The 144,179-nt window shown below is 39.9% G+C and overlaps 1 protein-coding gene across 1 annotated transcript; it reads right to left on the reverse strand.

Moving 5' to 3' along the window:
* Positions 1-12,254: 12,254 nt before the first annotated feature.
* Positions 12,255-110,012, reverse strand: galnt18b (UDP-N-acetyl-alpha-D-galactosamine:polypeptide N-acetylgalactosaminyltransferase 18b). The gene is made up of 11 exons (XM_034197026.1): positions 109,354-110,012; positions 79,108-79,303; positions 76,701-76,867; positions 52,526-52,709; positions 49,581-49,778; positions 49,219-49,333; positions 33,883-34,068; positions 31,560-31,697; positions 28,750-28,845; positions 18,171-18,335; positions 12,255-12,948 (listed from the first exon to the last, which is right to left on the reverse strand). Exons 1-11 carry the CDS (start codon positions 109,589-109,591, stop codon positions 12,802-12,804), a joined length of 1,830 nt encoding a protein of 609 aa, XP_034052917.1. The 5' UTR covers positions 109,592-110,012; the 3' UTR covers positions 12,255-12,801.
* Between the last annotated feature and the right edge of the window lie 34,167 nt (positions 110,013-144,179).

Genomic DNA, 144,179 nt, shown 5'->3' on the forward strand with positions numbered 1-144,179 from the left:
CACACTATACATATACGCCAGTGAGTGTTTCCCTCATTTCTTTCCTAACAAGAGTTCATTAGCATATGATATCAAACAGTTTCGGCATCAACAAATCTGTCACATCTCTTCTGCTAGAAAAACAAGATCAGCGTTGCTCGCCCCGGTGTCTAATGCCGCTCAGGTCATTTGTTTTCATTGAGGAAGGCAGAGTGAGAAGCATTTATAATGATTGTTAGTCGACTGTGCTCGGCTCTGCTTTTGCTGTTTTGAACTCTTCCAAATGACTCTCTGACCCTGTTTATACATGGGGACATGAGTCATCCAAAGTGTCCAAATCTGCTTTCTGGGTAATGATCAATCTGTGTATTTTTCATTGCAATCACATTCTGTTTCCTACATTCACTTTGCAGTCAAACAGTCCATTACTGCCATTTGTGAGGCAACAATAACCTACATTCTCCAACACATTTATTTAGGTTATGTTTAAGATATTTTACTGGTGAGTTCCCTCCGATATTATACTTATTTCAATAAATATTTCGCATTTTTTTACCAATAGTGTATTTTATTCTATAAAGACTATACTATTTTTTCTCACCTGATTTTCTTTTTGCCTCGGGTACATTCCTGATATTTTTGGGATATATTGCTAATTATTATTGTACATTTGACCTTTTTTCATGGACTATACAAATACTTTGCTTATAATGCTGCCATACAGAACTTTGAGGCCAGTATTTAGCAACTCTGTAAGGTTAGCATACCAAAGCCAGTTGAAAAATGATAACATGGTGAATACTGTATTTGACTACTTCATCCTAGGTCTACATTTGTAATCGAACATTAATTTATAGAATATAGTATACAATGGTAAAGGGATCTAAACATTCAGATAATTTCGGTCAACAAAAATGAAGACTAATGGCACAATTTGAATTCTTGGAAGCCTCCTGTTTAATTTCTGGTTGCTGTTTGCGCCCATGTAGTATCTGCTTCACAAAAGCAGCAGCTAATTGCACAATTATTACTGGGTACCATCCTCTGCAAATGAAGGAGAGCTCAAAGGCAGATTTGTGTGTTGGATTTGTGGGGGATCAGTAACTTCAATGAAGATATGAAAATCTGGGTTACTGATTGCGAAACAGCAATAAGAAACAACATCCGAATTTTTTTACCAAGGCCACAATTAAGTAATTTCAGCATCTTTTGATAATAACAATTATAATTACAATAATAACCTGCAGTTGCAATGCAGTGGGAGTCACTGACTAACGGAATGATGAAGAGATTAATGATTTAAAAGACTGCTTTACAGACAGCTTTGTGAGGCTTCTGACAAAAGCTGATCTGTGTGAATCCCCTGACTGTACATGATACACCTTGTCTTCCTTTGTTGCTTCTGAAACGTGTCCCACTACAGAGACGTGCTGACAAACGTGCTCACCACACATCTTCATTCACTTTCCAATCAACTCAAACCTTAGCTCAGCTGCATGAAAACATCGATATTCCGAACTGATTCCCCTCTCATGCTGATTCTCCCCCCACTGAGACACCTGTGCTCCGTAGCTAATAGATCCCCTCTTGTTAGCGTCATTGACTTGATTGATCCTGTCCGTCAACTGTAGGTCTCCTCTGTTCGCTCTTTTGGTGACATTTATGTTAGCAAACAAGCTGCTTGCTGACTCCCAAGTGGATGTTGTCGTGGCCAAGCAAAGACAATTTGACATTTTGGGAAATTTGCTTATTTGCTTTCGTGCCGAATGTTAGATGAGAACATCGATTAGCTTCAGCCAGCACACGGTTAGCTTAGTTAAGCTTTTGGATCACGTGTTGGTCTATTTCTTCACTCTGAGCAGTTTCCAACAAGACTCCAGGAAGTCATTGGTCATATACAAGAAATAGTCTGCCGTGCAACCCTCGGTGAAATGGAAAATTGTTGAATTTACACTTCAAATTCTGCAGATTGGACAGTCATGTGTTTAGAAGCGAAGATAGGCCTAGCTAAGCTGTTACTGTCTCCTGCTTCACACTGGTGAGATAGCTATCATTCTTATCAGCTAACTCTAGCCCAGACAGCGAATAAGTGTATTTCCCCAAAGTGTCAAACCTTTCTTGAAGTAGTTACTCCGCAAGCCTCTTTCTGGAATGTAAATGTGATACATATCTCTAAAAACACATATAACCTTTGTTTTTTTAGATAATTTATTAAAGAAAAATTGTTTATTGAAAAGTCTGTATAACCCAGAGACAGCTGGTCAGGGGTTACTGTTGTCGTGATTACATTGCAGAGTGCAGGCGTAGAGGTTCAAAAAGTAAATTTCACAAAACGATTAGATAGAAGCCAATTTCTGAGTTTCAATATGTCATGCAATCTGTTTTCCAAGGCTCATATAATTGGGTTCTGTGAGGACATTCAGAAAATGGTTATTGATGGATTTTTCTGCTGCAGTATATAAGGATTATAGCTCATTGTATGGCATTATACCCTTGATAAGTTCAGAGCCAGGTGGCCTTAAAAATGAGCATCTCTCCTTCTAAAGCACATATCATTCGATCGTTGCTCTCCATCTGCTAGACAGATGCCGATTGCCAGAATATATTTACTTTGCATCTAGGTCAGCCCTAGCTTCGTACATAAAGCACACGATAACATGAAAAATACTTTAAAAATGGATTTCAATGAAAGACATAAAAGGATAATTCCTTCCAACTAAATTTAGCTAATGCAGTATTTCTTTTTATATTTCTTTTATCAGACTCGTCTCATGCTGACTGCTCCTTTTTGTCCATAACAAACAATGTTACAAAAATGTTGAGAGATGTCACTCAACATGGTGCACTGCATTCTCCATCCAAGTGGATGTGAGTGAAAAGTACAAAATGTTCCTTGGAAATCTAGTGAAGTGTGAAGTACCTGTAATTACATAAGTAGGTCAAATGTGTACTCAAGTACCGTACTCTAGTACATTTCAATAGCTTTTTGTATTACTGACAGTTATATCCTGAGAGTTTGAATAAGGTAGAAAGAGAGTTAGATGTCAAAATAGCACATACCTGAAGGTAACAGTCACACATTTTTATGATTCATGTGAATCCAAAAAACCCTGATATAATCTGCATCAAACATCTTTGATACAAATGCTGTACAGAGCTCTTTGTGTTTACTTAGACAAACTGAAGGATCTAAATCCTGTGGAAGAACATAACCAGGATAATCTTTAGCTGGGGAAGTGTGTTCTGATCAGTGTGTGAGTTCCTGTATTAAATGCTGAACGACAAGAATAGAAATGGAGTTTTGCTTCAATGCTCACACAATGTATTTCTCCGCAGCACTGCAGGATTGGAGAGTCTAAATCAAGATTTCAGTGATTAGAAATGGAACGAATCATGGCCAGTTGTGAGTTCATGCACTTCATTCACTTTTTTTTTTACTCATTTAGACATTTCTAAAATGATGTGTATTGTGAGGGAGCATAAATATGTGTCTGATCTAACTTAATGTACCGTGTGTGTATGACAAGCACACTGAATCAGGTTTGAATTGCCTAACATTTTTGTGTGAAATTGATTAATTTATTTATTTAAAGGCAAAAACATGAAAAAGCTAAAAAAACAACAACTATTGAATACAATATATTTGGAGCAACTTAATTCATAAATGGTTGTCAACTCAAAAACTTGTGTTCACAATGATGGTAATTAAGTATATACAACTTAAAATTCCTTTTAAATAATGTGGTAAAACTAGTTGGAACAACGTAATTTTTGGAGCAATCAACCTAAAAACTTGTGTTTATGCTACCAATTATTAAGTAAGTGGTAATTAAAAACACCTCTGATTGTAGAGGAAAAGCCTCAAATAAGTTTGTTGGTTTAACACAATTTCATTAGAAGTTTTCATAACTCAATAAACATTGATGCAAACTGTTGCGTTGATTTTCTTTGGTGAGATGAGGTTAAAATGTTAACATAGGTTCAAGAGCATGGCCACGCCTAAAAATCCACCTCGAACCACGGCCACCCCTATTTATATCCGGCAAAACTTCCGGCCACTGCTCGTCTCCATCCCTTCAACCCATCCTCCCTCTCCCTTTCTACCCATACAGTTCCCCTTCCGACTCACACCGAGCGATACATCCATCCATCCCTTCTTCCCTCCCTCCCCTCAACATCACTACATCCCTCATCCCCACATCCCTCATCCCTACATCCCTCATCCCTACATCCCTCCATCCCTCATCCCTACATCCCTCATCCCCACATCCCTCATCCCTACATCCCTCCATCCCTCATCCCTAGATCCCTCCATCCCTCATCCCTCATCCCCACATCCCTCATCCCTACATCCCTCCATCCCACATCCCCACATCCTTCCATCCCTCATCCCTAGATCCCTCCATCCCTCATCTCTCCATCCCTCATCCCTCCATCCCTCATCCCCACATCCCTCATCCCTACATCCCTCCATCCCTCCATCCCTCATCCCTACATCTCTTCTTTCCTCATCCCTACATCCCTCATCCCTTCATCCCTCCATCCCTCATCCCTCCATCCCTCATCCCTTCATCCCTACATCCCTCATCCCTACATCCCTCATCCCTTCATCCCAACATCCTCTGCCCGTCACCATTTATATTTAAACGGTGCATGTTTATATACTGTGTATACTAACACCTTAATTCCAGGTATCGTCTGGGGGGCCCGTAATCAGCCCACGCAGATCATGCCGGAGACGGAACCCCCACTCTGAGTCTCCCACTGCACGGAACATAGCTTGTCCTCCCAGATCATCCCTTCACCCCCCTCATATCATTCACATGTTACTTCAATAAACGTACAAACATTACACTGTTGTGGCGTGGTTCCTGCTAGTGAACCAAAGCATTTGTTTTTAGAGTGTGGAGCCTCATTCATCACTGTCAAAAGCCAGCTAAATTGAAATGGATAAAATATTGAATTATGAACATCATCTCAGTTGTTAACACATTGGATGTAACAATAGTAGTACAAGTATAGTGAGATCCCAGCTGCTCTCACAATAAGCCGTACGGCTTCATACCTGCTGAAAACAAAGTGATTTTTAAACAGCATATTCTGCAGTCATGCAAATGAAGGTTTTAATTCCGCACAAATCAATAATTCTATACAATCCATCAAAGGATTATGTGACTGCAGTTTCCTCAGTTTGTTGTATCAACTTCTTCCCCCTCTTCAGCTCATTGATTAGTTTTACACCCTGCAACATTCCTGTTTTGGTTGACTCTCACGGCTCTCCTACGGATTTTAACATCAGCAGCAGGCAGCTGTTTTCAGCAAAAAGCTCTAAAAACCCACGGTATATGTCCTGCCCAGCATTAAACAGCGAATTGTCAAAGTTTGCCACACCTGCTGGTGAATGCAGTGGAGTATTCAGCAGCTAATGAGCCAAATGGTTCTCTCCTGAGTTGTAAAGAACAAAAATGATTGCTAAAAGAGGAGGCATGTTTATATTCACAAGGTGGCCATAAACACAACCCCAGTGGATGCTGATGTTGCTCCTTGGCTGCATTTGGATCCTTTTCTAACATCAAAATAATTACGATATACACTTTACAAAGTGCTAATAAGTCAACTTTGTGGTTGAAGTAGTAACTAATTGTTTCACTATCCAGTTTTTTTAAACAGAATAACAGTATCATTTCATTTTTTACTCATTAGTCGTAAATCCATTTCAAATTCATTATTGGTATTTCTACCATCTAAAAAATGCTGCAACAATGTACCAGGCCTATAGTAATATCAGCACGCTTTTTACTTGAAGGGCAGTACTGGTGGTGGTGTTGCAATTTATGTAAAAACAAAATGTCATGCTACCATCCAATCATCTGTGTCTCTTAGCAGACAATTTGAACTACTTGCGCTGAAATTGGAACTTCTTAAGGGTCAGTTTATCACTGTTGTAGGGTGCTATAGACCCCCTTCAGCAAGCATTGAGCCTTTATCATCATTGAGTCATCAGTTATCTTGCTTGGATTTTAATGAGATTTTAATTGCTGGAGACTTTAATTGGGACTGGTTGTCCTCTGTCTCCGATAGTTTTAAATCAACCTGTGACTCTTTTAATCTTACGCAATTTATCAATAGCCCAACTCGTCCTAATCTTAAACACCAAGATAAATCGTCTCTTATCGACTTATTTTTAACAAATGCGCCTCATAAGTTTTTGGATATTGGTATTTTTGTAAATGATATGAGTGACCATTGCACTATAGCTACAATCAGGCAAGCTAAGCTTCCAAAAACAAGACCACAAATAGTTTTTAAACGTGACTTTAAACATTTTTGCGAGCAAGCATTTTTTCATGACCTGTGGGATTTTGATTGGAACAAGATCTCTCTCATTAGTGATGTTGAACTGGCATGGGATTATTTTCATGAGGCTTTTACTAGAATTATAAACAAACATGCTCCTTTCCGCAAATTTAGGGTGAAAGGGCTAAAAAATCCCTGGTTTAGTCCTCAACTGGCCAGCATTCTAAAATAAAGGGATATTGCCTGGTCAAGGGCCAGAACATCGAAATCCCAAGTGGATTGGATTGTTTTTAGACAGCTCCGAAATCATTTCACCTTCCTAGTTAAAAAGGCTAAATCTGAGTACTACATTTCTAATACTACTAGTAACTTAAATGATCCAAAGAAATGTTGGAAGGTAATAAAAAACTCATTTGGAACAGAAACTAAAAATGAATTACCAGCCTGCATTGTTACAGACTCGCAAACCCTCACTGACAAATCGGCCATTCTCAACTGCTTTAATTAATGAACATTTTATTTAATCTGGTTCTTTGTTTGAGTCCCTACATTCGGGCCCTGGACAGAACGTTGATTCCTCACCACCTTCATCCCATCCCATGGCTCAGCCATTCAATTTTACTTTTATCGAGGTGATAGAGGTCCATAAAGCATTGCAGAATCTGGATCCACACAAATCGGCAGGTCCAGACAAACTTCCTCCTCATTTTCTTAAATTAGCAGCAGACTTTATAGCTGAGCCGCTTACTTATCTTTTTAATTTAACTCTTTCCAACAATGAGATTCCTAACATATGGAAATCTGCATATGTTCTTCCTTTACTGAAAGGAGGGGATCCCTCATCTGTTAATAATTATAGGCCAATTTCAAAATTATGTGTTGTAGCGAAGGTCTTCGAAAAGCTTCTCAGTGAACAACTTAAATTATTCTTGGACACAAATGATATTTTGTCAGAACACCAATCCGGTTTTAGAAAACAACACAGCACAACAACTGCTGCTATTAAAGTGGTGAACAACATAATTGAGGCATTGGACTGTAAAAAGTATTGTGCAGCTCTATTTATTGATTTGTCAAAGGCATTTGACACAGTTGATCATATCATCCTGACGGAAAGACTTCACAGTATCGGCTTATCTAGGCATACTGTAGGTTGGTTTTTAAATTATTTATCAGCGAGAACCCAATGCGTCCAATTTTCTGGGTCCTTTTCTTCCTTCCTCCCGATAGCAAAGGGTGTGCCACAAGGTTCCATATTAGGACCCATTCTTTTGACCATATATGTAAATAATCAATGTAATAATTTAGCAAATGCTTCTTACCATTTTTATGCAGATGACACTGTTATTTATTGTTCCTCCGCTTCTATAGAGCAAAGTCTAGATTTCCTCCAGTCTGCCTTTGATGTCATACAAACCCATTTATATCAACTAAAGTTGGTATTAAATGCTGAAAAATCCAAAGTGATGATATTTTCGAAAAAAAAAATTACCATCTATTCTACCCAAGATTTGTACTGCACAAGGGACTGACATTGAGAGGGTCACTACTTACAAATATCTGGGATTTCTTATTGAACGGAACTTCTCTTTCAAGTTACACACAGAAAATGTTGTTTCAAAGCTAAAAATAAAATTAGGTTTCTTTTACAGGAATAAATCCTGTTTCTCTTTTCAGACAAGGAAACATTTGATATCTGCAATGTTTTTACCTGTATTAGATTATGGTGACCTGCTATACATGAATGCCTCTGACCAATGCCTAAAGAGCTTGGATACTGTGTACCATTGTGCCTTACGATTTATCACTGGATGTGGATATCGAGTACACCATTGCACTTTATATGCTGCTGCTAATTGGCCATCTTTGTCTGCTCGCAGACTTTCCCATTGGTTGGGTTTTATTTATACATCTCTGCTTGGGTTGGTTCCCTCCTACATTTGCACATATATGTGTCAAAGAGAAAGTCTACAGTATATGGCCTGCGCTCCCAAGATTTTATTCAGATGCTGGTCCCTACAGTGAGAACAAAACTGGGTAAAACAGCTTTTAGATGCTGCCCCCACAGCTTGGAACAATGTACAGAAGGAGCTGAAACTCTCAGATTTAATCACTATGGGGGAATTCAGGTCCATCTTAAAGGACAGAGAACACGACACCATTGGTAGATGTGAGTGCTCGTATATCCTAAAATCGTTTTAAATTTTGCCAGTTTTGAATGATTTTAATAGTTTGTTTTACTTCGCATATTGACTGGCTAATGTGCCATTTTATTTGTGTTTTACAGCTGTATTTGTCTGCCTGTCATGTCTGTGTTTTATCTGTTGTAACTTTGTACATGCTGCCCTTCTTGGCCAGGTCGCTCTTGGAAAAGAGATTTTAATCTCAATGAGTATTTTACCTGGTTAAATAAAGGATATATAGTACTGAAATATTGTGTGCTTGGGTGATTAGAGATGATTTGGCCCTCACTTTTGACCTTGACATTATGTCTTCAGGCCTGCATGAGCTTTATTTCCACGGTAGCATATCTCTTATGCACCATTACGCTCTCTTACTTCACAAACAGCACAGACAAATGTACACAGCAGATTTGTCTGCCAGTTCATTTGCATAGGTCAAAGCAGTTGGGCGTGACGTCAAAAGGGCAGAGATTAAAGTTACATCTGCATCTGCAATTACATCCTGTCAGGTCTTTTCAGCCGATGTGCTCACCTACAGTACAGTCTCCCATGCCTGGGGGTTTCAGAATATGCCATTTAGGACTTGTAGTCATGGCAACACAGTTTCAAGTCAGATTCACTCACACAGAAAACAATTAACAATGACATTTATCCACATGTGAAACATTTTGGCTTCACTGTGAGCACACATTTCCCACCCACATGCATTGTTCTGGTAAATCAGTTTTCCTGCTTAAAGCCTCTTCCCCCTAACACTGCTCTTCCTGTGGAATGTAAATGAACAGACATTCAATCTTTGGCAGGGTTTGTGTTTATTTTCAGCTGAGAAGTATCTGCTTAGAGCCTTAGACTATTCCCAGTTTATGTTTCTGTGTGTTGTCCTATTCGCCCCGCAGGTACTGACAGCTTCCCCTCAGCTACCTGTGGCTCACCTGCAGAGAGAGAACAGAGGAAACCTCCTCTCCGGATCCTGAGGGAAGTTATTCTCACATCTGATGAGCTGCTTCCCTTTGCCATATGGTATCAAAGTCAGCTGATTCCCCTGATCACACCAAGACTTCTGCCAGGAATATTTCCCTCAACTTCTTTTTTGTCGCCTTGTTGGGGGCAGAAAATAATGACAAGACATGAAGGGCTGCCTCTCAGAGCTTTTCCTCACAAGAGACAAAACGATGAATTATAGACTTAGAATGAGAGAGAGAGAGAGAGAGAGAGAGAGAGAGAGAGAGAGAGGGTGGGGGATATGGGTGACATATTTTAAAGAATGGTTCAACATAGCATTTTGTTGTGAATTAGATGAGAAAACTCAGATATCTGTCAAATAAATATAAAACCACTGAGAGTAAATTCATTGGATAACGTGACAAACTTCCTAATTTTTTGACCGTGCACTCCCAATCTTATTTCATTTTGTAATTTTCTTCCTTCTATCGTGTTTTTGAATTCCAATTTTCAGATTTGTATTCATGTCACTTTTTTAATTTGTTTTTTTTAAGTTTCAACTCTCAGTCAATGTTCTTGCTTTAAAGGGGGCACATTGAGTCGAGTGTGAGTTACACAATCTGCATACAATCTGCATACTAAAGAGAGAGAGAGAGAGAGTCACACTTCCTGCATCTGCCGTCTGCTCCGAAGCCTTCGGCATGAACACACACCGGGAAACACAGCAATGACGTCTATGGGTTCACCTGAAAATCCCAAATCGCGAGTTAGTGTGTTTCCCTGTCAATTTAAATCATTGAATAGATGAATAGTAATTGAAGAAATACTTTACCTCCTTATTCTGAAATCTCTTCTTCATCCCCCATCTTTACGTACTTTTCATGGTGAAGGTACCCAGTAAGTATGTCACGGATTCCCTTTCCCTGATAATTGCACCATCATTTGCAAGCAGTGATCTTAAACTTTACCCAAGCTAAAACCATTTTAACAATGTTAATGCCACCATTTTGAGTCCCACTAATGAAAAAAAAAACCAATTAAAACAATTACACGAGGAAACTATCCAACACAACTGATGGTACATGTAAGTAGGAGGTAATATCTTTTCCTGTATGCATTTTCACAAATTTCATCATGTTCCTACAAATAACTAATGGTGCACTTTTGGTCCATGTTATAAATTAAATAAATGAGTATATTATATCAGTATATTACTAAAAGTTCAAATGAAGAAGCAGTCGGCATAAAAACACCTGTCTCTTTTGACAAATTGCTTGTATGAAAGAGAAATGTCTATGAACAAATTGTTTTTATTTTAACCTATTTTAATTTCCTGTCAGCTCATTCAAGGGGATTTCCTTAGGATCACTGTAGATGTTTTATCTTGTTCTGTATTTATTTTTAATATTGTTGTTATGTTTTCTTCTTGTTCTGTAAAGCACGTTGGGCTGCTTTGTGCATGAAAGGTGCTATACAAATAAAGTTTATTATAAAGTTTATTATGAAGATTGCTCCAGAAACTAAGATGCATCCTGTGAAAATGCAGTCTTTAATTCTCATATTAAGGCAAATGTCTGTAATATTGCAAATGCTGTATTTCAAAGAAAAGACTGACTTATTAGCCTGGCCTCATTGAAATCAGAGCAGCACATTTCTTAAGATATTGTAGGCTCCGATGGTGACAGCTTCATCACTGTGGGATTCAGTTGGATGCATCTTTTACACCACATTTCACAGGGAATTCAATCTCGGCCGTGTACTTTGTGCCAACCTAAATATGTATATATATATATTTCAAGTGATTTAGTGGCCCAAGATACTGCCAAATCAACAAGGGTGATAAATGTATGTATGATAATAGAATATTAAACAGATGTACACAGACTCCCTATCAACAGTCATTTAATGGCTAAAGGAAATGTTTAAACTGAGCACCAGCAGACTCAGGACCAGAGATCCACTAAAAGAGGATGTAAGAAATGCGTATGGAAATACTGTTTTGTTGAATTGCTTTCATTCAAAAGTTTGAGCATGCAGAGGCGCTCTTATTGCATACATTAGGACGTGTTAGTGAGGGAGGTCCTTTTGATGAAAGTGGGTTCCCATGTATATTTAATGCCATGGTTTGCAGAACTCTGCTTGAATATGGATGGTAATGAGGACTGGCATGTTGAAAACAGGCTGTGCCACTCGTCTCCTCCCCAGGTACACACCACAGCGAGAGCAGAAAGCAGTCGCGTTTCTCAGTTTCTGCCCCTGCATTTGTCATTACAAACTGACAACATCACTTTTCTAAATGCTGTGTATCCATGCACAAGTTTTGTTTATTTAATAAAATGTCCCTTTTAAGGCCAAATGGTGGCCCCTATGTTTAACACACTGCAACTAAAAAGAACATGAAAATAGACTAAACAAATGCACTTGAAGAAAACATTTCAACATGACAACCAGTCAGCAGGGTAAAAAAATGCTAGTTTTAACCTTCCAATTTTATTTCACAGACTACAGAGCAATTATATATAGAGTTCATAATGTAGAGGGTAATGATGCATGCCATGCTGTGGCATGTCTACACAAGACCAGTTTCAGCTGCTCTGCCAGAGTACTGCTCACGCTACGCCTTCTTGTGGAGGAGACAAGTCTTAAGTAAGTCATAAGTAATTACATCAGCCACAAACCACCGCAGCACATCGCGTCAGGAAACCTGTGTTCTAACTTTGTTCAGTTTAGTTCTCTGCAACTTGCAGCTTTCTGTACTTTGTTATTGTCCGACTGTAAATGTGTTGTCAAACCACATCCTAATGTTGTCAATCAAAATTATGTTTGTGCAACAACAAAAGACAAACTGCCCTCAGTAGTTAACATCAGTTATTTAATGTTATATATAACAAATATTCAAAATATTTACATGTAGAAAATTATCTATAATTTTCATATTTATTCCAACATTTTCCCACAACTTTACAGCTGAATCCCATAACAAACCTACAAACCTGAGACACTAACTTAAAATAATTACAGCAGGGACAGGTTCAGAAAGCCTGCTACACAGTAGCAATTATGCACAAAGTACAAAAACATAATTGGACCCATTACATCTTTGAAGTCAACGAAATCTGACTGTACTGTATTTACCACAAAATATACTAAATATACTACTTTGTCAAATCTGCAAAATTCCGCCAACTATGGCTGATCCTGTAGGCAAAATAAAATGTTTAACATTTATCATGTGATGTCAACTCGTCTCATTGGAGGACATCGTGGTGCTCAAAATGACCGTGTTCAACCATGCACTGCTCTTCTGTTGGACTCCTGTTTCCTATCATCTCACACAATCCATGTGTACACAAAAGAAGCAACTCCATCCATTCACTCCAGTGTCCCCGCCAGATGTTGATCATAAGGCGTTGCTAAACAGCACGTTTGTGATGAACCATTTCTGTCCGGTGCATTTCTGCAGAGTGAGTTGGTAGCCAAACTCATTGTCGCTGCTCACTACGAGCTCCAGGCACCTCTTTGATTTCCTGTTTTGAATGGATCCTCCCTGAAAAGATAAAAGCAGGCTGGTGAAAATTGTGCTGGGCTACAGAAGAACAATTTGTGTGCATAATATAACTTGCCTCCCTTAAACCCACACTGCTGTGAATGGATACAGGTGTATGCATCTGAAGCACCCTGAGCGTTTTGGCTCAATCGCACAACTATCCTCATTGGACCCTCCAGATAGCATCAATATGGTTTCAAGGAAAAAGCCTCAATACCATTGGCAGTGTAGTCATTAGCTTTCTTCCTAGCAAGGGCTTAGATTTTGAGAGAATGCTCAGAAGAGAAGAGGAAAACGTGACACTAGAACACAATAGACATCTGGTATTGCGCTAGGAGAGAAAAGGCAAGGTTTCTAAAACACCCCAGCGAAAGCCTCTACAATTTTATTTTTAAACCAATGATTTAAATTATTGGCAAGTGAGAAATATGCCTGAAACCTATAGTGCCACAAATAACTGAATGGACCAACAATTTACAATCTTTAAGGTGACAGCTGTCTCCAGAGTCTGAAAAGAGTGACTACATCAGCTATACACAAAATAATCCAGCATGTCCTGATGAAACGAGGCAGGATTTTCTCATTACAGCATCAGGGCCGACTGAGGGCAAGTGAGTGAAGAGCAGGCCTACAGCAGTCAATAGAGTCTGGAGAGAGCTCGGTCCAACACTGAGGGATGAGGGGGAAAAATACTTTAAGATTGGACAGGTTGTAAAGATTGAACTAAATTATTCTTTCTATATTTTCAGAGTGGCCTGTCGGTGAGGTCCAAGAGACATTTTATTTTATAGATAACAGATTGGTAATAAGTGCTGAAAGTGGGCATTTATGGTCCACTATGTAGCGATGTCCTGAGCCAGCCCATAAAAGGAGTAAATGGGGCAATCAAGGCCTTTTTTACTCTTAGAGGCATCAGATAAAGCCTGAACCCTTTAAGATCCTCACCGTAGGTTACAGCAGCTTTCAGCTAAATTGGGAACAGCAGAGATTATTGGATTATTTAATTCTAAAATGTGATAACATTTTGACCATCTCATTGACAACTGAGCATCCCATCTGTTGACGAAGGCCAAAATAAAAATAAATATTTTTAAGCTGTCTCTTGCAGGCCCGATTTTGGATTATCATTCAAGAAAATATAAATAACACTTTTTTTTTTTAAAAATATGTGTTGAGCAAAGATTAGTACCCAGACTAGTTGTCACTGCCACACAATCAATTATTTGGATATTTTGACGCAGAGGGAAGCCCCACGGCCAAGTTTTGCATGGCTGGATCAGATGCTGGCAATGTGCACTGAAGGAGAGATCCTGAGCGTTATAGCCTCAGGCTTATAAAGAAATATGCATTAAAACCACCTGTTTAAGCCAGACTGAGAAATATTCTCATTCTATTGAACAAAAGCTATAAAGAAATGTAAAAATATTTGAATATCCGTCACTTCTATTTTTTTTATAATATTGAGACACATTTTACAGCGGCATGGAGAGATGATGAACAACAAATATGTTAACTTTTCATATCAAGCATTTTTTTTTATATGAACAATGCACTTTTACAAAGATTAACTCCATGCACTTGAGATTTCCCTATCCTGTTTAATTTTAACCCCGAGAGCAATTCAGAATTTTTCTTATTTTAAATTGACTTACAAATAACGGATATGTATTTCTATTATTTTGGATCTTGAACAAAGTTGACTTCCCTATTCAGAATCGATAAATCAAAATAGTGGGTGAGGATTCACAGGAATGAAACGAGCCAAACTAGTACCTAGAATAAATGCTGCAGTAACTAATAAAATCTTCTGGGTTTTACTCAGCCAAGTTCTGTATAACGTCTTCATGCTGCTTCCTATAAAAGCCTCCAGGAGGTGGTTTATGAATATGTGTGAACATAGCATGTGGGAAGGTTGTTATTTGATTAAGGATGGTATGGTTTTTGCTAGTTTTGTCATATTATGCTATATACCGTACAATCTGCATTTGTAACAGTAAAAAAGAGGCTCACCCACGAACTCACAAAACTCGAACAAACCATACCATCCCACCCACTAAACATGTGCTTTGTTTTCTAACTGGCATGTACCAAGACATGCCAAGTCTTTACAGTACATACAAGCACATATTTAAATATCTTCTCAAAATCCCTTCTTTGTGAGGGAAATGCTTCACATTTCCCTAGGAAAAGATTAAGAATATCTTCATTTAATTTGGTTTTCTGCAATATTTTGTTATAAAAAAAAGCACGCGTCCCCCACAGTTGTTAGAGCTGCATTGAGGCAATCTATTTCAAGTTTGAGTTGACACTTTGCATGTGTGAATTCAAAACTGTCAATAATTGATGTCATATTTCAGAGGCTTGCTCTCTAAATTATAAACTAAAATAGCCACTTAAAGTTCAGCGTGAACACTTGTGACATACTTAGGCAAGGCAAGGCAAGGCAATTTATTTGTATAGCACAATTCATACAGTAATACAATTCAAAGTGCTTTACAGGATCAAACAGAGCAAACACAATACATTGAGAAGAAATACAAAACACACAAAATAATTAATTAAAAGAAAGAAAACCATGTTTAACAGTTCGAAAATTTGAATATTTAAATTTGAAAAGCCATATTAAAAATAAATGTTTTTAGACCTGATTTAAATGATTCTAAAGTGCTAGCCATTCTCAGATGTTCTGGGAGTTTGTTCCATGCATTAGGAGCATAGATGCAGAAGGCTGCTTTCCCACACTTTGATCTCACAAATGGAACAGTGAGCTGGCCTGCGCCTGAAGACCTAAGGGGTCTGCTGGGTTCGTACCACTGAAGGAGGTCGTTGATATATTTGGGTCCTAGCCCGTTTAGTGCTTTATATGTGTGCATTAAAATCTTAAAGTCAATTATCTCACTAACTGGAAGCCAATGCAGTGATCTCAGCACTGGAGTGATGTGATCTGTTTTCTTTGTCCGGGTTAACACTGGCAGCAGCATTTTGAATTAGTTGGAGTTTACGGAGTGATTTTTTTGTGAGGCCTGTGAAGATGCTGTTGCAGTAGTTGCTAAAAACAAATGCATGGACAAGTTTTTCAAGGTCTTGCTTGGACATAAGGTCTTTAATACACGAGATATTTTTTAGATGGTAGTAGGCTGATCTGTTGATTGCCCTGATGTGGCTGTTAAAATTGAGGTCAGAGTCTAAAATTATACCTAAGTTTCTTGCTTGACTTTTCGGTTCGAGTAATAGTGATTCCAGGTGTGCAGAGACTTTAATTCTTTCTTCTTTGGTTCCAAAAACAATTACTTCGTTTTTTTTTGTGTTAAGCTGTAAGAAATTACGGCACATCCAGTCATGTATTTGTTTTAGACATGTGATCAATAAATCAGTTGGACCGTATTCATCTATGGAAAGTGATATGTAGATTTGGGTGTCATCCGCGTAATTATGATAAGAAATGTTGTTATTTCTAATTATTTGAGCAAGTGGCAGCATGTATAAATTGAATAGAAGGGTGCCGAGGATCGACCCCTGGGGAACTCCACAAGTCATTTTGGTTCTGTCTGATGTACAGCTACCAATTGAAACAAAATACTCTCGGTTTTCAACATATGATGTAAACCATTTTAGGACAGTGCCAGACAGACCCACCCATTTCTCTAGTCTTTCTATTAAAATGTTGTGATCTACGGTGTCAAACGCCGCACTGAGGTCTAATAGAACTAAAACTGTGGATTTCCCACAGTCGGTATTACAATGAATGTCATTTAAAATCTTTAATAAAACCGTCTCTGTGCTATGACGAGACCTAAAACCAGATTGGAAGGTGTCTAAAATGTTATTGGAGGTCAAAAAACTGTTAAGTTGAAGGTAGACAACCTTTTCAATTATTTTGCTTAAAAATGGTAAATTTGAAATTGGCCTGTAATTACTGATCATCAGTGTATCGAGTGTGTTCTTTTTTTAGCAGTGGCTTAATAACTGCAGTTTTCAAGCCCTTAGGGAAGTCACCTGAATGGAGTGACATGTTCACAATCTGCAGTACATCTGAGGCAATATAGCAATAGACATTTTTAAAGAAGTTTGTCGGAAGACTATCAAGACTACATGTAGTTGTTTTTAGATGGAATATAACGTCTTCAAGTGTTTTATGGCTGACTGGAACAAACTCTGACATGTTTGCTTCATTAATTATTTGTCCTTGCAATGGGAACATAGGGTCAAGACTCGGAATTGAGGAATTGATATCTTGCCTGATCTTTAAGATCTTTTCTGTGAAGAATAAAGCAAACTCATTACATTTCTGAGTGGAGATTAGTTCAGGGGCTATTTCCATTCTGGGGTTAGTTAACCTATCAATAGTGGAAAATAATAAACGAGAGTTATTAATATTTGTGTTGATAAGATCAGAGAAAAATGATTGTCTAGCTTAAACATATAGTGTAAAACCTCTTTATAATATGTCCATTACGCTGTTAAACATAAAAAGGACAAATGTGTGGCCTGTATTGCCAATCCAGCACTGCTAAAATAAATCTGCACTGGTTATAACAAGCGTTTAATAATAAGCACATTTGGGATTTTACGTGTATATTGCTGAACGAGGGACAACATTTATAATTAACACTGCACTGACAGCATAGCAGACAATATGAAGTATTTTGAGCCCAAATCAAAGCATGCAGTAAATCAAATTCACCAGCTTACATTAACTTTCAATGACTCCTCACGTCTCAATGAGTTACAGAACTGAACTCTGGTCAAACAGTAATTTAAACCACTTGCATGATTAAAAGCTACCGCCACACTTGAGTTTTCCTGTCACGTTAAACACATTACATCAGTTATTATGCTCCAAATATCTGGAACAAACTCCCAGAAAGCTGCAGGTCCGCTGCAACTCTGACTACTTTTAAATCCAGACTAAAGACTTTTCTTTTTGCCGCTGCTTTTAATTGAACTATTCACATCTTAAACTGCACTGTAACTTTTATCCATGTATTTTTTCTTTTAATGTTTCTTTTATTATCTTTTCTTTTTAATGACTGATTTTAAATGCCATTTTCTTAATGTCTTTCGTTTTTTGTAAAGCACTTTGAATTGCCTTGTGTTGAAAGGTGCTATATAAATAAACTTGCCTTGCCTTGCCTTACCATTACTGAGGCTGAATGGAATTGAAAAGGGTTTGTTAACTTGTTTTCTGACCATGTTTTGGCGCTGTGTTCATGGGTAGTCACCTGAGAAAAGAGCCAGTGGAGCTTCATGCGTTTGGCCGCGGCGTAGCTGCACTCGATGAGGCGCGGTCTGCTGTTCACGTCCACCAGGCACTTGTTGTCGTCGTCGTCAATGGTGGGACTGAGGAGTCCGATGTGGAGCTGCTGAGTGTTGGTGTAGTACACATTCTGCAAGAAACACCACATCCCGCTGTGAACAGACTGTGCTGTATCTTCAGACTGCTGACATTTAGATAATGGTCCCTCCAGAGCTGTATAAGACCATACAGGTAATAAACTATGCAGCAAATGAGGCTTCCTCTTCAATCGTCTATAATGAAACAGACATTTACATACACTAAATATGCATATTTATACAGCTATCCTGACTAAATTAAGGACAAGGAAAGGCAAACAAAAGAAGCTCATCATTAATTCAGGAATGTGGAGAAAACACATTTTTCTCCCCATAATTGTTCCCTCTCTGCTAGTCTCCTGCCTAAGTACTTTTGCACATATTTAGCTGACAAAAAAAGAAAATAATTTGCAGGAAAGTAGCAGAAGAATGTTCTGCATTCAAAAAGAAAAATGCTTGGTTGTATTAAGCATGAGAGCGAGACGGAGAACGAGATATCATTTGTGGATTGTATTTACAGACATCCACAGCGATGCACAGAGTCTGTTGGTGTAACCCTGGCTTTAGTTTGGTGCAGAGAATATAGAGTGAAAATCAAGGATGGACTGTATGATGATGATATGAAATAGAAAGTCAAGTTGATTTACACCAGTGCTGTACTTAATGTCTGCCTCTAGACAGGGGCGGACTGGGGGGAAAAAGTGGCCCTGGGATTAATTGACAGACAGGCCCACTTAATGCGCGGCATGTATCGGCCGGCCGGCGACGAAAGTATGTTACTTAACAAAAAACCCTATGCATTTTATGTTATTTTGGACAATTATTCATATAGTAATCACATTACCTGAGCCCTTGAGTTGCCTAGAGCAAAATAGTTACGGCATATATTTAGTGATTTTAATGTTAACAGATCATTGATGCAATAACATTTTGACCCAATTTGCCTGACTTGACACATGGAATAAAACATGGGCGTAGGAAGCATCCTCAATGTGGGTGAGACAATTTAACAGGGGATGTGGGCAGGTGGTGGACCTCACCTCCTTTAGGGGGGTCCGGGGGCAAGCTCCCCCGGGAAGATTTTTTTTAAATGTTGAAGTTAAATGCATCAATCTGGTCCATTTTGAGAGCAACATTAGGGACTAAATCTATGGCAGTCAGTCGGTTCAAGTCCCCGACCAGACCTATTTGGAGTGTGGACTTCTACTTGGAGAGGTCCCAGTTCACCTCCTGCCCTGCCGTGGTGCCCTTGAGTAAGGCACCGGACATCCCCCTTCCCCCCTCACTCCCATTGCTCCGTGGGCGCTGTACAATAGCTGCCCACTGCTCCTAGTACTAGACTCCTGGTACTAGGATGGGTTAAAAGCAGAGAACACATTTCACTGTGTGTGCTGTGTGCTCTGCATGTGTGACCATTAAAGAGGGTTTCATCCCTCCCAATTCTTCTTCTTCTTCTTCTTCTGTGGTGGAGGTGTGTTTTTGAAGAGGGAAGAGGGATTTTTACTTGTATTTCGTTTGTTTCTGTTTCAATCGTTTCTTTAACTGTATGATCTTCAGTGGGGATATTTGTACTCTTTGCGCGTACGGTTAATACTTTTTCGTGAGTGTTTTTCCGTGCCTCGTGGCGGGGATGGCGTCCTTCGGGGCGCCGCCGGTGTCTCTGAGACACGGAGTGCGTTTGGTGGCTCAGGCCGCAAGCACAGTGGAGCAGGTGCTGCTGGCTGTGGGGGAGCAGGTCGGTCATGTAAACATCTCCTATGCTTCCCGCATGAACAAAGCGGTCGTGGTCTTTTTGAAAGACCAGAAATATGTGACGGAACTTATTGAGAGCGGATTAATGGTAAACGAGGAATATATTCAAGTTTCGCCGTTGGCAACACCGTCCACGCGGATCACTGTGTCTGGCGTTCCGCCATTCATCCCGAATGAGGCGCTGGAACGGGAGCTGAAGCGTTTCGGTAAGTTTGCTAGTACTCTCCGCACTGTTGCTCTGGGGTGTAAGGATGAAAAGCTAAAACATGTCCAATCTCTGCGGAGACAGGTGTTCATGTTTCTGAATTGTCCCACTCAGACACTAGATGTGTCTTTCCGGGTGAGGCACGAAGAGGGTTTTTATATGGTGTATGCGAGCTCAGGGAACGTAAAGTGTTTTGAGTGCGGAGAGTCGGGTCACAAACGTGTTGCATGTCCACAGAGACGGCACGCCGCTCCGCCGGGTGCGGCTGAGTCCGGGGCCGCCGGGGCCGCCGAGCCCGGGGCCGCCGAGCCCGGGGCCGCGGAGCCCGGGGCCGCTGAGCCCGAGGCCGCCGAGCCCGGGGCGGCCAGGTCCGGGGCCGCCGAGCCGGCCGCTGGGTCGGCGGCCGCGGAGGCCGGTGTCGCGGGGGCTGCTGTTGCACCCGCCGGGGCCCCAGGGGCTGCGGATGAAGTAGGGATGAATATCGTGAGAGATGAAACAGGGACTGTAGAGAGTGTGGTGAGTGTGAGAGGAAAAAATGTGGAAACAGGTAAACGGGTGGGAGATGATGTAGTAGGACAGGTGAGGACCGGGGCTGTGGGACAGGTGGAGGCTGTTGGCACACAGCAGGAGCTGCCGTCTGGTTCTGGGAGGCAAAAAGAGCTTCAACAGGCTGCAGACAATAATGAGGTGACAGAGATGGACACAGACGGTGAGGGGGATTCTGACTGTGTTTCAGTTGCAGATAGTCTCTCTCAGAACACAGAGATATATTCTTTGGAAGAGATTAATGTCTTTTTAGATGAGTCCTTTGGCAAGGCAGTGGAAGTGAGAGACTTTTTCCCTGACACTAACAAGTTTCTTCATACAGTGAGCACTCTTCAGAAAGTTGTAGGGTTAGACCTGCTGGATGAAAAGAGACGCTATCGTCTCAGGAAGCATGTAACTACTATGAAAAAAGTTACGAAAGGAAGCAAAAAAGGGGGGAAACTGAAAAGGTCTAAATAGTTTCAAAATAATCATGCAACACTGGGTGTCTCCTCTCTGCTGTGTGTACCTGTCTGTTCTTTTTCTCTGTCTCCTTCCTCTAATGCAGGCTTTAAGGGTTGCTTCTTTAAACATTAACGGGGGTAGAAGTGCACAGAAAAGAGCTTTAGTGTTGGAGGTCTTTAATCAGAAAAAATTAGATGTGATATTTCTGCAGGAAACGCACAGTGATAGCCTGAATGAGACGGACTGGGGAATGTGGTGGGGGGGTCAGTATGTACTCAGTCATGGCTCAAACCTTAGTGCTGGAGTAGCTGTTTTTTTCTCCCCCTCTCTAAATGTTAAGATTTTATCCAGCACAGAGATAGTGGCAGGTAGAGCCTTGATGGTGAAAGTAGAACTGTTAGAGTTCTTTTTCACTTTTATTAATGTTTATGCACCCAATCAGGGCCCTGCACGTGTATCTGTGTTTCAGTTATTAAAAGACGAGCTAGACACTAGTGTACAGGGGGAGTGTGTTATACTGGGGGGGGACTGGAACGCTTGCACTAATGTCACTTTAGACAGAATAGGACAGGAGCCGCATCCTCAGTCGTCCCTTTTACTGTCACAGGTGATAAGAGAGGCTGACTTAGTGGATGTGTGGAGGACGAAGCACCCCTCTGTTAAACAATACACCTGGATGAGAATGCTAGATGGGGGCGTCAGTGCAGCCAGGCTAGACAGATTTTACATGTCTGCTTCTTCTATTACTCGTGCAGTGAACTGTCACATCCAACCTGTTGGTTTTACAGACCATCAGCTAGTTTCTTTAGATTTGGTTTTATCCAACACAGAGAAACCTAGATCGTTCTGGCAGTTTAATGTTAACATTTTACAAGATTTGACTTTTTGTGAGAATTTTAAATTATTTTGGATCAACTGGAAATCAAAGAAAGAATCTTTTCCCTCCCTGAGTCAGTGGTGAGAGGTAGGAAAGGCTCAGATTAGAGTGTTCTGCCAACAGTATACAGCCTACTCCACTGCAAACATTAGGAGAGCTATAGAGCAGTTAGAGAGGGAGATCAGAGAGTTAGATAGTGTGTCTGCTCGAAATATAGAACAGTCCCTCCTAAAACAACAACAGCTTAACTGTTTTCTTCAGGAGAAGGCCAAGGGAGCTCTGATCAGAGCCCGTTTTACTTCCATGAGAGACATTGATGCAACAACCACCTTTTTCTTCAACCTGGAGAGGTCTGTGGGCCAAAGCAAGCAGATGGTATGTCTGCGTCTCCCCGATGGACAGGTAACCTCTGAACCTGCTGAGATGAGGAGGCATGCAGTGTCCTTCTACACAGACCTGTTCAAAGCCGAAGGTTGTGACGTGGAAGCTGCTGATGAACTTCTTCAGGGTCTTCCACAGCTGAGTCCAGCCGAAAGTGACACCCTGGGCTCTGACATTACGCTGGAGGAATTGACCTCTGCGGTGACACAGATGGCCTCCGGCAAGGCTCCGGGCATAGACGGTTTACCTGCAGACTTTTTTAAACATTTCTGGAGTATTCTGGGACATGACTTGCTGGAAGTATTGATGGAGTCCTTTGGGAAAGGGACTCTTCCAGCTTCCTGTAGGCGTGCAGTGATTTCACTGTTGCCTAAGAAAGGAGATCTAACCCTGCTTAAGAACTGGAGACCTGTGGCTCTCTTATGTACGGACTATAAGATACTGTCAAAGGTCTTAGCAAACAGACTGAAGTGTTTTATTGAACTTCTTATCGGTACTGATCAGACATATTGTATCCCTGGCAGATCAATTGTGGACAATTTGTTTTTGATGAGAGACACTTTTGATGTTTGCAAACTGTATAATATAAATGTTGGTATCATTTCTATTGACCAGGAGAAGGCGTTTGATCGTGTGGATCACACGTTTCTGGCTGCCACATTGCAGGCTTTTGGTGTTGGGGAGCATTTTTTGTCCTGGGTGAAGTGTTTGTACAGTGATGCATGTTGTGTTGTGAAGGTGGGGGGAGGGCTGAGTAGACCTGTACCAGTTAAAAGGGGGATCAGGCAGGGCTGCCCTATCTCAGGCCTATTATATAGTATTGCCATCGAGCCGCTTTTGTGCAGACTTAGAAACCGGCTGAGGGGCCTGTGTCTGCCAGAGTCAGCTCAGGCCCCCCCCGGTGGTTGTATCAGCTTATGCTGATGATGTCAGTGTTTTTGTCCAGGGTCAGCGAGATATCCAGGAGCTACAGGACAGTTTAGCTTTGTATAGGAAGGCTGCTTCAGCCAAAGTTAATTGGGAGAAGAGTGAGGCAGTTTTGGTAGGTCGGTGGAGTCTAGAAAATAGGCCCAGTCTTCCTGGTAACCTTAGCTGGGGAAACAAGGGTTTAAAGGTCCTGGGAGTTTGGTTGGGGTCTGAGGACATGGTGGCACAGAACTGGGAGGGATTGCTGGGAAAGGTGCAAGCAAAATTAGCCAAATGGAAATGGCTGCTACCCCAGCTGTCCTACAGGGGAAGAGTTCTTGTAGCCAACAATCTGGTTTCCTCGTCTCTGTGGCACAGACTCCAGGTGTTAACCCCACCGCCGGGCCTCATGAAACAGCTGCAGCGGCTCCTCGTGGATTTCTTCTGGTCGGGTCATCACTGGGGGCCAGCATCGGTCCTGTACCTGCCTGTGGCGGAGGGGGGCCAGGGCCTCGTGGACATTACTGCAAGGACTGCTGCTTTTAGACTGCAGGCAGCTCAGCGGCTGCTGTATGGTGCCTCTCCCTGCTGGCTGGCTATGGCCCGGCTGTTGCTCTGGAGGGCAGGGGGCTTTGGTTTTGATAAACACCTGTTTCTGCTGAAGGCCCCTGCGTACAAGATAACTGGACTTACACCTTTTTACTGCTCAGTCATCAATGCCTGGAAGATTCTGAGTTTTACCAGACCACCTGACCCCCGGCCTGGGATGTGGCTGTTTGAGGAACCACTGTTTGACACTGGTTTTCTTTCTGGAACCCTTTTCTCTTCAGCCACCCTAAAAAATGCGTTAATTGAAGCGGGAGTGGTAAAACTTGGCCATTTGACGGGGGTCTCCACAGAAAAACTGGCTGAGGTGACGGGCATTCGATCAACCCGAGTTCTGGAGAACTTGGTAGATGAGGTGTGGCAGTCGCTGTCGCCATCCCACCGGACTTTTGCTCTGGATGCAGATCTGGCTGACCAGTGGAGAAAGGGACATGATTATGTTTTTCCTGCCTTGAGTGTGGGTCCTGCGGTGGGGGAATGGAGAGAGGAGGATGGTCTCCTGCTATCACTGGGGACTCTAACACCTGCAAAGTTCACCTCCTGCAATGGGAAGAAGCTATACCTTAGCTGTGTAAAGGTGTTAAACCTCAGCTCGCTCGCAGGCGTCAGAGAGTCGAGGTGGACGGATGTGTTTGGCTTGGGCTCTTCCCCTCAGGGCAGCTGGCGGATCCTGTATAAATCTCCGGTTGAGAAAAGGATGGCTGACATCCAATGGAGAATTATACACGGTGCAATAGCCACTAACAAATACAGAGCTCATTTTGACCCAGGCACAAGGGGAGGCTGTCCGTTCTGTTTTATGGCAGAAACATTGGAGCATTTAGTCGTGTCCTGTCCCCGATTGGCTGGTCTTACAAAAATGTTACAGGGGTGGGTGGAAGGGTTCGGGGAGGTTTTCTCCATACCACTTTTTGTCCATGGCCCCAAATACATCCTGAAAAAGAAAGAAACCCTACTATTGATGAATTTCTTGTTTGCTAATGCAAAATTAGCAATCTGGAAAAGTAGGAAGAACCAACTTGCTGGAGTGGGATGGACGGATGCAGTGCTCTGTCTGAGGGGGTTGGTGGCAGCGCGTCTGAGGGTGGAGCATGCGTACTATACACTGATCAATCATCTGCAGGGGTTTCTGGATGTGTGGGCTGTTGGGCAGGTTCTGTGCTCGCTGGGGGAGAATGACTCTCTAATATTGAAGTTTTAAAGGATAGGTGTAGTTTTTGTTTTTAAAGTGTGTAAAAGAGGATGTTTTTAAATGGGTAAAACGCTTTCAAATGGGGTTTTCAAATGATATTTATTTGGTAGTCATGAAAATCTGTTTATTTATTTATTTGATTGTGTAATGTATTAGTTTTGTTCCGACTCTTTTGCAGGGTGGGTGTATGTTTAAAACAAATGCAAATAAAATTTGTTTTAAAAATCAAATCAAAAATCTTCTTCTTCTTCTTCAACACCCATATAAAACAGAACTGTAAACAGATTAACTTTTTCTTTCAACATTTATTTGAACAGCAAGTGGAGGCAAAAGTGACTGCACCCAAAACAATAAACCTGCTAGCTAACTAGCCTAAACTCAGTAACAGAAAGTGGGCAACACGTTCTTCTCCACAGCCGCGCAACCTCTGAGTCAGACGTCACTTCCCCCTTTTCTATCCTATGGGTACAGCCACTCCCCCTGAACCCTGTTGTAACAACATAATAAACTTTTGGGGATAAAGCTTGGGATGTGAGGACATGGCTTAGAAAGGGCGTGTCGCCTTCTGTCCTGCCAGTGTTGGCAGGACATGAATTAAAATGTCGAACTCGGAATTCATTTTAAGGACATTTCGGCCAGGGGTGTAGAGCTATATTTGTTTAAGCACCGGATTGGCAAAACAGGAGAGTGTGTGCACCAGTCTGCCTTGATCTATGTATTAATGTCTGTGACCCTCACAGTATCTGCTGCCCGCAGCTGTTTTATAGAAAGAAAACCTCCTTCACTTCATGACATCTCTGCAGCACCAGGAGGCAGCGGGAGGGTTAACTCAGCTTCTGAGAAGAGGAGCGCGCACCGCCTTTCACGCACCGCCTTTCACGCACCGCCTTTCACGCACCGCCTTCACTGTGTTTACCTTCAGAATCATTAGAAAGGCTAAAGAGCGGTGTGGCTGATGTGTTTTAACCACACACACCTCTACACACACACACACACACACACACACACGATTTAAACGCAGACTTTTGTTCCTCCATGTTACGTTGTTATTGTTTCACTGAGCGGACCCGCACATTTTTTTCAAACGCTCCCCTTTTTGGTCCATCTGCGCGGTTTTGTGCGCTGTGATGATTCGGCTGTACCTTTAGTAATGAATATTAAATGTTGTGAGGAAATCTTTCCATCAATAATTCCAATAAGTAATCCAAAATGTATTCACTTCAGGTTTACGAAAGTAACTGTAATCAGATTACTCGTTTTTCAAATGTAACGCGAGCTGAATACAGTTACTTGATTTTTGTATTCTGATTACGTAACACCGTTACATGTATTCCGTTACAACCCAACCCTGGCCACACCCCACTGGGCTGGGCTGGGCTGGGCCGGAACACTTACAAATGTGGGCCGGTAGGATTTAGGTAAGCAAAAAAAAAGAAGGGAGTGGCCGGAACACTTACAAATGTGTTTTTTTTTTTTTGGCCCTCCGGCCCACACACAGCACCGGCCCACCGGGGAAACTCCCGGTATTCCCAATGGCCAGTCCGCCCCTGCCTCTAGACACATTTGAAAGTATGTGAAAACACTTTGCTGTGATTCATATTTTATTTCACATGGGTTTCCCACATAAAAAAGAAATTCTGAAAAGGGGCAGAAAGCATATCTACTCTTTCTCCCTCACTGAGGAACTCTGGATCTGGCCTTGCCCCACCGACTGCCTCTTGTTCTAGGTCTGAGCAGTTTGCAACATGGCAGCCAGAAAGAATTTTCAATGAAGGATTTCTACTCTGAATATAACCACATTGTTGTACTGCTACTTTTATTTGAGTAACGGATCTCAGTATTCCTTCTGCAACTAGCAACCTTAAACAAAGGATGCCACATACATTAGTTTGTGTAACAAGAGTACAGGGAAGCTAGATTTCAGAGCAGAGAATTAAGACTGTCTGTGGAGGTTCTTACATTTCATACGCAGAGTGCATGGGACTTGGGTTATGATGTTATCTTCTGTAATCCACCTCAATATATTATATTTTAATAAAACAAAAAGAGCAGGGCCATATTTGCCTACACAGCTGCTGTTCTTACTTTTACTCTTCTCTTATTTGTCTCATATTTCCCAAAAGCCCTCTGCCTCCTTCTCACCAGACGTGAAACAGTCTGACGAGTGGGAACATTTTATTTGTACTGCTCATTCTTGGAGCAGCACAGCCTGCCAGGCGGTGTTTGACTGTGCTTTCTTTTGTTGCTGTGCTTAAGTCGGTATGTTTTATTACTACATGAGCAGAAGCTCTGTACGGTGTGTTTGCTGACTACATGCTTTTGTAAAGTCAACCCGTGTTGAATGTAAGCTTTGTACTCCCCTTTCCTTTCATGTGTGGCTGTGCGATTTTCTTTGAGCACGCTGATGTACTGCATTCACCGCTGAACCTTGGATACAAAGTGCAGCTCTTTCAAAGCCAGTGACATTTTCACTTACTCCAGCAAACATTTGCTATGTACAGTATGTGTGTCATTACAGACGCAATCCAGGGTTTAATTCCTCTAGATGATGTAACACTGAAACAAGAAAATAGAGCAGACGAGATTTGTCTTGCAGAGGAGATCCCTAATCTCATTAGGGACGGCGGTGCTACTCCAATCCTTTGTTTGAAATGTCTGGATTTACGAGAGATTTATAGCATAAAACAGATGTATAATAAGTACGTTTTAAACTTATCTGGGTCTGAGAAAGGCTGCAGAAGTTGATTTTACTAAGGGAGAAGTGTTACAAAGTTTGCATAATATTATACAGATTTCTCCTGAATTAGTTTTAATTTGCACTATGGTCCAAATATCAATAGAAGGCGTAATGAGTGTGAAACATCCAATAGATTTATTTAAATCCAAAGGGATAATGTGGGATCAAGCCTCACTCTATAAGACACGTTTACAACTGTCACGGCAAGGTTAAACAATCTCTGAAAACAATCTTCCCAGACATAATGGAACAGAGGAATCGATGGGAGCTGGAAGAGGCTGGAGAAAGTAAATGATCAAATCAAGCTGTGCTAACATTTGAAGATACTTAAACCGCCTATTATTTGGGCCACGAGATGTCCTGAACAAGCAGTCCAGATACACCGTATTAAAGACATGATTGATGAAAAAACAGAAGGAAGCCGTTCAAATAATCCTGAAGTCTATCAGGCTGTATAAAGAAAGCTGGGGACAGAGACATATGTTCAGGTACAGGCTAACTAAATCAAAAACAGGATTTCACTTTACCTGATGTCAATAGAATGACATGTTTTTAAATGGTAGGCTCAGTTAGGATGTGAGTTAAAACAAAGTGTTTTGTAAAGAGAAATAAACAAAAAAGTGGTCCTGGTTTGTGAGGTATACTGTACTACTGAGTTTGATCCAAGGTGAAAGCAAATGATTTATTTTGGTTGGATCATGTTGGAACAGGTTTTGATAAAATACAAAAAAAGATGGAAATCAAATATAAAGGGTGACAGTAAATCTGGCTTTATGCTGTGTGCTGCATGAAAAAGTGGTGCGGAGTGTGAGGGCTCTAACCTGAGGTGTCATCCCGTGACAGAGATACAGGATGGGCACGTTGTCATTGTCGGGTCCCTGATCCAGACACAGATCGTTCTTCAGAGAGTTCTTCAGCTGGCAGACAAAGAAAAAACACAAGCAGTCACAAACACACACACACATAAATACGAAGAAACAAAATAGAATAACTGCCTTGGGGGTAAAATCAGTAATAATTTACGCTACTACATATATGAATAATAGTTTATAACTTTGAAAATGCACATCCAGTAAGTTTAAGACCAAATATGAAGTAAGATTCAGGTCTCAAACATCTAAACATCTTGATAGTTCTTCTTTACAAATAATACAAACAAAAGATAGACCTCTTTATGCTATAATATCTAGATAATAGGGGTGTAACGGTATCCGTATTCGTCCCGTACCGTCACGGTTCGGACGTCACGGTTCGGCACACGCAGTCACACGACGAATACGCCTTTTTTTTTATGAGTGGGAAAAAAGTCTGTCATTCAGGGCAGTATCCACTACACTATATATAATCCAGGGGGCGGTATTGCGCCTAAAAGCTGTTTGCCAGCCGCCCTTAAACAACAAATGAAGAACAAGAAGAAACACAACAACAAAACGAACAAAATACAAGAAGAAGAAAAGTTAGTATGGCGATTTCAGATAACACACAGGAGCTAGAACCCACCTGCTTCTTTTAAATCAGCTGTGTGGGAACATTTCGGGTTCCTTGTGGACTACAATAACGATGGAGTGTACGAGTGGTGGATCGGACGAGGACGGTGTGTCGCCGTTCTACAGTGGTGCGGTATGCTAATGGTAACACACGCCAAACATGCTAAATCATATCAGAAGGCATCACCCAGATTTACCGGAGCCCGGCAAAAGACAACAGCAGTTCAACAGCTGATCCCCTCTGTTTTTAATAAGCCAATAGACATGAGAGCCGAGAGACCAAAATAAATAACGGAAGCTTTTGGCATATGTTTTTCAACGACTTTGCGCTCTTGAAACACTTTCTTATTATTTATGATGTCATATTTTCAAGACATTCTTTTTAGTTTTACAGCTTGATGAAACATTTTTGTTTGACATCAGCCATTATAGATAATATGGCCATCTGAGTGTACTGTGTATGGTTTGTTTTTAACTGTTTAATACAGTTCATTATTAAAAAAAGAGAATTATGCATTTGGGACTTTTTTTTGCTTTTTCTTGCTGTACCGAACCTTACCGAACCGTGACCTCCAAACCGAGGTACGAACCGAACCGTGACTTCTGTGAACCGTTACACCCCTACTAGATAATAATATATAATATGCTCTCAAAACTATTTCTTAAGAACAAGTAGATCATTTGAATGTGTTGCACCTATTTTCAGTTCAAATTAATCGTGGACTCTTATTTTCAACTCTATTGTAACACTTTGCCTTATTTCATGATATGATATGGCGGGCACACAAAGTCCTGACAAAGCAAATCAGTTGAGTTTTTGGTTGTTAAACTCTTAATAAATAATACCTAAATATGTTTTATTACCTCCCCCGCTCCCTTGGTTTTTATACATGTTCAACATTTAAGAAGAACAATTTGAAGCCAAGTTTTAATGGGCTTTACAACTAGATGATTAAAGAGATTTGGGTATATAATGTGTTTTAAAGGCACAGGTTAAAGTAATAGACAATGGTTGCTTACAAATTGGAAAATGGATATTAAACATCTTTAAACATTGATGGGCTAAAATGAAGTTAAAATGTTGATATGCCTGAAAAGAACTGTACATAAAGGAAATACAAATATGAAAAGACAATAATAGAAAATATAACACTTAACGGCAAAGCTCTGATTGTGAGATACAAACTGCGCCACAGGGAGCTCGAGGGATAGTGGTTTGCATGGGGAGTGTTAGGTAAAGACAGCAGATCAGAAGAACAGAGGTTTATTAAACAGGGTTTAATTCAGCTCCTAATTGATGAGGAGAAGTCTACCTCTTTCTGATCATCAGTAAAGCCACAGGCACTACACAAATAATAAACATGCACAGTGTCACCTATGGGGGCAACATTAGCTTCAAGTAAAACTGCATTCAGAGCTTCTGTCATGTGACGCGTGTCTGACATAATAACCTTCAGATTTGACAGCTAGCCTCCACCTGCATCTCTCTTTACCAATTTTAAAAAAATCAGTAGAAGAATGATAAGAACAAATTCTTTAGAGATGTCAACAAAAATGTTTTTTATCGATGCAAGTGGCGATGCCTGTAACGACTCCTCAAACCACAACGCTTGACTAGCCCATCAAATGCATGTAGCAAACGTAGAATAATGAGGTCAACTAACTCGGAGAAATGAATGTAATGAGGTCATCCTAATTACTCGCTACATCCATCCATCCGTTTGTTATCAAAAAAAACCTCCATACAACATAGAAAGCAGTGCCATAGTACTGAGGCCTGTGTGTCAGAGTGTATTAGGGCGCACCACAGTGATGAGAGGTGGGAGGACCGTGGACATAAAGCTGATTGAGAATATTCAGAAATGGGCAAATAGAAACAAATACAATTATCAAGTAGGAAACACTACATCTATATATAAAGTGAGTGTAATTCGATCTATCTGTCACATTAGACTTGCAGACATTTATTTTTTAAGTCAAAGTTGCTGCAGTAAACCTCCTCTCTGTGAACTGTTTCTGCTCCTGACAGCAGCTGCCCAGATTTCAACACAAGGGATTAAAATGATTTGCTCAGGCACAGCTAGACTCGTTTTAGCTCTTGCAGATGCTGAATTGCATTAGGGATGAAGAGGGAGGCGGCTTACTACTCCGTATGCGATGGTGTCGCTGTACATCCTCATCTCAGGGTAGATGTTGACCAGGTACCATCGGAAAGTTTTACACTGCAGCCTCTTCCTTAGAGCCTTCCTCTCAGAGATATCGCCTATATCAATCCCGGAGTCCTGGGTTAAAAAAAAACATACATTTAAATGCAGTGCAGTGTGTTATTGGTACTTCTACCTAAATTAAGGATCTGATCAGATTATTTTACACTGATGCCTCTCTTTAAAAAAACACAAAAGCTGAAGTATCTGAAAATGCTGCACTCAGAACATTGTAGAATTACTAACAAATAATTGCTAACAAAGCACTTATATATTAATAAAGGACTGGCTTATCTAAAGCCAGTTGAGTAGCACTTGAAATGTTTTTGCTCTATGAAACCTGATGTACTTATATGATTCTGTTTTCTTCAAGTTTGTATCTTGTTGGTCGAATGCACGTATTGTAAGTCGCTTTGGATAAAAGCGTCAGCTAAATGCAATGTAATGTAACATATGACAAAGTCACCTCAGATTAACTTCATATGAACACTGGTAGTATTTAGATCTTTACCATCAAAAGAAACCACTGACAATGTTGCGGTGTAGTTCATTCAGGCAGCTAAAGCCGAGGCTACATTTCATGCTTCTTGAGTACAGACTCTGTTAAACGCCTCATTATTGACTGAATGAATTGCCTGCAGACGTTCATCTATTCATAAACGTGGATTTGCATATCCAAACAGATTATGCAGGAGAAGGAAAAAAAAGCTACAGTGAGCAAACATTTGACTTAGCCTTTGAGGGATGCTACATTTAACATAAGACGACATAATGCGGTTATTTACATTAATTGACTAAATCCAGTTCAAGATCAAATAAAAATGAGTATCTTCTGACAACACAAACACAACAGTAACAGAAAGACATGGCAGCATGCAGCATATGTATGTTGTATCAGTAAGGGAGACATTTTGTACTTTTGTTAACACTGTCTTTATTCAACCTCGTAAATTAGACAATAAAGCTTCAAATAAAGAGGTTTAAATAAACTGATTGGATTTCTGCTGATAAAATACATCATTTTAAACCATTAATTATATTCACGTTTTCCTGTTTACTTAATTTGTCTTTCTGTATTATTTTTTGATCTCAAGTCGCAGCTGTAATCCAGGCGGTTTCTTTATATAACTTTTAATTATAGTTCTAACTGCTTATATGTCTCCATTTAGAACATTTAATTAAATCATATAACATATGTATTTATTATGTGGCACATATAAAATGCAGGCCATCCTGTCAGAAACAAGACATCATTTCATTAGAGCCTTCTGGAGTTGTCAGATGCTTTACTCCACTGAACATCTGCGATGGGAGGAGCGCAGCTGATAACAGATGACACTCACCCCGTGACATTTAGATTCGGTGCCGCTGAGCGGAGCTGCCTGCCGGTGTTGTACATTTATGACGGTCTCATCTGTATTCACATTTGTGCATAATTGTTTTCCCCATCTTACTTTGACTTCTGTACAAATGCTCCCCTTGGATAATGACGCAAAAGGATGCAACAGCAAAACATGGGAATAGGTGAAAAAAAAAAAAACCTTCTGCTACTTTCTGTCAATTTGAGATAAATTGCGAAAAAGCTGCTCTTTGCAGTTCAGCGATCACCGTTTCACCTCTGTGAAACCAAAATAACTTTGCGATGATATACTACTTTGTGATTTTTTGAGGCACTATTTTCTTTTCAGTTTGACCTATAATCAAATAGGTTTAATGTGATAAATAAGATTTTATGTTCCTTGTCCCAGAATAAACTGCATTTAAAATGTTCCTTTGGTAATGAGCAGAATACTCTTTCATTACTAAAGAATGGCAAATACCGCTGGAATTATTAGTCCCATTTAAAATAACTTCAACATCTCTCTACGTTTCCTGTCAAAATATATTTTTTATTACCAATCTAGTAAAGACCGAATTACACACAATTAATAAAGAACGTCAAATCCAAATGAGAAGCTTATTATACTTTAGAGTCACTTTGAAAACATTTAATACAATTTGAAATTGTGAATGTTTGTGCAAATGCTTATGATTGTTAATGAATAATATTAGTGATGTTATTCAACATCATTAGATTTCACCCTGTAGTCCCCTTCATAACCAAAGCATGTACGCATTGGTTATGAAGGGGACTACACACAGATTTTGGCCAGTGACATGGACAATGTGGTACTGTGAATACAACTTCAAATTCACCAACTCATCAAATGTCAGACTTAAGATCTGTGACTTGCATTTGTTTAAAAATACATGATTGGCTTACCTCCACAGGAATGTTCCAGGCCATGTAGACATGGCTTTTAAACTCATCCATCCAAACCTCTGCCACTCTGAGAGCGTTTCGCCGCACGTGAGACGTCAGATCATCCGTGTATGGTTTGTGAGCGCGCTCTATGTGGGCGATACGAGCGCAAGGGAGGACCTCAACACTGCCGCCACACTGCCACACCTGGGGTTTTTCACAAAGAAAATACAAAATTCAATTATTTACAGTCACAGCCGGCAATTTAGGTAATTTAAATATTACAAAAATTAGACAGCTGTACCAAAGGCTGCACAGATGTTGAAGTTACATACATGTTCATGCTAGTTAAACGTTATAGGCCGTCTGCACTGAAATAATGTTCCTTATTTTGCCATTACATACTGTGTATATATATATATATATATATATATATATATTTATTTATATATATATATATATATATTTATTTATATATATATATATATATATATTTATATATATATATATATATATATATATATATATTTATATATATTTATATATATATATATTATCAACACACAATTATACTACTGATTTATTAACTTGATGATCAATTATAATGAGCCCTTATTTCCACTGTCTATTATTTCTCTTTTGAGAGCAATACTCTCTGTTCTGATGATACCATCAGATGTACAAACAGACTGTACTGTGGCTCTGTTTGGGAGCAGCACACACAGTCAGTGCAGCGAGCCACGATCACTTCTAGGTTGCTTCAAGCACGTTCTGGTCAACAGGCAGAGGCCCTTCATCATCACCTCTGCTGCGTACTGTACCCTCGACTGTGAGGAGGGAGTCTCCGTGGTGCGAAACATTAATGGCCCCGGGGCCCGGGAGGAGCAGCCCGAGTCCTTGATGACTAGAAGCCAGTGGCACTTACACCTCTTATAATGAAGACCTCTGGGAGGCTGCAGGCCCCGGTGCAGGGATCTCTGCAAACCTTTCCGACTGCGATACCTCTATCCAGTAGTGGGGACAATAAATACTCTCCATAAAGTATAAAAAGTTTCTTCATTCAAAAAACTTTGAGGAGAACTATTTGAGAATCACAGATTTCAGGGAAATTAATTTGGAAATGAATGAATTTGTATTAATGCTGCTGATTGCTATCTGAAGAATGTGAATGGTATCGCAGAGCAATTGAAAGACTCAGCAGAAGCAGTGAAGATGTGCTCCTCTGTTTACAATCTCACATTTGTATGGGGTCATCAAAGGAGATGTCACTACCAGAGCGTGTGGAGGATCCTCATAAACCACTTAAATGTGCTGAGCTTAACATCACTGCAGGACACCCGGTGCTTCAGTACGAAAAGGTTCAAAATCATCACGCTGTGCTGCTTTGCAACACCAAATGGTGCAGCTGACACCCTTGTGTGTTGTTTTGATCATTTCCATTTCTATCAACAACATAAAACAGTATAAGAACATATACAGTGTTTGGTGCGGATGGGCATCATTAAGGATGGTGGGACACAAACTGAAGACGTCATTGCAACATTAACTCTGCAGCCATAACCTGTTTGTTGTCACCAAGCTATTTAAGAAAAGGTTGCATTCTCAGTCTTTTTATCATAAAGGTACACAAAACATATATTCAAAAGGTGTTTTTGAAAGGATTTTGCAACACAAAACCCTGACCCTGTTGGAGGTTCCATAAATAGATAATAATTACACACATTTACATCGGTTCAAGGGTATGCGCTGTGATCACGCAGCAGGACAGGCTCAACATGGGCAGCTTTCATACAGGGAGATGTCTCTGAGAGGCCATTGATAAAAATCAATCAATATAACAACTCAGACTGTGAAGTTCTAAAAGGAACATCTTGTATAATTTATTCCCTGAAATTCAAGATGCACAAAGAATGGAGCTTGCCATCTTAGTCTGAGTAGATATTCTGTAAGAAGTATTGAATTAAAGTGGTATTTAAATGAAATGGCTTTGAAAGAAACTGGTCCGTTTCTGCAGCTGCGGTGGTGTCCTGGCGTCACAATGAAACTCCAGATTATTGAGTGAAGGTTGGGCGCTAGGATGTATACAGAGTTCAACCATACCTACATATAGAAAAAGGATTTTGTATGTCCCATACACAGTATGTCAAATGTATTATGCATCCGGTACTTTAGAACAGCAGCTGCAGAAATGACTAAAAGCAAAAGTATGTGATTTGAAAAGCAGCCAACTCTCCACCGTGGTAGCTATGTTAATGAAAATCTAGCTGCCCAACAAGGTGATGTGATTTAGGGAGATATAGAGAAGGATGGAAGTAAATACAGTAATACATTATTACAGTAGTAATACTTTCCAACCAACCCGAATGAGGAAGACCTTTGCTTAAATTGACAGACATGTACAGTGTAGTTTATTTTGCCAGTACTTTGGTGACTTATTCAAATAGAAGATGAGCAAATCCTGCACGAAAAGTCAAGTATTTTCTTTTTTTTGCTATGCTCTAAAATAAAAAATGTGTGTGATGTGATTTTCACATTACTTTATATTGCACTTACTGAAGTCAGACAGGTGTTTCTTTTCACCTTGTCAACCTTTAAACCTGTTATATTGAAATGATTGTTCTTAGAAACATCATATTATTTTTTTAAAGAACTTTAGTTTTAACTGTGTGAGAAGTTGGAAGTTGTTTCCGTTTAGGTTGGGATATTCTATGTGATCTCCTTATGATAAATGTATCAACTAATGTAAAAACATTCACTGAGCATCGCCTGAAACTGACTTTGAAAAATTCTGAACTAGATGAGTTATGAACTAACCAAAGTTGTTATTAAACATCCTGAAGGGAACATGAATTTGTGCACCTAAAATGTAATGAGCATCCATCAAACAGTCGAGATATTTAAGTTTGGACCAAAGTGGTGGAGCGACCCACATTGCCATTCCTTGAGTATTGCTGACAGCTTGCATATAATTCTGCAGATTACTTGACAACAAATATAATCAGTTGCAGTCTAATCCCTCCGAACACAACTCAACACATGACTTTGAAGAGCTCTCAAAGCTGAAAACAGGGCAGTGAAACATTGGAATTACTGCCATCATTTTCTAAAAGTCAATTAAAGCACATGTGAAAACTTAATTCTTCAGTGTCAACTTTCTCTTCAGACAATGAAACAAATGCCTTAAGATGTCTGCCTGTGTGACGCCCCCCTGCAGTTGACCACTAATTGCATGCTGCCTTTTTCCATATTAATCACAAGGAATGGGTCATTACTGTCAACACAGAAGTCTGATTCTTCCATTACTTTGGGCGGATGTATTGTTATTCCATTCAGAATACAACAATTTATATAGTGGCAACAAAACACCATCTAATTTGCATGCATAAGACAACATCTTTTGTTCAAATGCGCTGCTGAAGCGGAAAGCACGGCTCAACAGCAACTACAACAAAAAAACATTTTACTGCAAGATGGTGGCTGATCTGGATGAGAGTCTCTCCCTGTGTGCTGTCAAACTGTTGTAAATAGAAAATGAGGTTTACAAAACGTCTGTCTACATCATTTTGGGGTAGTAGCACACTCTACCAACACTGCGGAAAAAACAAATCCAATCACCACTCCACCACTTTTGTTCAACTTTGTGTTATTAGAAGTCAGGTCCTCACTCCCTCCAGTCCAGTCCCCCTGACTCCAGAGTAATCGAACATTTTAAGTCAGGACAGCATAACAACTCCCTTTCCTTGTAAACTTAAAGACTCATCTCCTCAAGAAATGCCTCACATCCTGTACTCCCACTTGTTTCACACCCCTTTTCGTGCCAAATCTTCTTCGAGAACGCTTCTGTCTGAATCTGATATAGCTGTTATTTTTCTAAATTTGTTCTTTCAGAGAAGAGGTCCCACATTACAGTATACAGTATTGGATCTATCATCAGCCTGTGCTAATTTTCACTGCCCTCATCATAATTAGCCTTGGATAAAAGCAAGAGCTAAATACCTTTAAGCCCCTGTCACACTGTCCCGAAATGTACACCCGATGGACACACGAATATGGAATTGTGAATTTCGCACGAAGATGGCCCCGAACCACACACGAAGGCAACATTTACATTACATTTAAGACATACAACTGCAATGAAAGTAACACAAATAATTATGTTAAAGTAGCCTACTATGATACAGTACTGATATTTTCAGACTTTGTTCTTTACTTTATCCGTCTTTATATGTAGAAGATATTAAGTTTTCTCCGTCATGTTGTTTCCATAGCAACAACAACTTTCTGTCAACTCGCCTTCAAAATAATATATTATATCCTTTTTAGTTTCACAGAACACAAATTGGGTTGTTTACATGATTTTGTTGTGCAATAAAACAACCCTATGGACACACGATAAAGGAAATGTTTAAATTCGGCTGTGATCGTAACAACATCGGGCCATTCGTGAGGGCATCTTAAGCCATCGTATGATCGCTGGTGGAGTTTCTCAGGCTCCGGCAGCAACTTCGTGAGCGGTGGCAAAATCTTTGGCATGCCAAAAAATTGCCGAAGGACCTTGCGAAGGTTCATTTTCGTGTTGAATTTGTGTGTCCATTTTGCCCTTCGTAAGGCCATCGTGAGGGCATCTTGTTATGCCCTCACGAGTGCCTTACGAAGTTGCCGCTCACGAAGTTGCTGCCGGAGCCTGAGAAACTCCACCGGCGGTCATACGATGGCTTAGATGCCCTCACGAATGGCCCGATGTTGCTACGATCACAGCCGAATTTGAACATTTCGTTTATCGTGTGTCCATCGGGTGTCAATTTCGGGACAGTGTGACAGGGGCTTTAATGTCAATGTAATGCGAGTGGAAGTGCTTGATTCATTTTTCTGTCTGCAGTGGTGCCAGTTTCCAAGCACATTGTCTCTTGGCTTAAAGTAGATTTTGATGAGAGTTCACAAAGTCTTTGAAGACATAAAGCATAATGATGCAGTGTTTATGGTGCAGCAATATGTCAAATGAAATAACATAAAATGCAATCTCAAGCATAACGATTGGATTGTTAATCTACTTAATAAATTCATGAATGTTTTTGCAACCTTGTTTGTGTATGGTTCGCTGCCTTAAAGTACTTCACACACAATCTATCTTTAGAGCGTCAAGGGCTCAACCCCTGCAGGCTTGAAAGGCGGCTGAAACATATTTGTGTTTGGCTTCTTCTCTAAGAACAGCGGCAGCTTCAAGTCAGTTACAACGGATATCAACATTTCACAGGCAAAACAGGATGAAGGCTTACAATACGCATCTCAAACCACATTTGTTGGCTGTTCATTCATATATTATAAAGCTTCTCATGTATGCTATTCCCCGTGTCAAAGCTTTGTATATACACATTTCCAAAAAGATATCCTAATGATTGCTAAGCTCGATATTATGGAGAGACTTTCATTGCCGAATCTCGGCTAAGCAGCTGTAACCAATTTAACATTGTAAACTGTATAATGCTGCTGATGAGAAAGTAAAGTTTGATAGGAAAAGCAACATTAATTAAGGGGGTGGTGCTTATCAAATTGTTACCCCCTCTATAATAAGAAAACACCTACTATAAAAGAATAACCCTTATACCCTATAATCAAGAAAGAGTGATTTCCCTTCATATTTTTCACAATGTGTTCCAACTATTACCTGCTCACTAATGACATGTAACAGTATCTCACTATTAATTTGTTATTCAAAAGCTTCTAAATGCTACTCTTTTTATTTCAGCTTTTGGACAAAAGTCATGGAGTAAAATGACAGAACAAGTGCATTCCTGCAAAATAACTTTACAGTATCAATATACAATGAACTGCAAGATGGGTACTAGTACACATATGCTTCCAATTCTTCTCTGATGCTGCGGGATGCTGCTTCTCATTCAGACTAGTGAACGAATTTGGGACCCCAGAGCATTTGACAAAAATACGATAGGGTCCTGTATAAAGCTTGGCCGGGTGGAGAACCATGACTTGATGCATCAGTCATGCCATGACTCATCATTTCAAGATGGAGCCGGGGTATGATGAGGTAGGATGCATTGATGATAAACATTGAGCGCGTTAATACATACTGACACACATCTGCACACCACTCAATGTAATGATATGAAAGAAGCATAGGATGTTTCTCAGAATATAATATTTATCAAGATTTCAACATAACAAAAAATGATCAGTTTTTCAAACAGTCTGCTCATCACTACATTTAAAACCATGTCACTATCTTTTTGATGACACAATGTAAAATGGATATTAAATTGAGAAAGCAAATAAAAAATGGCTTGGAAACGAGACAACAGTTATTGTATATGTGACTTGAACCTCCTTACAACCTAATTTACAAATACATATTTAAAGTAAAGATGATAGAAGCATTCTGATGGGGAAAGTTTGCATGTCTTGTTGATGATTGTCACAATTAAAGAGAAATTAAACAGAAAAAGTAAACAAAACCTTCAGAAGCCACCCATCAGGGACGGCAGAAGCTCAGGGACTTTTTGAACCATACTGTATATTGCGGTGATTTATTCTGCCTCATCATTTTATTTTTTCCTATCATACTTATCTGTATCTGAAGCTATTTTCTTTTATCTCTCGGCACCACCTCTCTTGTCCCCCAGAAGCCCAAACACCCACATATTTCCCACTGCATTAATTTCACATTTCCTCAGTATTTTATGATAAGAAATGCTATCACTGGCTCAAAATAGCACACAATCAAACTATTCATAACATGTATGAAGTTACATTTATTCTGTAGGTCTTTCAAACTGCATTGTGTTTTTTTTGTATGCGAGAAAAGCTTAGATCTAACTCATATGCAAGAATTTCAGAATATAAGATGTGAGCTAAGAGGAAATACTCAACCTCCCGAAAATGCATTATGTTAATATTCAAGTTCGAACAGAGCCACAGACTTTGAAAGTAAAGCAGAGGTTGATCTCTTGCTGCCCAAAGCACAGAGCGGAAGCAAAGCAGACAATTAGCATTTGTTTCCAGTGATGTGTATCAGCTCTCTCTGAGGAGGAGGTGGTTACATTTGCCATCCTCTCCAAAGAAATACTGACTCATTTAAAAGGAGAACACAATACATCTTGGATACCACTATCCTTTGGCCTCCAGAAACACAAAGTTTGGATTGTGTGATGTATTTCATTAACTTTACAACATCTCTGACCAAATCTCAAGTCAATAAAAGTTTTCTGCTGCCAATTTTGGATATCACGTTTTATAAAAGTTGTAATATGATAATATAGGTGTAACTAAACTTCAAGCTTCCTCCAGTGCTAACATCCAGCAGAGCAGTTAACGTCAAGAACCCTTTCTTCCTACTTCACTGTCATTAAGAGTTTGTTTAAGTGGATAAACATGTTATAAAACAATACATGCAGATACATTTAGTTTTTTACAAATGATAATATCACAGTTTATTATACGAAATGTATATGTAATTTATAAATACAGTGTATACATAAACAGCCATCCGCCATATGCACTTACAGTTTGTTCCTGATCACATTACGAATACAATATGTATTCCAGAAAGCGTTCTGCTTACACTCCCACACCATCTTGCCCTTTCTGTGACCCTGCATACAGTTAACAGCAGCATTTTGACCAGTATACATGGGGATATACTTCCATAAATATATATAAAATACCTCATTGTTTTGTTTGCTTATTTCTGTGTAGCTTTGTTGACCTTGTTTTGGCTCTATATATGTGTAGTCTGTTCTTAGCGCTGTGTTCATACCGTAGGCCTGTCACAATGATGACTTTTGCTGGACGATAATAATAATAATGTCCCAGAAATGTAAATATTGTCCCATTTTATGACCATTTGAGTATCGCCTATTAAAGAGCAATGAACAAGGAAAAACCACACAACCTAAATAATAAATAAAAAGGAACCTTCATGCTCTGTAAACAAAAAAGTATTGAAATCATGCAATGCCCAGAGCTTGGAAGAGGAAAGCAGGCACATTATCAAGGACATGTCTATGAATTGTACCATAAGTTGATGATGTAAGTATTGTGATAGGTGTGCACTGCACATACATTAAATTAAGTATTTGGAGTCAAATTCCCTAAATGCCTCAACATGCTTTGCCAAAAGAAGCAGATTCTGAGCCGAGCTGAAAAGAGCTTTACATATAGCAAACAAAAGTACTACTCTACAGTATATAATAAATTATGACATTGATGAGAAAATGATTCTGCAGGCTTGATTAGCCTATGACAGCGTCCTTCATGCTCATACAGTATGGTCATTAATCACAGCACAGAGATTATCAGTCAATCAGCGGCAAAATACGTTTTAAAATCAACTCACTCATTCAGCATGAGCGTCATTAATATTTTTCACACCACACCGCTGTTCTGCGTTGGTGCCAGCAAACCCTTTTCCGCACCAATTGTGAAATACAACAGGAGCATCAGTAACATCTGGTCATGTTTGAATAGTTTATACAAAATATTCACATACCAGAGCTGTTGCCATCACTTTGTAACAGATAGAGTCTAAAATGTTCCATGCCTTAAAAAGGACTGTAGAGACTAAAGCCCTCTGGGCCCCTCAACTAGACTAAAAACTCAAAAGTATACATTGATTGGCAACAGTTTCCATATTTTATAGGCGGAACAACCTATCTCATAATAAATACAAATAATTGCAGTATTTATAGATATTCAATTTTTCATGTAACCCTACAATAAACAGATTTAAAAATGCTTCTCAGTACACATGTTAGTTATACAGCAAACATCTTGACCATATGACATTGTGTTTTATTGTAGAGTTTTTAAATGATTGCTCGTTTCATTCACTTATTTTCTATTTGGTTGGAGGCAGAAGTCTCAGATAGACAGATATCTCAAAAACAAGACATATCAAACTATTTGCATGGTTGATACCTCTGAAAAACCGTTATGTTTTTCTTTTTCTTTGTAACGTAACTTACTGACCCTCCAAATCCTTAAAAAAAGTGCTGATTGTGAAATTGACATGGGGGAAAAAAAGCCCTGCTGCCGGTGTTGTGGGTAAATGTTCTACATGCCTTTATTATTTTTGCTGACCCTCACTTGGCTCTGAATGTTGCCCTTGAACATAAATCGCTAATGAAGAATAAATGCATACATGTAATTTGTAGGAGACAGGGCTGCAGTAATCCAAGCAGACAGTCATGTGAAGAGTCATAGCCTTGAATTATTAATGTACCACTTACAGTACCATTACATCCCATCTTACTAGAAACAGGAACATTTCTAGAAGGTGTGACGGCCCCAGAGCCGGTCATAACAAAGGGAAGAGATGGCAGTGGGTGTCTCTGGTTGTTTGTGTTATCCAATTACCAAGGGACTGTTTTTTTTAAGCATAACTAGACTTATTCTTGTTGTCTTACTATATTTTTTACATCTGCAACAACATCTGCACTCAGTTATATAGTCAAAAGCTATTACAGTTTCACAGTTGGAGTGACATTTAATAACTTTCCATGTACTGTATACCAATATTTATAGAATTTAATTATGTTTGGATTTACATTTGAAGATCAGATATGTTTTTCCACTAGTCCAAGTCTAGCCTTAAACTCAATTCTAAAAATGGCTGCGATCGCTGTAGACTGATTTTATCTCCAGAAGCAACACCATAAATAATTTAAGTCTTAATGACAACTACAGAGGAAATCCCACCAGTTGCAACCACTTGAGAGGCGTTTATTAACCACAAATAAAAGCCTGCAGTCTGAACAGAAACGAGCACAGTGTTCCTGTCTTGAAACTGAACCCACTGAGAACAAAATATCTTTTTGACTAGGGACCTGATTTATTTTTCAATCTAAGCAGCTTCCTTCCTCCTCACAAGTGTTATCATCAGCTCAAAGATGTGTGAATCTGACAAGCACTCACTTCCTGCACACAGAACAACACCTTCTGGGGTGAAACATATCACACATTCATCAAGCAAGTTCTCTGTCTACACATTTATAAGACTTCATACATAAGACCACACAATCTTTTCCAATTAAATTATATATAAACACAATGTTTTGTTCATAACAAAGAATCCAAGTTTTAGCTTTTTAAAATGTGATACTCAAACTTAAATATTCAAGTTACCTCTGGAGCTGCGTTTGTATGTGGACCTCTACAAAATGTATATTTGAGGTGATGAATATGTAAATCATGACATATCCATATTGATATCACAATAAAACTGTATGCAGGGCAGAACAAACTCATGAATAATAAGTGATCAGAGGTATAAGGGTAAAGAAAGATTGTCCACTGATAAATATGAATTCAGAGATACAGTAAAAAGAGCTCAGGAGAAAGTGTGAAAGCTGAAAATGGAGTTAATACTGCACAAAGTTAATACTGCACAAAGCCAATACTGCGCCTACAAACCTGATCCAGCAGGTTTGCCATCTACTGTCAAATCTGTCAACTCCAATCCATCCTCTCTCCATGGGGATCCATGTTTGAGTGTTAGTATTCAGTCTGTGATACTGAATTTCCCATCCAGAGGGTGTCTTAAAAAAACTTGAAAATTCATCCCCTCTCCTGCAGCCGCACTGTGCTGACCCTGTCCTCCAATATCACTCCCCCCCTGCCCAGGGCAATAAGACCATAACAGAAACAACCATCCCTCTTCCCTCCTCTCTCACTCCTTTCTCATGCCAGTCTTCACTTTTCTCCACAATGGTGAAATTACTTCCCCAGGCCAGTTATAACAGCTGAGCTCTCACCATCAGCTCCATCTTGTCAAAAAAGATAAGAAAACAATCAAATCAAGAACTATTTTTTACGACAATCTTCGTTTTCCCATCGACATTAAATACACTTATGATTTACTATAGTGCCAATTTAATGCATATTTGTTTAAATCTATACATCATAATTGGAATTGTCAACATGATAACAACATGCATGCTTCATGTGTGTAATGTGTAGCTTTGTCTGTAATATGTAATACGTAACGTAATTCAGTGTAAAGGAAGGATGGTTTACATTTTTTTGTTATAAATTCAATTATGTAGTCTAGAGATCTGCCATGTAAAACATTGTAGATAATTCTAATAATCTAAAAATCAAGGAGTAATAAAACAGTTGTTGTTTGTTGAAAGCCAGTCAGCTGTAAACTGTTAATACGAATCTTAGTAATGTTTATTCTCAAATGATAAAGTCAATGTTGTCTTTATATTGCATATAGATGTGGTTATTTTGATACCAGAGCTAAATTACCATTCACATTACCCTGTTGGAGAAAATACTTTCTCATTGATTGTCCTGTTGGCCTGAGATTACTCAGCGGGGTTCAATAGATTTTCAGTAGCCCAAGGGTCATGAAACTAAATCATCGCTCTTCTACAACAATGACAGACTCACAGTCATTAAGGAACAAACCATGTTTGCCTTGCTTAAACACACCTCTAAATCTTTATACGTTTCCAAAAAGGTCGAACCAGCACGTTTTGTTGCAACTTAATGTATTGTTTCTGACAGTGTTCATGTACCTGTCAGATCAACAAGAGACAGCTTCATCCAACATCTACAGTATTTCCGGTTAGCAAATGTGGTGACATTAAGATATTTAACAGATACTGTTATAATAAAAGATATACTGCAATTAAGACAAAAAAGTAGGCTAAAGTTAAGAGGCTGTTATAAAAAGCTACCACATATAGATTTAGCATATTTAGATATTTCAAAGTCCTACACCATGTTTTACTACTGCTGTGATATATTTAAATTGAGCTTATAAATATGTATGTTTTACATTTATAACCTCCATTGCACTTTTATATCTCATACATACAGTATGTCAAAGCGCTACAGATAAAATATATTTGTTAATAGCAACAGATCATCTACATTTATGTTTGGATCGATTGTTTTGTAAATTGGTAGTTGATCACATTGTGCAGGCTGCCAAGGTCCTAATAATGACAATACTTTACTTTAATATGCTCAATATTAGACATTACTTATATTAAATACAAATTGCAGGCTGAATATTTGGGTGAAATATAATGTGTTAATCGCTGTGATGACAGTTGGTGTTGTATTGCCAGTCCATAAATACCATGCACAAAGCCCGTGTCATAATTGTTTTCATAGCCTTCAATGATCCTCATTTTTCAACACAACCTTCCTGGCACTGGTGAGAGTGATGATGTCGGCTGTTTTTTTTTTTTTTTCGTGATGCATTTATTCGTGCTGGCTTCACTGGCACAACACCCAGCATTCACAGGTGTTTCTGGAAATCATTTGTATTATTATTCATTTACAAGGTCCTGTCTAATTTCCACCGTACAGTCTGACTTGAATGATCCTTTCACAAAAACAATATCTTAGGTTTGCTAAAGAGAGCAGGTACTGTTGCACTGTGTTTTATATTTAGCAAGGACCATGCTTCCCAGGATTATCTTTTAGCAATTTGTAATATGTTCAGGTTTATTTTGGATTTAAGCTCATGGTTGAACTGGATATCAATTTAGGAAAAGAGCAACACTTACAGTTAGTAATAAAAAGGCTTAGGGTTGATAACCTTTTACTAAAAGGCTCTCTTTTACAGCTGGTTAATGTAGCCTTAAGCTGCCGCCATTAATGGAGCGAAACCTTTGTGCTAGTTCAGGCAGTCAACTCGAACCCCAATGATAGATCTCCACGTGATATGCTTTACTCCACAATACAACCAACCAAAAACAATCTCCGTAATCTGGCGCTTGTTATATAATAATCACTCCTCAATGATCTACGTAAATAATATCTGCGTTGAGTGATGAGGAAACGCCAAACTCAAACTACATATGCTGCTGGTAATAAACATTTAAAACATGAATTGTCTGACTAAACTCAAGTATTGGACTCAAAAAAATGCATTCATTTAAATTTCAAATCAGTTTGGTTATGACAGCTTTATGGAAAAAAATACATCCACTTAACGTTTTGCTGGACATTTTGTTGAATTATCAATTAATGCAGTGTTTTTTTGATAATGTGTTGTTACACTCATTAGGGAAAAACATTGGAGCAATGTGTTGTTAATGTGTAATCTTCAAATAAAAGACTCTGATTAATTCACACAGGAATTGAAACGCCCTTTTCATAATCAAGCGCAATCATTCATTACTGCATTTGCGCGAAGGAAACACAGACAAATAAAAATAAACATTTGTATCAATATGCGGAATCCATTGGTAGTTATTGTACACTATGATAGAGACATACAGCTTTAGGACCAAATATAAATATAGAGCAGCGGCTAATTTCACCCTCACTCTGCCCAGGAGGACTTCCCCTTCAAGCTTCAGCCAAAGCCTGTAGCTGTTGGCCTGGTTTGAGTTTGTCTCTGAGGATCTGTCAGCAGCCAGTCTGTGTGCTGGCAGGTGGTCTGCAGGCATGACCAATACACTGCAGACAGACAGACAGACACACAGACAGACAGACAGACCCTGCTGGGCTCTCTGGGACTGCTAATCTGAGGCCAAGCCAGGGTCCTCCAGTCTTGGCTCACTGCATCACCCTCCGATTCCAAAACATTGCTGAACTTTAAACTGCACTTACCTTCAGGCTAGGGCAAGTTCCTTTAGTCAAACAAAACCAAGCAAGTAAACAACATGGATAGTACCAGTAAAGTCAAAACACATCGTACATACAGTGTTATGAAGCAACGATGTATTTGTTTATATAAATAGGGCTTATAATATTTGCAAAAATAATCAATGTGTCCAGGGATATTATAAGGCCCATGAATTCTTAAAGCCTCTAAATTCTGGATGACAATGATTTACAGTACTAATCTCCCTTGTTTAATGATGATCGCATCTGTGTCATTAGCGAGGTTGTGATTAGTCAACCGCTTAGAGATGTCCCGCCCCTCAGCTGCAATGTGATGGAGCGCTGGCCAATAGAAGGGCAATTGTTACATAGTGATATCACTTTGTTACGACATTGAACAAGGAGTCCAATCGAGGCATGGGGGGGGGGTGGTGTGTGGGAAAGAAACTTTGGGATTTTAGCGTTTGCAAACCATTTACTTGCACAAAACCTATAAAACGCACTACAGAAAAGAGAAAACCCTAAAAAGCACAACATGGCCTCTTTAAAATATATAGTTTTTCGGAGATGTGACCATTGGAAATAAGTCATCTGGCATGAAAATAGCATTAAAAAAAATACGAATCGACAATATCTAACTAATCGAATAAGAGGGTGCACCCTACTGCACGTTGTACTGCTGAACTAATAGCAACTGCTGATTTTCATCAAGTCAGAGCTGGTGATGTTGTACAAATTAAGTATAGCATGTGAAAGCAGCACAGCATTAGTACTGACAGTGTTTCTATCCACGCTGAACAATCTCAAGGTTCTCTTCACACATTACTGCTAACAGTAACAATGACTTTTAACACTGACTACACCCCCTTGTGCTTCAGTGGGGTCACCAGGGGATGAAGGTGATCACTCAGAATGAATTAGTAGAGATGATTTATTTTAGCTGACACTACAAAAGAGAGAGGACGTCACACTGCGTTCGGGGTACATTGCTGAGATAATCTCCTCTTCTGTGTTCACTTGTTCCTGTCAAAGCCTGTTAACATTGATATAACATCACTGTAGGTACCCTGTGTTATTCTATATTTTTCAGTGTCAACAAACTCCATGAAGAGACAAAAAACACAAAACACAATGATCCTAGTTACAGATGCAGTGTGGAGAGGGCTTTGTCATAGTATTTTAACCCAAAAAATATAATATAATTAACTACGTTTTATAATAAAACTAATAATAAAAAGAGAGTTGAGTGCAGTTTAGGAGGACTCTTGACCTCAGTATTAATCATTTCCTGGCCCTGGGTACTTTATTTAAGAGAGCTTTGACTTAATCATACACTGTCCTGATGCAGTAAATACTCACTACACCACCAAATGCATATTAATCCGCGTCTGAAAATAGTTCCAAACTAAGGCACAATTTACTGATGTTTGAGTAACGTTTGCTTAAATCTACAGTGCTCAGCTGTATTACTATAGTCATGATGGAGCTGTGAAGATAAATTCCATTCAAGTTGGCTGCATATTCTACATTTGTTGATGCTTTACTTCTCACTTCTTTATTGATTATCCCACCTTTACACCTTTTCTTAATTGCAGTGACCACCTAGCTCGCAGCAGAGTGACTCATTTTTTAGATGAATATTTTACATAAAAAAAAGACAATGAGGCTTGTGACCTTGCTCCCAACAGCCATTAAGTATCATTATCATAGTTAATTTCCCACACATTACCTAGATGAACAATGGCCCATGGCCTCGGGGATGACATTATTACTCACCCTGATGCCCAGCTCCACATTTTCTCCTCCGTACACCTCCATCCCCTCATCCAGCAAACCGATCTCCTCAAAGTACAGCCTATCCACCACGAAGCAGCCTATCAGGGCAGGGCTCCTGGGGGGTTTAAGATTATGAAAATCAGTTTTGTTTCTCTTATGTAGGTAATTTTATCTTGGCACAGTTTCTATAGTAACAGGGGAAAGAAGAGAAATGTGTCATTGTTCAACATATAATTTGTTCATGAATGCTGCATGAATTACCCTTTCAGCAGGCCTGACATTTGGTTAGTTTACATTTAAGTTAAAAAATAACATAAAATCTTATCATTTCATTCAGGCTACGAAGACAGCTGGTCACTCACTGGATTGGTGCGCTCTTGTTGCCTTTGTGCCACCAGGATTTGGGTGGGTTAAGGTAGCGACACCACAGCTCCCAGTCAAAGCCCTGGGCCGACAGCGGATACTCTTCAATCTCAAACGTGTCGTACTTGATGTTATCAAATGATGGGGAGATTATGCGGGTTCTGTCTTCTTGAATTCTCTGCAGAATGGGTTCAGCCCTTCAAATACGAAAAGAGAAAATACATTTAACTGAGTAAAGGTTTTGACAGGCTTTCAAAGTTACCTTGGAGATCAAGCCTCATGCGTGAGGACACTTTTTAGAAACCAATTGGATTGAATCATTAATTCAATCCAATTTGTTAGACTGACAAACCATTATTTCCCATCTGATATGTTAATGGTCATTTTTCTAATTGAAATATAAAGTGATAAAGATTAAATACACACAAGGTCATTTCATCTACATTTTGACAAAGTGATCAAAGTGTGTTATGCCTTTAATACATGGAAAACATGCATGATACAGTGTATGATGTTTTTCATCTAAAAGAATATACAAATGTAATGAGATATGAAAATGTTAATCAATAGTTCTACATTTAGGGAATTAGGCCAATTGTATTTCTTGTTGAGAGTGATAAGAAAAGAAAAAAATGTCACGCTTATGTTTGTACGATAAACATGAAGCCACAACCAGGAGACTATTAGCAGAAGAGGACAGGTTAAGAAAAAAACCCAGCTATGTCTGTCCAAAGTTTAGAAAATCCAAATACTGTATCAGCACAATCCCTCTATATATTAAAAAATGTATGTTGTTTGTTTAAACCTGGGAACAAAATTGTGTTGGAGGAATTTTTAACCTTCAGTTAGAGCCAGCCTGGTTTATTCCCCTGTTACTTGCGTTTATTACTATGGTCTTTGGTACCAGGCAAAAGCTCAAATCTAAACCTAATATAGTGATAAAATGTAAGGATGGCACTTAGCTGCATAAAGTTGATAGCTTTAAATATATTGGTGTATGGCTAGACTCTGAGCTTTCATTTAAACTACATTAGGCGCATTCACACTGCGGTACTTTTCCCACAAAGGTTCATGTGAACTTAGTTCATGTGAACTCTTTTATCGCGTTCACACCAAAAAGAGCCGGTACTAAAATTAGTTAATGTGAACCTTTTTACCCCTTCGAAAGTCCCTGCTAGAGAGCAGGGACTTTCGTGCGGCTCTCTTGTGAGAAAAGAGCTATATTTCTGATTGGCTGGGCGGATTGCAAACCACGCCCCGTAAAACTACCAAAGAGTTTTGTGAAGCCGCCATTTTATTATCCTCGCATTAGCATTATTAGCATTAGCATTAGCCCAGCGCAGAAACGCAGAGAGACTAACTTATGGCAACACAAAATAAAACATGGGAGCGGTGGAGATGAGGAGGTGTCGGCGTTCTGGCGATTTACTCGGAAGGCTTCAGTAGAAGCTGCTGGGAGTCCCAGCAGCTTCTACTGAAGCCAGTCCCCAACTCCGGGGACTTCCGGCCGGGGACTTTGGGCGGCAGTATACGCCGTGAAGTGGTTTGCGGCCTGCCAGTAAACCCAAAGCAGAAGAAGAACAAGTGACGTCAGCGGCTTCATTTGCCTAATCCACCCCCAGGGACTTATTCCAGTGTGAACGCGATCTGTACTTAGTTCATGAGAACTAAAGAGTTCACATGAACTAAATTCACATGAACCTTTGTGGGAAAAGTACCGCAGTGTGAATGCGCCTATATAAAGCATGTAATACAACAAGTCAATTACGGAATCGGTGTCTTACACCGCTCTCGCAATTGGTTTACGCTCAGTGTCCGTAAGAGAATTGCTTCTCAATTTATTCTTCCGATTATGGACTATTGTGAATCTGATGTTGTCTACCAAAATGCACATAAATCAGATCTTGCTCCACTCAACATAGCCTACAATAGACTATGCAGATGTGTTCTTGGTTGTCCTTTTCGTATACATCACTACACAATGTATAACTAACTTAAATGGCCTTCATTAAATGTAAGAAGACACATGCATTGGCTTCAGATGATATTTAAATGCATTTATCTTAACTATCCCCCTTATTTAAAGCAGTATTTTGTACCCTACTCGCCAAATCATCAAGTTAGATTTATTTCTCTGTCCCCTCTGCAAAAAAATCTATTGGCAGAAGAGCGTTCATGTTCAAAGCCCCAACAGACTGGAATACTTTACCTGCTGCCATTAGATCTCTTGCATCATTGGGTATGTTTAAACATGCATTATCATCTCACTTTCAACTGGTCTGCACTGATATTGATGAAACTGATATTGATGAAACTGATCTGCTCAACTGTCTCTCAAATTGTAATGATTGTAATGATTGTATGTATTACTTGAATTTTACTTATCAGACTGTGCGTGGTTTGTCTTGTTTGTCATGTTTTGCTTTTTGTCTTTTTGTTTATGTATGTCTGTAAGTTGTTGCTATTGTCGGGACCCCCTTGAAAACGAGATGGTGCATCTCAAGGGGTTTATCCCAATAAATAAAATGTCTATATATATTATGCAAAGCGAATAAAAATGGCTTCATGCTGCAGCTTCATTTTTGGCAAGAAAACGAATAACCAGTAAGATACAGTTTACACATTTAAAATTAGATATCCCTACAATGAGGCCTTTAGAAGTTTCTATGACAGATTTGGGAAGTGCAAAGGTATGCGCCGGAGTATGAGTACCCTGGCAGATAAGCGATCTTGTGCAGAGTGTATTCTTTGTGTATATACATATATTGAATTAATGCTTGTGTCAGAGATACAAAATACAGTCAGTATAAAAAGAGCCAAGCTACAGTCTTTGTTATTAAATTAAATTATTTGCTGAAAACCCACACAGAGGAATATGACTCAAAAAGCAGCGCTCTGGTGTTGAGCTGTTGACCTCATGCCGCATTCGCTGCGAGTGACTCACCAGCCAACGTTGAATTCGACGTGGGCATCAAACAGGGCGACCACTGGGGCAGTGGCGGCCCTCCACCCACTCACTCTGGAACGGATCAGACCCTCCTGCTTGGTATGACGCACCAACACGATGAATCCCGGATGCTGGCTGTTGGTCTCAGACACAAAATCTTGCAGCTTCTCCTTGAGCTCTTCTGAAAAACACACATGTGAATTGTTAATAAATATCTAAAGAGGTTTTTAGGATCCATCATGGGATAGGTGAGTAAAGTACTTCTGAGCAAACCTCCACCCACAGGACGTCATCATGTCTATGTTTATGTTTATGTTTATGTTTATTAAGGATCCCCATTAGCTTTTGCTCTCGACAAAAGCTACTCTTCCTGGGGTCCGACACTTAAAACAATACAACAATAATACAACAATAATACAGCAACATTTAGGACATAAGTCCTGACATCATTAATAACATTAAAAACATTAAAAACATCACCAATATCATCAACAACATGCGATCAAATTAAATTAGGGTTCACAGCTCACAAGGGTACATGGTCATTAGTAGATGGCCCTTCAATCTCTTCTTGAAAGAGGCTCTGGACTCTATTTCAGTAAGGTAGTTTGGCAATGAGTTCCATTCCTTTATAGCTCTATAAGACACAGAAGATTTCAGAAGATGTGTCCTGGGTTTAGGTGCCAGTAGATGGCCTGATGTAGCTTGTCTAGTCTTATGGTCATGCTCGTCTCTTGTGTAAACTATTTGATCATAAAAATACAGTGGTTTTTTGCTAAATTGGACATTTAAAAAAAAGTGATAACACGAGATTGCAGACGTTTCTCAACTGGAAGCCATGATAGGCTTCTATGCATAACTCCAATATGAGTGCGCTTCGAACAGTGTAGAGCTAGTCTGGCAGCCTTGTTTTGAGCTATTTGTAATTTCTGTAAATGTGTTTTTGCTGCTGATGACCATATGACCGGACAGTACTCAAGATATGACAAAACCAGAGACTGAATGACTTGTTTCAAAGTGGTTGGTGTTACATACTTTGTACATTTTCTCGCCACAGCTATGCTCCTTCCCATTTTAGTTACGATACTGTCAATTTGCTTTATCCACCGTAAACCAGAATCAAGAACAATGCCAAGCAACTTAGTCTCGTTTACCTGTTCCACTGGCTGACCAGCCAGTGTCAGGCTTAATTGAGGATTGCTGCTTAACATGTGTCTGGATCCGAACACCATTGCTTTTGTTTTTGCAATGTTGAGTACCAGTTTGTTATTGTTGACCCAGTCTGCTATGGCTTTAATCTCTATTTTAAGTAGATAGTTTAACTCACTGCATGTTGATGCTGTACTGTACATCGTGGAATCATCAGCATACATTATTACACTGGACTTATTTAATACGTAAGGAAGGTCATTTGTGAATATAGAGTACAACAAAGGCCCAAGCGAACTCCCCTGTGGGACCCCACACTGCAACACCTTACTTTCAGAAAAGCTCCCATTGAAAAACACTCGCTGCCTTCTCCTAGTCAGGTAGCTCTCCATCCAACACATAGCAACAGAATCAAAACCATAGCATTTGAGTTTGTTCAGCAGCAGACTATGATCGATTACATCGAAAGCTGCGCTAAAGTCTAACATCACAGCTCCCACAAGCCTCCTATCATCCATGCTCTTTAACCAGTCGTCGGTCATTTGTGCAAGTGCTGTACTTGTAGAGTGACCATCTCTATAGGCATGTTGGTAGTTCGTTGTCAGATTGTTACTTGAAAAGTAGTATTGAATTTGGGTGTATACTATTTTTTCTATTAATTTACTTAACACTGGGAGGAGACTTATAGGTCGACTATTGGAACCAGCAAAGGTTTTTCTTTTATCCTTGGGTAATGGCCTTGGCTTCCTTCCAGATCTCGGGACACACGCCTTGCTCTAAACTTTTATTAAAAATGTGACTCAATGGCTTGGATATGTATTTGGCCGTCATTTTGAGCAGTTTACCATCCAAGTTGTCAATCCCAGGAGATTTATCATCGGACAGATGTAAAAGCATATTTTCAACATATTCTTCTGTAACATTGTGGAATTCAAACATGCACTGCTTTTCCCTCATGATACAATCTTTAATGATGTGATGTGACACTGTGTCCTTGACTGCACCCATGGCATTCCTCAGCTGATCTACTTTATTTGTAAAATAATCATTAAAATGATTTGCAATATCTGCTGGCTTGGTAATGAATTTACCCTCGGTTTCTATAAAAGAAGGATGCATGTTTGAGTTCCTCCCCATTATGTTATTCAATATTTTCCATAATTTCTTTCCATCATTCGTAGAATCACTGATTTCTTGCATGTAGTATTCCCTCTTTCTACATTTATTCAATTTGGTTACCGCATTTCTTAGTTTACAGTAATGTTGTTTGTCACATAGAGAACCTGTTCTGTCTGCCGTTTGTTTAGCATCATCTCGTTGGACCATTACACTTCTCATCTCGTCATTCAACCAAGGGGCACACTTTGACCGGGCAGACCATTTTCTCATATGAACATGCTGATCGGCAATCCCCATGAAAGACTTCATAAATACTCCCAGTGCTTTTTCTGGGTTTTCCTCATGGCAAACATCAAACCATTGCACATTCTTTACCTCCTCTACAAATTGTTCCTGATTAAACCCCTTATAAGACCTTCTATAATTTATCTTGGAGCCAGCCTTAGGTATTTTGGTCTTGCGTACTATAGCAACTAGATTATGATCACTAAAGCCAACTGTGAGTGACAACACTTTAGTGCAGTGCTCTGGCCTGTTGGTATAGATGTGGTCAATGCAGGTCGTTGTAATAGCCCCATGTTTATTTGTAGCCCTTCTGGTTGGTGATGTTATTACCTGAGTCATGTTACACATTTTGGCAGCTAATGCAATCTTGTTCCACATGGGGCATTTCTCATTGAAGGCATTGATATTCAGGTCTCCCATGAAATATATTTCGCTATTACACTCAGCTGTATTATCTACCATTTCACAAATACCATCTAGATAGTTTGAATTGGCACTCGGTGGCCTATAACAGCATCCAATTAATATGGGTTTTAAATGTGGCAATTGTATTTGTAACCATAAAGCTTCTATTTCATTTTTCATTAGGTCGTATCGTACTTTAGCTGGAATATGATTTTGTACATAGATCAAAACTCCGCCACCATTCTTATCTCTATCCTTTCTGAACAGATTGTAACCATGCATTGCAACCTCTGAATCATCAACAGATGAGTCCAGGTGTGATTCTGAGATAGCCAGTATGTGTATATTATTTGATTCTACCAAATGGCAGAGTTCATGCACCTTATTCCTCAAACTACACACATTCAAGTGAGCAAGTAACATTCCCTTCTTTGGCAGATTAACAGAATGTGACATTATTGTCATGTGTTCATAATTAGTTCATATCAGATATACCTTAAAAGTCCAGTGATACAATTAGGTTCTGGAGTGCTGTGGGGGGCAGATTATCAGCTTGTCATGCCTCAGGAAGGCAATCTCTCCCCTCTCCCGCGCTTCCCACAATTTAGGGAGTAGCTCTTTCCTTTTCATTCTGACTGCTTCAGTGTAATCTTCATTAATGTAGATGTTCGTCCCTCTTAGATTTTTGTCTCTCTCCAAAACCGCTGATCTGTCCTTGAACCTCAGGAACTTCACTACTATGGGTCTGGGTCTGGTATTGTTAGCGGCTGGCTTCCCAGTGCGGTGAGCTCTCTCAATCTCAATGCTTCGTTGAAGCTGGAGTTTGTCCACAAGAATGTCTTTCACCTTTTCCTCAGTTTGCGCCCAGGTCTCCCCAGGCTCCTCACCGATGTCCTCCCACAGTGGGCGGTATTTCATTGGTAGGAAGCTAAAAGTACTCACTGCTTCACCACTTTGATCACTAGACCAAAGAGGCAGCAGCTTGAGACACCAATGCAGACCTCCATGGGGCTTACAAGTCATAACAGGATATTGCAAAATTGAGGACGTAGCCTGAAATGCTTTTCAAAACAAGGATGAAGATGGCGAGAGTCCGTCCGGCTCCTGAGTTTACCTCCATTATTACCTGAGTTATATATGTTATTGTGAGTCATATACCCTGAAGAGGGAAATAGTCAGTGCTACTTCTATGAAAAACAAGCCTCTAGTTCTCCCCATAAATTATGATTTGAAGCAATATTTCAGCAAATTTTTCTCTAGAATACAGTTAATTACAGCAATATATTATAGGTTCGCCTTCTGGTTAAACAAGAACATTTATTAAGCCAAGGCTGGTTCCCTTTTCTTGATATGAAACAACACTTTGGAGGCGGCTATGAGTTGTCAACAAATGAATGATGAAAACCACAGCACTTCTTTTCCCACACATGAACAGTCCATACAGTCCTATCACAAAGTTGGCAGAGCAACATTTTCTCCTATGCTGCAACCACCTGGCACCTGTTCCCTATACAAGCCTCACAGCACATATCAATCAGTGCATCTACCACAGTGAAATTCAATTTAAAATGCAAGAATATATCATATAAATATTTTTACTTCATATATTTTCAGCGGCAATCCCAACAGAGGTTGGGAAAGCATGAATTATCCTCACCCATATGTGTAATTTCAGGATGCTCAAAAGCTCCGCAATATTTTTGTCTTAAAGGTCACCTATTATGGAAAATCCACTTTTTCATGTATTTTATACATAAAATGTGTCCCCTCTGTGCAAAGAGATTCTGAAAGTTTCAGGAAAAAAGATTTGCTTTCGTTTTGTCCTGATCCATTTATATAAAAACCTGTCTGAAAATGAGCTGATCAGATTTTGGCCACTTTATGATGTCATAACGATTTTATGGCTTGTGTAACCATTAGCCAATCACCAACCAAGGTAACCCCCCCCCACCTTATCACCTGAATCTCCTCCTAGAGTACCATTGTGTTATTTTTAACCAAATATCTCGCAGAGGGGCGTGGAGAGTGGCTCCTTATTTTCATCTAAAGTAACAGACAGAGAATCAGCACTTTTGAAACAGGGCTGAAACAGAGGGGATTATGGGATGCTACAATGATCTGTTTGGTATTTGGACGCAAACACTTCAGAGCAAAGATGGAGTACTCAAGTGCCGATTTTCGGGACTCGTGACTCGAATCGGACTCGTGCACTGATTGACGCGACTAGGACTCGTGAATTCTCGTGCACGATGACTTGGACTCGTGAATTTTTTCCCCCACGATGACTCGGACTCGACTTGTACATTGACGCTGCTCCGACTTGGACTCGGACTCGAGCAAGTTTTCTCTGGAGTCTGATGTCCTCTATCCTGGCGTGTGCACCTGCGAGGCGAGTTCACGTACTGGGCCCCGCTATTCCAGTCTAAAGATGTCTAGAGACACACCCCGCATCGTGTTGTATGCTTTCACGCATTCTGCTTCCACATTGGAAAAGAGCAGCGCAAAATGCTCGTTATGTGGAACAAATATTGAAGAGAAGGCCGTAACACATTACTCTAAGGATCGAGTTCAGACATATAGGCTGTCTTGAACACTATCATCAGAGTAACGTGAACTAATCAATAAATAAAGATTCAGCCGATAACACGAAAGCACATGGCTACTTAACATGCAGAATGAAGTCATTTTGCATGCTAAGTAGCCATGTGCTTTCTGGGGCTTAGGCTGAAGTCGAATAGTCCATTTAGCTTAGGAAGCTTCCTAACAGAGTGAAATGACCCGGAAGTACCTCAGTGGCAGCCATGATAAGTGCCGTTCGAATTCTCTCGATCAGTGCTTCTCAAAGTGTGGTCCGCGGACCACTGGTGGTCCGTGAGCGCCCCCTAGTGGTCCGTGAGTATATTGGTAACATTTCACATTTGAAATAAATAAATATAAGTTTTTCGCACTCTCGCGGGAATATCTCCGCAATGGAGCGAGTTTCACTTTCGATTGCATGATATAGCCCAGATAAACACCTTCATCACACATGTTGCCACTTGTTGGTACCATTTTCAGGCGATTTGTAAAAAAACAATGTGTTTTGGGATATTTGTGGAGTTAGGTGGTCCTCAAGTGTTTTTTTATTGGTTAAGTGGTCCTTGGTATGAAAAAGTTTGAGAAACACTGCTCTAGATGATAGAAAAGGAGGTTTCAAACTTCCTTTATAACCTCCTTTAGCTTAGGAACCACTGGACCTCCCTTGACGAAAGGAGAGGAGAAAATGCTGCCCCACAATGCCTTGCAGCCGCGGCATTTCCCGTCACACAACAGTCGGCCGTTCACGGAAACAACCGATTATGACCGAGAAATGATATCATGAAAGTTACGGTGCTTATTAAGCATTTTAAAACGTATACGGTAAGTTGCCAAAGTGCTTTGTTTTGAACGTTCATCAGTATCAAAGAGAAATATGACCGTTAGTTTTTAAAAATAGTTAGTTAGTTAGTTAGTTTTTAAAGTCAGCATTTCACAGTGTTTACTGAGCTGTGTGGGGTTGTTCAACTTTTAAAAGATGTTTGAATGGTGACACACTGATAGATGTTAAGGACTTACGTTTATAATAAATACATCTGTATTGATTTTAAGATATTTTCATAGTTCATACAATCATACGTATTGGGATCATTTGTATTAATGTGGACCGGAGGGAGAGGGTGACGACGAGCATAAGTTTCACTTTCCTTTTTTATTTAAATTCCAACTTTGGTCATGAAGAATATGTTTCTCTGTTGTCCACGTTCATAAAGCATAAAACAACAGCGTCAGAGCACGGTGCAGAGTCTCTAGATGAGTTTACTTTACAGTAGTCCGTCGTTCTTTTTAAACATCAATGTTGTAGTCCGCTGTATAGAAAACTGTAGTTTCCAAAGTTTCCCCACAGCAGCAGACGCAGATTTATGACGTCCGCTGGCGCATCATAAACACGTCGGATAGTGAAAGTGCAGTCAGATTCTCTAAAGTACCACAGTCTCTTCTCCTAAATCCTTTTGAATTCTCCTATCCACTATCCCTTAACCCCGTGAAGTTTCACTCAGAGGTCAAGGAATAGACGATAGGGTTAGACGTTAGGAGCTGATTTTTGGATTATCCAACCGCAACCTTAATCTTTATTGGTAAACCGATTTAACCGGTAAAAGTTACTTCAAAATAAGAGTCCCGATCTTATTACTATCAAAATAAAAGTGTAAAACGAAAACTTTACCATAGGAAAATATTGGCATACAAATATAATCACTTCTCTAAAAGGTAACTCATTTGAAATATAGTTAGACATATTATAGGTAATTTACAATAATAATAATAATAATAATAATATAAGCTTTATATTTGTATAGCACCTATTACAAGAATTGTAGCCAAACTCGCTTCACAGCAGTTCAATAGACAGATTAGTATAACATGACAGGATAAAAGCAATGTAGAGGAGCAGCTACATTTCAACACATATATCCACGAAGATTAATACATGAAGACTTGTGACTCGGACTTGACTTGGACTCTTCTTACGTGACTCGGACTTGGACTCGAACACAGGTAATGATGACTCGGACTCGGACTTGGACTCGGACTTGAACACAGGTAATGATGACTCTGACTCGACTCGGACACTCCTTGGGTGACTCGGACTCGACTACGACTCTCCCTTGGTGACTCGGACTTGGACTCGGACTCGAAGAGTGGTGACTCGAGAGTGACTTGGACTCGTGAATTGGTGACTTGACTACAACACTGCTTCAGAGTAATGTTTTGTATATATCTGAGACCTATAATAAAGTAATGAAAAACAGTATAATAGGGGACCTTTAAACTTGCAGTTACCCACCAGTAAAAGTACTACTTAAGAGAAGAAACACTGTAGGGTCACATTCATATATGAATGAGTATATAGATAAACTCTCTTTTGTATCTTAATTCAATAACATGTTAAGACAGTTTATTTGAGTAAAAAGTGAAGATTACACTTTTTCAGGTGGTTTTTCTCTTAATAACAATGCAAATGAACATTGAATTATGAAGAGTCAATACAACGAGCACAGAATGAACACTCTTCTGATTTCTTATGTCAAGGAAAATTAGTTGTATTGTCAACTGTTTACATTAAAGGTGGGGTAGGTAAGTTTCAGAAACCGGCTCGAGTGCACTACAATTTGAAAGTACACAGCCGAAAAGAATCCGCCCCTTCCTTCAGACTTCCTTACAGAGCACCTCCTCCAACACACATGAACGCGCACATGACGTCAGCAGACTGGTGAAAGTGGCCGCCTGTTGCTGGCGAGTCATTGAAGTACTGCTGCAATGCACGCCCAATGACGGCACGCCCAATGAGGGCACGAGATACATTTGTTCGTGCACGAGATGGAAGGCTGACAGACAGGTCGACAATCTTGTACTTTTTACAGTATTACGGCTTCCACAGATGACATTTTTTTATGGATTTTTTGTCAAAGCACTTAAGATATTCATTGCTATCGGGATGTTAAGAGCATTCCATGCATGCCAGGCCCTCCCATTTGACATTCCTGCCCTCCCCCAATAAACACGTTTTTTAAATTATTTATAACATTTAAAAAATAAAAATTTTTTGCAGCAGCACGCCTTAATCTCACAAGCTTGACCTCGTCAAACCCCGGGGCTGAGTTAGCGAGCCCAATCCTTGACTCATCAAGGCGGCCGCCACCAACGCTGTCCTCCGATGCACAGCTCCTTGTGCCCCTACCATCACCACCTGCGTTGCCACACCCTGTACCACACCCGCCAGCAGCAGCAGCAGCAGCAGCAGCAGCAGCACATCAACAGGTACTATTGGGCCAGCAACCGCTCAAAGACCAACAGCCCCAGATGATCTTGGGGTTAATAAAACCAGCCAGGTGAAACTGGATCGTTATCCAGGGAGATTGTTTTCAGGGAAGAAGCACACTTTTTCCACTGCTTGGTACAACAACAGACCATGGCTTGAATATTCTTTAAAAGCAGACGCCGCCTTTTGACAGTTTAAAGTCAATACGTCTTCATCTGATGCGGCTTTTACTGTCAAAGGTTTTTGCGACTGGAAACATGCATTACAGACTGATAAAGGACTGCTAAGGCATGCCGCATCAAAAGAACACATTTCATGTGAGAGTTTGTGGAGAGAGAGAGAGATACGCGAGGAAACAAATAAGGAAATTAGTACTTTGGTGCACACAGATCAGCTGGCACGGAACCGTTATTACGTGTCAGCTGAGCTGTCGTTGATATGATAGCTTTTTTAGCTGTCAACCAACTCCCTCTCAGAGGTGACCACGATTCACTCCACAGCATGTCCGAGTCAGGCAGTGGGCTCTTCCTATCGCTGTTTGAGTATACGCTGCACAAAGATGCAGAGTTGGCCAAAATAATGGAAAGCATTCCCCACACAGCAACATACACCTCTCACGACATGCAAAATGCCATAATAGAAATAATGAGCACCTTAGTGACTGAGCATATTGTCGAAGAGATAGGGGATGCGGTGTATTCTATTAAAGTCGACGGAACCAGCTGGGATCCCACCGGGCAGGAGAATATTTCCATTGTTCTTCGGTTTATCGATGCAAACTGAGATAAAAGAGCGGCTTTTGACCATAGCCACTGCAGACGGAGGGGATGCCAACACTCTAACCCAAACGGTTATTTCCGAACTGACCAAGGCTGGACTGAGCACAGACAAAATACTGAGCCAAGTGTATGACGGGGCCTCCCTGATGTCGGGAAAACATGGTGGAGTACAGAAACTCCTTCAGGATACATTGAAGAGGGAAATCCCATACGTGCACTGCTTCAATCATCAGCTCCATTTAGTGGTAGTGCAGGCAATGTCCGCAGAACAGCCCATCACAGATTTTTTTAATGTGTGTAACCTCTTGTACAAATTCATCCGAAAACCCACAGTCGCGGTTCATTATCAAGGGGAAACACTAAAACGTCTGCTTGACCAACGCTGGACCGGTCATTTGGCCACAGTGCAGGTGATACAGAAATCACATGAGGAAATTTCCCAGCTGTTGACGGAAGTTCAACGTGCACGCTCCTTCCCAGCTGACCTGAGAGTGGAAGCTGTGGGACTGCTGAGTGTCATCTCAAAGCTGGACTTCAGATTAATTGCGCTTCTCATCAACAAGATTTTGATGCTTCTTGAACCACCTAATAGAATGCTACAATCGAAAGACATGGATCTCCTGACAGCTGTCCAACTGGTGAACTCAGCCACGGTGTTGCGGGCCTGCGCACAGAAACCGAGTTTGGTGCGCTATGGGATAAGTGTGGAGCAGCAGAGGACACAACTGACCCGCCCCAAAGTAAGAAGAGACGCACAACAAAAAACACAACTCTACAAGATTACGTTGTAATCTACTGGAGCACGGCTTGACCAGGACGAAACAGTAACAGAAAGTAGGAGACTGTTTTACAGCTGCATTGACGCAGTGTGTGGAGAGATGGCACGACGCTTTGGAGAGTGCAACAGCGCACTGATGGAATCACTGGCTTCACTTGATCCTGAGAGTGATTTATTTTTGAACACAGACAAAGTATTGCCCCTGTTGGAGTTGACCAGCACTAAACTTGTAGAAGCCGAGTTTGTTGTGGCCCGACAGTTTCTTCGCGCACAAATGGAAGGCTCTACGCCCCCAGATGATGGAAAATAGACCATTAAAACACTCCTCACCACCTTCCACAAGACCCTGGAAGCCATGCCAAGTGTCATAGGGGCATTTAAGTCGGCTTTAACTTTCGGGGCTTCCACTGCTACCTGTGAGAACTCGTTTTCAGCCCTGAAAAACATTTTCCATGACCACCGACGGAGCATGCTGCACCAGCGGAAAGCTCACCTTATTCAACTCGGGTTTGAAAAGGACTTACCAGGAAATGCAGGGATGAGTGGAAGGACACTTTGCTGAGGCGATTCCATTCTTCAGGCAAACAGCGTCACCAGCTTTATTAGAATAAAGTAGTAAGTAATGTTTGCATGTCAATATGTCAGTGCTTACTGCGCCACATTACGCACTGCATAATGTGGTGTCGCGTCGCTCCCTCTGTATTATTATGTTTGCTGCTCCGGTCAACAGTGGCCCAAGCAAAGCTGTTGCTGTTATGTTTTTATTTCAAATGTGTGTGTTAAGGGAAATGTGCATATGTCCTCAGTTGTTGTCGTTATATATATTAGCCTATGTCTATTCTGTACTCAAGCTCACAAAGGGATGTCATGTTATTATTGTACCACTGTGAGGCACTGAAGTGTTATGTGCTACTTAAGGACGCAGGCTTTCGTCATATGTAAATGAGGGTGTGTTCACCTGATGCACATTCAGTCCAGATCTATGTGTGTTGTTGTTCTAAGTTAGCTTGGCTGAGCGAAAGGATGCACCTGCAGTGCATAGGAAAATAAACCATGCCCAAGGCGGGCTAAACAGTTCATCGTCTCCGTCTCTACTATTTCTCTCCGAGTGCAACGATGAGGAAGCTGCCATCCTTAACCAGTGTGCCTTGCTCGTGATTTACCAGTGTTTGTGCTGCCACGCACACAATGTTTCAAAAGTGGTTTCTTTGTTGCCCTTTATTTGTGTATGTATTTGCGATAAGTGTGCGTCTTTACGCAATGCTGTTGTCCTTGCTGTTTGATATATATTGTGCCGCACGTGACGGTTTTGTGGGCCCTCCCATGAAAATCATATGCCCTCCCTTTAGATTTGTTCTGGCGCCGGGTATGGAATATAACAAAAAGTGTATCCCGAGCCGGTTTCTGAAACTTACCTACCCCACCTTTAATCATGTGTATGCTTTATAAATACATTTACCTACAGCAATACAAACACAATGAAGAACTACTTATAAAAGCATTGCTCCATAGAGCTATATTACGGAGCCCAGGGGACATGGAGAAGAAACAAAAATTATTTGAAAAAAATAAAATGTTTTGCGAGATATCGCAAAACCCCTTTGCGAGATATCGCAAAACCCCTTTGCGAAATCTCGCAAAACCCCTTTGCGAGATCTCGCAAAACCCCGTTGCAGTTTGTAGACGGTCCCTAAGCACTCCTCTCCCTCCTCCAGCTGCAGATTGTGACCAATTCCTGATGTTTAGCTTGGATCACGGCGCGTATCGAACTGTTCTGATAAAAACGACTCTGTAGCTCGTTGTCTACCTTGCTATGATTGTAAAGTCATGTTGTTTGTATTTTTACAACATCATATTCATGAGTTATTGATCCGCGAAATTCGAATCTGTCAATAACCCAGCTCAGAGGGACGTGCATGTCCCCTCGAGTGTTCTCTTGAGGTGTCTTCACTTATGTGAAACCCTTTATATATACAGTCTATGTGTGAAACCTGTGCCTATTGCCAATCACTGATGTTATATATTTATTAGGGTCGGGACTCGATTAAAAAAATTAATCTAATTAATTAGAGGCTTTGTAATTAATTAATCGAAATTAATCGCATTTTTAATCACATATACATATTTGACCTGAGAACAGTGAGAAGCAATTTTTTTCACATGGATTTTAGTATACCATTAGGCGCATTCACACCGCAGTACTTTTCCCACAAAGGTTCATGAGAACTTAGTTCATGAGAACTCTTTGAACCTGGGGGAGGATTAGGCAAATGAAGCCGCTGACGTCACTTCTTCTTCTTCTGCTTTGGGTTTACTGGCAGGCCGCAAACCACTTCACGGCGTATACTGCCGCCCGGAGTCCCCGGCCGGAAGTCCCCGGAGTTGGGGACTGGCTTCAGTAGAAGCTGCTGGGAGTCCCAGCAGCCTTCCGAGTAAATCGCCAGAACGCCGACACCTCCTCATCTCCACCGCTCCCATGTTTTATTGTGTGTTGCCATAAGTTAGTCTCTCTGCGTTTCTGCGCTGGGCTAATGCTAATAATGCTAATGCGAGGATAATAAAATGGCGGCTTCACAAAACTTTTTGGGAGTTTTACGGGGCGTGGTTTGCAATCCGCCCAGCCAATCAGAAATATAGCTCTTTTCTCACAAGAGAGCCGTACGAAAGTCCCTGCTCTCTAGCAGGGACTTTCGTGGGGGTAAAAAGGTTCTCATGAACTAATTTTAGTACCGGCTCTTTTTGGTGTGAACGCGATAAAAGAGGCTAACGTCCACGCTAGCTTCCACGCTAGCTGCTATATGTTTTGCATTGAGATGATACTTGAGGCTTGATGTGCTGCGGTGATATGCGAATTTTCTTTTGCATAATTTGCACACAACCGTGCTCTTAACGACACTTCCATCCGTCCGTTTTTTAAAACAACATTTCCCACTTGTTCACTGTGGTTTGTTGTTGTCTGAAGTCATGAACGTTAGTTGGTGCTCCAGTATAATCGGTACGCCTGAAACTCATCCAGTGAGAAACGTTCCGCGGTGCAAAAATAAGTGCGATTAAAATGCGTTAATTTTTTTAACGCGTTAATTTTTATGTAATTAATTAATCTTAATTAACGCGTTAAAGTCCCGGCCCTAATATTTATATTTAAGGCCAAGCTCAAAGTAAAATCGATGAACCACTCCATTGTTGTGGTTTCTGTGTTGCCGTAGCAGCCGAACTGACCAGGAAGTACTAAATGAAAAGTATTGCGAGATCTCGCAAAAGTATTGCGAGATTTCGCAAAACTTTTTTTTTTTTCTTCTCCATGTCCCATAGGGGGCTCCGTAGGCTACTATATAGGTAAACCACAATCCACAGGGTACCTTTAAATTACAGTATATTCTAACTTTAGCCCAAAACACCACGGATACAAGAACACTTAACGTTGTTCAATTACTTGCACTTACTGAAAACTGACCCCATGAGTCAGCTAGGGAAATAATACAAATACTTAATAAAAAAGACATCAAAGTGTCTGAGGCTGCTAGTCCATGAAACTCAGAAAAATGCTGCTATTTATCACCAGGAGCAGAATTATACTCAATCTATATATATATTCAGCATGCAACATGAAATAGAAAATATCATGCATTGTGTTAAGATCTGGTAGTTCTGAAAAGCTTCAGATAAAGAGTAGGCTAGTATTATTAATATTAAGAATTGGATCCCAGGGGCAGATGTGTAGGATTATTAATGACTTGTGATAAAAATTATTCCATAACGTTTTGATTATAAAGTCCAAAAGTCAATAAAAAAATATAAAGAAAATTCATCGTCAAATCATTTCTAAAATCACAACATTTAAGCAAGAATTGTGATTCAAGCAAATGTGTTGGGATTTAGCCTTTAAACGTTTTTTTTTCACTGCAGTCAAAGAACATCTTAAAAAATGAACTGTAGCCTCATCCCAATACCCCTCCTCGACTCCTCCTTTCCCTCACTCGCATCCCTTCCTTGCATCTTAGCTCCGCCTCCGTAAGATGCGAGCGAGAGACACGAGGTGACGCGAGGACAGAGGAGTCCTCAGGTATTAATTGGGATGTCCTCGTTCACTCAAACGTCACTCTTAAACGACGTCTGTTAATGATGACATGCGCACAGCTGTATCGCCTCTCATCAGGCTTAACTGCATAACCCCTTAGGAACGGCCCATTTTTGGTTAAATATTTATTTAAATTAATGAATCTTTCTCTTGTTAGTCAAGGAATTCAATGTATGATGGTTGGTCCTGCTTTTGTGTTCCGTTTTGGTGTAAAATGTAGCCTACATTTAAATACAAATATAATTAAAGTAATGTGAAGCCTTTTAGAAATGAATTGCACATAAAAATTCCCACGGAGCTGTGAGCACTTATACATTTATGTGACGCTTTTCCACTCATCTTCCAGTTGTCGGTTTTCCTCTGTTGAAATCGACCAGCTGTGAAGGTGGGGACGGGGCTTTTATATGCGAGTGGTGAAAACACTTCCGCGTAGTCTGCTCGCGTGTATCCTCCCTTTCGTCTCCTCCCGCACCCCTCCTCCCTCACCCCTCCTCGACCCCTCCGTGTGCATTTCAGCTATTGGGACGTCCTTCAAAATGGCGTGTCTTGATCAATTTCCCGGGTCAAGTCCCGGAGGAGGGGAAGAGAGGAGTCGAGAAGGGGTATTGGGATGAGGCTTGTGTCTGCATTAAGCCAGCACTGGTTAACTTCCTTTTCTTCTCTGATAATTGCAATCAGCACACTTCCAATGCTCTTGATTAGATATCCATGATGGAGCAGAGCTACTCTGGATCATCGAAGTCAGGGCTAAGAAACACTTACTTGTACTAATTCAAGATTAAGCATCATATAAAAACAAACACCTCTTCACTTTGGACTCTAAATTCTGGCTAATGAATGCTAGTTACTCATGCGAGCAGCTGCTGCTCAAACGCATTACTGTATATGTAATAACTTTTAATCCATCAATAATCAAAACATTCTGATGTGTGAATTGAAAATAAAAATGATGGTGTGTTATAGCTCATAACAAATCATAATAAAGCACAGTTCATTACACTAAGAATGGCTGATGGCCAACAGTCATCAATCTTTCAGGAAGCTCTGCTGAAAGCAATGGGCTTTGCGATGGAGTTGGACTGGAACAAGCAAACAGGTTTCTAACATCACTGTGAGCTCAGGAAGTTAATCCAGTAACATATTCAAATGTTCAAAGGTTTTTCTCAGAAGGTAAAAGCAAAGTGAATGGTGAGCTGCAAAATGGTGAATATGCAATTAAACTCTATCCTATCCTCAGTGTGATATAACAAAAAAAACATTTTACGAGATTATGTTTAACTACATATGGATACTGTTTTTCTCAATCCAGTACACTTGTTACGTGCCACAGTTGGTGCTTGTGTGTGCGTGCTTTTGTGTGTGTGTCTCTCTCTCCATGATTGTCTCCAGGTGCAGCCTCTCCCCAATCAGGGCCTCCTTAAAGGACCTGAGGAAGGCTGCAGTGGCCCTCTCTCCTTGTCCTCTGGCTGCATGTGTGCAGCATGGTGTCTGTCTCTGTGTGAGGCCTGTGTTTTTGTGAATTGTTAGGAGATGTGCTCCAGTTTATCTTTTTGTGTTGTACTATTTAGTCACTTTCTTTTAACAGAAAGTTATTCTTAGTTATTTAAGTTTGTTTTGCAAATTGGCTGGTGAGCCTCTTTTCTTTTTTATTAATTAAACTGCATCACCTTGTGGCTTCAGCGGACAGTTTCCTCTCCTTTCTCTCGCCCGGTAGTTTTTGTGTTTTGTTACTTCCCTTTGTAGCCCTAGTTTAGGAGGGAACGTAACAACACTATAACATTTCTGTATTAAAAACAAGTCTTTAAGTGGATCATGGATAAACAATCCTTTCTGTGCTTCCCTTCATGTGTGCTGAGGTTTAATTCTGTCATACATGAAGTTACCTGCAAAACCAAGCAAAGGACATCTGACTGATGAATGGGCTTTAGTTTGTTTTGATTTTTAACCTGTTGCTCAGTGACCTTTAGTTAATTGAATGAAATGAAACTATAGGTTACTTACGTAACCCCAGTTCTCAGAGTAACATGAAGTGAGATGTCTCACTATGGGATGCGCCTCATCGCGGAGCAAACAGAAGCATCAATCTCATTACGCCAATCCTGATTGGCTGGTGATCTTGACGTCAGCGTCAGGGAATTCACCCCCTATAAGTAGCTTGCGCCACGACGCATGCGTCATTCAAAATAAGCACCTCTTCTCGCTTCACCATAGCAAGGAGGGCCGTCTGGTGAGACATCTCACTTCATGTTACTCTGAGAACTGGGGTTACGTAAGTAACCTATAGTTCTCATTCATAACACTCCGTTCGATGTCTCACTATGGGAAATTGTAGCTCCCGTATTGTCAGACGAGCTTATCTAGAAAATCACCAAACCAACCAGAACTTAACAGGTAGAGCTCTGACTCAACCAGGTGCCCAGCACTGCTTGAGTCACACTGGGAGCAGAACGTCCAGCCTGTTAAGAGGCGGACAAAAGTGAGCGGCGAGGACCAGCTCGCCGCTGCACCAATGTCTTGGATGGGAGACATCCTGGACAGAGTCCAGGATGCAGCCAGACCCTGAGTCGAAAGAGCTCGCGGACCCGAGGGTGCCTGCGAACTCTGACTCGTATGAGCCCCAAAGCAATTGCTTCCACAAACCAGTGGGAGAGCCGTTGCTTAGTAACAGGCTTGCCCTTATAAGGGTTAGCCCAGGACACAAGGGGTTGGTCATTATGACGAAGCACCCTTGATCTGTCCCTGTACGTGCGTAAAGCACGGGCTGGACACGGCAAATCCGGCCGCTGTTCCCCGGAGGAATACAGTGGCGGGGAGGATGCCTCAATGTCAAATGTGGTACCTGAACCAACCGCCTTAAGATAAAGGCAGGGTTGGGCTTCAACCACACTCTGTTTGCCCTGGGGCGAACTGAGTGCATGAAGACTGTACAGATAGTGCATGAGTGCCACTGGCTCGCTTGGCAGCTGCCAGGGTCAGCTTCATGTCACACTGTATTCAGATTGTATCACTCACGGGCCAGGCCCATAGAGCCAAGCGCTCTGGGTGTGGGTGAAAGATCGCCCCCCCCCGCTTGGGACAGTATGTCCCTGCGTAGTGGGAGCTGCCATGGCTGCCCACACAGCAGCTGATATATCTCCGCTAGCCAGTACATAGCTGGCCAGTGCGGAGCTATCAGGATAAGTGTGTGGCGTTGCTCTCTCACTCTGGCCAGAGTTGGGGGTATCAGAGCCAGGGGTGGGAACGCGTACAGAAGGCCCGGGGGCCAATCGTGCGCGAGTGCATCCACGCCTAACGGTGCATTTAGATCGCGCATCGAAAAGAACAGCTGACACTGAGCGTTGTCTTTCGATGCGAACAGATCCACCGCAGCTCTGCCGTAACGCACCCACAGCTGGCTCACAATCCTTGGATGTAGAGTCCAGTCTGCATAAAGTGGTATACCTCTGGACAGTAGATCTGCCCCGAGGTTCATCACTCCCGGTACGTGCGTCGCTCTCAGAGAGAGGAGACGTCTACCGCTCCATAGGATCAGTTTGCGCGCCAGTGTGTGTAACTGGAGAGAACGCAAACCCCCTTGGCGGTTAATATACGATATTGTGGTCGTATTGTCTGTCCTCACAAGGACGTGATGTCCCCTGAGGAAAGGCAGAAAGCGTTTTAGGGTGAGAAACACCGCTAAAAGCTCCAGGTAATTTATGTGCGCCCGCTGGAGGTCTCTGCTCCAGAGACCCCTCACCGGGCGACCTTCATAAATACCTCCCCAACCTGTCAGACATGCGTCCGTGGTGACCACTTTCCGTGAAAGGACAGCACCCATAGGCACACCTTGTACTAGAAAAGTCGGGTGCAGCCAGTGGCGCAGTGCCATTACGCATTTCACAGTAACCATCACTCTTAGTTTAGTTTTAGGGCGGCCACCCAGCGCTGAAACTCCCTCATGTGTAAGCGTCCCAGTCGTACGACCAGGATGGCTGACGCCATGAGCCCCAGCAATCGCAGGCATGATCTGAAGAGAACATGTTTGCGCAGCTGGAAAAGAGCGAGACAAGCTCTGAAAGCTTTCACTCTTTCCGCTGATAAGCGGGCTGTAAAGGGCACCGAGTTCAGGTGTAAACCCAGGAAGAGTATAGTCTGCGCGGGGCACAACATGCTCTTCTCTGTGTTTATTATGAAACCCAGGTTGAGCAGGTGCTATACGAGTACATTTGTCTGCGTAACATCCTCTTGCTCCGACTGTACGAGAAGCAGCCAGTCGTCCAGGTAGGTCGCCAGGCGAATACCCTGTTGTCTTAACGGGGCTATCGCGGCTTCCGTACATCGTACAAACACCCTTGGACTGAGAGACAGACCGAAGGGGAGTACTCTGTATTCATAACAGATCCCCTGAAATGCGAATCTCAGATATTTCCTGTGTGGGTAATATACTGGGATGTGAAAATATGCATCTTTCAGGTCGACTGATGTAAACCAGTCGTCTTGTCGCACGAGCCGCAGCAGAGATGTGTGAGTGAGCATTCTGAACTTATATCTTTTTAGATATTTGTTCAGAGCCCTCAAATCAAGTATTGGCCGAATTCCGTTCCCTCCCCGTTTGGGAACGAGGAAGTACTTGGAATAGAAGCCGCCCTGACTCTGCTCGGCGGGTACTATAGATATAGCCCTCTTTTCTAGGAGAGAGAGAATCTCTCTCTCCAGAATATGGGCTGACTCTCCTCGGGCCTGCGAATGCAGAATGCCCGAGAAGCGAGGGGGGGGTGACAGCGAATTAGAGTCTGTAGCCCCGTGTTACTGTCTTGTAAACCCAAGCAGATGATGTGAGCATCTTCCACTGCATGCTCCTTAGAGCCAGTGGAGATGTCACGTCTCTTCCCCTCTGAGTCTCTATTTGTTGTGTTATGGGGCCCTCTAGTGTCTGAACACAGTGGTGCCCCTTTTCGACAATCCCCACCGACACTGCGCATGCGCATGACGGTGATGCCTTCACAACCCCAGCCGGCACTGCGCATGCGCGTGGCGGTGGTGCCTTCACAGACCCGCCTGTAATCCGCCTTTTGAGAGATGCCGTAGCTGCTCTCAGAAGGGGAACAGTTGACGGGCTGTTTATTGGTTTTATTGTTTTTCTTTTCATTTTTTTTTAACTGCGCCCTCGGCCTGAAGTCTGGATGCGTCAGCGGTAAATGTTTTATGACAGAAAAATCAACAAATGTGTGACATGTGTTTGTGCGGACTTGAGGATGGTGTTGAGGCATCTCTCGAGGCGGCGGGAACACATTTAGAGCTGGGGAACCGTGGATTTCCAGCTCTGTCACAGAGGGGAGAAGGAGGGACTGTCACGCCGCTCGCTTCTTCTTCCTCGAATGCTGGCCGAAATTCTGGGTTGGCTGCGCCTGAGCTGCATCCGGAACCGGAGATTTTCTAGGCCAGCTCGCCCTCGTCTCCAGCCTGGGCTGGGGACTCAGGGCGGGCTGCGACCTCTGCGTCTTCGGTGTTTTAAACCGAGCAGGGTTCGAGGCAGCTTGGGCGAAGGACTGCTGCTGCGAAGGCAGCGGCTGGACCCTTCGAGGGAGGCAGAGGTGGAGTGCCTCGTCCTCCTTCTTTTTTGACTCACACCTCCTTTGCATGGAAGCAAGAGCGGAGCCGAAAATTCCCTCGGGAACGATGGGCATGTCCAGCACATCCTCCTTTTCCCGGTCTGGGAGGTTGGTGAGGTTGAGCCATCTCGCTCTTTCCTGCACCACCATGATCCCCATTGCCTTGCCCGTGGCCTGGACGGCGCAGCGTTGGACACGAAGACAAATGTCCGTGACCGCTGCCATCTCGTCCAGAGTGGCTGCCCCCGGGTTACCCGACAGGTCCTCGCAGAGCTCCGCTTGGTAAGCGGTTAGCAGCGAGGACACATTCAGGGCCCTGGCGGACAACGCTGCGGCTTTGTAGGACCGTTCAGTCATTGTCGACTGAAATCGGTCCGACTTTGCTGGCAGCGTGGGGTTCCTGCTTGGTGACGGGCCCATCCTCGGTAGGAGGTGGGCCGCTACCAGCGGTTCCATGGGCGGTATGCGGAGCAGGCCAAGCTTCTCCATTCCGTCACAGTCTAGGGAGGAGGCACCCTGGATTGGGACCTTGTTGCTGAAGGGCCGGTCTCTCCACGAGACCGACACCTCATCCAACATCTCCGGGAAGACCGGAAGGAGTTGCCTCTTTGTCCGCGCTGCTTGGGGAAAATGTTTCCCTTCGTAGCGGGACCTGGAGGTCTCCTTGGCCATTTCAGGCCACGGGATGTCGAGTCTGGCCGCGGCGCGTTTACACACGGCCTGCAGGTCCATGCTCAGACAGGGCGAAGCTGGTGTGCTATCGCCCGGGAGAGCAGCCCTCGCTCCAGGCTTTGCAGCCTGAGCCGATGACATGAAGATGTCTTCTTCATGTTCATCCGACTCGGACAGGAGGAACACCGAGGCGTCCTCTTCGTCCTCATCGTAGTCCAGCTCGAGGACATCCTCCGCGGGTGAGACCATGGTGAGGTCTAACCGGGAGCCCTAGCTCGGTAAAGCGTGGGGTCCCGTTCCCGCGTGTTTTGCCGTCACCGGGTCCCGGCCTGCCAGGGCGCGGGATTCCGGTTCTGCAGCCATCGCAGATAATGAGCCCCAGACCGACACGGAGAGGGGTTCACTCTCTGCGGCGGACGCCCCCGCGTCTTGACTGCCGGCCGGCAGGTCAGTGGACATGGGGGGGTCCTGCTCCGACAGGCTAGCTTGGCGTGCTAGCCGTCGGCGGAGGCTCTTCACGGTGAAGCGGACACAATGTCCGCACGAGCCGGGGTTGTCGATAGCGCCTCGGGCGTGTTCCACCCGAGGCAGGACGAGCAGACCTGGTGTGTGTCTGTGCCCGAGATCTTCAACCCGCAGCCACAGAGTCGAGCCACCGAGTCCCTGACTCCTCTGGTGTGAGGGAGAGAGGCGTCCATCTTGTTCGCCTCGTGGCGTGGAGAGGACCCGCTCTCAACAGGTAGGTTGGGAGAAAAAAGGTGTTACCACCCTGTCCTTAATCCGGAGAAAAGGACGGTGTGGGTCTTTTATTCCCGGAGAATACTGACTGGTGTGACAGTATGCTCCTTTAATCCTTTCCTCCTCCATGGGGAAGAGAAAAGAAAAAACTTCCTCGCTACCGTAGTATTACCGTCGGAGTAGCCGGCGAGCGCCCGTCGACCGAAATGGTTATTTGGGTTCAGTCTGTGGACCGTTAAGCTTGTCCGGCTACTATAGAGATGTGCTCTGAAGCGAGAAGAGGTGTTTGAATGACGCATGCGTCGTGGCGCAAGCTACTTATAGGGGGTGAATTCCCTGACGCTGACGTCAAGATCACCAGCCAATCAGGATTGGCGTAATGAGATTGATGCTTCTGTTTGCTCCGCGATGAGGCGCATCCCATAGTGAGACATCGAACGGAGTGTTATGAATGAGAACTGTCTGTACATGTATATCACCATACAAAAAAAACTACTCCTGATGCAACATAGAAAAATATATATTATAGTATTTTATAATAATTGAGGCATTAATGTGCAATTGTTTCAGCTCATAAATCGGGGATCATTTTGTATGACTTTACCCTGATCTATATTTCCCGACCAATGTTTGATCTTATTTAAATCTTTAATAAAGCAACATTTATTTGCTGATTTTATTTTACAATGAACATGTGAATTTGTACGATTACTTAATTACTCTTAATGTAGTGAAACATTTAACTCTGAAGTGGAGTAGAAGTATAAAGGAGGAAATACTCAAGTAAAATACAAGAAGCTCAAGGTTTTATTAGTACTTGAGTAAATGTACTCAGACGCTTTCCTCCACTGATCTGAACTGAACTCGTCCTTGCCTTGAATACTGTATGTTCTCTTCATGCATGTTCGAAATAAACACTTTTATCAGCACACAGGCGTTACTTCTCTCACAGCAGATGGCAAATCGTCATGGATACAGGCCTCACACTTACTGTGTAGTTTGCACTCCAGCGTTTCTCACTTCACAACTGAGCGGCTGTTAAAATCTGTGTTTAATATATCCGAATAAGACTCACTTTTCCTCAAGAGATTTTTACCACTCCAGTATCAAATCCTGGGTGCCGTCATTTACTCTCACATTATGTTCGAGACTGTGGTATTATTTAAGTTTGAAAACATTAGTCCTCCGACAGCCAAGTAAGCCCTTCTCAAAACCCCGCTCTTAAAGATGAGCCTTTTCTCGAGCCACGGCATGGGACATTATCCAATTAGGGAGGAATCAGCTAGGTCAATTTGCCCTTCTCCCCCTTGATGGCTACACGTCCACATGCATGCTAATGCCTCTCGGAGGTGAGCTGTGACAGTGGCGGATGACTAATGTAAAGATCAGGATGCCCAGGAGGTTAGCGGTGGAAGATGACATCACAGGTCAACGGGCTAACGACATTTAGCACAGATAAGATTCACAGTCGTGGTGATAATGATAACACCAGGCCTATCAGAGTGACAGAGTGCTCAGGGAAAAATGCCATCAGCAAAATGTCAATGCGTGACTTGGGTCCCTGAAGAAGCTAAAGGCAACTTCTCCCTAGCGCTCGATTACGTGATTAAATATGAATGTTTATGGGATGTGAGGTAATAATCTAATAATGTGCCAGTGGAAGAAAACCACAGGGTTTTCAGCTTTACATTATGTAACGCATACTGTAAGTTAAACTTCCTTGTCAATACGAACAGTCATTATTTGTATTCCAGCGATTGAGGTAAGTTACCATGACATATTGCAACATCTTTATTCTGTCCCATCAGGCTACAGGCAATGCTGCATGTTTGCATTATTGACTTTGGTAAACGGAGTCTTCTCAAAGCTTGTATTTCCAATGTTGATTGCCCCTAATGGCGGACTCAGACCTTGTTACAAGCAGCGCAGCCCATTTAAAAGTGTTTTGCCTATAAATGACCTTGCAACCGTATCATTACCTTTTTATAGCCTGCTTTCTGCCTTTGTAATGTAGTAAATTACCACGTCCACTTTTCACAGGTGACTTCAAGCCTATTGCTTCTGCCTTACAGTATAGTCACCCATCAGTGATCTCATCAGTCATTTCAGTATTAACAACTGAACAGAGCTCAGCAGTTATACATTGTCAGCATAAACTGGATATCTTTTCAACCTGTCTGTTTGTACTAATTTCAATGCATGCATATTTAGGAATTAGTGTTGCAAATGCAGACGAGATATGTACAAACACTTCATCACCTTGCTGTTTTGTTATCTGCCTTGGGGCATATTTCCTGGCTTTGCAGCTAATTAGTGAGATTCATTGATTAAATCCAGTAAACACAGCCCCTAATTAAAAACATTAGATGAATGTGGAGGTCGGAGGAGCAGTACATTACTGTGAATATCACATATAGATTTTCCACATGAGGCAATGAAATGTAAAGTATAGGCAGGGGGACCAGATGAGTATGCGGAAAATTCAGTATGGCCTCCCGTACATTAAATTCAGTGTCAACGATCATGATCAGTAAAACAAACATGTTTAAGAATATGAACGACTTTTGTTCAAGAACATAAAAACAACCTTCTGTCCTCAGAAAGAGAACACAATGCATGCAACAATGTTTTTATCATTATTACTTTTTTGTTGAATGGTAAGTCACTGTTTCAAACAACGTCCTTGGATGGTTTGATTTCCATCTTTAAATGGCTTTATTATGAAATGATGCCGCTTACTGTTATTGCTGTTGTCGTCCACCAGGATTATCTCTTTGAGAAGGTGGGAGGGCGTCCTGTTGATGGCAGAGTGGATGGACCGCAGGATGACGGAAAAGGCTTCATTCACAAAAATGAACACGATGCTCACTTGAGGGAGGTTTAAAGGGTAAGTGAGGTTCCTACACCTGTGGAGGACAGACACAAAACAAATGGTAAGGCATGGTTTTGTCTGTAGGATAACAGGGTAACATGGTAGCAGGTTGATGGCAGATGTTATGCTAACCCAGCCACTTGCGGTGTATAGCAGGAGATTTTTTTAAGACATCAGTATAAATGTAAGACTGGCATTAGTTCATGTCCAGCAGATATTTGGATATTTAACAATAAGGCTGCTACTGCAATAGTGGTGTACCTGGAATGCAGTTTGGTTTAGGAGGAATATATATAATTGGATGTGTGGTTGGGTTCTAGAATTAATCTAATCTCTTTTGCTACTGCCTCCACTTGCTGTCATTTTAATTGTGAAAAAGGAGTTCAGCTTCTTCTCTCAAGAGGAAACTGATACCTGTTTCCTGGAAATGAAGAAAAAGGAAGCTATACAAATATGACTAATGCTGCAGGCAATTTCAATTTGAGTTTAAATTACAGCCTTTGAAATGGAAATCATAATGTTTTCTGTGTGTAATGACACAAATACGTTTTCTTCCTCAATAACACAATGAAGATTGTGGTAACAAAATCTGGGGCAAGCTCCCAATAATAATCATTTGAAATGACCATATAATTTAATTGTAAAAAGTGAATTGTGGTAAGAATTGTGACATTTTAACAGTTTTTAGTCCTGCCTGTAAAATATATTGTAATCCCCATGCTGTAACTACACCACGCTGCCAAATGCCTGCTGGATTCACAGAATGCCGAGATTACTACTTTTAGGAAATGCATGCTAAATGTGTATCCCCCAGGACAGTTTTGGATGTTTTTACAGAGCCAGCATGAGTGGGAGTGGTCTCACGGGATTTTAGCGATGTGCAGTTGAGAAAAATACCCTGAAGATCGATGAACTGTGTGAACCTTTCCACCAGGATGTCACTTTGTGCGCTCCTGTAACATGTGAACACGAGAGCTGTGCTGAAAACAGAGTCAGATTGCCGATGTGGTGTGAGCAATTCTCTGTAAAGACGTTGGTGTATTGACTTTACAGGATTGCTTTTCGTCCAGGGATTAATCAAAGTGCCCAGAGTGCACACATAATTGCACACGGCTTTGAAAATATTAATTTACAGGCTGCTGAGGAAACAAGCATTTTTCCCTGCCACCTTCAGCTGGCCGCAGGGGTTTGAGTCAGATATCGGTAGAACAAAAGTCACTCTTTAATTAATCCTACAACAAAATATAGTTTGCTAAGCAGCAATAATGTACTTAATACTGTAGACCGTTTTCAATTAGACACATTTGTGTTTGATAGGAAACCACAAAGTGCTTTGAATGTGCTCTAAACTTGCCTTTATTTATGACTGAAAAGTTAATGCTCATCAGATAGAGAGAAGAGGAGAATTTATTATTATTATTATTATTATATATAGTTAGCAAAATCTTTTTTTGACTGTTGATTGAATAAAGATAATGTGTACACAAGAAATTGGCTCTGGGAAATTATACTCAATGTTTTATATCTGAAATTCTGACAAAAAAAGGTAAATCAACAAAGAATTTAAAAAAAGGCTTGAATGACCCCATGACCTTTTAGCTAGCACACCACGGGGTCGGTCTAGCAGTCCAATTGTAGTTGTCCCCAGGGGGAAAATCGGTTGTGGATTCAAATTAAAAGTTCACATTCTCCCTCTGGATACATTTTAATCACCAGTGTGATTACTGTATGTTGATCTATTGCCATCATCGGGTCAACATCCTAGCAAATACTTCAAAACTAATGACATCCCCTTCAGCCTCAGCTGCAGTTTGTGTTTGTTAGCAAATGTTCATAAGCTCACATGCAACACTAAGGTGGTGAACATGATATAAACACAATGCCTGCTTGATATCAGCCTTGTCATTATAAGCATGTCATCATGTTGAGTGCAGCCTTTCACTTGAAGCACAGAATAACAAGACCTCTTGCACGACCGTAGATTCGTTTTTATCATTAATGTGATGTAGTACCTTCATTTTCCAATCATAATTATATATTATAACCGATTGCTATCATAATATATTTATACTGTGATAGAGGAATTAATTAATCATATTACCCACAACTACATATGTTATGTGAAGACACGACCCATCAGTTCAACAAGAAAGCAATGAAAGCATCAGAGAAAAATACGAATGACTAAATGACAGGATCATTTATACTGTGACTCTATGGTAGCATGTATGTACTGTAGGACAGTGTTGAGCACCATTCTACCTGCAGTCTTACCCATCAGGCCTGAGGTCTGGGATTGGCCTGTCTAAAGAGAGTCGATCACTGAGGTAGCCGTTGTATCCGTAGTACTGGAACATCTTCAATGCCACCCGCTGGTTGTCCGGGCCGAGCTCCTGACCCCAGTGAGCGAACAGCGATGAGTCGGAGAACGATGTGTCCGCCTGACTGTCCTCTCCCTTCCCTGGAGTCTCTAGGAGGCACAGGAAGACAAAAAAGCATGAATATTTGTCCAGGACAATCTTTCTAAAGCACAGGGTTTGCGTAAGGTGATATTAAAGTGATGTAGAAAAATGATATCCCTAATATAATCACCGTGATGAATGTTGCTTTGTTAGCAGGTGAAGGGTGGCCTTTTATTTCCAGAGACTGATAGGCATTAACAGAAACACCAGAAGTTCATACTGTCAAAGGACGAGAAGCTCTGGTGTCACCAAAACAAAAGATCCCTACTAGCAGCTGGTGGGATGTTTTGTAGCTGACATTGCTATTCGACCGACTCAGAGAAGAGAAAGTAAAACGAATTTACCTGAAAGTATCGCAATATACACACACAAGCTTTCTTTCATAATTAATAAAGTGATTTTCTTTGGAGAAAGTAAACAAAAAAAGTGATTGTTTATGCACTAGAACAGGGCTGAAACCTTATGGGTTCAAGATGAGTGCAGTTGACTCATTATATAGCTAAACAGCACTGACAGCACTCGGAGCAGAGACATCTAACAAACACACATTTGGTGTGACACACAGTATATTACTTTTTGTGGTGCTTGTTGATAGACTCTGTTCATGTCCAGACTCCATAAAACAATGCTGGCATCTGTTAAAAATTCTGTCCTGCTTCCAAGAGGTCTTAATGCACTTCAGAGGCAAACTTCTGAGTGAGCTGAGCTTAACAGTCCGGGAGATTTAACCACAGGCAAGTGGTTTTCATGCAATATAAAAGTATATAAAGTCGATAGTTTCTTGAATAATATAAAATAATTTACCTCAACTGCACTTGCATGATTACAGTCTAGCTTTCAAATGTCACTGATCGTTTTGTCTTTTGCATTGCAAATTAAATGGGCAAAATCTCCCCCAGGTTTGTCATTTAAAACAGTCAATTCATTGACTCAATGTACCTGTTGGAACATTATGCTGTGTTTCAATCGTGTGCTGCAGTAAGTCTGAATATTGCAGAGCTTTTGCAGAACTTTAGCATTATTGAGAAGCACAGTGGAATCTATCATCTGTGAAAATATGGGGGTATGGGTGAAAGGCTGCTTGTGGTAACCAGGGAAATCTCTGGAATATTATTTCATGAGTACTAAGATTGCTGACAAGAGTAAGATTTATTATTTTTTCTTCAGAACTGTATGGAAAAAAACAAGCTAACATTTATACAATATACACTTCTAGAAAGAGATTTAATAAGAAAAAACAAAAAAAATACCCTAATTGAAAACGATGGAGTATAACTGAATTACATGCCATGGACGATTATTGTTAATTAAAATGTCTAAAGAGGAACATGTCACCAGGAAATGAATTCTAATCAAAATTGGTGCTGGTATCATCCGTTAATAATTTAATTAAAATCTAATGCACATGTCCCCTGGAGCATATTGAAGAAATACAACACATTTCATTATGTAGCCACATTATTTCAGCTTATAAATATACTTAACAGTTGTTTTATCGTTTTCAGAATAAAATTCAAGCAAGTAAAATATTGATTATAATTTGTTCTCCCCCTTTAATTAAATATGTGTCATATCTGGGTTTTTTCTTCTGTTTTTGTCGAAACTATTGTAAATTCATATTTCAATATTAAATTTGAGAACATGACAAAGGCTAAAATGTGGAAGCTAATATCCTTTTCAAAGTTTAGAAGGAATTAAATAGTGAGAAATGAACACAAACAAAGGAGCCTTACATGAATAAAAGAGGTAAAAGAAAAAAGGCTTTGAGTGCTCAGCGACACTCGGGCCAAAGACAAGGTTAATGTGTGCGTGTTTGTGTGTATGAAGTATGCATGTGTTTTAGGCAGATTGGGGGAGATTAATATTCATGAGCAGATTGTTTTTACATGCAATGACAAACAGACAGTCGGGGAAGAACTAAAACAACAATATGGAGGCAGGGATTACATTAGGACAACAAAAAAAACTGCTTCTGAAAAGAAACACACACCTAATGTCTTTGGAAGTTGAAGGAAACTATTGTGTTGGTTACAGGGGTTTCTATCCTGTAAGAAATAAAATGCAAAGCCTTTCTTACACATGTGGTGAAGAGGACATGTTTATATTGACCCCAACACTGAAGCTCAACTTTAGAAAATCTGAGCATTGTTAAAGCCTGACTGAAAACACAACTCTAAATGAATGGTAATGTTGCTCCGTAGCTGCTGCAACAAATGTTTGCTATCTGCTACACTGAGAGGAAAACATTTACCATTCATTGGTCAGAGAGTGATTTATAAAGCGATCAATTATAATAATTATTATAGGCTAATTGTTTATATTCAAGGAATCAAGAGATAATAGGGTGAAGAGTTTTCGGGAGGTTTGTGTGATAATATACAGAAAGAGCAGAAAAGAGGGAGTTGCTTGTGTTCCCGGTGGTGTGCTGAAGGGCCGACTATGAAGCGATATGATCCTCTGTTCTTTTGCTATATATGAAACAGCTAACCCATCTCTGTCCAAAAGTTACACATTTTGCCTACCAGTTAATCCCATTCTGCCAACCATTTAATGCATGGCAAAAAGCTGAACCAGTTAGGGAAGTGGTATCAATCTCTAGCCATTATCATTAACCAATTTAAGGAATATGCAGGGCAGAAGGTACCAATACCTTTGGCCCAGTTCATGGTTGTTCCAGTCTGGTTTTAAATTGTTAGCTCTAAATGGTGAGGTACTGTGTACAATTGCTAATAATGTATTCAATGGAACATTTTTCTAAAGTAAATCTTGTTTTCCTATGATAATCCATCCATATCGATCATTTACACACATTCCAAGGACCTAGCTGTATTCAAGAGAAAAATACTAAATCAAAAGTGAACCAACATCCAAGATGACAGAACAGCGCACAGCAAACAGGACGAGCCTGAGGGGGAATGACTTCAACTCTGCACATTAAACAGTGTTGAGTTTCAGCGCTGTAGCAGAGGTGAAGTGCCGCTTGATAGGACAACACCGTGATTAGACTAAGGACATGATAGAAGTTCTCAAAGACTTTCAATCATGGGAAGTACGCCTGGAGGCTCATTTGTTTCACTGGTTGTAATGGTGATTAATTAGACCTTCAGAGACCGTTTCCTCAGCGGTCATCTAGCAGCAGTTAGAGCAGGTGTTGATTAGACAGGGTTACACAGGCGACGTAATCCATTTGGTGTGTCGGTGCAGGTAGAGAAGATGGTTGACAAACATGTTAGTACCTATGGTTAGTACAACCTTTGTTAAATGGGTTACGATAAATGACAGAATATGTCACATGACTTGCTCTTTATCAAACAGGTGAATTATGGTAACCTTGGTGTTTGGAGAGTGGTTTCCTCTTGAGTGCACATTCAGTCAACTAACCTTGGTGCCAAGTCAAGTAAAGCACAGCAAAATACCTGAGGCAAAAACGAGTGTGTGTGTGTGTGTAGATAGGTGAAGTAGTCCCTAAGCTTCCCAGCAGCACTCTAGGTGTGAAGTGCAGCAGTAATGCTTCGACAGTGAGGCAACTGAGTTATAGCCGTCTGCTAGCACAGTTACAGAGGCAGTAGAAAGGATATGCAACAATGTACACACTGACAAAATTGAATCACGGGAGACCAAACAAAGACACTTAGCAAAGAAGTTGCTGAAAGAGAACAATATGCCTCCAGTTATACATGAACTACTTTTTAGAGGCACAGCAGTGCATTATACATTATTAAATTAGATCCTTTTAAAGATAGTTCAATGAAACTGCCCAACAATGCAAAAACATTTGCATCAAATTATATTCAAGCATCTTCTTCTGTCTGTAAAAAAGAAAATTGCTGTTTTTACCACCTCAGAGAATATTCCTGTAGATAACGCCAGCTCACCGTGGTACAGATGTAGAATTTTGATAAAACTGCTTTGGGCATGAATTTGTAGCCGGCCTCTCCATACTCTAAAACTATATTCCATAAGAGGGAGGAGGGAAGAGGGAAGCATTTGGCTGTAACAATTTTAGTGGAAATCAATAAAGGTTAAAATCTCGGTTGAGAAATCTTTACAGAGTAGCAGAATCAGTGAGTCCGTTTTCTCAGAGTAGTAATTCTTAAAAGCAGACCTAAGGTCTTAAGTAATGCATTTATTTAACACAGATGGCTCTTCTTCCAACACACTTGTAGAGAGTATAAATGTGAAGCTTGTTTTTTTCTAACTTGGCATATTGCAGGTGAAGAGACTGGTTGAACTGTGATAACATTTCTCTTATCTTGCAGTGACATACAGGAGGTGAGTCAGGCTTTCATCTCGTTCGGTTGCTTTCTTCAACATTTGAGCTGCAGGAAATAGGACATTTTGCAGGTAGACTCCTACAATAACTCTTGTTAAATCACACAATCATATACTCCTGCTTTATCGTCTCTGCACTGGCAACTTCTGAGGTTTTTAATCATTGTTTAAGATTTAAATGATCGCAGCATTGCCTTGTTTCAAAAAACCTTCTGGTTCATTTAAAGTTTGTTCATATTATTCAAAGAATGTATGAAGGTCTGCTATTCCTCAGACTACATTTCCGGTGTCAAAATCTTTGTTTTCTGTTTCTCTATATTGATTTTAAAGAGATTCTTAGACACTGTATATACTGTATGTTATACTCCCTTTCCTACTGCATGGTATGGCAGAGTTGGCTAAATGCAGTACACTGCTGTGCTTTGTCTCAATCATTTTGAGATTCCTTGCATCCCAACAGAACTCTCACAGTGATACAGAGCAACAAACGCAGAGGTAGTCACTTAAGACGGCTGCTGTGGAAGACACAGGTATTTAACTACTAACCAAAAATGACAAAGGAACATTGTGTTAATCAGATGAAGATCCCCGTTTGACCTTCAACTAAAAAACTATTTAAAAACACGCCTGCAGTTCTTAGTTTCACAAGTGTTACTTTCTGTAAATTCCCTCCAATTACAGCAGACAGTTTGCAATGTATGTGTAGTCACTATGTCATTTTACATCCAAAATAATGAGAACGTAGCATGAAGCCACAACATCAAACGATGTGCTGCAGTCAAAATATTCATTGTATATTCAGTCTGACACCAACACAGAGGGAGGAGAAAACCTCGACTCAGACATCAGTCTGTAAAAAAAAAACAGGTCTCATCAGCCACATGAAAATATTAAGACACACCGATGTTTCTACAACTTTATTATCAAAGAGCTGTCAGTTAAAGAGATCAAGTATTTTAAAACTTTTCAAATGCAATGTGGTTTTGACAATAGTGCAGACAATCTCCTGCTTGCTGCCACAGTCACATTTACTGTAGCAATTTTTCAATGCATTTCCTGCAAAGCAGCTCAAGATCACTCATCTATATGAAGCTGCATATATCAACCTTTGAGCTTCTTTTCCTCCTTCAACAAAAAGGCATAAAATAACTTTTTATTTTGATAATTATTGGATGTGCTCCAATATAATTATATGATTAAACAATACAGACCATTGTTTATGCATATAGTGCACTTGTAAAGGCATGATTGTGTGATTGTTTTTGACCATACCGCCACTCTTACTGAAACACTTCCATTACTGGGTAAACAGTGCATGAGGAGTGGTAAGCACCAGGTGTGACCTTCTATATCAACTAGGCCTTCATACTCCACAGCATACTCCACAGCACCTATAATCCACTCCACAGCACCTGTCACATGTGTTTTCACTGAGGTTCTGTCGTCTGTAAATTACTTTTCAGTTTGTTTATTGTACCCCTCAGTCACATAATGCAAAGGTGGGTCCAAAATATATATATATATAGTATGTCAGAAATACATAACATAAATTATAAAAGTGTAAGGTACAATGTTCTTCTTTTTTTTCTAAACACTTTTAGTTCCGTTAAAACAAATGACACAATAAGTCTGCAAAAAATATGGTTTTAGATCAAGTCGTGCGTGCATGGAAAATATAGTAGCAGTTGATTAAGGGTAAAAGGACTTCCTTTCAGGTCAGCATTAACAAATGGAGTAAAGGAATCCCGACATGCAGGAATATAGAATATATCTGCCAGGGGACTTCATTTCGCTCGATAAACCTGAAAGAAGGTTAATAATACCACTAAGGACATATCCATTGAGCTGTCAGATGGTAAAACTGATCATGAAGGATCCTTAACAGATGGCAACATATTTTTAAATATGCCTCAACAGTGACATGACACCACTTCACAGTACTCGCATAAAAGTAATTTAGAAAAATACACCAATTTGGATTTTGAAACATCTTAACACAGATGGCTCTTCTTCCAACACACTTGTAGAGAGTATAAATGTGAAGCTTGTTTTTTTCTAACTTGGCATATTGCAGGTGAAGAGACTGGTTGAACTGTGATAACATTTCTCTTATCTTGCAGTGACATACAGGAGGTGAGTCAGGCTTTCATCTCGTTCGGTTGCTTTCTTCAACATTTGAGCTGCAGGAAATAGGACATTTTGCTGGTAGACTCCTAACTCTTGTTAAATCACACAATCATATACTCCTGCTTTATCGTCTCTGCACTGGCAACTTCTGAGGTTTTTAATCATTGTTTAAGATTTAAATGATCGCAGCATTGCCTTGTTTCAAAAAACCTTCTGGTTCATTTAAAGTCTAGATTATAGACTGAGCAGAACTGGCTCTTCAGTGCTCCTTTTCAAAAATATACATCTACGTTACTGCTTTTTCTTAATTCAATTTATTCTTGATCTGTATTGTATGCATCTAATCGTATTGTTTTTGCTTTCTCTAGAAATGTAATAAATGTAAGAAAACTAAATTGTTGATACGCCGTGAGCATATTTGCAATCACATATTTCCCAAACCAGACAATAAAGGGCAATCTGTGAGTCGATCCTTCAACATCAAACCAGCACCATTTTTAGTATTTACTGCATGTAGTTGCCCTGCATGTCCTACCTTAAATGCCAGATCATGAATACATCAGTATTCATTACAAACAACCCATCTGGTTTTCTGAGATGAGCTTTCTGTACGTTGAGAGATGTTTGTTGAATACAGCATTTGATTTTGCAAAAGGGATTATCGCTTAAAACTATTAATTGAATTCCCTGTTGTGCCAACATGTGAAACCTGTAGCATTTGGCAAAGAAAAAATACCCAAAAGAGGTCATCAATAATGATGCAGGTTTTTTTTCACACGTGGCTTGAAGCAGGAGTCCAAATAGCCTACTGTAAATGCTAATTTGTGCTGGGTCTGCTGGAAGTGTAAATAGGCAACTGTTTTACTAACATCTTGTGAAAAATGTGATTTATGCAGGTTATTAAATGAATACCTGCTTTTAAAATAGTGGACAAGAAGGGAAGGATAGTAGCCTGTGAGTGAGGTGTGTTTTATGTATAGTTTACTCTTAAAACTATTTAGTTGAACAGCTGAGATGAGAGCCACTGTTTTCATGGTGCATGGCCCTCTTAACATCCAGAGCGCCAACAGTCTACCTACGCACTCACATAAAAGTGTATCATGAGGAAGATACTTGTGTTTGCAGAACACCGCTGCACTTACACACTGTGATCAGCTGTGCATGCTTATACAGCACAGTTACAGTATAAATGTTATTAATTCTCTCCCACAGTAGTCCCAACTCTGTCACAGTAAATACAGCAAACAACCAATTAGTGTGTTTACTGGGCGGGAGGCTGCACTGTACAGTCTCTGTATGGTTTTGCCTCTGTAACTGGAGAGGGGGGAAATGCTCTCATTAGGACGCATCAGTAGCTGGCACGTCACACTGGCATTTCCTGTTGAAAGCGGAGAGGGGTGTGTGGCTTTGTCTTTTTCTTTGTTTATCCCCATGAGGGGATATGCAGTGGCAGGATTTAGTAGGAGGGTCATGTTTACTTGCAGCGGCCTTTGTCATCTCTACCCCTTTTGTTCATTTCTCCTCATTAAAGTGTTGGGATCACCCGTGCCCTTCAGAAGGGAACAAAGGCTTTTTTGTGCTTTTACCTCCTTGAGGAGAATATTCTCCTCTAGAAATGCAACGTCATTAACACTGACACATTCTGAGCAACTAGCAGCAATATTTTTGAACAACAGCAGATATCATGTGACAGAGGAGATGTTATTTGAGATCAAACTCCGGACAATTTGCTCCAGTGCCACATTTCTCATTCCCACTGTTCCAACTTGAAAAGCTGTATTTGTTATTCCATTAAATGCAGTCTGAGAGTCCTTCTCTGTAACACCCTATCAGATCTGACTTCCTCAGCAACAAGCCTGGGAAAAAAATAATAAAATCTTCACAATATCTCTTCACTTTTTATCTCGGACTCTTTATCTATGCTGCACGCTTAACATCATGTGTCCTTTACTGGGGGGTTGTTTTCTTTATCAAGTGGAGTCTAAGGTTAAGGCTCCCCCCCTCAAACCACACATCAGAGTGGGAAATAAATCAAAACTTTATCAGAGCGTTCACCTGAGAGCAGAGGAATAAACAGATGTGACCCAAGGCATAGAAAAGCACAGGCTGAAGAAGGGTCGTAATTCATCACTTGGGGTGAATCTATCTTTTAGAGCCAATACCAATTATTTGCTGGCAATGATGGTTTAAAGTATAACCCCTGGAATTGTTCAACCAAGACCAATTTTATCTTGTATTTTCCATTAAACTGTTTGCTGCTTTTGGGACTATATGTTTAAAAGCGTTCAATAACAGAACAGAAAGCATCGACTGAAAGAAAGAAGCTACTGGGAAAATGTATTTCTGTTTATTAGCAGTATGCATATGTAATCTAATGGATTTAACAAATAAACACTTGAATGATAGTTTATTAACCAAATCAAAGCAGGTCTTGGAGACAATTAATATGATTACATGTAATATTTTGTTCAAGGATCTTGAAATGAAAAGTTTAGAGAGCAATAATCAATGTCTGTGTGATTGTTATATACTCATAAATTATTTGGGCTTTTGACGAAATAACTTAATTATTCCTTTCTAACAATGAAAATAATTCCAGCAGAGCCTGAACACATTTTTTTGTGAACAATGGCACCAATCCATAAAGAGATTTCTTTAATGACTAGAAAGAGATGTGTGAAAGTTTCTGACATACTGTGTTCAATATTTCATTGATAAGTAGTAACAGAATCTTTAAAACAGTGACACTGAGTTTGTCTTGTTCTTACCCATGCATGTGGAAACACAAGCCTCTGCTCTATAGTAATGAAGTCTACATGGATTTAGATGGCAGACAGAGACATCTAGTATTTCATTTCATGTTTTGTTTTTGATCACAGCGTCTATGGACAAGGGAATGGGGCACATATCAATTATTCAGGTGGAGAGCTCCTTGATTTTTTTAAGTCGGGGGATTTGGAGGGAAATAAGGCACAGGACACTTATCAACTATTGTGCGAGTCTCTATACAAAAAGCTGCTCATCTCCAAACCGCATGAGAACATGTACCATTCACAATCCTCACACCACTGAAGAATGAATAGAAAGTTGAACAAAATATAAATATGTTTTCACATACTCAGGAAAATTACTGAGCTCCTCTTTCTTGATGTGTTTACATGCACTTAAGTAACCAGATTACACTTTCCTTCTGCAGTAACCTAAATTCTGAACCTAAATATGAAAACCTGGGAAAGGGAATCAGAGAAACCTGATTTCCCCGGTCAGATATATTTCTTCTAGCCATAAGGTTTCCAATTGCATATTCAATGTACATGCCCATGAGTTCATCTACCACTGTGGCAGGACGCAGCCTTGAGATTAATTACATTTCATCAAAAGTCTGAGTAAAACTGAGGGGAGCCTCTAGGCGCACATATATGTCAGCTTCCACTGCTAGGCACTGGTCTACGTGTATTATTCAGCCTGTAAAGAAAAGGTCTGGCTCCGACTACAGTCTCTTCTCTGACACACACCAACTATCTCCTCAAGATGACATTCATACCCATAATTCCAAACAGCACACACATTTGGAGGAAACATCATGGCATGTTGATTACTTCTTTTAGGAACAGTTCGCTAACATTATGATACTGAATGTTTTTGTAAAAAGTTCCTTGCAATGTATTTTGATAGTTTTTTGACAATATTGGCTTGTGTATTACAATATCTAATCTTAGCTACTTAAACATTATTACAATATTGTATTTTTAGGCACTCTAAGCAGATAGACAGTGCATCCACGCCAAATGTGACATTTTGCATGAACTTTGCGTGATCTTTCCCCCGTCTTAAGCAAAAGATTCAATATGAACCGAAATCTTCTGTGGCGAAACACTAAACTATGTACGACTACCACTTCCCTCTCTACAACTAATGTGTGGTACAGATACCTTATACAGGGAAGAAAAGTAAGCCACGCTTCAAAAAAAGGTTAGGAAGAAACTGATCACTGACCTGCTGCATTAATATGCTTTCCAGTAAGCCGGATACTAAATGCATGTAAATGCAATGTCCAATTTGTAAGAATACCCTGGTTTCTGGTGTGCATGTAACCATACTGATAAACTAAATGCTTAAACATGTGTCATATTGGGTCAACAGAGTTAGACACTTTACAATCTTAAATAGGACACAACATTTCAAACTGTTAATTGTAAACAGCTACAAATAGTTTCTAAAGTTACATAAGATCACATTTTATGGAAGTGGTAAGGAAAATGGGAATATATTTAGCTTGCCACAGATCAACTGCACTTTCCTGCTTAATGGTTGCCTTTGACACAAGTTTCAGTCTCTCAAAAACATCTCTATCAAAGGATGAAACTTGGGCTTTTTGTGTCTCACTTGCTGCAAAAGAGACGCTGACAAGAAAGGGAGAGAAAGTGAGACAAATGCTGAGAAGTAGAAAATGGGATCGTAGAATAGACTCAGACGAATAATGGTTGAAGCTCTTAAGGTTTGATAACTGACAATCCATTCTCAACATCTGCAAGTAAGGCCTGGGCAACAATATAAATCAAGATTTCTTAAATTTCTGTTTAGAGAAGAAGAAATAACCTGTGGGTCAAACTGTGGAGGAGGGATGAAAACTGCCGGAAATGTGTCTAACCCAGGAACTAAGAAATTCAACCAAATAGACATAAGAAATGTACTTTGTTACACATGAGATTGTGTTTCCTAATGTTCATGATCTACTGCAATTAGAAGCGTCATCTCATCATTGGGAAGAAGAATATTTAAATGTGTTTTTTAAACAAGTGCCAAATGTAATGAGGTGTTGTCATAATGATTGATATTTTGAACAAGCACAACTTGGATAGATTGATGTTTATCTTATCAAAAGTCTTCCCACTACACAGACTTTCAACAAGAGAAGAATCACTATAAAAGCAGCTTCAATATGAGCTTTATTTAAATGTATTTTGCTCACATTATGTGGTTTCTTATTTGACATTTATGTTTCCTAACATCTGCCACACTTGCTTCTCAGCTAAGTCAATGTCATATTTGTTGTTTGCCCTTGCCTTTAATGGAGACATTTTTTAATGAGACCTTTGATGTTTCTTTCTGATCTCATCTGGGTTTTTTATTTTCTCCTCATCGCCTTGTTTTATTGCTTTCATGTAGAGAAAAATGTGGCATCCTGCAAATAAGAGCTGTGTAAATGAAAGACAGATTGATGGAAGGTCCAGGAAATAAACAAATAAAATGTTTTGGCTATGTTGAATGATTTAAGGCAGCAGTATTGGTATACATATTGCATGTGTCCAATGTGTGTCCAAACTCTGTCGACCACAAAAATAGACAGATTCAAATTTTAACTTCTGACTACATTTCTGTCACTTGTTCTGTTGTTGTGACTGAGGGTGCATGCAGAAATACATCAGATAGACAAGTGATTTGCTGGGAAAGAAAATCAAGACACTTGATTAAGAACAACTCCCTTGTCGATGGAAATGCCACTATTTGTTGGTGATAAAGGTACACATCTTGGGCGTTAAATACAACATAAACTGAAAGAGTTGTCTTTGGAAGAGGCTAAAGTCTATAAATAAAAAAACGTGTAAATAAAATAATTGACATGCATTTTGTTAACATTGGTTTCCGTCATATAAAACCTCCGATCCCAGATGCAAGTGTGAATTGGCATGATCATTCATGAGGAAATGGAGAAAAAATGTCCTCAGGCTGTCTCTATTTTCACAAGCAGCTGCTGAATGTGTTGCACCTCTCATATCACGCTGAAGGTGAAGAAAGGAGCTGAAGGCCAGAAATAAGGCTCATCAGGACTCAACTAAAAATAGGCAGCCAGTGATGAACAAAGGCGTGAAACACCAGAAACGAGTTTATCTTATTGGGACAAGGGATGAACTCACCATGTTAAAGGTCAAGTGAAATATCAATCACTGAAATTGTTTTCATATAACTCAATATATCAAATCACACATTTGTCTCCGGGGACTTTCCAGACTGTAAAGCATTCACTCTCTGTCCTTAGACACCTGCAGCATTCAAGAAAAAAGCTCACATTACTTTCTTGAAAGACAGTATTGTGCTATTGTCCCTTCCTTCACAACCACAATTGTCAAATATGAATTTGTTTTTAAAACGAGAATAAAACAGTTTTTGGAAATCTCATATTTGAAGGCCAGTGTTGTGCAGGAGATGCAATGTAGCTTTACTGAGAAGAGTAGCATGTCAAAGCAGAGTAGCTTACAGACATCCATACAAGAAACGTTTCCCGCCCTTTTTTCTCCGATCCGACATTGCGCTGGTTAAATACCCTTTACAGCATTTGGGGATCTCTATGGCTTTCACTCAGAAAGTGGAAGCTAGTTAGCGAAGCTTGATAAAGGGATAAGGTTATTTTATGGTAATGTTAGTTCAAAGCCTGTTTATTTGGATTTCTCACAAACTAAATGATGTGTTTGTCCTACATTGTGCAAAGTACATTCTAGCTAGCTGGTTCTCTTTCAAATGACTGCATTTCAAAACTCGCAGCTACAGATACAATCCGGTAAACCCGGCACTCGTACGGTACGTTTTTCATTGATTCAAATGACATAAAGGAATGTAGAAAACCAGAGTTTAAAAGCAAAAATGGAAAAAAGCAACAGTTAATTATGCCGACTCTAAGCTGGTTAAACACTGTTTTTTCTTTAATTAATATATATGAGGAACTATTTTTATTGCAAATGTTGCACCGATCGAATGACCATAACTTGGTTTAAATGTCGAAAACAGTAAGGCCACTTGTTGATGCATCTCTCGTCACAAAGCAGAGAAAGGTTGCTGAATGTTTTGACAGCATGCAGCTACAGGCAACATAAAACAAGGGGTTTCAACGCACCGCCCAAAATGAACCCACCAACCAACAGTACATTTTCTTTCTTCAATAAGAAGCATTTCAGCCTGTAGAGCCACAGTAAGTTGGAGAAGTCCAGCGAGTCCATGTGTTGAACCTGAGGCTGCTGATTCAGCGGCACTGGCAAAGAAAGCTCTCGGTACAGAAATATCAAAGTTTAGTTGCTCTGTGTTTCAATTCTGTAATCACAGCTCTCGCGCTTTTCATCACTTTGAAAAAAAGCCCCGTTTAAAACCTGCTCTGTTCTCATGAATCATGACGTATAGGTTGAGGGAGAATTTTATCTCACAAAAATTCCTACAACAATACTATGAGATATATAATTAGCTCAAAAACTCTGTACAGGGTTGCAAGTGTGAAACAGCCCAGTCCTTATCACCGCAAAGCAGATGCTCCACAAAAGCATTTTTGCACCTCAGAACAGGCAGAATGGCGGCTGGCGGGTGCTGATGGCAGCCGCTGCCTCTGTAGCGGACTGACAAAGCACTGCCTGACGGCGCTCCCCCTATCATGTTTTGTCAGAAGATCCAGGCACTCCCCAAGCCTTTTAGGAGTGCAGTCTTGTGAGACAAAGGGGACATTAAAGCATGTTTAATGTGTAACCATCCACATTAACTCACCACATTTTTTATGTTTATGGATTTGTTAATGAGAAAATAAAAACATGATTTGTCTTTATTACAACAAAAGAGGCAAATTATCTTGTGACCACAAACGCTGCACATTTCTGACAGCAACAAGGTCGACCTTGAGACGACTGCAGACGGTAACGAAATGATTCTGGAGCTGTTCTCATCAGTACACAATTCATCTGAGAAGTCCCCAAGCAAATATAAACCAAGCTCCTAACAATGAATCAGATCTACTTTTATGCAAAACATTTCCATTCTAAAAGACGTTTGTGAATATTTGATGACTCGCAGGAAGTGGGGATGTGAATGCAGAAACAACTGCTTAACAATTTGATCAAAATCTGTTATGTGCTCACAGTAATGTTAATTTAAAGCAATACAGAATAAGAAAAAAGGTACAAAGAGTGGCATGTAAGTTCTAGCTTTCCAATTACTTTATTCTTTCTTCAAAGTGGCCTTTACATCTTTTGTTATTTGCCTTTGCTGTTATTTTGTTCATCTTGTCTTGAGTTCTTTAAAAGAGGACTTTAACTTACGACTCAAATGCAAGCAGTAATTGTGTTTACATTTATGTATACATAAACGTGTATCTGTACTTTTTTGTCTTTAGTAGCATGTTAAATATCTTTAAAATTATTGATTTTTGTTATTGTCCGGATGGCAGAACTAAATATAATTATGTATCTTTCATATGAATGGTGTGCTAATAGAAATGTATGCTTTGTTTTGAGGTAGTACAAATATAAAATAAAGACAGTTAAACATATCTTAGTATTTAAAGATATTTCTGCGACCAATAAGTTATTTGGTTGAAACAATGACGTGAGGGCAGCAACCAAAGATGATTTAAATCATGACTTTATCTAATGAATATGAATACTGTTCATTGATTTAATGTCTTCTCAATAAACAATCGGAAACTAGTTTCAAAATAGCAGACCTATCTAAAGCCAAAAGTGACTGCTTAAGAAACTACTTGTTTGTGCAAAAAACAGTCCCAAATAAGTAGATATTCAGTTTAATATCATACAGGACAAATATAATTATTTTTTTGCAACATTCCAAAACCTACTTTGACTTTGAAAATGGTTGCATTCATTCAGTCAATGCATGTTGCCTATCATTTCAGCTGTAGGTCACGTCTATGCACGCAGTAAGCAAAAAGGCAGAAAGACTCAGGCTGCTCATAAAGTGGCTTCACTCAGTTCAGGACTCGACAGTAACGGTTGCCAGGTTGCCATTGGCAACCATTCAGAAAACATTTCAACCACTTCTTGGACTTTGGTTGCCATTAGTGGCAACCAGTTTTTAACATACAGAAATAAGGACAGCAAACAGCAAAATGTGCACCCCAAAATAGATAAATGTTAATTATTTGTTGTATTAAGAGTGATATTTAATTATTGTTGTGACCAGTCGTAACCTGATACTGAAGTTGCACGTGCATTGGTGTGATTAAGGAGCCAGAAGGCGATGCACGTTTACTCGCCTGCGGGCTCGCTCAAGTTGGCACAGCGTTACAAATGTGCCACAAAACCAACCAAATCGGAGAACTCGAGAAGGTCAATTCTGATTGGCTGTTTTGTCTCCAATCATATATTTTATCTGAGGTACGGAAAGAGAGGGATTTTAGGTTGCAATCAAGTTTGGCCAGACTAATACATTTCTAATGTTAAATAAATGAAAACCATTCACAGTTAAGAATTAGATAATAATTATTAAAGCCAGAAATGATTGCATACAATTACAGTTTCTTATTTCTCCAGTATGATAGCCGTCAAACAGAAGTTAAATCCATTTCTCACTTATTCTAAGAAGAAATACTTTTAGTGGGTTGAGTACATTCTGCTCCGTTGTCCATTCACTTCCGGTAAAAGTTCCTTCAAAAATAAAAGTCCCGATCTTATTACTACCAAAATAAAAGTGCAAAACGAAAACTTTACCACAGGAAAATATTGGCATAGAAATATAACACATTTTAAATGTATTAGTCTGGCCAATGAAAGAACCACAATCAAGACTTCAATGTTGAAGGGTCAATGGATCTATGGTGGGGATCAGCACAAAGGTCAAGAAAACCACATTTGAAATGGAGACAGCGGATGACCAAGAAATTAGTGACTTGCTCAATTCATTTTTGAGGGATCTGTGAAGAACATGACAACAGCTGCACTACTGGTATTTTGTATACATTACATTGCATTTAGCTGACGCTTTTATCCAAAGCGACTTACAATAAGTGCATTCGACCAAGAAGATACAAACTTGAATAAAAGAAAATCATATAAGTACATCAGGTTTCATAGAGCAAAAACATTTCAAGTGCTACTTAACTGGCTTTAGATAAGCCAGTCCTTTATTAGTATATAAGTGCTTTGTTAGTAATTCTATCGCTCGAAGTGGAGTCGAAAGAGATGAGTTTTTAGTCTGCGCCGGAAGATGTGCAAGCTATCTGCTGTCCTGATATCAATGGGGAGCTCATTCCACCATTTTGGAGCCAGGATAGCAAACCGACATGTTTTTGCTGATGGGAACTTGGGTCCCCCTCGCAGTATGCCAGCAATTGAGGGTGGACAAGTTTACTACCACTTAGGTTTCACATAATTGTGTTAATTACTTATTGTAATGAAGCATTTGAACATTCTTTTGTGTCACATTTCCATTATTAAGTTGATGTATAACTGTATAGTATCTTAATTATTTAAAATATAAGGTGACCGTATTTTCAGTCTTGGCAACCAAAGTCTAATGCCTGGTTGCCAGCCTGGCAACCACTTTTAAAAGTTAGCGTTAAGCCCTGCAGTTTGTCATGGCCTTGAGGCATTCGACACTCCGTGTGTCAGAAACAGGAGAGGACATCTGAGTCATGAAGAAACATTTTACAGATACTCCAGACGATCTTTGACTGCGACCGTACAGCGTCTTAAATGTAGTCCTGTGAGGAAAAGGTTGAGTGATTGGGAATAAAACTCTTTCACAACGTCTTTATTTCACGAACATGATCTAAAGTTTCACACAGTCGTTTTACAGTCGTAAAAAACTTCAGGAGCACAGGAGGTGAATCTCACTTTGGAGACTCATCTTACTACTTTGACCAATAGGATACTTCCATCGAGTGACACCTTTTCTATATATATTATATACTAACTACCCAATGGTTCTAAATGTTTATCCACGCAATACAGAGGGGTACATTGTGAGTGAGTTGTTAAAAAAATTATCATTATTATTATTATTATGAATGCGGTTTTCTCCATCCTTTAAATTGGTTAAGCAATTATAAAACCTTGACATTTTAGTGAGAATCTATAATTTAAGATATAATTGGATTTTATGAAAAGCGGAGATTGTAATAATACAATATCTGCCGAAAGATGAGCTCAAACATGAATACAATTTGCCAGAAAGTAGAAATGCTAATCGACAAATGTGTTAATTATCCTTCAATAATAAGCCAAACTCAAACATGAATATAATCAAGAACTGGCTACTTTCTGTGATTCATAACTTGATTTAACGTGGCTTCGGCACTTTGTTTGTGAACTCAAGCGATCTCTGCCTGTTGAAGAATGCTTCCATCTTGATTGTACATTTCAATTTGATCTGGATGAGGATGGTGCAAATAAGAGAGAATTGATTTGCAACATTTAAAGTATTGTGGGTGCAAGTAAAACAAGTGCAGTTGTGTAAAAGCAAAGCCTGCTGTGAGGAAGAGAGACTTGTATCACTGTCAGTGTGTGGAACATGAAGCCTTCTGACTCTTCTGGAGAGAGGAAAAAAGCGACAGACAATCTGTCTTGAAAAACAATATGACGTATTTCCCTCTTGTTTTACAAAATGTGTGTCAGTTGGTTCATAAAAACAAAACAAAAAAAATACATTACGGCAGATGAAGATGAAAAACATAGACAACCTCTGCAATTATTACAAATCACAGGAAGACGCCAAGAAATACCTTTCTGAGGGAACAAAGCCTCAGTGTGATAAATTGCAGAGATTACAATTAACATGGGTAGTGCATTCAAGGATGATCTGACATCCGAGGTTGGAAAGTCCTTTAACAGCACACTCTTTAATGAAAAAACACAACATCCGTACACACAGATTTTCTGGATTGGAATTGCATTACTTCGTGGCAGATAGCTGAGATTCTTCTACATCAGCACTGGATTAATGGTGAATGAAGGTTGGGAAAATGTATTTTGATAGAAGATCTCAATTATAGTTAGTGCTGATGAATCTCGTTTCGAGGCCATGATAATTCTCTTCTGTCTCATCGAGTCTCACCCTGTAATCCATCCCCACCGTAACCTCACATTGAGACCAGCCGACTCAATAATGACGAATCGAATACTGACGACAGAGGTCCACTGTCTTACAGAGGGGACAGCAGAGTGGAAAAACTGAAGCTTTAATAAAACGCATGAAAAAATATTTCTGTCAACAAAACTCATGTGGTCACAATGTTGTGGAATTATGTTGACGTTTTTTGATAGGCTGTGACTGATTGGATTTTGTACTGACTGCACATGAAAATATTTTATTTTGATTCACTTATTGATGTCCTGCAACTGGATGACTAACGGGAGGGCTACATCTGTATGCTTTCTGCCCTCCCGCTTCTACACATTTTATTTGTTTTTCGGATGCATAAACTGTCTAATTGTTGAAATAGTAGAATAAAAAAATAAAAAAATGTATGTGTTCTTAATATAAAGTAAGGCTCAGACAGTTAAACGTCTACGTTTTTTAAAGTGTACTTGGCATATTTGCTTTATTTGTTGTTTTTAGTGTCCTCGGTTGCCTTGGAATGTACATGTTTCTTGTTGCAGATAGTGTATTTGTTGTTTTATGTTTTCTTGTTTGTTTTTCTGTTAAATTGACATGAAGACACTTTTAGCTGTGTTAAGTGGTTAATCGAGAAGTAAATTAGTCAATCAACCAAAAACTAATATTAACGACTAATCCATCCATTGTTATTTTACAGACAGCTTGATTATTGGATTTGCCAATACTCCAATCTGCACATTAGAGATATTCAAATGGATGTTGTTTTGCAGTCTTATTGTACTTGCTGATGTAGGCGATGTAAGCCGTAGCGCAGTTGCTAGTAAATTGACTTGCATTGAGTTATCATCCCTAGAATAAAATTAAGAGAAGAAAGAAGAAGACATACTTTATTAATCCCCTACGGGAAAATTACTTGTTTCATTCTGTCGTGTTTAAACACATTACACACAAGCTTGATATACATGAACAGAGGATATACATGCTCAAACAGAACCACATGCAGGATAGGAGAAGGAGAGTGAAGAGGGTGCCAGTTGGCACCTCTCCAGATACCAGTCCACACTCCGTATTATTTTGGTCTGATCGGGACGTGAACCGGCGACCCTTCGGTTCCCAGGCTAAATCCCTAGACTGAGCCACTGCCCCACATTATCAGTATAAAATGGGTTATTGTTACAAATGAGATAGTAGCGAGCAAGTTCACACAATCCATGACAAACACGGTGCAGTAAGTGTACATGTTTATAAACTAACTGTAATATGGGAAGCAGTTACCATAGTCAATTTGTCTACAACAATGTGAATAAATTCACCCAAATATTCATTCATAGCTGCTAAAATGTTAATGTATTTACAATTCCATTTGATTAAATGGTCTTTAAACATTACTCTATCTAATAATCTAATAATGCTTTTATCAATCAGTGTTTGTTACTTTGCTTTTTGGCATTAAAGTCGATATATTTACATATTTAGAAGTGTAGTGTTTCTGCAGCTTACACTCGAACCAGAGGCAAACAACTTTTGCTTGAATTATACAATGGGTTTGAAAATGTGTGCTGACAGATTGGATCATGGAGTCAGATGAGTTTTTTTTTTTTTTTAAACGACTGCTCTACTGCATGAGCAAATGTCTCAATGTTCATAAAGCAGAAGAAAACACTTTGTACATAATGGCATGGGTTTGTTTGAACCAGAGCACGCGTCCTCACTTAGGGCCATTAAATATGAGAAAGAAAGTGCAGAGGAGAGTGAGACGAACAACTGCTTTTAAAACTACAAAGCAGGAAACAACAAAGCACTTCAATGTGTCCCTTCTGCTGCTGAACTTGCTGAACTTACTGAAACACCATGAGATTTCCCACACTGGTCAAACATCTTTGAATGCAGCTCTAGGCATATTGCAATTAATTCATAATCAGCTCATAGCAATTATTTAAGCCGACTGTGATCACTACGCATAATCTCTGGATTTCCACAATCAAGGGAATTTTAAGCCAGTTAAATATGAGGCAACAAAGTGAAATGTGTGCTTTCCCGTCACCCTGAGCACAAGGTTTAAAAAAGAAAATGGGGAAAAAAAGCTGTCCAGACAAGTAGCTGTTGTCTGTGTCAGCTGATACAGGATCATTTACAATGCTTACCCAAGCAAGATGATGACAGAGAGGTGTCGATAATGTATCTTTTGACTTACAGCGGAGAGTCTCCTCTACAGGTATAACGGTGCATTTGACGGCTCTGAGGAAGGATTATGCTGGAGGTGCCACATCCAGCAAGCTTTTTTTATTGTATAATACATGTCAAATATGTGTTAGGTGTTATAAGAGTAGGTCCAGGAATAGCTTAGTGCGCAGTGCAAGTGAGAGTGGTGGGAGACAGGGGATTGCCATCTGATTGGACAAGAGAACATTACATTTGTCCAGTGGTAAATATACAGTTAAAACGCACAATATGTAATTTGAAAAATAAACGTTTTTCCAACTATACTCTTCAAATAACAGATATCCTATTGTTGCATGCAAGGCAATTTGCCACTTTAAGTAATCTCCCCGTCTCTAAAACAAACATAGCAGTAACACCAGTACAATGAGATAAATAAGCAGGCCGTAGGATGGAGGGCCAGCTATCTTCTAAAGTCAGCTCAACTTGTTTCACTGATAACTTAAATATCTAGAAGTTCAGGAAGTGTTTTACTGGAAAAGATTTCATCCGCAGAGGTTTTCTCCTGTTCAAGATAAGCAATTTAACATTATGTTTTTTAAGAACAAACTATTTATAGTAGATCTATTTGCCAACACCTGGATCATTTCAATGAGTAGCTAAGCCATAGAAATCAACAACAAAGATGTAGGCGTGGGTGCAAGTAAAAAACAATAGCACTGCTGTGTGGCATAAAAGGAACAGAAAACAACAATTAGATCGGTAATCACAATTAAGCGTCAACTAAAATCTAATCTAACGATTGTGACAGCCCCTATGAAGCTGTAAGCCTAGTATCCAGAGAACCTTTATAGTATTGCTTAACCAACTCTGAGCAGTTCATATCAGAACATCACTGTGTGTACCAATGTACAGATAAATGGCTTGTTGTCAGCTTGAGCTGAGATGTAAATCTCATAGTCACAGCGAAACCAGATTTCAGTCTGACTTACAAAGGTTGTTTCCATTTTTTATTGTGGCTACAGAAAATCAGTGGGGAATAAACTATACCGAGGACATTTGCAAGAGTGAACTGATCTATTTAGTGTAAATTGTCAGGGGACGACCTTTAAATCGACACTCTTGTAAGAGGCTTTTACATGTCTAATTTATACTCATTGTGATGACTTGGCCCCCAGGAGTCAGAATAATTAATTGTTTTCATTACCAAACAATCTCCAGTGCATTCATATCTTTGTATTTCAATAAATTCTCTATTTATTGGAATTACCAACCAGAATATCTCCCTGTTTTAAATTCCCACTCCTCAGCCCAGACACTCTCTCTCCCTCTCACGTCGGCTGCATCCTGCCTACAGGCGGCAAACTGCTGACAGATGAGTCAGACTTGCAATAAATCTACAGCAGAATGTTTATAGAGGCCATGGTTACATTTATTTCTTATTTATCAGTTATACAGAACAGCATAGCATCTTTCTCTTTACTCTAATTCCACAGATGCCTGATTCGCACAATCGGTGTGATGAATTCATAAAAACCTTTAAGGGTCTATTAAAAGCTCTCAAATTTGCACATCTCTCTGTCCCTCTAAAAATGCACAGTGTCCTACCTGGCTGCTCACTGAATAGGTCATGAAATTCAGCCAACAGGAAATATTCTCTCAATAAATGTTTTCGTTTAATCACATAATCTGGTGGAGCCTAACTGATAAATCAGCCAATGTTAGCAGATAAATGCCGATATGTGATGTGAAACTGTAATACAGAAATTCCCCAAAAATGTCTGTAGTTACTTAAACACACCAGAGAGACTGACAAGTATTTTTAACTGTAAAATACTGCTGATCTTAAAATGTAGTTATTGGTGATGCTCCCATCAGCCTCTGTTGGTGGGATGGTGTATTGCGTAACATGTAGCATTGAGCCTCATCCCAATACCCCTCCTCGACTCCTCCTTTCCCTCACTCGCGTCCCTTCCTTGCGTCTTAGCTCCGCCTCCGTAAGATGCGAGCGAGAGACACGAGGAGGTGACGCGAGGACAGAGGAGTCCTCAGGTATTAATTGGGATGTCCTCGTTCACTCAAACGTCACTCTTAAAGACGTCTGTTAATGATGACATGTGCACAGCTGTATCCCCTCTCATCGGGATTAACTGCATAACCCCTTAGAACCGGCCCATTTGTTGTTAAATATTTATTTAAATGAATGAATCTTTCTCTTGTTATTCAAGGAATTCAATGTATGATGGTTGGTCCTGCTTTTGTGTTCCGTTTTGGTGTAAAATGTAGCCTACATTTAAATAAATATATAATTATAGTAATGTGAAAGCCTTGTGAAATGAATTGCACATAATAATTCCCACGGAGCTGTGAGCACTTATAGCGCTTGTGACGCTTTTCCACTCATCTTCCAGTTGTCGGTTTTCCTCTGTTGAAATCGACCAGCTGTGAAGGTGGGGACGGGGCTTTTTTATGCGAGTCTGCTCGAGTGTATCCTCCCTTTCGTCTCCTCCCGCACCCCTCCTCCCTCACCCCTCCTCGACTCCTCCATGTGCATTTCAGCTATTGGGACGTCCTTCAACATGGCGTGTCTTGATCGATTTCCGGGTCAAGTCCCGGAGGGACTCCGGAGTCAAGGAGGGGTATTGGGATGAGGCTTTGATGTTTTGAGTAAGTTAGCCTGCTGACATCAGCTAATGCTAACACAAACTACAGCTTCAAAAAAAGCTTGGAGCTGGGCGTGTCTGAAGCTTGGGGATTTTATTCGAGCAACGCGACCAACAACCAATCACATGAATCTCCCGCCCCCGACATACAAAGCAAAAAACCCCGGGGAATTTATGCGAGCAATATATATATATATATAAACTCCCCAAACAGGCGAAAACCTACCAGTTTCACCCACTGTCTCTGCCACCTCCCTCCATGACTGGTTCTTCCGGTTTGTATCCCGGTAGGTGAAGAGGGTCTGGTCATACAAAACCGGGTGATTTGCTACGGCGATAATTAGTTTCTCCTCCATCCTTTTTTTAAATATAGAAATGAACGGCGGGATATCTCTCCCAGCTTAGACGCGGTTTGATTGGCTAGGGCTGGAGCTGGGGGATTTTCAGAAACGAGATTTGATTGGCTGGCGCTGGCTACTCCGGCGTCAAGTTGAACATTGTTCAACTTCTGACGCCGGAGACGGACCGCTATGCTACCCACAATTCAGTTCGGCGAAAAGCGAGGCAACGTGACGTCACCCCATTCAAAGTGAATGGGCAGACGCGTTGGAAACCGTTTTTGAAGCTGTCGAAGCTGTAGTGTGGACGGGCCGTAACACAAGCATGGCTGTTGACTCCTTGCATTGTTTGAATATCAATATTGGTATTGCCATTATCTTAACAAACATTGTATCTATTTGTATATAAACTGTTTTTAAATCTAAAGCATGCATTTATTGTGTGTAACTGTTGCATGTTTAAAAACAATTGAGACCTCATGCTGTGTCTATTACAATACAACGGGTACTCCAAAACACTCGTCACTCATTCAAGTTTTCAAGACGGGTTGGCTTTTTTGGGGGAATTTCCATTGAAACCTTTTTTTTTTTCTTCGATAAACCCACCCTAAATGAGCCATTCACAAGATTGGACGAGTTCCGTATACCCCAAGGACCCAAATACCTCCTGTTTGTGATCACCACAAACACATGGCAGAGCTTCTACTCCTCTGTCTTCCTTAACAATATTATATTTGTAAAGGTATGATTTATGGCTGAACTGCTGTATTGGATTTCAGTAAACATTACAGGTGTTTCTAATGAAGTGCCCATTACTTGGCAGCCATGGGTTTTTCCACCTTGTGCACACCCTACCTCTCAGTCAGCACCCAGCAGCAGTCCTCAACTGCTCCTGCTGCTCCCCATCACCTGCCCCTCATGCACCCTAATTAGACACTCAGTTAATGCTCATTAACACCAGAGCCTTCTGACTGATGTGTGCCACTATGGTAAGTCAAACCCCATTAATTAAGAGGAGGGCATCCCTCATTTATTTTTAATCTATTTAGTTTCTTGTAAATACTCAAATAAAAATAAAACACATACACAAGCTTACAAAGGGTTCATCGTTATAAATAATCTACAATCATGCACCATCTGGAAGAACTAGGGATGCACGATATTGGTTATACCGATAACTTCCTGCTTCTCAAGACCGATAACAAAAAAATGTTTACGCCACTAATTATTTTAACGCGATTAACGCATGTGTATTTTTTTTCCTTGGCCGCCCCGTAGTTTCAGAGCGCATCGAGTTTAAAATACCATCTACAAGCTGATGCTGACAGCCCCGCTCCTGCCGCCCGCTTGTGGCAGACCACACTTCCACGCTCACCGGCAGGCACCGACCATAGACTGTATATATAAAGCCTTTATAAAGGCACCGACTGGCCATCTGGAGGACCGGGAGGGTGTGTGTATGTGTGGCCCGAGCGAGCGAGAGACCTTACGTGCATTGTTGTTGTTAGCATCTGGTGCTAGCTAGCTGCGCTAACGGATATAAGGAGCTGTTTAAATGAAAACAGCGGAGCGACATTTCGCCACAACTGCACCGAGCACTTGACTTTATGCAGGAAGCCAGACAGTGGGACATTGTACGAAAAGTCAGCACACTCAGCACGGATAGTGCGCAACATGATTGCAGCGTCCAGGCAGCTCCGGTTCGAGCATATGCCTTGAGTTGCACATAGCTCCAACGCCCATACCACCGACGACATGTTTGTTTACTGTCCTGGCTTCACGGCCGCACACCATTTACGTCACAGCCAGGCATGAGTTAGGGGGCGCTGGATTTGTAAAGAACTCCCCTCTTCCTAAACCACTAATACCACAGTACTGGCAAAACGGGAGGAGCCGAGTGAAAAACAAGCGCCCCTCATCCCAATCCACCCACACCGCAGTATTTTTTCTTTTTTTTTACCCAAAAAATATATTGTATATTATCGGGGCTATTAATACTGGTATCGGGTTTATCGGGATGACGTCATAATTCCTAATATCGGACCGATAATTATCGGCCCGATAGTGCATCCCTAGTAAGAACATGTAAGAAACAGAAAATGAGCTTTCAAGCTTCCAAAAGTGTTGGAGAAAAAAGTTGCATGAAAGAATGAAACATCCAAATCAACACTGCAAGCAAACACTGCAGCTCTGGGAACATGAAGCCCATCCTAAAAACATTACCCATCTTTTTCTGTTAGTGGAGATATTTGGAAGACATTTAGTATCTTAAGTATACCCATTTAGACATCTCATATCAAATATAAATTAAGTAATAAACATAAAAAAGGATAATGAAAAAAGTTGCCTTCATCTAAAAATGTATCAAATGGGTCTTTTAACTATTCTCTTACAAAGTATTAAGCCTTCTTCAAAGAACGTGGAAGTTTGTGCAAGTGTAACTTTTTACTGCCGCATACCACAGCCTGCCTGCACAAGCATGCATTCAAACACCTGCACACATCCATGCATTCACATGTTCCTTCAGCGCTCTTACAAATCACAAATGTATTCTGCAGCTGCCCTCATGGTGGCTCTGGAAAGTCACATCAGATAAATATCCAAATGTAACTGTCCTCTGCGCATCAGTGGGGACGCTGATTTACTGAGTTTCTCAATTGACTTGAAGGCTGGATTAGCTTGAAGCAATCAAGGGAACTGTCGCCATCGTTTGCAGCTAAATCAGCGCTGTGTTAATGAATGCCTCTTACTGGCCTCCTGGCCGTCCTATCAGAGCACATGCTGGTAATACACATCCTACGAGGTTGAAGCAAGCATCAAACAAGCTGCTTTTAGTAATATAACAGCATGTCAGTCAGACTATTGATTCACACTCATAGATTACACTGTCTGCATTGGAAATATAATAATCAGGATATCTCGAGCCTTATTACCATAACAATTTTTTTTAAAACGATTAAACTGAGGCATTGAGTGTATTCAATAATGGTCGATAAGTTGATTGAAAGAAAATGAATTTGAACCATTTCAATTATTAATAATTATTTAAATGTTTGGAGTGTTTTGAGCTTAAAATAAATTGAGAATGTGTTTTTGCTTTTTCAATAGTTTATCTTAATGTTTTGGAATGAAAGTTGGAAACATTTTAGTTAAGAAGACCTCACAGTGATTGAGTAATTGTGAATGCCTTTGTTAAATGTTTCATAGATTAGACAATTAATCAAAACAACGGTCAATTGATTGCTAAATAATACAAATTCTAGTTAGTTGCAGACGTGTCCATTACAATTCAATACTGCTTTATTTATGTATTTATGTAAATGTATGCCAGAGGTCTTCAGCCAGGTCAACATATACACAATAGTTATTGTACAATATATATTGTATACATATAATATACAATAGTTAAAGAAAAAGATAAACACGGTCTATCAAAAAGGAAAATATTGTTGAAGCTGACTCTTCTGTAGACGCTCTCTGGTGCAATAACATGTAGAGTGCAGCAAACCGCCCTCTTGGTGGGCGTGTGTGAACCTGCTCAGTCCAGCTTTCCAATATATTCTGCTCGACTGACTTTACGACTTGGTACAACAAAGAGCTCAGCTGCTTTATGAGCAGTTGCCATGTTGTTATATCCTGGTAACAGGCAACTTAACCTTTTTGCACAGTTAAAGAAGCTGAATATGTTTCATCCCCGAGTGTGACGCTGCCATCAGAGACATCTCTTCTGACTGTCCACAGTGAGTCAGCTGCAGTAGATGTTTTATCCTCACATGCAGTACAATTATGTGGTGCGAGAACTCATGTTGGTTTCATAGTGCACTGATATTAAGTGCATGGGGTTATGTGAATAGTGCATAAAGAGCCTCTCCATTAGGTGTGCCAGTCAAAGAGCTCATATGAGCTAGAATATACCATTTCTGTGATTGTCTCGCAATGTGATATAGGAGGAAGATGTATTTTTAGAAATGTCATAAATGCACTAATGACTGGCTCTGCCCGAAGCCCACACTGAGTGTTGATGCCGTTGGCCACTTACAGAGTAGGATTATGGGTCTCGTTTTGCAGCGGATGCATTCAGAGCAATTATCAGAGATACCCAGACAATATGCCTCGTACTTAAAGTGACAGGTCATTTTGTTGGAACAGTTGCAAATATGCATCATTATGACATTAACTGTCTCCTCTAGCATCAGACACAAAAGCTTCTGATGTCAGTGGCTCTGTGCTTCCAAACGGAAAGCATAGAGATTTACTGTATTTATTGGCAATATTAAAAGAACAAATACCCAAAGCAGCCGTTCGGGATGTTTTCCGAGTGTGCATGATGTCAAAAAAAAAGGACTGCAAAAATGGAAAATGTTTGACTTGTATTTTTATTTTCTTATTTTAATTAAGTACAGAATGGCTGTCCTGGTGTTAAAAGTGGCATACTATGACGATTAGCCACAGCTAGTTCCTAAAGGATGACTTGGACATTTCATGGGATAATTCACAAGTGTATTGGTGTATTCTCATGTCTTAACAGTAAATATGTAGCTGCCGCAAGCATTAAGAATAGGGAACCTCTAGCCTGACTTTCTCACAATGTGAAATTGCAAAAATCAGCACCTCTTAAGTACACGTACAAAGCCAAAAAAGACAACTTGGAGTTTTTTGGGGTCTTGCGTCTTTCTTTACATGATGCAGTAGCTCCCGAGTTATCACGTGTTAAATAGTGAGCTTCAGAGGACCTGCAGGCAGACCTTTTTTTATGAGAAATCTTATCTATAATTATCTTTACTGTCAGATGAAGGCTTACTAAAGTGGAAAATCAATGTGATGTTCCCGGAACATGCTGAGGTTTTAAAAACACAAATCTAGCATGAAATTATCTTTTCTGTCAGCGGAATAGGAATATTTGAAACGTGTTGGTGGTAAGTCACCTGAACAAAGCTCCACCCAGCTAGATGCCTATGGGTGCCAAGCTGAAATGGAGACCTGCATCTAGGAGGAATGTTTACCCGAGCTTAGCACAGAGCCCTTATTGCTCAAAGCAGCATGAGTAGATTTCTGTCTTTATTTCACTTCTGCACCATGCTCCGTGCCTTTTTAGATTGGGACTGCCCAAAATGAGCCCCCCTGTGATGACAGGAATAGCTTTTTTAAAGGCACAGAGGGGAGAGAAATTAACTGTGTGTGATCAAGTGTAAAGTAACAGTACACCAAGAGTGGAGGAGAGGCTTAAAGGAATTTGAGAATAAAGGATTCCATACATTCCTAGATGTAAGAACCACTTTTATGTTAAAGTGTTTATAAGAAGCAGATTTTCATATGTATTACTATTTATCCATAAAATACTTCTTATAATTAACTTATCCGCAGTCGTAATCAGACAACCCTGTGGAATCTGAACAATACAGCTCATTGTACCTGCATTTAATACTACCAGCACTATTGGATTCTGGCTCTCAATCTCAATCTTTCAATCTTTATTTATTTATATAGCACATTTAAAACAACCTTCAGTTGACCAAAGTGCTGTACAGGCAGTAACTACAATATTAAATAACCCAATGGGAGTACAATAATAAAACAATAATTAAAAACATAATAAAAAGCACAATAACTAGAAACATATAAAAAATAAATAAATAAAAAACACATACAAATATAAAAATGTAATGTTCAACTGGCTCTCAAAAAGGATGCATAATGTTGTCACACTTGAATATCAGGTGAAGTGAAGCTTGGTGAGGCTAAACTTCAAGGTTGATGAGGGAGGGGTAAATGTTGTTGGAATTTGAATAAAATTAACCAGGAGAGTTTTCTTGACTAGTATAACGAATTCCGGTGGTTGGAGCTTAAAATAAATTATTTAAAAAAATGTACCTCTCACGAAGGACCACCCTACTCGACATAATGTAGATCTTAATGCTGTTTACTTCTAAAGTATGTGCAGGTTGTCTTGATTTTAATATTGGGTTATTATAAGACTTAGAATAACCCAATATTAAAATCAAGGCACATATTTCATTTGCTGTACATCAGGAGAGCCTTAAATTGCCCTCAACAGTAAGGCTATTAAATGTGTACCTATTCATGAAGGAATTATAATAAGATATTATATTGCAGCCTACTTTCAACTTATTATTAAGCTGGTGTGCAGCGCCTTTTTAGATATGTAGCCTCACTGTACTTATCCTTCTCATGGAGACATGCAGCTTTTTAAAACAGTCTATCACAGACTCTAAATAACTTGATCTTAAAAAGACAGAAGAAGTTCCTGCGGCATCACACACACACACACACACACACACACACACACACACACACACACACACACACACACACACACACACACACACACACACACACACACACACACACACACACACACACACACACACACACACACACACACACACACACACACACAAACACAACACACACACACACACACACACACACACACACACACACACACACACACACACACACACACACACACACACACACACACACACACACACACACACACACACACACACACACACACACACACACACACACACACACACACACACACGAGAAGTGAAACCCTTCGCATATTAAAACTTTACTTTAATGGAGCCCGGATGCTGTGAAGGTAAGGTAATTGAGTGACTCAGTTAAATGAATGAAGCTTACCTTGTATGTGCTGGTTGACCACATTCTCCAGCCGATCAAGCCTCTCCATGATCCGGAGAGTGTCCCCTCGTTTGTCTCCCTCTAACTTTCTCTCCGGTAAAGGCATGGGAACTTTGATGTAAATATTGGCGATGTAGTTAGTAACCCATCCGACGTAAAGCAGGCAAACAATGTTGGTCATGCCGCTAAGTATCACGCATGTGGACACCAAAGTTTTGGTTCTCCTGGTGCAAGCCATGCCAACATCCCTCCATACAGCCTGCAGTATTCCTTTAAACCGGAGGACAGGGCGACAGTCGCACGTAAACAAACTGAAATAATGAAGTTATTTCCAGCAACTATGCAGCGGTGCGATATCCGGAACGCGGAGCCTTTACTTTAAAAGTGCCGTGTGTGTTTTTGGCGCTAGTGTAACAGCTTAATTTCAAATATCTACAGGTGAAGCTTCCCCCTCTCGTTCCATTGCGAAGCTTCGTCGGCTCCGGTTGCATGTGAGGATCACGGAAACAGGAGAGACACCAAGCATCCTGCTGCAGCCAATGGGAGGGATGGAGAGGACTGACAGCCGCCGTGCTGCACGCGCCCCGCTGCGCACTGATTCACTGTGAAAGTGGATCTGACCGGACTATTTCCATTGAGCAGGACACTTAAGTGTTATAAGCTATTTCCGCCCAAACGGCGAAATATTTGAGCCACAATGACCTTAAACTGCTCATGTGGAGGTATTTCCTCGTACAATGAGGTAAATCCAGCTGATGCTTTCACAGCACGAAGTAGAAAACACTTATGGAGTTGTTCCGAGAAGATATTTTCAAATTATCATGAAGGAGTAGATTTCTTGCTGCAGTGCTGGATTGAACCACGCGATAGTGACAGCACAGTCTCCATCAGAAATCAAGGTGTGGTGGGGTCATGTTATAGGTCTGGCTCAGGTCCAGCTGAGCTCACTGTGAGGCGGATGCAGAGAAGAAGCTGCATGCTACACGCTGCTGTAATTAGAGCAGTGCCGGGATACGTAGCCTAATTACTGCAGGCCTGCTCAAAGGGCACACACAGGCTACTGCTGACACACTGAGCCTGAGGACAGAAGCACTATACCCTGGTGAGACAAAGCAATACTTTTTCTACCAAACTATAAACCATTGTTCAGCATCAATACTTTTGTGGCAAGTTTGCATTGTTATTGCTTCTACACTAGTCACTAGTCACTTTTCCTGGAATGATGTGATCATTTGTTGGCAAATAGTGGAGTTTGGCCTATTTGCATATTTCTGCCAAATAGAGGCTAATTTTATGGCATAGCAAAAAGAAAAAGCCTCAAATGTAGCTGTTGAAAAGAAGGTTGTTCACTATCAAAATACCATACAATGGTTCTCCTTCAGGACTATGTGTTTGCTGCAGCAGAGCCTCTGGATTCTGTGTGTCTGACAGCTTCTTTATTTCCTGTGTCTTAGGCTGGTCATGTTTTGCAAGCCGTCCTTCTACTCCTACAAACATCGAACATTTTAATTCATTTAGTGTCTTGCATTTTCTGTAACTGAGGATATTTTCTACCACATACTGTAGAAACAGCAGTATCTGAATGAATGTCAGGTCTTGTTCTAGATTCCTACCAACATTCCTGACCGTGTTTTGACAGTCATTTCCAATATCATCTTGGCCAGATGAGTATTTGCTAATAACAGCCTTTGTCCTCCCATCTGCCAGACAGCTACACAGCAGGCTGTCAGAGTGAAAGTAGTATATTAGATGATTGAAAACATCAATACATTGTTAATGGAATAAACAGCATAATTGTGAACATCTGATTTCCAATGATGTCCCTGGATGAACACGACATGTTTGTGAGAATTGTTTTTGGAAAATAAAACATTACAAACGCCTTTTTTATTGCAGTCATATCCACAATCACAACCTTTTCAGAACCAAATGCATCTTTGTCTTTTGGGCCGATTATCGTACACCTTGATCGTATAGACAAACTGATTCAGCGGCGCAAATGCTGCCATATTAAATACAGAAAACACTTTAAACCTGATTGCTTTCAACTCAGGTGCATATTCATGGCTTTAAATCAAAAATATGATTCAACATTAATGGCTGTCTGTAGTTTATCTTGTCAGTCAAAGAGCATTAGAGTGACCTCATTTACCCTTTCCTCCATACATCCAGATGTAATGACAGGCCACCTCTCCTATCTGCTCAGCAACAGTCATTTGTGGCGGTGAGATGATCAATGCAGGAGCAAGCTGCCCATTCATCTCTGCTAACAGACCTGCCATACTACAAAAAAGGTATTTTCTTTAGTTGGCAGTGTGAGGAATTTTCTATTCGCTAGATACAATGATGTGAAGAAAAAGTATTTTCTGGCTTTTTTGCTCATTTAATCTCATTTTAACCCACAAGATTGGAAGTCAATAAACTGTGTGTAGGAGTTTGTGCCCTCCGGTTGAAGTTGATGAAAAAAACGTTTACTGAAGGTCCATTTTTTACGTTTGAAATGATGAGTATGGACTAGGATTTCATTTCACTGTTACGTGATTGGCTAGAGCCGCAAAAAACAATAATTGATCAGTCAATTAACAGAAAAGTAATCCGTAATACAATTGATTAAATGTAGAACAAAAAGTGTAATCAGTCAAACCTTTTGTAGTTTAAACAATAAATCTGTTGGTATGACAAAGCAAACAATTTAAAGATGCTCCCTTGTCCTGGCATATAATTTATTTCTCAATTATTCTGCACATTATTTTACTGTTTGATTGATCAGTCACTTAGTCCATGAATGAAATGTCAAAAGGTTTATCACTCTTTGTCAGAGCCCAAGATGAAATAGTTTGCAACAATATCTGGCACACAAAAAGCAATTTAAGTTTCCATAACCTTTACATTTAAGGAGCTGTAACAAGTAACGACTGTTTGTCTTTTATAATATACTTGAAACTATTAATATCGATATTAAAAATAGTTTGCCATGGATTTTATGGCGGCTGATAACTAGATCAACCATAGAAACGTTTTGCTCTAGAATATTGTTGGGATTTCTTCCAATTTTCAGACCAAACGTTTGATCAAGAAAATGTCTGCACTCTGGCAGATTACTCCCACCAAACCTCAGACATCTACAGCCACTGCATCCTACAGAGGGTCTTTGTGGACCGTATTTCCCTTTCCTAAATATGCTGAAATTGTGAGCTAGAGAAACATTTAATTGCTCTAATCAAATCTCGGGATAATGCTTTCCACTAACTTCAAATGGCCTGCGTGATGCTTCTTAGACTGCAAACTGTACACTGTGTAAACATGAATATAATTCAAGTGGATTGAAATTATAATGAGAAATCTCAGCTAAATCACCAGACGGTCACATTGAAATACCGATTCATAGATTAGCTTGTTTTCAGTGTGATGATGATTGAGTGTCATTGGTGATTAGTTTCGGCTCTGGTTTTTACTTTGTTCACGTTATGTATGAACCTCTTCTCTGTTTAATGTGCATTACTGAAAAAAGAAAGCATGTCCTTGTGAGTACAATCACTGGATTTTGTCATGAAGATGACCACAAAGCTGTGTAAACATTTAACTGACCAGCAATAAACACCTGCAAGGGTTTGGCCTGCACCTTTTATCGATTTACTTTGAATTTGAGCCAGCTGCAGGGACACTTTGAGGTTGGTATTAGAGACCTGCTATGTGGGATACACCCAGCCAAGCACCTGTCACTTGAGCTCTGAATGAATGCTCTTCTTGTGGGCTGATTAATTACCGTGTGAGAGAGGTTATCCTGTAATCATCACTGTGACGTCCCAGAAACAAAGGCAGTACCACTGTAAGTTGCTCAGCTGTGCCAGACACCATCCATTAATCAACAAACCACACACTCGACATGCCAGGATTAGTCTTTGACAACCCAGAGAAGATAAGAATATAATTGTAATGCTTTTTACATAGCCCTCTCCTGAAGTGATGCCTTTAATTAACTGCTATATATTATAGAGGCTGTTTTCCACATCAAGGTTGAGAGGAGACACTGAATCCCTACCAGCTTGAAAAGGTGATGTTCTGAGGCTGACCTCATGATTGTCTCCAAATCCCCCCATTAAATGGTAGAAATGGTTCACAAAAATGAAATCCACCCTCCATATGGTGTAGGAGGCTGACCCTTTACTACACACTCTTTGTGGGTCGGGGGAACCGACAAGAAAAAAGAAGATTTCCCTCGAGAGGCAGGATCACTTTCAATTAATTCAGCCTGAGAAAAGTCTATTAATTTGAGTCACAAAAAAATATTTATACCCTTGGTATAAATATAAAGTAATTTTGGTGCCAGGTGTTAGGCTGCTTTCCAGTTGAGGTTTTTGTTGTACTATTAATTGCAGTATGTGTTAACTTTAAGCATGAGGATATCCACAGGAAGACATAACTTCAACCAGACTGGATCTCATCATGCTGTCACATGTATTCATGCAGACACGCCTGCACCAATGCAACCATATCTAATCATGTACTTACAGCCAATTGAATACATTTAGCCAAAAATAACCACCTTGTATGCTGCATCTTCTCTACAGTTCAAATGTTGGTTAAATGAAATAAATGTCTTTCTGATCAGTATGTGTGGTCATGCATGGACAATTGCACAATCTGTGCGGTTATACATCTAATTAATTATCGCACAAAACAATTTTTCTCGAGAATGAGTGTGCTGCATTTTTCTTTATGGAGATTACACTTTTGCTATCAGTCTCCTTCTGACTTTGTATTACCAGCACCTTTTACATAAAGTGCCTTCAGTTGATATTATTCACTGCCAGCAGCAGACTCTTTAGTGAAATGTTTTGAAATAAGCCAACATATTAAGGAAAGTCGATATGATGTGGACACAGAGATTGTGAGATGCGAATCACATTAAGTTCAGGCTCATTTATTTATAGAGCCTTTCATCACAAGTATGTCTCAGAGGACTTCACAGGGAGAAGGTGAGAAGAAACCTATCTAGATCTTTCTAATCAGAACCAGTCACATGACAAAGTGAGGTGCTGTAATACATGATGAAACATGTGAAATGCAAGGCTGCAAACAAAGACTCTAATGTATGTAGAGGTGGACACAATATCACAGGTACATGTTCGATCTAATGCAATCCAAATCAACAAGTCTGAAATAAAAGCTACTATATAAATACAATAAACACGTAAACAATTCATAGATTTGTTAGTTGTTGGTTATTTATTGTCATTTATACGACATAAAAACATACTATTGCAATTATAAAACATTTGTTAGACATGGATATAACTTATAAGAAATACATTATTATGGCAGACAACAAACTGTATCTCTTTTCTCAAGCTTTAAAAAGCTACTAAGAATTAAAGGACATGTTACAAAAAATAAATAACCTTTTATGCATCACAAACTGGGCATTAACAAATGAAATTGACTTTATTTTTAAGGTAATGCAGCCGAACAGAAATGTGAACACTTTACTTTTTGCTGGCTTAGGCTTACAAGTTTCTTCACCAATGTTGCAGGTACGTAGTACAAGATTGCGTTATTCTGCACAGGCTATTCATGATAATGTCGACACATGCTGAAGCCTAGTCTTGTTTTACAACACAACTATGAACCTGACAGACACATCGTCTTTTCTTTGTGTCAGTCAAAGTCACCGGGTGAAATCTCATTTGAAGTATACAGCATCCTTTTTCACTGCGAATAATTTGAATAATCTCATCACTCTGTGCATTTCCACATCAGTGTTAAAACATGTTGTGCTCAGCAGCCTGTCTGTGGAGTGCAGCAGCTCTTGTCAAATAAAACCACCTAAAATGAGATGTCACACTGCCTCAAAGATCAAGTCAAAGTGGTGCGTCTGTCTTTAATTTTGGCAAGTGAAGCACAGTAAATTAGCTTTGGATATGTTTGTAAAGCAAAAGAGGGCAACCGAAGAGGAGACACGTTTTAACTTTCTCATTTGGGAAGAAATAATTCTGCTAGATGAGGAAACTTGTGTTTTTTAAGCTGAAAAAAGGAGTGTATTGTAAAATAAAATGATGAACAGTGTTTTAATAAACAGTGTTGGCATAATATTTAAGGAGAAATGTAGGTGAGCTCATCTGGGCTTTGAGAGGAAATAGAGTAGCCCTGAAATGAAGAGTGATTCTTCCAAACAGGAAGGAGTCATTAAGGCAATCTCTATCTGTGCCTCAAGAAAGAAGCTTCACCATAACTGCTGCTGTTTATTTGTATCTTTTTTTATGCAGTCTGTACAGGGAGAAGACAGAGAGAAGGTGAGATTAAACCAGAAGCAGGGCCACTGACATGATGGCAGGCCGTTGTTGACAAGGATTAGCCTGCAAAGACATTGTTGCTGCAGCTGCATTCCTCAGTAAATATGCTTTTGTCTGAGGAAAACAGTTAAATCGTTTCGACTCAAAGACTCATTGTTGTTCAGCGATGACTCAACCTCATCTCAAACTACAAAGACAGATTATGAGCTACAGAACATGCTGCATTTATACATCTGACTCATTTTGACATGATAAACAACAAATCTATTTTAAATTTAAAGGGGCCCTATTTTGCTTTTGGGGGTTGTCCCTTTCCTGTAGTATGTTGTATAGGTTTTTGTGCATGTAAATGGTCTGCAAAGGCTAAAATCCCAAAGTTCCCTATAGAGGGAGTTTCTCTCAGAGAATTTGTGTTTATTTGATGTTAAACTGTGATTGGACAAAAGCAGTACGCTTTGGGAGGGGTTAAGCAATTCAATCCAAATTAACATGATTAATTATATATTTCATATTGCTTGTCATAGTTGTCATATAGTAAATTCTACATCTCATGCATAAGAAGTACTTTTTTTTTAATCACACTGCTTGATTTGAACAAGATTCTCAGACTCAGGCCTTTTTACTCTGTGACTAAGGAGCAGAAATGAACTCATCGTCTCTGACCATTATAATAGTGGAAACTAATGCCCAGCATAAAATCTCTTTTCTTTGCCCTACTTTCTCCAAATCAGCTTCAGATTATTTTCATCTCTCAGTGATGCAGGAATAAAGTGAATCTGCGGCCATACTCAGCAGAGTAAAGCAGTATCCAGTTTTTGACATATGCATTTAGATATATCGCACACAATGAGAATGCCTTATGTCCTTTTCTGCTCATGGCTAAAGACATTGTTTGGTACCATAGGGGATGGACATTTTAAAGGTAGTTAGGAATTGTATTTACCCTAAAATGTATCGTCTTTGTATCCTTGCTTTTAACAGTATACTTTACAGAGTTGTTTCCTTTTGTTTTCATCACAGTAAATTAACAAAGCAAGTCATTTTGCCCCTCAACACTTTCTCTTAACATTGTGTCCTCTTTTTATTGTGCCCACCCTTTAGGCGCTCATACATTTAATCCTGATAATACTAGCTTTGTAGAAAAAAAAAAATCAGTTTTAAATCCCTTTTTGTTTCTAAGCCTTTAAGCCATGGATCATTTGCTATTCTTAACAAGCATACACATGTAATGCTAAACCTCAATTTGTCTAGATTGAAAACGTTTCTATAATATAAGGTGTAACAAGAATAAAATGATGCAGTAAATCCTCTTAAACAAGTTCGACTGATATTAAGGTTGACGTGCCTTTGCTCTGGGTGACTGACTTAATGATGACTTTAACACTTCTGAGTCAGCAGTTGTGACCTGGCATGGTACTGGTAGTGTGTCACTGTAATAAAATAGAGAAAAAATAGAAATTATGTCTCAAAGGATAAATTGAAATAACAGGTGATGACCACAACTTTGATTTCCCCCCCAAAAAACAAGGTCAAAATCCCAAAGTCATGCAGTAGAGAACTGGTAAAAAAAAGTTCTCTACTTGTAGTAATCATGTGATACTGAAGTTCTGGCTCATGCATTTGTAACATCCCATATTGACTACTGCAATGCTGTCCTCTCTTGCCTTCCCATCAAACTTGTTGGGAAAATACTGAATGTGCTCTTCTAATATCAGAGTAGCACATGATAACAAAGGCCCTACGTAGCTGTGTACGTAACAGGATGTATGATTACCTAGAAGAGCGTCAGGACACACTGTTTTAGGCAGATGATAGCTATTGACAACGATTAACATGATGATTCAGCCTCTATGGATATAGACATACTGTATGACTGTCATGTTTATTGCTTACGTTGGCCTTAGCTAATCTGAACTAAACATTACACACTGCTTTGTACCGGTATACATGTATCTTGTGACTGAATAACACCCTCTCTTGTATATAAAGCATGTGAAGGACACTGTTAGGGGGACTACTTGTCCCATGAATCTCTGTATGTGATGACTATTCCATTCTTGCAAGGATAGTAAATACATGTATCCTGATATTGAAGCTCAAGCCGGTGACGAGTCATATTTTTCCTAACAAAATTCCTCATTAAACTCAAAATCATACAGAACTCTGCTGCCCGGAGTTCTGTATGAATCACACCAAGTCTTCTGACCACATCACCCCCGTCCTCATCCAACTGCACTGGCTCCCTATACAACAACAACAACAACAACAACAACAACAACAACAACAACAACGATTGAGTACAAAAACCTCATGCTCACATACAAAGCTCACCACAACCTGGCCCCCAACTATCTGCCCGACCTCCTTCAGGAGTACACCTCCACTCGCTCCCTCCACTCATCCTCTGCTGGTTTGCTAACCGTCCCCACCCCACGCCTCGCCACCATTGGTGCTTCGACTTTTAGCTGCACTGCTCCCAATCTCTGAACTCACATCCGACAGTCGGACACAATCACCTCATTCAAATCCCAACTAAAAACCCACCTTTTCAGATCTGCCTACTCACTCTCATGTCCCCTGTTTCTCTACATGTTCTCTGTTACTGTTCTTTTGTACAGTTTTTTTAAAGTATATTTTCTGAATTGTGAGGTGTCCTTGGGTGCTTTGAAAGGCCTCTAAATAAAATGTATTATTCAGTGGGAATGCTGATCAGAGCATTCCAACTATATGTTATTCTACGGACGAAAAGTTTATTATCATTCCGCCAACTTGTTTTGCCGCGCTTCTTCTCCCGCATTGAACATTGCAGAAACGGGAATCGATGGCTATTACTTTTCTCATTCATAACTTTCATAATTCTAGAGATACATCCCATAATTCATCACATTTTTAACATTGAAGTCAATGGAGAAAATCTTCAGACTTCAACAAATCTTCATGCGACTTCAACTGCTAACTGTTCATTCATACTTTCACTCAGAAACCTCATTCCAACTTTAAAATGTTACACATCTTTCTAACATTATTCGTGTAAAATAACTTTTAAATCTGATTCTTACTTATAGAGATAAGTTGTTCAGACCATTGTTCAGACCTTGTTAAAGAGGTTTTCTTCAGATTTGAACATTAACTAGAGTGCGTGATGTCACAGCTAGAGGGTAGGAAATCTTGAAATGTGCCTTCATATTTTTTTTTTAAACTGCCATAATTCCCAAACCCTACATTCCTGAGACATAATTTTTCATGAAAAACATAGGAAAACATCTCGTAGCTTGAAAGATGACAAATAATTAAGCAAAAATAATTAAACAAAATGCCTCTTGAGGGCATGAAGTGACAAAAACGTTCAAAATTCCTCCATTGAAGCATTGTAATTTCAGGCTGATATTTCCTCACGGTAGCAGCCGCACACCTTTAGTTAAACTGCCAAAAAGGCCACATTATTAACCCGAAAGTACACAAATTCACAGATATCTGTTACGGTTCTTCCACAAAACGTTCACATGTAAGAGGTTTATCTCTCATTCAGAACAATGGAAACCTGTGATCTCTACGGTGCTCGTTAGCTCAACTATAAACACCTGTGTAATGGAACACGATGATGTCATCACTCCAACTGACATGCTCAGAGCAGCAGACTTCAGATAGCAGTGTGCTAACAGTCCAGCCGTGAAGTCCAATGGACACGGTCCAATCGTCCCCCAATCTTCACTTGTATATCACCGGTCCATGCCTCAACAGCGCTACGCCAAATATGAGATCTCACCATATGCCGTTTCCTGTGTTATGGCGAGGGATGCGTATCCCTCGCCATAAAACATGATGTCGCTATAACTCCTATGAAAATGTTCAAAAAGTGCTCAAACTTCACATGTGTGCTAACAGTCCAGCCGTGAACACATCTACGGGACAGTTTTGAGATTTCTTCAAATGCCGTTACCATGGCAACACAATGCTCGCCTTGAAACACGGTTTTCTCATAACTTCAGTGAAACTGCTCCAAACGCCCCACAACTTCACAGGTTTGGTAACGATGCAGCCATCAACGCATCTAAGCGTATTATGGGGTGTCATCAAATGCCGTTGCCATGGCGACAGATCATTAGCCATCAAGTTAGTTCAGAAGTTTGCAGTTCAAATATTCTGCTGCTTTTCCAAGCCTTTTTACTTTCTTTTCTTCTCTCATCACATATTCAAGCCCCCAGTGTTCATGTATCATTTCAATCTCAATTCTTCACTTTCTTCTTACACATTACATTTCAGCATAGCAGTTTAGCGTCAGATTTTCAGCATAAAGCATTCCCACTAGCAATTTCTTCAGGAATTGCATTCTCTAGTTATTATTATTATTTGATTGTGGAGGTAATGATAAAGTTGCTGCACAGGATTAGTACATAATCCTCTGATGTATTGAACTTTTGTTGTTCATCTAGTCATTGAGCTTAAAGGAAACTTTTCGTTTGTGCTGAATCACATCAAAGCAAAGACACCACATGCGCTAATATAGAATGAGAGTGATGAGTCTTTGAAAAATGATCAGATGCTGGCACGGCCATATACAGCCCATACTGCTGACTGCACAGCTTTAAAAAATAAATCAAAGTCTTTCATATTGTAAAAATATGTGGTCCACCGCTACTGATGCATATCAAACAGTCCATGATGAAACAAAACTTGAATGAATACCCTCAAATATTAGTTAATGTACATTTGTGAGTGTGGTGCTGTATTGCGACAGCTGTACAACAAACAATAACCAGTGTTTAAACAAATGGCAACAGTTTAATGAGATGGTTGCAATAAGCAGAAAATGTAGCCTAAAATACATTAAATTAAACTTTTGGATGTCCTATATTAGTGAGAAGAACCATCTAAGAACATTATTTTGCATGCCAGTTGCTCGAAAAGTGATTATAAAATAATTTAAATATACAAGGGAACATAACATATCTTTTTTTATGAATGACATACATTTTCCAGCTCCTGCACATTTTATTTATGAAACCATGTGAAACCCCTACTTTAGAGTTTTGTCACATTGAAAGTCAGCCTACTACCTTGGGGATGCTATCTCAACTTGCTGTTATAGAAGCTTGAAGTCTTTTATGATATGTTTCTGCATCCAGATATACCATTAATTTAGTTGCTATGTTATATATATATATTTGTATGCTGTCTCTAATCCAATTGTTTGACAATCTAAGGTGCTGGTGAAGATGTATGTTCATGTTTGTAAGTTACTGTAAATGATTCAGGAGACTAGCAGGAAAGCTGATGTGGTTAGGGGTTGTTGTTCAAAGTGTGTGTCTCTTGTGTTGTGAAGCAGGCTGCACACGGAGAATTCAGAACAAGTGATTTACAGAGCAGCAAAATACAATTCCATTAATTTTATTCGGACATTTCACAAAAAAATGTACATAGAAGAAGTGGAGGGAGTTACATTGTTCTAAAAGCAGGCAGTTTTGTAGCAACACAGCAGAGCTCAGCATTTTGTTTATTCAGATCTGAACGAGAGCCAAATGGAAAATTAGTTTTTGCTGTAGTGTTTTGTTGTTTCAATTATGTCTTGTCCTAAAGGTCACCTAATGCAAAATCTAATTTTTCACGTCTTTTATACATAAACATGTGTCCTCTCTCTCTGTGTAAAGAGATTCTGAACGTTTCAGGAAAAAAGATTCGCTCACTTTTTGTCCTGAACCATTTATATACAAACCTGTCTGAAAATAACGATTTTTTTTTGGCTTGTGTAACCATTAGCCAATCACCAACCAAGGTAACCCCCGCCCACCTTATCAACTGAATCTCCTCATAGAGCGTCATTGTTTTTTTAACCAAATATCTCTCAGAGGGGCGTGGGGAGTGGCTCCTTATTTTCAGCTAAAGTAACAGACAGAGAATCAGCACTTTTGAAACAGGGCTGAAACAGAGGGGATTATGGGATTTCTTTTTTTATTTAACCTTTATTTAACCAGATAAAAAGCATTGAGATAAAATCTCATTTACAATGCTGACCTGGCCAAGAAGGCAGCAACGTTACACATTATTACACATAACACAGACATATCAAATACAGAGAACACAACTAAGTAAACAAAAAGACGAAAAGCAGTCACTACATTGTGCACATTTGGGACACTAACAAAGGTACACTACTTATTACTGTAAGGCTAAAACAGGCTATAGGGACAAGTGCCATCCGTTTGAGGCTTGATTGAAGGTCATTCCAAGACCAAGGACCATAATAAAAAAGACTCATTTTTCCAGCCTCAGTCCGCACGGCAGGTACCTGGAACCGTATCCAGGCACTGGTTCTGAGGTTGTAAGAGTCAGAAACTGGAGAAAATCTGGCACATATATACAGTGGAAGCTTACCTAAAACAGCTTTATACATTAATAAAAACCAATGTTGCATCCTACGCATAGTAAGTGAGGACCATCCAGTTAGGCTATAAAGTTTGCAATGATGAGTCCTATAGGGTGCATGTGATATATATCGTGTGCAGCATGGTAGAGTGGGTCAAGTTTGGGTCATGCTACAATGCATGATCTGTTTGGTATTTGGAGCCAAACACTTCAGAGACATGTTTGTATATATCTGAGACCTATAAGGTATTGATGAAAAACAGTATAATAGGGGACCTTTAATTGTAGGTATTTCTAGTGTGTTGTTTTATGTTGAACATTCCCACTGGAAAGGAACAAAGACCACAATGAGACGGCACGGGAGCATGATTGGGTGGCATGAAACCACAAGACAAGCCGACTTGTCGGAGAGACTGTGAGGCTCTATTAAAACTCGCCCTTTCCTTGATGTACACTGATGAGGTAAATCCAGGGGAAAGTCATTATCGTTTATCTTGATTAAACTGATTCCTTTATTAAATCTTCCCAAATCACAAGGGAGGGTATGTAAATGAAGGGAGACAGAAGATAAGACAAGATAACGGCTTGACTTTTTTCACACTTTCTAGATAAGAGCTCCGTTATAATAGAATCTGCTTCTTTTCAGTCAATTGTGAATTTCAAATCCCCAAAGGGCAAAAAAAACACTGAGGGAACAAAAGAATAAGCACAAAACTCAGGCTAAAACTTACTTGAAAGGGTTGTATGAGGAAGTAGGAGCGCCTCACAAGAAGTATTTGACACTTAATACTTACAGCATACTTACAGTTGACACAGAGATAAAGGACGAACAGAAGGTCTGTCTAGAAAAAAAAAGTTACACCCATCTTTATGTGGCCTCATACATTTTAATTGACAGTTGGTACCCTTGGTAAGTTTCTTTATAGACTACACACACACACACACACACACACACACACACACACACACACACACACACACACACACACACACACACACACCACACACACACACACACACACACACACACACGCGCACACACACAGCATTATTGACCTTTACATTTGGTGAAAAAGATATGCTTACATCTGGTTACACCCTCCATGCCCTCAGTGCTGTGGAACGGTCTCTGGTGTATAGTCTGCACTTTACTTTTGTACATCAGTAGAATCTGATTTACACTTCAAAGCAACACAGCGAGGGACAGGGGGAGGGAGAAAAGACTAAGAGGAAGGAAGAGAGCGAGAGAGAGAGACAAGGAGAAAGAGAGACTGAGTGGCCGCTGGCTTGGTTTTGATTTGATTTTCATTAAGCAAGAGAACATAAAAGTAGCATCAATTAAAGTGTGAGTCTTTGTTCCCTGTGGTCATTGCAGGTTAGTTTGTCTCTGCCATAAGGATGAGCTCTGCAGGCCCAGCCGGTACATTGAAAGATCCACACAGCTTTGATAAGCGACTCCATCTCCAGCTTCCAATCACACAATCCTATGTTTCTCCCTCCGTTTCCTTTGTTGTTCAGGGGGTGCACCAGTAACTAACCTTGGCCACTGCTAGAACGGCTTCCTTTTATTAGACGCTGCTATGAAGTCGGGACTGTGAACTGCCTGCTTTGTCGATATGAAATACAACTAAGACCATGCCTGGAGACGCTAAGGTGCTGCTTAGTGCACTTAAAATAGCTCTGACCTCACTCTAATAGCTTAAAATAGGCATCATTTACTTTTGATCAAACTAGATCATGAACACACACACACACACACACACAAACACAGCATGTACCGCTGTCTCCAGAGAGTTTGTGTTGTTGCAGGGTAAAATCCACATAAAAAAATCTTATTATGCTGGTTTTTTTCAAACAATACACTGATGACCAAGCTGATGAAAACAAGTCCAATTATCATGAGGAAATGCGTCAGGAGTTTTGTGACTTTTTCAAATAATTATTTGCTGATCAAAACGTTTCTTTCTAAACACTGGAGCCTGCAAAAGGTGTACCTTTTTTAAATCATGGACATACTCTTTATATATCCTTGGAGGAAGCTTTATAAGCAAACACTGACTTTGTTCTTTTATTTGCTAATTCAGCAGCAGACATTATACAGTAAAGCATTCACGCCTGACAACCATTATGTGACCTTATGCTGCCTTACAGATGTTTCGCAGGAATACTATGGATGACACACAAGTGCTAATTTAGATCGCGTGTAATCTGGAGAGACATTTTGCTGACCGTCTTTCAGACTATCTGAGGAAACAGGGAGATAACAAAGCGCATTTTGTATTTAGATATTTATTGGGAAACAAATAGGTTATTTCGTTCCCAGAACCCCCGAATTGTAATGTAAGTGTGACAAATTAAGATCAAAGGGGTTGTAATAGTAACCAACAGGAACACTGAATAACTAGCCTTGCTCTTCATTTGTCTAATGATGAGGTCGCTCAGAGAAAGATGAATCTGTCTGACCTGCTGAGGCATGAACACTTTAATCAGTTTTGGTGTAGTACACTTGTATCCTATTTCATACCCATAGCTTCTCACTGTTATTCTAACTGTTTTCACAGTTACATGCCAAGCCAAAGCAATTACTTCAAAATAAGTGGTGTGAATATATTTCTAGTTCTGAATACATTTGATGACTACCGTGAAATATTCATTATCATCACTTAACACATTATATACATATAATACAAATATATGTAGAAATATACAGTAAGTCAGTTGATTCAGCAGTGGATCATGAATTCATATGCCCCCTTACTCTCTTATATTGACAGTCAAGTGTGACCCTCAGGAAGTGAATCAAGATTCAATTGAAATGTTCACGTACATTTTTCCTTTAAGTTTAACATTATCTGTACTTCTTTGCATGTTCCTCATATTCAAAACTCAAGTTAATACTCCTCAGTGTGTTGGTATGCTTCAGGAGAAATATTGTTTTGCTCTTCAATGTCAAATATTGAAGAACCAACTATTAATACATAACTACTTATTCTTTAAAGTGGGTGGCCATAGTAAAGCTGATGAAATGCAGCTGAAGGCTCCACATTTGTGGAATCAGCTTCCAGTTTGTGTTCGGGCGGCAGACACCCTATCCGTTTTTAAGAGTGCGCTTAAGACCTTCCTTTTTGATAAAGCTTATAGTTAGGGCTGATTAGATTCAGCCCCTAGTTTTGCTGATATAGGCTTAGTTTGTCGGGGGACATCTTACTTCTTCCTTCTCTCTGTCTATACCTGTGTACTCTCATGTTCCGATTAACCCAGCTTCCCCAAATGTATTTCTTTTTGGTGTCTATATACGTCGGGATCCGGAGTCATGGATGATCCTGCGCTCCTCTGTCCTGGATCGCGAGCCCTGGATCTTGAGTCGTGGCTGTGGTCCTGGATCATAGGTCCTGGATGGATATCCTGGTGGATTCATCTTCCTATTATACACGCATGCATTTCCAAACATTTGGACTACCTATGTTGCAAATGTATTATCTTTTCAATTTACACATGGCATCTATTGCACGTCTGTCCGTCCTGGGAGAGGGATCCCTCCTCTGTTGCTCTCCCTGAGGTTTCTCCCATTTTTCCCATTAAACTGTGGGTTTTCTTCGGAAGTTTTTCCTTGTACGATGTGAGGGTCTAAGGACAGAGGGTGTCGTATTGTCATACTGATATTTTGTACAAACTGTGAAGTCCACTGAGACAAATGTAACATTTGTGATATTGGGCTATATAAATAAACATTCATTGATTGATTGATTGATTGAAGGCCACATACAGACATTGACAGAAACACAGTCTTTTTATGAACCGCTTTGAAACGAAGTTACCAAACCAACTCTGTAGCATAACCAAAGCATTGTGACGTCATAAAATAGATATCTAAAACAGGAATTTGTAACAGTTATGAAAGGCACAGAAAATAGATATTTTATAGTGGCATCATATAAGACAATGCTTCTGTGTTGTTCCAGAGGAATAATGACTTGTTTTGTTGTCAAATATGAGAGACTTCTAGAAGACAGAAATGTTATGCAATATACCTGATTTTATGTCAACTCGGAGCTATAATACAATAAAATAAGAAATAGGAAGTGTGTTAATACGTAACAGATATTTGTTGTTACAGCATGAACCTGAGCATAGAACGATTGAAGCAGGATGCACACGTTGGCTAGCATGTGGGGTAAAATTGGGATAGCGGTTCAAGGCAATGTCACAAAAGTGGATATTTGATCTCTTCGAACCTCCTACTGTGCCAGCTAAGCAGCAGAAAGCGAGACAGAAAGGACAGCTGACAAGCTGACACCTACACCTCCCAGATCTGTGCCAGCAGGCCGGCAGCCACCGGGGCAGCAACTAGCCCCCCCTCTGAAGAACTACTCATCTTTCCCCACCTCCTGAGCCTACTCAAAAGATGTCTTTCAGACGACCAGAGAATTATGCAGTCTGAAAAATTCACCAGGGAGACTTTTCTTTCAAGGCCGAGTTGCAGTGGCTGGGATAAGTTTCATAGCGTGACCACACAGCCTTCATTCAGAAGTAGCCTCCAAATATTTCTACCTTCAAGGATCTCTCATTCGTCTAATGACTTGAATTTGCACTTTTTTTATTGAGGTTTGATGATTGATATGATCGTAGAGAATGTCATCACAGCGATTATTAAAGTTTTTTGTCACAATGCCAGGAGTGGATAAAATGAAACATTGGTTCAGGCCTCTTTGATATCAACCACTTTGTGAACATCTACAACATTCTTGTGGTGGTATTATTCTCTAATCATTTGACAGGAAAGCCTCTGGTCTGGCATTTTCTTTCGTCAGGCCCGCACCCTAGACATTTAAAGTGTGAGAGATAGTAAGTCCACCCCTGTTTCTGAAACTGCTTTTGCCATCTTTCTAATCTATTTCCAATTCCTAACAAAAATGTCATCAATGTTTTATAAAGGTTTCATCTCACAATGCCACAAGTAAATATAAGACTGGTATTTTCTGTATGAATAGAAACAAGCTTTGCAATTACTCACATGCTACTGTAGCATGCTATACTGTAAGATAAAACGGCCAATTTCTCAAATGATTTTCTTGATGATTTCTTCTTCCCTGAAAACTGGAGTCATTAAATCGCTCTTAAAAAAGAATAATCTAGATGCTTCAGTAATGAACAATTACAGGCCCATATCAAACCTCCCATTTCTAGGTAAAATCATTGAAAAAGTTGTTTTTCAACAGTTGAGTAATTTCTTGCATTTAAATAACTGTTTCGATGTGTTCCAGTCAGGCTTTCGTGCAAACCACAGCACTGAGACTGCTCTTGTAAAGGTCTTTAATGACATCCACTTAAACACAGACAGTGGCAGAACTTCAGTGTTAGTATTATTAGATCTCAGTGCTGCATTTGACACTGTTGACCACAACATATTACTAGACCGACTGGAAAACTGGGTGGGACTTTTGGAAACAATTCTAAATTGGTTTGAATCCTACTTAAAGGACAGAAACAACTTTGTTTCTATAGGTAAATACACATCTGAGTTGACAAATATGACATGTGGGGTTCCTCAAGGCTCCATCTTGGGGCCTCTTCTCTTTAACATCTACATGCTACCACTGGCTCAGATAATGAAAAACAACAAAATAAGTTACCATAGCTATGCAGATCACACACAAATTTACGTAACAATTTCACCAGGAGACTATGTTCCAATTCAAACACTGAGTAAGTGCATTGAACAAATCAATGACTGCATGTGTCAGAACTTTCTCCAATTAAACAAAGATAAAACTGAGGTAATGGTTTTTGGAGCCAAGTCAGAACGTATAAAAGTTAGCGCTGAGCTTCAGTCTGCAATGTTCAAAACAACAGATAAAGCCAGAAATCTAGGTGTAGTCATGGTCTCTGACCTGAGTTTCAACAGTCACATTAAAACAGTTACTAAATCAGCCTACTATCACCTAAAGAATATATCTAGGATTAAAAGACTAATGTCACAGCAGGATTTGGAAAAACTTGTCCATGCTTTTATCTTCAGTAGACTGGACTACTGTAATGGTGTCTTCACAGGTCTCACTAAAAAATATATTAGGAAGCTGCAGCTGATTCAGAACGCCGCTGCTCGAGTCCTCACTAACACTAAGAAAGTGGATCACATCACTCCTGTTCTGAAGTCTTTACACTGGCTTCCTGTGTGTCAAAGAATAGATTTCAAAATACTGCTGCTGGTTTATAAAGCACTGAATGGTTTAGGCCCAAAATACATTTCGGACCTCCTGCTAAATTATGAACCATCCAGATCTCTCAGGTCTTCAGGGACTGGTCAGCTTTCTGTCCCCAGAGTCAGAACTAAACATGGAGAAGCAGCGTTCAGTTATTATGCTCCAAATATCTGGAACAAACTCCCAGAAACCTGCAGGTACGCTGCAACTCTGACTACTTTTAAATCCAGGCTGAAGACTTTTCTTTTTGTCGCTGCTTTTAATTGAACTATTCATATCTTAGACTGCACTGTAACTTTTATCCATGTACTTTTTCTTTTTCTTTTAATGTTTAGTTGAACAATTCATATCTTAGCCTGCACTGTAACTTTTATCCATGTATCTTTTCTTTGAATGTTTATTTTATTAGCTTTTCTTTTTAATGACTGATTTTAAATGCCATTTTCTTAATGTCTTTCATTTTTTGTAAAGCACTTTGAATTGCCTTGTGTTGAAAAGTGCTATATAAATAAACTTGCCTTGCCTTTAGAATTCTGCTGGAGATATTGTCGGCTCGTTATGACTCAAAAAATGAAATAAAGTACAAATGAAAACGACATCACATTATACAAACTGAGATGCAGAAGCTCAACAAAGGTATAAAGACAATAAACTGATACTTAAGGCACACTGTGCAGTCAAATTAAATTGCCTTGCTCTAACGACAGCATCAAATCCCAATACCTGTTTGCAAATTGGATGTAATGGGTATACACGTACACGCTGAGCTGGCTAAATAGTTTCTCCCCCTGAGCTTCCCGCTGGGTCACTACGGGTGTTTCACACAGCATGAGCGTGTTCAGTATCATCAATGAATGCGGCAAACTACAGGCTGGCTCTTTTAAACAGCCTGTCCTCCATTACTCCTTCTGATCAGAGAGCTAATGGCCTCTGCAGGAAGGAGTCAAAGGCATTTTGCTGAACAAAGTGGAAGTTCTTTATTTCCTGTGACCAATCAACGGTATCTCCACATTCGCTCGTGGTTTTGTTAGGCTGAAAGAAATTGGTGGTGAGTACAGGTGACAGAATCATTTTGGGACTAAATTAAATCTGGCCTCCTGGTTCACAAAATAGGAGAAGCTTCTACTAATTGGATTTGACAATTGAAGCACACTTCTGGATATTCTGAAGCTACAGAGATTTTTTACTGATTATGTGCAGCTCTCCTCAGCTCGAAAGCGCTTAATTGCGTCTTTTAGCCAACTGTTGTGGTTTTCCAGCCAAAAACGTCACTGTTATGGTTCAGTGTCATCTCTTCATAGTGCAGTTTTCAGCTGCAGAAGGTCGCTGGTTCCAGCTCTAAAAACCCTTTACACTACTTGCTCAGCTTTAAACAGCAGACGGACACAGTTGACTTTCAACATTCAGCAGCAAAAGAACCAGATACATTTTCTTGGGATTTGGTGGAGAACAAAATTGTCTTCCCATACAACATAATTGCATTGTCAATGATATTGCAAATCAGTGCAGGGCTGTCTGGATGGATGGGTCGAACAAATACAGCACTGAGAAGACCTATTTGTGCATCCTGTTTGAATGTTGATTCATTTGAGTCACATGAGAGCACAGGGTAATCAGATTCTTAATGTTATTCAATTAAAAACACTTTTTTACACTGTTAATTCACTGACTGTTGTTGGAGCACCACACAATGGCGGTGGTGGAAGGTTCACCTCTGCTCCGCGCCGTTCCTTGATGACTGAGGAGCTGGTCAATTTACAAAAGAAGGAACTCAAAGCACCAGAATAAAGGTTAAACAATAATCTGTTTTAATGGTAAAAACAACAATACACAATACAGAGCACCCTGCAACAGTACAATACAGAGCACTCCGGGCTGAATTCTACTACCGTGTGAGATACGTCCCACGACAGTCAGTCAGAAGACAGCACCGAGTATGAACATTGGGACAGCTTAAATACAAATTCTGTGGGAGGAGTTGTGTTGGTTGCTCCTCCCTAGCTATTTGTTATTGGCGATTTCACTTCATGACAGTGGCTGCGGGTAACGTAATCCCCATGATCTGAACTGTTATTACCTGCAGTAGATGCAGTGTTACTGCTGGCGATAAGGCTGGTTGTTTTAACCATTTTCTGATGTCCATCATTGACTGCTGTGTAAGCACCTTGCAGATGACGATGGCGGCAACGCGCAGCGGCACAGGTCACGCACACCTGACATAATAACGTTACTTAGGCTACCGTTTAAATTGACAAAATAAATGCAGCAGACAATGTTATTTAACCACAATTACAATTTATTTTATTTCATCTATATTCTTCTTCTTATTATTATTATTATTACTACTATTATTATTACTGTATATGTAATATTTTTCACTTTACATTTTTTTCTTTTTTCACTTCACAAACAATTTCACTTTTAATTTTTCAAATAAGGGTGCATAACGACTTAACTGAGGGTGCAATGCACCATTATGCACCCCCGTAGGACCGGGCCTGCGTCCTTGTCTCATGACATCCATAGAATTTAGTTAACTAACAAAGGTTAACTGTTCTTATCCCCTAAGGCCTTATCTGAACTTCCTTCCATCCCGAAGTTCGCTCACAACCACATGAATACATCTATTGATAAATCAGAAGGACCATTGTCTTCCTAACTGTGTGTGACTAAATCATCTCCTGGCCTCTCTAGTAGTCTTGCAGGATATGAATCATTAACTAACAAGACTTTAACTGTATTAAACTTTCTGCTATAACACGTTATTTTAATACTTCGCTGTCATGAGATTTAAAGAAAGCTGGCATGATATCTACATTTCAGGCATGCACTAAACAACCCTAAGATTACCAAGCACGACTACCACAGTATGACAAACATGCAAACAGGTTTATTTGCTTTTTATAAAACCAAACATAGAAAGACGTGTGTGTGAAGTCTGCCATGAAGCTAATTCAAGGACCCAAACATTTCGAAGTGTTGACCAAATAGAAAACAGGATGAGTTGCAAACAGTCTGTGTACCATTACATGTCATTTGTTAGACGCTTTTATCCAAAGCGACTTAGCGACTTTAGTACTGTGGACAATCCCCACAGGAGCAATTCGGGGCAAAGTGTCTTGCCCAGGGACACAACGACATGCTGACTGCAGTGGGAATCGAACTTGGTACCCCCTGATTCGAAGTCCAGCACTCTATCCACTGAGCCACAGCCGTACCAGATGTAATTAAAACTGGGTAATAATTATAAAACTCTAATTTAATCTGACATGATAATCTTTCAGTTAAGGCCTTTATATTGACAGTCTTCCTCTCTGGTTTTGCCTCATTACTGTATGTTTAATTATGTTTCTAATCATAATTTGGAAACTCCTCTCCCGTCTTGTCTATTGAGGCAACTTTTAAAGCCCCTGGTAAACTGACAGCTAATTTTAAAGACCATCAATAAATATAAAGCATACATGACATTATAACATTGTTCATTGGATGGTAATTTGTTGTTTGTTGATTCATATCCTGTGCATGTTCATCAGATTTACAGTCAGTGAGCAGGAGTCTCTGGACAATGACCTTGAGAAGTGCATGTTATCCATCTAATTAATTTATAACGGTTTCTCCAAGTCCATAAATCAACTTGTCACTCTCCAACTGGTAACAGATGTAGAGGACAGTAGCCGATCTATTATATCATTTATAAGTGCTGATACAAAACACCATTTTGTTGTGGATGAGAGGACACGGGAGCTGAGCAGAAGGCTTTTCAGCTACTTTCAGCAACATCATTTGCTGACATTGATTTACACTGTCGACTATAATCTTCTTATTAAATAGATCAAACTAAAACTGAAGTGATTTGCTCCAACTTTTTTATCGTATTAAAAAAAAGATCAATACTTCTCCCACCTAGGTAAGAAAAAAAGAAATAGCAGCAATACAGTTCCCACTATTAATCATGTTAAAGTTATAAAGATTCAAGTTTTCAATATTTTCAAGAAAAATACACTCAATCTATTCTCTATATTAAATAATAAAAATTCCAAGCCCACATTTTGGGTTTATTAAAGGCCTACATTTTTGACATTTATAAAACCGCAATATGCTTATAACTTTTAGAAAACAACAGTGTTCTGTGAAGGCAACACATTTGTTTCTCACAGTGACAAGCCCATATACTGTTACATGGCCTTCATATCATGTTGACATAATACCACAATACAATGTTTGTTGGATCTTTCTCTGACTATCAAACAGCATCTCTCTGGATCTAATGTTTCCAGTGTTCCTGTGAGCTCTGATACTCCTCCGGGGCTGGTCATGCAGTATGTCGCCGCCCACTACCCCTGTGTCTGACCGACCGGTGTTTTATTCGGCCGTGCACCTCTCTGAACTCAGCAGTCTCACTTACCTGACTGCAGCCCCCACCCACGCACCCTTTAATCCTCTAAGTGTCGGGTATTAAAGCTCAGCACCTTCACAAAGGATGTCCTTCAAGCTTTGTGCTGAATGACAGAGTTCAGGATGTGGTTTCCAAAATGTAAAAGTCATTGGAATAAGCGAACAACTAACAAAATCTGAAAAAAACTACTTAGTCACACTTGTATGCATAATTGAGAGGAGTACAAACCTGAGGGATGCATTCTAAATAGTTGCTTCTGGCTACATAAAAAAGCTAATTGCATTGGAGGGTAACTTTATAAGCCATTTTCAAACATTAAAATGTGTAATTTCACACACACTGGTCACCTTCATAATACCATTTTTAAATACTGGATGTCCTCTCCTATCTTTATTTGTTAGCAAAACCAATCTGGCAGTGGTAGGCCTACTACAAATGTTCTTATTATTTTTCATGAAGAAACTTCACTTGTTTACAGAGGGGCGGAGTGGATCTGATGGTAGAGCGAGCACATGTGGTCTGCCTGCACTGGTAATGAGTCCAGTACCGGCTGGCTACCCTCCATGGGCTTATGCAACCATTGATGCAAGAATCACAAATTCTGAAAGTTTCCTCCTTTCCTTGTTCCTTGTCACAACACGAGTGACAGAGAGAGAACAATTTGTAATACTTCACTGGGGAAGAACAGTAGCTTGAAATGTGTTCAGTGACCTTGTTGTCCAGTCAATGTAGCAAATAATTCATAAATGTGACCTTCATCTGGGATTTATTACATGGTTCAGGTACTATCACATTACTGAAGCCAGTGTCAAGTGATTAGAGCAGACATGTCCTCACTATCATTGTCATTATAAATAATTTAGCTTGAGCTTAATGTATCAAACACTCCTCTTGGTATCAAGTGTCCACTAAATGAATACCTTGCTGACCTGCATGCCTGTATGGCCCACAATCCCTCTCTCTTTCCTCCCATTCAACTCTCATAGGGTCTCCTGGAGGTCTGCAGGTCTCAAAAGCTGAGCCTGATCCACCCGTAACTTGACCAACATTCATCCATAATTTACTACTCATACCTTTCATGTTAAATCAATTTATTTTTCATATATATATTCACCTCAGTTGATGGTTTGCTCCTTGCTCATGAAGTGTCCCTGGATATTATAGGTCGCTGCAGAATTAAGAAACAGATCTCTATGTGTACTTCAAGATTATTCAGCAGACTTTGATCATTCCCTCAACACAGCCGTTCAATACAAAGTGACAGACTGACTACGCTGCACTGCATCCTGCTGTTGCTGCAAAAGCACATGTAAAAGACTAAAGCAATAAAGTCAGCAGTGAATGACACACGTACTCAGTATTCGTCCCTGATTTTGCTTCAATGCGTGTGGTCACATAATACACAGATACATCTTATTTTAGCCGAAGCACGTCAATCAAACTGCCATGTAATTTGTTTAGACAGGGCATGAAATAAAAATTAGGTTGTGCATTGTTTTTTGATAGAACTGCACCACGATTCATTTAAAGGTGTTTTCATGCTAAGAGGAATCAAACTTTCCAAATGATGCCAATTGTTTCTAAATACAAAGAGGAAGGAGATCATTTGGAAGTCATGTCATCCTCTGTTTCCTGACAACATCTGTCTTACATCAACTGTGTAACTATGCAAAACTGCATGATAAAATGTTCCTCGCATGACATGCTTCTGTTATACAAATAACATCAATCAGCTTGTACATCTGCTTCTCTGCTTGAAATGTGTCATCTGCTAAGTGAGAAAGAAAGCATGAATTAATGATGATGTGCAATAGTGACAACCGAATAATTGTGATTTTCTAACTTTAGCTTTAAAAGTTGTGCCTCTACTTTCGCTAAAGAAAACGCAGTTTGTTTTCAGTTAATACAGATGGACAACACATTTTCTCTGGTCATCATGTTATTGATCGACACAGGAAATGTCTCTTAAAGGGCTTGGCACTGACTCTTCATTAATCTAATATTTGTGTTACTAATCACTCAGCATTGTCAGCAAGTTAACTACAGTCTGTACGTTCAGCAGCAGAATATGATTGCTGTGCAAGTCCTCTTCTTATTTACAGAAAGGTTTTCCCTCAGGCCATCTTTCTTTGCTTCCTCTATATTTGGAAAGCAAATCATCTCAAGCTATTTCCCCCCGAAACACCTCATGTGTACTCTGCAGCCCACAAAACATCATTTAGTCATTTTGCCACAGTTCAGGTAGTGTTGTTTTGATGTGTTCTTGTTAACATCAGCAACACAAACAACCATATGAAAAGTACAGATATTCCCACAGTATATTTAATCTCAGAAAATGGTTCTCTGGAACATCCATAGTCACTCACTATACAATGCATACTATTTATAACTGCACAAACACATTGTGGTTTCAACAATGCTGCAAAACATTTCTATTTACTATCCTGTTTTTCTCTTAAATCACAAGATGTTTTTCTTGTTTCCTGATTGCCAAGTTTATCATGGATATGTTGCAGTCCTTGATGTGAATGTCGAGCATGTGGCAGAGCAGTGCAATGCAGTTTAATGGAGTGTACTAAAGTAAAATGTGATGTATGAAAACGGTTTGTCTTTTCCTACTATTCTATACTTTTGCCCTTGGTTAGAACAAGGAATTTTTAGTCTTCAATTAGCTAAAATATGAGAGATGCATATAGAAATGTTTGCTTTACTTTTCATATGAGCACTGACACATATTATATCCCCTTAAAATGGCAGATTTTGTATCATTTCTGTTAAAAAAAAAAAACATGCTGGGATAATTTCTTTCTCTTTTGTCTATGTGTTAACTCTGCGCATTTGTGCGGAAGTAAACTTACAGTATGATTGCAGACTTGTTGAAATAATGTGTTTTCATTGGACTTGGCCTGATTTTAACAAAGAACTTCACATTTTAACATCAACACAACTTCCAGCCAAATTCCAGTATTACAGCTGTTTCAAGCATAAATCTGATAATTCCTCATTCCTCAAGGATTACAATTTCCAGGAAAGGTTAAAAAAAACTTGAAAGTGATTACACTTACATCAGCAGCTTTGCTTGCAACCAAATTGACTATATGCAGATGGAGGTGAACACCCACCATGACCCAATTTAACAGAACCATGAAAGGCACAAGGGTTAGTACTTGTCGGCATTCATGTGGAAAATCTTGCAAAATCCTTTTTCTTTTAATTTGAAAGGAAAATAAAGCACCAAGGAGTAAAAAAGGTGTTCTTAATAACATGCACACTGAGTCCACAGCAGCACCATGAAAATGAAGTTTGAAATTCTCCTCAATGTTTGGACACTAGGAGCACCCGGCACAGAGGAATGAAAGGCTTTACTTTATCAGTACGTTTCCTTGCATGAACGAGAACATCTACTGAAGCAGGACAGTTATTTTTCTCTGAAGAGACCTCTAATTCTTTTGCTTAATTGCATTGAGGGATTCTTTTGTTCCGTTTTATCTGCCAGCTTTTTTCTTCCATTCACCAATGACTTCCTAACAGACACCACACAGTTTCTAAGGCTGGGCAATTTACCTCAGTAAAGCTAATTAATTTGAGGAAACAAATGGCTGTGTAGAAAGTGGCAGTAGTTGCAAGAATAAACCTATTTTATTAACATGAGACTAAAGTTTGAGAGATGTTTTCACAATAAGATACAACTGAAACTAATTGCATTATAATGAATGTTAACACTAAACTTTTTGAAAGATTTTGAATCTATGTATTGTCAGTGCATCCTTTTGGTTATAAAATACCATACCAAATACATGTGGTTAAACAACTTCGGTTGCTAGTTGCTGGAGTTAATTATGCTAATGTTGAGTCTTTAAAATGTAGCTGGCTCACTGAAAGTATTTCTCTATAACAACAGCTGCCTCCAACTTTCATTTTTTTGATTTTACAGCCATCCACTTTTTGGTCCACTCTCACCTCTCCCATAATCTTCCCTTTGGGTGAAGCTGAAAACACTATTCTTTCTCAGTGAGATGACTCTAGAAGTGCCTTAGCAGCCAAGTGGTCGACATATCCTCCTGGGACCCAGCCCATTGAAAATGTCCACTGTAGTGGACATTTTGTTAACATGCATCTCCTTTTACTCTTTTGAGCTACTCTATCAATCCCTGACTGTACAGAGGACATCCTGGTCATTCCAGTGATATGTCATTGGTTAAAATTGCATGCTGGGAAGTTCCTCTTTCTTTTCATCCAAAATGGCTGGCACACCAAAAACAAAATGTTATAGAAGCAGGAGGAGAAGTCAAATATTGTTGAATAATTGTAATTTTTACCATGAAAATCATATATGTTCTTGTTTATTAACATGTGAGGAACTATATAATTAGTTCTGAAAGCAATTAAATAATTAAAGTTTTCAAATAACAGCCCTTTTATAAATGTCCATTCTAGTGGACGTCAGGACCATCTTCATGGACTTAATGACTCAATATTGTTGCAGGAGACGGAACTGAAGCAGACATTTTCTGTACCAGGTAGTTAAGGGAGATTCAGATTTTGAAATAATATGGTCCCGACGTCCTCTACAGTGGACATACTGTAACATTTTAAAATAAAAAAAGTCTAAATTGCAAGATGTTTTTTTAACCCTAAATAGGTAGGAAATCACACAAAAAAGGAAATTGGAAGACACTTTTTTCCTCGGGTCGCAACCTCAACATATAATTTCAATCTTGTAACCTCACACCTCTTTGTCATCTGTCAAAAAAGACTGTTCATCTTTTTTGAATATGAATAGAGAATATAGCCCAGATAGAGAGTTTGCAAAGACCTGGCAGAACAGTAGTGGAGGCTGTTTAAACATAAATAATAAATGCACCACCTGCTTTGGCCAGGAAAACACAAGCCGCTTGCCTGGCTCATACCTAGCGTAGAAGTTGTTTGATTTTCTGTGACTTGTTGAATTTATCATCCAGGTGTTGTGTTTACTTCTCTGAGCTGGGCAGCCCGCAGTAGAGGACAATATCCTGAGAGAATGTCCAGTAGAGTAAAGTCACTAACCTTGACTTTGTTTTGTGAGCGGTTTTTCTCAAAAATCTGTGAGTGGATCAGTTCAGTCTCACTTGAACAGACTTCATGGACCCCTGCTTAATGCTTCTCAATCTTTCTCTGTGTTGGGACTTCTAAAGAAGCATTATGAGTCACACTTGAGTCTTTTTGAATGAAGGTTTGGCTCAGGAAATGGGGGTTAAGAAACAGACTGCAATATTAAATTGAGCCAATAAATAAACACAGATTGAATACAAATATAGAAAAGACAGGTGGAGGGTTGGATGGGTAGGTAGGAAGGTAGGAAGTAACAGCTTACCTTGGATATACTGGATAAAGCACTTTTTTGTGTGATTTATTTTTTATTTGATTGATTGCCTGAATTCTTAACACTATTTTCTGGCTACCGGTACTGTCGAGAATCATAAAAAGACACAACAATGACACAGCAGCACATATTTTCTTCAAATTTGGTTTTAATAAACATGACCACACTCCACAGCGGATAATCCATTTTTTTCAGATAAAACAACACTGTGGTTAAAATACTTCAATAAAATATAAAAGGGCACAAAGTTTAAAGTCCTGCAAGGTTGCTGCCATTATTTTTCATTGTTGACACAAAGCTTAAAATGTAAATGTTGCTCTGAGGGTAGTGCTACTTTAGCAATATAAAAAAGTCATTGGTTTATATCCGCAGGCAGCATAAATGTGCTCAACCAGGTTTGTTTCATAGACCAGAGGATGATGCCAGAGGAAAGCTCACGTAGACTCCAAATTGGAAATTGTTCATTTTTTCTGAGAGTAAAAATCTCAGAATTTTGGCAAAAACTGTGCTCGAGGATTTCATATTTTTTTGGTTTGGATACTTTAGTGTAAAGTTCTAAATCATGAATATCTACAACAAATGTCACTACCTGTTTCAGAAAGGGATAATGTATCAAGGGCTAGGCAAACTTACAAATATTATTTTTGGGATCATGAATGTACTAAAATATGTTGTTATACATATCATGATAAAATGAACTGTGGTGTAATAGTTGGGATTAATTAGGCCAATATAGGTTAAGTTCAAATCTATACGTATTAAATTGTTAATGTCCAAACCATTAACAGTACGTTTTTGTTGTCCCTTAGTTGAAAAATGTAGCTGAATCTTTGAATGTGTCAGTGGCTGAGACTTTTAAAAAGCTGTGTAAGCGTCTTATTGATTTGTGCTACTACTGTAAGATTGCCATTTGCAAGTGTCCTTATCAATGGTTGATGGTTATTTCTGTATGATCTGCCTTAAGGGCAGTGCACATATAGAGAACAATATTAATTGAAGAATGGACCCTTGATGTTCATCACACAACATTCATGCTTTACAGAGCACACTGAATCGTCTTGCAGTAAAACAGAACCACATATGACTGAGCTGCTTTAGACATTATTCTGTAGTGATATGTTCCTTTTATGATCATTTGTGTCAGTACCTGTGGTACAAACTTGGCAGAAAAGCAGGGTAACACCTTCAATAAATGTATTTTATGAGTGATTAAATACATGTCTGTGGTTTTTTGGACTTTAAGGATTAAGGGCAACCTCCAATCAGAAGGAGACTAGAAAAGGATACTGAAACTCCCTCTTCATTTCAAGACAGCTACACCCAGGAGAGAGTAATAATCAGGACAAAGAAACAGGCAATCAGAAACCAACAGTTTTATCAGATGTTCTGTCGGAGGCTGAATCCTGAGAGACTTCGTGAGTCACAGGTCGGAAATCAAGTCACGTCAGCCATCTAGTTCTTGCTCTGCTCTGTAAAAACAGCAAGTGCTGCTGATGCTCACACTTATCTTGTTATATCTCTTAAACCAGTTACTTCCTGCACAGAAACACGCTGAAACTCTAGGTTGGAGATAGACATGTAAGTTATATAGTGGCTCTTGTCTAGGTGAATGCACAGGGATAGTGTATATATGCATATGTGTGGCCTAAGAAATATGAGGGAACGATTCATTCCCACAGTGAAGATGAACTTGTTTTGCCAATCATTATGTTTCTCCAGACTTGAAAATCTGGCAATTCTGTCTGTTTTCAGAATGCTCATCTCTCTGATTTCTCATCAATTCATTATCTGGTAGATACAATGTAATCTGCATGCAATCTGTTAGACAGAATGTCAATTCAGCAGGACAGGTTCTGTCTCTTCTACTTAATTATTTTGCACTAAAATTGTAATTTCTGGCATGTGGAGACAAGTTTCCATGTAAACATATCTCTAGAGTAATTGTAGAGCTTATGAGCTTCAGAAATTAGCCAGAGATGCTGTTTAAGTTTCCATATGGAACACATTACTCTCAAATGATCCATTTAAATATATATTTACGTTCCTAGCTATCTAATAAGCAGCAGTTTATTGCAGTTTCATCCTTTGCACACTAAGGACACCCATTTCCTTCAGAGCATAATGTGTTATTACAATAAACCCCTGGAATGTCGAAGGGAAAACTGATTCCTAAGAGCCAGTGACCTCAGAGAAGTGCAGCTTCGCAGTGCAAACACTTGCATCATGAGGGATGCAGTCCTACTCCTCTGTCCTCTGCAACGGCAAAAAGTGTTTCTGAAATATGGACAACGATCAAAAAAACATTTCTTCAATTGCACTACAGGGCATTTAAGGCATAAGCTTGGAAAGCACTGAGCTGTCAGAGCAGTCGAGGCTGTCCATGCTCATAACCTCAGCGATGCCATGCACCAATATGTTAAGAAAAACCTAAGCTTAAGAGACACAATTAGGAGACGACGAGAACAGCCAGTCATCGGTTGGAGAGAGACAGCAGATTGACAGCTAAGGAAAAGCAAAGCTGTATTAAAGATCAGTTCTGTCAGAAAGACGGGGACACTGCTCTGTCATCTCTCCAGAGCCCTCACTCCAGGCTTTTCATATCCAGGTCAGAAGGATAAATAGGCAAGGAGCCAAACTGCCTAAAGAGGGCCAACTTAAGACAGCAAGTCCTGTCCTGTCTTATCCTAGGCTCAGGGAGGAGATAAGAGCAGAGGGGCTTTGAGTGCAAGCCCTCACAGATGCAATAGAATAGAAATACAAACAGCGAATCCCACCAGTAAGACATGGATGGAAACTTTTGCTTAGAAGTTTAGATGAAAAAATGATATTAACTCTTTGTCTATGTGTCTTAGTGAAGTCTAAAAACCATATGCATGCAGGTCTTTACTGTGTAAATGTCCCTCTTTAAGCTCTCCATGTATTGTTTGGTTACAATGATCACTGAAGATCACAATGTGCAGGAAGTGTTTTAAAATGTTGGTCACTATCTACTGTATGTCTCTGTCTGGCCAATAACAACATCATGAAGTAAATTAGAAACTGGTCTAGACACTCTACTGGACATTGGTGCTTTGAGCTAAATGCTAACATAAGCATGCTAATATACCCACAGTAACAAGACAATGCTTAAAGTCAAGTATAGCTAACCTTATCTTATTAGCAAAACATCAAATACACTTTTAAGGTAACATGTACAATTTTTTAAATAAATGTTAGTATTTTGTGTCATGTGCCAGAGCTTAACACAAATATTGAAATGTTAAGTGCCGGTAGCAGGAAAGAAAGAATGAAAATCTCCAAAATCATTCATATGTTGGGGATCTTGAATAATTTCACCATGGCAATCTGTTTAAAATGTCAAGTGAAGGCAACAACTCCTACCCTTCATCCATAGGACCACAGCGAATAAATGTCATCCAAGAGTTATTCATATATTTTAGACCGGACACAATTGTTAGGCCATTTTAACCTGGCGGACCAACAACCGTGGGACCAACAACAAGAGTCAATCACCTTTCACCTGGTGTGTCCATATATGTTTCACTTCTGTGGATACATAATCACTATGAATGGCACACCTGTGTGAGATGACAACACATCTGATACAGACACAAGATGTATCTGATGTGCTTCATGTTACTACACCTGCCTGCACTCAGTGAGATTAGAGGAGAGCAGTTGTCTCACGTGTTCAGGGCATTTTGGTATGGTAATGAGGGCATGACTCTGTGTGCACTGTGTCACCAACAGAGAGACTTTGTGTGCAGAAGAAGGCAGGTTACAGGTCAGTGGTTTGGTGTAATGGGAGCAATTGTTTATTGTGACAGCTAGTGAGGTGGTTTCCCCATCACTGGAGGAAAATATTTTTCAGTCTGACGTACAAAAGCCTAATATAAAAAACGTATCGTGACAATATTTCAAGGGTTATTAAATGTAGAAAGGAAATAATCTAGTGACATCAGTTTAATTTCTGTGGTGCAAATGTGTCATCTTATTTTGACTCTAAACATTGCAAAGAAAAGCAAACTAAAATCTGTGTACCATTCCCACGTTTTTTTATTCCAATGCAACTGCAGGATGTTGTTTCACAGCAATTTTTCTATTGTTCTTATTTTGAAATATTCTTGCATTTATCCTGTTCCAATGCTTTTTATTATTCCATTTATTCAAGTCCTTTAGCAATCACTTTTGTGTTGTGAGAGTTATTTAGATATATGAATTATACAAACTGTTGAATTTTAACTTGCAACCACAGCATGAACATTTTCATTGTAAGAAAACCTGAGTGAAAGTGAGGGCCATGAAAAATTCAAACTGCCTATTCTCCACTCATAAGTTGGACTTTGCACTGCAAGTGGCTACATGAAAGGCTTAGTTGAAAATTACTTTTGGGCATGGAGGCTTCTGGGATTAGATGTGACATCAAGATTTTGTTTTCAAGGGCCTTTCTCACGAAGCTGGATTAGTGGGTTACCAAGCTAAAGTTGGGTTTATCCCTGGCTTTTCTGTCTCACGACAATGACTCAGTGAGAAGCTAAGCTAATCTACTCAGGCTGTGGGGATCAAAATATATAAACTAATGTGAACTCTGAGGGAAAATGTGGCATCCATTTCACCAGAGTCCTGTTGATGAAAGAGGGAACATGCTGATTTATTATCACGCATATAAATGTTTTTGTCAGACTACAAAATGGTTATACTAGCTTAGTTTATTTACTTAAGTAAATGTACTGTTGAATATTAAGTGTGCTGAAATTCCTTCATTGGAGTCTCGAGGGTATATTATGGATTGCACTGATATTCACATCAGAGCAGCCTTTGGGCACACAGCAAAGCAAAGCTGTGTGACTTTAAAATCCTCCCCCCCCCCTCAGTGTGAAGACATCATACTGTTTTAATGAAATAAATCCCCACGGTGCTTTAATGACCCGGCAGTGATAAGCCTATTTACTTACTGTACACATTCAGTGCACATTTACTCCAGCTTTCATATTGGGAGCTTTACGGCAACCGATTATTTCTATTTAGCGTTGCTCATTTTTATTTCTAATGATGATTACATGTTCTTTATAGACCATATTGTTACTTCTGCCCCTCTTTCCCACATGTCCCACTTCTACTGCTGGTTTAACAGTTTAATGTATCTTACTATCTCAGAAATACCTAACACCACCTTCATGAATGATCCTGTATGTAGGCCTGTCATCTTCAGAGCATCTGTTTATCATTTCAACAAATGTATATTTTAGCGTTGCAGTGTTTTCTAGTGTCAAAGAGTGAGTATAGTTCCTGTCATTTTTGGTATCCATCTATCATTTGCTGACTTGATCCACTGGCTGCGTACAGTAAAGTCCATCAATTATTCTAATCAAACCACAAAGCTGGCACATTCCAATTTTACTGTAGCTCTTCAGATCAACATTTGTAATTTTGTATCCATCTTCCACATGTGATGGGATCTCTCAGCCTGCATTGTAACGGTAATCTTTTAGATATTCCACGTATTTCCATTTTGTCCAAGCTCTTGTTGGACATGACAAGATAAATGTATTTAGTCCATGTAGCCAATTATTTAACTCTCACCTTTCATTAACTCAATCCTGTTTGTTGTAATTACCAGGGAAGTTGCCCACTAAACAATTTTCTAACAATTAAAATATTAAAAGTTCCTCTAAAACCTTATGCTGCTGTGTTGTATGGAGTAAAAAATATCTCATAAACTGTGTGAAAAGAAAGATACAGCACATGGAGGTAAAACACTGCACTGACACTGTTGCAAAACATGTCGTTTAAAAAAAAAAGGTTATTTCTACATTTACTTATATTTTCTTAGTTTAGAGAAGAGGAGAAGGACTCTGCGATGCACATATAAAACATTAATTAGCAGTGGCAAAGGCTATGCAGAGCTCGTTTTACCTAACTGTGTTTGCAGAAATGCCGTTGCTGTCAAATGTATATTGTTTATAAATGTTGGCTGCCTTGGTATTACGTTGTTCTGCTGTTTAAGTGGCAGGTTATTTATTTCTGGAGCCTCATAACAATTGTTGCATCCGTTGCAGTGTCCATTTCCGTTGCTTATTTTCTTATTGTCAGTTATTTTTATGTTGTTGCTTGAGTTGTGCCTAATAAGGCTACACTGAGGAACATGTATGTTTTCAAATACAATTCAGTTGTATGCACAGGCTGCAAACGTCTGTCCATAGAAACAA

The sequence above is a fragment of the Gymnodraco acuticeps genome, unplaced genomic scaffold (genome assembly GCF_902827175.1).
Source record: "Gymnodraco acuticeps unplaced genomic scaffold, fGymAcu1.1, whole genome shotgun sequence".
Lineage (NCBI taxonomy): Eukaryota > Metazoa > Chordata > Actinopteri > Perciformes > Bathydraconidae > Gymnodraco > Gymnodraco acuticeps.

Excerpts from the sequence above, each read along its gene's own strand:
- galnt18b (XM_034197026.1), bottom strand. The coding sequence starts at position 109,591 with ATGGCTTGCACCAGGAGAACCAAAACTTTGGTGTCCACATGCGTGATA. Across the intron at positions 76,868-79,107 it reads CCAGACCTCAGGCCTGATGG|GTGTAGGAACCTCACTTACC; the intron begins GTAAGACTGCAG and ends TGTCCTCCACAG. Across the intron at positions 52,710-76,700 it reads GGACGACAACAGCAATAACA|AAGAGCTCAAGGAGAAGCTG; the intron begins GTAAGCGGCATC and ends TGTGTTTTTCAG.